Source organism: Nipponia nippon, unplaced genomic scaffold (assembly GCF_047370975.1).
Source record: "Nipponia nippon isolate SJK-2023a ecotype South Korea unplaced genomic scaffold, ASM4737097v1 scaffold_17, whole genome shotgun sequence".
Lineage (NCBI taxonomy): Eukaryota > Metazoa > Chordata > Aves > Pelecaniformes > Threskiornithidae > Nipponia > Nipponia nippon.
This window is the reverse complement of record NW_028262333.1, coordinates 11,177,312-11,321,490: the sequence shown is the minus strand read 5'-3', so window position 1 is coordinate 11,321,490 and position 144,179 is coordinate 11,177,312. Positions and strand designations below refer to the sequence as shown.

The 144,179-nt window shown below is 40.7% G+C and overlaps 1 protein-coding gene across 1 annotated transcript; it reads left to right on the top strand.

The window, feature by feature from the left end:
• Positions 1–27,727: 27,727 nt before the first annotated feature.
• Positions 27,728–110,243, top strand: TRPC7 (transient receptor potential cation channel subfamily C member 7). Its single transcript, XM_087753878.1, has 13 exons — positions 27,728–27,826; positions 36,425–37,202; positions 59,827–60,009; positions 76,080–76,244; positions 83,068–83,284; positions 88,680–88,913; positions 90,565–90,829; positions 97,046–97,241; positions 100,107–100,328; positions 103,196–103,276; positions 106,429–106,482; positions 107,799–107,874; positions 108,718–110,243. The coding sequence occupies exons 2-13, from the start codon at positions 36,450–36,452 to the stop codon at positions 108,858–108,860; spliced, it is 2,589 nt and encodes an 862-aa protein (XP_087610004.1). The 5' UTR covers positions 27,728–27,826; positions 36,425–36,449; the 3' UTR covers positions 108,861–110,243.
• The last annotated feature ends 33,936 nt before the right edge of the window (positions 110,244–144,179 follow it).

The window sequence follows — 144,179 nt, the reverse complement described above, 5'->3', positions numbered from 1 at the left end:
TGAGTCAAGAGTTCTGTCTGCACTGAATACATCATCTGCGGTGATTACAAAAATCCTTAAGCTTTGGCGCTAAAAATTCTACTGTGTGCAATCAAAATCATACATGAATATGGAGGCGTAATGTGACCTTTTTTGTTACACTTACTAGCTTGTTTTGGAAATGTATGTGTGGCAGACATGATGTAGGAGTGGGAGACAGATAGAAGACCACTGATAGGAGTAATCAAGCATGATGCTACAAAGAGATTCAATTGATAAGCACACAGAAAATCTTCACTCTTCAGTGAAACTATCTAGTGGTAAGATGGTTGGAGAAGTCATATGAAAAGTGTACTCTGCATGGGGTTAAAAACTGGCTGGACGGCCGAGCCCAGAGAGTGGTGGTGAATGGAGTCAAATCCAGTTGGCGGCCAGTCACGAGTGGTGTTCCCCAGGGCTCAGTGCTGGGGCCGGTCCTGTTCAATATCTTCATTGATGATCTGGATGAGGGGATTGAGTGCACCCTCAGTAAGTTTGCAGATGACACCATGTTGGATGGAAGTGTTGATCTGCTGGAGGGTAGGAAGGCCCTGCAGAGGGACCTGGACAGGCTGGATCATTGGGCCAGGACAACTGTATGAGATTCAACAAGGCTCAGTGCCAGGTCCTGCACTTGGGTCACAATAACCCCATGCAACACTACAGGCTTGGGAAGGAGTGGCTGGAGAGCTGCCTGGCAGAAAAGGACCTGGGGGTGTTGATTGACAGCCACCTGAACATGAGCCAGCAGGGTGCTCAGGTGGCCAAGAGGGCCAATGGCATCCTGGCTTGTATCAGGAATAGTGTGGCTAGCAGGACCAGGGAGGTGATAGTGCCCCTGTACTTGGCACTGGTGAGGCCGCACCTCGAGTACTGTGTTCAGTTTTGGGCCCCTCACTACAAGAAGGACATGGAGGTGGTGGAGCGTGTCCAAAGAAGGGCAACAAAGCTGATGAAGGGTCTGGAGCCCAAGCCTTACGAGGAGTGGCTGAGGGACCTGAGGTTTTTTAGTCTGGAGAAGAGGAGGCTGAGGGGAGACCTTATTGCTCTCTACAACTACCTGAAAGGAGGTTGTAGTGAGGTGGAGATCAGTCTCTTCTCCCAAGTAACAAGTGACAGGATGAGAGGAAACAGCCTCAAGCTGCGCCAGAAGAAGTTTAGATTGGCTATTAAGAAAAACTTCTTCACCGAAAGGGTAGTCAGGCATTGGAACAGGCTGCCCAGGGAAGTGGTCGAGTCCCCATCCCTGGAGGTATTTAAAAGACTGGTAGATGTGGTGCTTGAGGACGTTTTAGTGGTGGACTTGGCAGTGCTAGGTTAACGGTTGGACTCGATCATCTTAAGGGTCTTTCTTTTCCAACCTTAACAATTCTATGATTCTATGAAAAGTCTGTTTTTACCAAACACATTAAAAGATCTCTTAAAATTCCAGGTGAGTTTTAAGCAAGTCAGGACTTGTGGACAGCATTTGCTGCTAGCCACTATCCTCTTTCCCCCCACTTCTCCTCATTACCACAATCTTTTTGATGACATATTTGAAAAATCAGGCCTCAAGCTGTATTTTTCCCAAAAGTGGCTGTCTTTCTCTTCTTTCCATCTCTTCAAAATCCAAACAAGCATATGCAAAACCTGAACATTACATTTCTGTAATCAATTCAATATTTTCTCGAAAGCAAAGTATGAAAAATAGCTCTCTCTACATAGAGAAGTTGAGAGGACTTCAGCATATGAAGAACATCTATATTGTTGACAGTAATTATAAAGTTCCTTTTTTCCCCCTAATGGTTCTATTACTTGTATTATTACCACTTTTCTTATGAAATGAATTATGTCCCTGGAGCTTGTGAAGGGATTCATACCTACTAACTAGACCTGGGGAGGTGAAGCAAAAATCTTATTCATCACTTGAAACATCTCATAGTGAAGTATGGAAATAAGAAGTAGTTGGAAAATTGAAGTAATTTCTGTGGTTAGTATTTTGTGTGTACTTTTGTCTGTAACTACTAAGGGCTTATCTTGGACGCTAATGAGAAATTTATAGTTGTATGCCTGAATCCAAAAGATTAAATATAGGCATTTAGAGGTTGCCTGTTTGATTGTGCTTAATTCTCATCTACTGAAAAAGCTGTATTTTCAGCACTCAGTTTCAGTAATTTAGTATTGAAGGAGTCTTTCTCTGCTGGACCTTCATGTGAAGAGCATTCTAAACTTTTTAAGGTGCTGGGCTTCTCAGTCTCACAGCTGGATGTACTGAGGTATTGGATTTGGAAAGAATTGGCATCTTTGTGTGTTTGTGTACTACCTACAACTACAATGCACTGGCTTAGCTCTGCAGCCTGTAGCTGACAGTGACAAAAAACATCCTATGAGTCTGCAGAGACGGGAAATCCTAGGAAGTTTTAGGAAGGAACTCCTAACATATTGTTTCTACGGGAAGTTCAGCTTTTAATTCTTCTTCTTCTTCTTCTTTTGGGAATACATATTTGCCTGTCTCTTTTCAATCAGGGTTCTTTGACTGTTTTTCTTCACTATGAATCTTAAACACAGCATAGTACAGCTTATGCAGATTTCAGTTCTTTGCCTTTAAAGATACACTCTCAGATTTCCAACTGGTAAACTCTAGGGATTGATGTGTGACATTTTATTGATACAGCAATCAGAATTAAAAAAAAAACAAGTCATGAATAAAACCATAATTTGAACAAAACCTAGAATTAAAATACATATTTTATCTATTTTATCTAGCCTTCTTATCAAAATGATAATGCTTTGTCTAATTTGAAATGTTAATTGCGTACTTTAGGAAAAGGATCAAGGGAACCTGTATGTGCATGAAACTGTAGCTTTGCAGATAATGCATGACCTGCATTTCCCAATTGTGTGTAGCACTGGGTGGACAAAGCAGCGCACAGGTTTGAGATGAGAGCTCCTTGTACAAGAGCAATTCTTGCCCCTCAGCTCTAAACTAGACCCTGTTCTCCCACCCTCCATCTCTTCTGTTTTCAACCTAAGCAAATGCATTTTGCTTTCCGATGATAAAATCCATCCATATTCAATATAAATTATTTTGCAATTTCTCTTGCATTTTTCTTATCCTGTTTCTGTAGTCCTCAATTAAGAAAATCCTGTATTAAAGCTTTTTGGTCCCTTTTCTAATAAGAGCAACTAAAGTCAATTTACTTGGCCTACTATAAGCTTGCCTGACCCTTTTGGGAAGGGGAAGAACTCCTAAAATTCACAGCTGTACTTGTCTCTTGAACAGAAAAAGGCAGCACCTGCTGAAAAATTTTATAGTCTATGCACATGAGTGCTGGATATGATGGATGCTGACAGACAGATGAGAGTAAACAAGGTAATAGGAAGATATTTGTCAGCATGATAGGGGTTGATCTTCACACACCAATAGGCCAACTTCTATCAAGATTTCCTAAAAGCCTTATGGGGGAGGGGGGGAAAGGTGTTTTGAGAATAAACAATGAGGTGGTCTAGCAAATTATTAGGGAGTTAGGTAAGGAAGAAGCAAAATGGTGATGTATGTTTTAAAATTTGACACACAGATGATGATGGAGGGAGGGCTCATGAACTGTTTAGAGCTATGTTAACTGCTCAATGTTGGATGAATGAGCTGGCCCATGAAGAACCATGAAAGGGTGGACAATCCACTCATGCTAGCAGAGCTTGAAGTGAGGAAGGTGGTATAATGTGAAAATATAGATGTCACAGCCACCAGGCCATGCAAGGAAAACAATCTATGCGGCAGAATTCAGAATGGATGAAGAAAAAAATTTTTGTAATAGAGATGAAAACTTGAAAAAGAACTTTCAGCCTCAGGAAAGCTAGGAAAATTTTCTTTTTGGAGATGAGATGCATAAAAATCTCTGGGACCTAGAAGGAGAATTGAAGGTATTACCTGGGAAGTAGGACTGGATGACTTTTGTCCACAGTGATAGAAAAATGAAGATTTGGGAAGATTATGGAAGCTTCTGGCTTTAGCTATACTGGGCTTGAAACAGTGGATAAAGAACATCAGGGCAAGAATCCATAAAGGTCATGATGAGGTTTTAGGTGCATGTGAAAAATGCCATTCTGGAAGTGGAGAGATAGACATGTGAGATGGTGTCTGGATTTGTTGGTGTCAGAGAATAGAAAAGGGATCAGGGTGGAGCTATGTTTGCTTTCCTGGAAGATACCACGGAAGGTTTCCCAGAAGGCAGAGTCATACACAAGTAAAACCCTCTGCAAGGCACTGATTTGCAGATTGCTACTAACTATAGCCTGATTGGGGTACTCCTGCAGACTTTTCCTATGCTATGTCAGGAAAGAAAAATAGCAATTAACTAGGCCATTTTTCCCATTCTTGGGTATTGGATCAACTTTCTGCCTACCAGCATGCTGGCTCAAATGCACAGTGTGCTGCTTTGCTTGATGATCGGGAAAATACGTTTCTAGTCACTGTTTTAGGAACAAAACCTAAAAGTTTCAATTTATAGAATCTGACTTTAGTTTGCATGCATAAAAAGCAAACATATGGTTAACTTCTGTTTTCTTTCATTCTCCTATTCTCCTGTTCTCTCTTCTTTTATTCCATGGTCCTCTCTCTCCCTACTTATGCAGGAGATTTTGCAAAACTGTTCAAATTATCTAGAACATATAACACTATCGCCTACAAGCCATCCCAATGATATCTCTCTTTTAATGTAAAATGATGTGTGTGTGTCCCCGTCCCAAAAAATCCCCACCAAGCTTTGCAGCAAGGATCTCGTGGTGTGAGAGAAGTGATGAGAAATGGATAGTAACATTTTCACAGCTTTTTTTTTCTTTTTTTTTTTTTTTCTCACAATGACCTCTTTGCCTTCAGCTTAGGAAGAGTTTCTGTGTCTACCTTAGCATGCAACGAGGTCTACAAGGGCAGATCTGTATAGTGAAGCAGTTCTTGCTGAGAACTTATGCCATGCATTTCAAAATGTTCAGTAGCTGAAAGCTTTGGTGTCCTTGAGAAGGACCAGCTCAGTTAGCTATGGAAAACTCTGCTAATGTGAAGTTTATGTTTAAAGTTTGACTTTTATTTCTACCTTTGCCAGTCAGGTTGTGACTTGGAGAGCGTCTCTTTGTCCTGTTAGTCAAGCATCAAAAATACTGCAAGTAATATGTTGCAATAATACAATAATCATTCCTTAAAGAGAGAGGTATGTGACATCTTCAACATTCAGAAATACATTTAAGGGTGGGGGCTACATAATGCTGTGGTGTTCTCACATTTGTTGTACAGGTCTGTTCTTCTAACACGTACATTTATGAAATAGTTTGAATGCATCAGCCTTACATTTATCTCACAGAGATTTTGACTTTTTTTTTTGATCTGGACACTGTCATTCAGCAATCTATTTTTTATCATTACAGTGAGGGTTTCAATATCTATTTTAAGCCAGTTTTAATTTCCTTCTTGGCTATATTTAAAGGGAATCTATTACTACAGTCCATTTCCCCAGAGTAACTTGATGGATATAGCTTTTGTAACATTGCATAAATTAGAAATATTTTCTCTTTCTTACTTCGTGTAGCGGTTTCATTTATTAACTTGTGTTGGGGAGAAAAAAAAAAACTTTGGATCTGATTCTTTCACTTGCAAATAATTTACTGTGAGATGTTTTGCTTTATTGGATTCAGAGTTAGCGTCCAATATGGCAAGGGAGAGAATTAACAATTTAAGGAGAAACGTGTATTTTAGCATTGCGTAAATATATTTATGTTTTTACTTGGCTCTTAATTTCAGCTTCAGCTCTTGCTATTGCTATTGTATGCCAACTAGAACAGTCTTGTCAGAATTTCTTCAGTATTAGAGGTCTTGGAATGGGTAAGCGAAGGCTGGTGTATTTCTAAAACTTAAAGGTTCCCTGAGAAGGGTAATCAGACTAGCCTTATCAAAATACAAGCAGTACCCTTGCAGCAGATCTGAGGTAATTTGCTACACCTAGAGAGAATTTGAGAGATCCCTTGTGCCTTTGGTGCCTCTGATTCCCAGCACTACAGCAGGAGAACAGAAAACAAGACATAGCCCTGTACTTTACATTAGGTCAACTAACTTTGCACAGGGGCCAAGTCCTGCGAAAGATAAAAGCAATAATACTGATATTGTTTATCTTATTCTAAGATCTTAAAATATCTGGATGTCTAAGTGATTTTATTTCTCCCTGCCTGGAGTCCCAGCAGCGGGCTGGCAGAGGTAGCCAGCAGCAGGGTTTCCATCAGGCCTTGGCTCTTCCACTGACCACTGCTCCTCCTGAGCACTTTGCAGGACATTTTACTGAGCCAAATATTGAGGACAGATACTTGGAACAGGATACCCTGGATTACTGTGGTCTGGAGTCACAAGTCCGTAATTTTCCACAGACTTAACCAAGTACATTGCTTTGCCCAAAGTCCTCAGGCTCCTGTTCCCAAACAGGTGCCCCTCTTCCAATGTTACAAGGACTTGGGCAGGTGTGCGGTGGCAGCTCTGCCGGGTGCCATCACTGCCTTTATCCCAAAGAGGAACAGGGATCCAGACTCCTCTGCTCTCTGGGCAAGAGCTGTAGGAGTTGCTGGCTGTCTGTGTGCTGCTGCTCTACTGGGCAGCAGACAGTGCTTATGGGAGACACAAATCCTTGCTGCCGCCTGCTTCTTCAACTTTCTTGCAGTGATGGACCTTGATCTGAAGCCCAAAGTGAAGCCTGACTTAATAAAATAAAGAGGAGTCTGTTGCTGACTTGACTAGAACTTGGACTTAATTTCTTTTTAAGGAGTCAATGAATAGCTGACTGGGCCACGCATGCTAACAAGTTTAAGTCTTTTTCTCTTTGGAAAAACTGGTGCAAGAATGATTAACTTCCAATTTGAGAGCATGGGTTGCAAAGTCAAGCAATATGTTCAGTAAATTCCTTAAGGCAGTGCTATATTCTGTTCAAGCCCTATAATCCAGTCTGGTTTTGGACAAACATATCCTTTCGTATACAGGTTGAATAGTAATTAATGCAGAAAGTTTAAAAAATGAAACAAAACAAAAAGTCTTCTCTCAGGGTACAGTGATTGGGAGTGGAGCCCCCAAAGAGTGTTTCTGTCGCTGGCTGTGTCAGTGCGTCTCTGTGATGCTGGGAGGAGTGAGGAAATGTCTGTGCCTGGGGAGGCTGTAGTGAGATTGCAGAAACAGCTTCATTAAATTCTTTTGTATGTCTGTCTTTAAATACAGTTTTTCTGTATGCAGTTTCCTATATTGGATTATAATAAGGAACAGTTTTCTTGTCTGCTGCACTACAAACTCCTCCATCTATCAGTGAGTCGTCTGGCAGTGCAGCACAAAGAAAGAGCCTGGATTAAAAATGCTTTCGTATAGGGAGCTGACAGAGATTTGTCAATGTTTGAAACTTTCCATCATGAGAGGTTTTTTTTTTTCCTCTTTTCTTTGGCTGTCACTGGCTTCCATTATCATTCCTAATCTTTTAAGACTCAGAAAAAACTAAAGAAGAGAATTAGACTTTTTTTAGTGTAAAAGGAATGAAGCAAAGTTTACTGTTTTTTCAATTACTGTCGCATAGTCGGTTCCCACGTGGCTGCTGGTTTTTCCTGCTCTCTGTAAACAATGTGAACTGCACTCATAGTTAGATTGATTCATTTCCATAGCCTTGTTTGTGGCTGTTATCTGTCTCATAAGGAAAAGCCATCAATTCTGACACTGTTTAATTTACGTCTATTGGACTACAATAGTAGAAATGGATGTTTATGTGTGGATTTGATTATACAGAAAATTGATCTTTTTTACGCTTTCAGTAAATATGAATGGTTGCCCAATACTTCTCATTTTATTGCTGCCTCTTTCAGGCTCAGTCAGACTCCCTTTAAAATAAGTTGAATTTTGTGATTTATCTCAAGGTGACAGGTAAACATGAAAGCCTTTTGATTTTTTTTGTTCGTTTGCTTATGGACGACTACATGAGTATCAGGCATGTATCTAGCACAGAAACCACAATCCTACAGATAATTTCTTACACAAGTAAAATCCTGTTGTGTACATCCAATTAACATGAAAATCAAACGCCTGCTGCTAGAACCTTTTACAGTTCATTTTTCAACTTAAAATAATACTTTTGGGGTGCATAAACACTTGCTCCTTAAGAATTATTAAATTGTCTCTTTAAAATGTCTTTCCACTGATGATCAGGTTAAGAAACACATAAATAATAGCAAATGATCAGTAAATAATATTATTAAAGTAGAAAGTAACTGGTCACTCTGCAAACAAACCTTTTAAACTTCCTACTAAGTGACAGTAATTATAGACCGTGTCTTATAGAATCTCACCCACTACACACAGGGTATTAAAAAGTGTCTTGTATCAGATGTGGACATTTCTATTTGCAAGGGGATGGCTGCCGCTCATCTCTATTCTAATGAAAGCATGACCAGAAAAATCTAAATTGCAAAGTAGTTAATGCATTTAAAAGGAAAAAATAATATGAGTAGAGGCCATAATAAACATTTGGGGGTTTTTTTTGGTTGGTTGGTTGGGTTTTTTTGCTGTAGTTGCTCTATAAGTCACTCTGTAAAGGATAGCCAAGGTTACACAATGACTTTATAGAAACTTTGTTTTAGCACAGGGAATACCATTGTTTTTTGCATTGTAACTTATGTCGATTATGTGACAGCCTGAGGATCCTGTAGTTCCACTGCATGGCAATGTACCTCTGGCAAGCATTAAATGCCACTATCACAGACTCTAAATCTACGGGCTGCTTTTCTTGGTATATTTTTCTCCATGACTAGACTGACATACACCAGACACTGTGTTTGGGTCATTAAAGTGAACAGTAGAATGAATATTCCTCATGTTTTGCAGAAAACGGGTGGGAGGCAAGAACAGCATAAATGACACATCAGGTCTATTAAATCAGAGGCTGACGTCGGTAGCAAACTGTAGTTAAATCTTGTCAGGGAGAAGCTTTGTAAATTACTATGTCAGATAGTAATGGTCTCTCTTGCCATGCTGAGAAGTCCTATGGATCATGAATTTTGGGCTAGGATTCAGAAGGAATCGGACTGCTTAATTTTTAATGTCTTCAGAGAGCCCCCCAGTAATCAGGAAAGCACCATAATGATCATGTAGCCTTGTGACATGAAGGTGTCATCTTCTGTCTGCTATCCAGCCAGAGCCTGGAGGATCTCAGCCCCCAGAGGAGGGGTCAATGGGGAAGCAGTGAGAAAACCTCTTACTAAACCCCAAACTTCCTATTGGAGATGCATCAGTTTTGACATGACTTTTATTGGAAAGTTTCTCAAAGCAAGGAGGTGTGTCTAAAAAATGGCCTGCAATAGTCTGCTTAAGGTGTGAGAGATTCAGATACTTGAGGTTGGACTTGAAGGACTGCTGGTCCTTATCCCTTTTCTCCGCAGCCCACCCAAATACCAATGCAGCCTGGCACGGGCCTAACAGGAGATTCATCTCCACTTTCATGCTCCTCAGAAGCTCACTGGGACCGTGATTGGGGCTGTTGTATGTATGCATCAAGGAGCCGGGGATGATGGGAAATCATCCCCAGTCATTTATGCCAAAGCCAGGGAGATTCCTGGTCTCCTTTCGATCATGTTATTCACTAAAAACTTCCTTTCTGCCAGAGGAGTTTTAATAAGGTAACTTTTTAAGTCCATGAGAGAAATTAAATAACAGTAGAAAAGGTATAGAAGTCAACCTTTCCTAAAGCTTTAGATATGCTACCTGGTATTAACTTGATAAAACATCACTGCATCAAAAAAACCCCAAACCAAACCCAAACCAAAACCAAAACCAACAAAAAACCCCCAACCAACCAAAAAAAAAACAACCCACCACCAAAACCTTTAGTTCAGAAAGTGGTACGATCTTTTTTAAAACAGCATAAAACCGCAGTGGAGTGTTCTTTTGAACGTTCCCATTGCCCTCGTGGTGCTCAACATGATGGGGAAATTGTTTGAAAGGAAATGAAATGCTAATTATACCTAAAAAAGGCAGTGTCTGTTCCATCTGCATAACCAAACTTGTATGGCTGTCAATAAAATGTCAAACCTCTAAACAGGCAAGTCTGTTATGAAAATAGACTTGCCTTAAAATTGTAAATAGAGCAAAACTCTTTTAGTTCTGAACAGTAATTGTATCTTGGAGCAGCTGATCCATTTGCTGGGAACCAGGAGAGCAGTGGGGCAGGCACTGCTTAAATGAGATTGAGAAACAAAAAACTTTGTTAGACACTAAGAAGCAGGTATTGCACTTGAAACTGTTACAGACTTGTCTAACTTCATCTTACATAATGCGTGTTGTCAATTATAGGTAATCCTTGGTAATTAAGTATTGATCTCATTTGCTTCTTATGTATGGCAGCAGGAAAAAACCTGTCCCCCTGCAGCTGCTCCTGCTCAGTTTATAATTTTAAAAGTCACAGTCAGTTTTACTGGTACTCCTTCTGTGTTGGTAGGTTAGCTGCAACACCCTGTGGGTCAGCTGTACCTCTTCAGCTGTAAACGTAGGTCAACTGGCTACCATGGAGTATGTTCCTTGACCATAAAAGCACAAGTCCTCACACGCAACTTCACAGTGTGCTGCATTTATCTGTCTCATAAGAAAGCTCATTTTGCTGGAGCAGAGAGTGGTCCAGCTGCTCTAGTAGTCCTTTTTATACCTGTCCTGGGCTGCCTGTGTCACCAGCCCCCCTGTGACACAGCCACTGCCAATGTTCTGCTTGCTGTGACACAGCCATGACATCACCAAGGCTGGTGCCCATTGTTAGTGCTGCATCACTGTGACATGGCTGTTATCTTCCACCATTCAAAAGAGAAGAAACAATTAAATAACAATAAAAAAACCAAACAATAACTCCTTAAAAAAAAAAAAAGTCAAAACATAAAAACAAAATAAAATCCCACTAACTGGTAATCCTGGGGAGGGAAATTAAGTAGCTGTGGCAGCAGTTTAAAGAACAGCAGCTCAGCAAAGGTTAAAAGATACTTAAAAGCACAGGTCCTACCCACTGCCCAATTTTAAAGTTTTGTGTGGTACTTGCTCCTGAGATGTGCAGGTTTGAAGACTAAATTCTGGAAGAAAAACGCTTGTCAAGCTGACTGAAGGTAATATTTCACACCTTTGGAATTAAAGACATGTCCAGTGCCAAACCTTCATCCACAAGTGGCTGATAATGCATGAGGAAATGCTTTTTAACTCTGAGGGTGACTGAACACTGGCACAGGTTGCCCAGAGAGGTTGTGGATTCTCCATCCTTGGAGATATTGAAAAGCCATCTGGACATGGTCCTGGACAACTGGCTCTAGGTGGCCCTGCTTGAGTAGGAGGTTGGACCATATGACCTCCTGAGGCCCCTTCCAACTTCAATTAGTCTTTGATTCTGTGAATTCAAAAAGTGTGACCTAAAATGAACATAGCAATCCTTGTAAAAGTTTCTTTCACTAATTGCATAGTTATTATGACTAGTCTCTCTTATCTTTATGTGTCTTGCCTCATTTTTTGGTTCAGCCAAGAAATCCCTCTGCTTTTCATCCAGGCTGGTGCTGAACTATTTATATGAGTTTTTTCCCTGAGCTGCCTCAGGGTTTTCGTACCTGGAGCCAGCTTGTGTCTGTCCTCACAGTAACACTGCCTGACTCGTACACTTCTGACTGCTTCCAGAGCAGACTGTGGGATAGCATGTCCTAGAAAAAATCCTCTTGCTGCTGTAATCACAGTTTAAGAGCAATCTGAATTTCGTATTCCTTCCAGTCTCTGCATGATTGCAAAGGGATATTTTAAAAAGGACATTTTCTTCTGCTGTTATTTTTTTCTTTTAGTTTCAAGCACAATTAAGAAGCCCCCTGCAGTTTTGCCTCATCTCCCTGTGTAGATAGTGCTGTTGGTTTATAGGAACCATTGTGTCCTTCTATGATCGACATATTTATCTTTTGAAACATGATTGGGAAACTGGAGGCTGTATTTTTTCCTTTAAAGCACTTAATTTTTTCCCTCAAAGAACAGAAATCCATTGACTTGCATGTAACACTTTAAATCCCTCTTTTAATAGGCATGCTGCTTTCTCTTTTATTAGATAACTACTTCACCTTCTTCAAAATACCCATGTTTCAATATGAAAAAGCCAAATTCATTTGGAGCATTTGCTTGATCCTGTATGCAGATGACTTGTGCAGCTTCTTTGGACTGCTTTCCTCTGTTCCGATCATTTTGCATAGACAGAAATTCACCAGCAGCACTTAAGTTCAAAACAAAATAAGTTCTAGGAGGGAACAGTTTTCTTAGGCAACACATAATTATCCACTCATTTCATATGAAATTTGTTTTCCCATTAGGCTTACAAGGGGCTGCAGCTGTATCTTTCCCTTCAGTCTCCCAAAAATAATCCAGTGTTGGATTTGCTTTCTGGTCATTTTAGCAATCCAATTTAAAGCAAAAAATCAGCAAGTTGCCATATCTGGAAACTGTATCTCTCTGTTTAGCTACCTATATAAGGACAGCCCCAGGGAAGAACAAGCCTGAACTTTGGATGTACCTATAAGCCTACTCCTTGTCTTCCTAAGCATCTTCACAGGGATGGTTAGTTTACTGGCATGGACTCTCCGTTTTACTTACTGTAGTTGAAGAGCTGGTTCTATACCCAACACAGCAGGTACTGAAGTACATTGATTTGGGCCTCAGAAAGCGGTGAGGGTGTAGTAGTGATGTTCTGGATTCCCCTTGCTGTGTAACAAGATGAAGTACACAGACGAGTTTCTAGGAAGGTTGCATGTTTACTCAGAATTTCTGCTTAGAGACAGGAATTGGCTTTGCAGCTACCTTTACCCTAAGAGACTCAAATTTGATACAACAAAGATTTTACCAATGCTGCAAAAACATTTCCCTTTGAATCCTGTTTTTTTTTTTTTTGGTTTTGACATACTGAAACTACCTTGTAATCTCTGCATTTTTATAAGGAAAAATTACTCTTTTGTTGTTTCTTTCTGCAGCCTAAACAGAATGATTTGAAGGATTTACTTTGAACAAAACCATGAAATCTTCCTTGTTTAATTCAGTATTCAAAGTGAGTGGGGGCAAAAGATTCTCACCCTTCTCACAGTTACAGCAGCAGACTGGAGAAGCAGATAGCACGCTCACTTTCTGAGTACTAAAATGTGAAAGTATAAAGCTCCCACAGTGCATTCTGTCTGTACAAACTATTCAGGTTTGGTTTAGGTAAAAACACTCCCTCTTCCTGAAAGAAAACCATTTTGAAAAGGTGGCGTATTTCCTTGATGCGAGCTTGAGCAGGACCCTCAATGCTACCTTCTAAAGCTTTCCATGGAAGCCTGTTAGCAGAGGAAGCACTAGACTCTTTGACTATGGTTAGCCTCTTTCAAAATAAGCATGAAAAAAAATTTTTAAAAAATTGCACTAGTCAGAAATGTGAATCAAAATGCATAAATCTGTCTCCAGTTATCGACACAGCATCTTTATTTATGAGAAAAAGATGGACAGGAAAGCTTCAAGAGGAGCATCATTCACACTGTCTCAAGGTGCGATGGATAATCAGCCTCAAGGGAAGCCCTGTAAACTCAGTGGTCTTTCTACCTACCGGGTTTAGGTTCATTTTAGACCTTTGGTCATATCCTGGAGCCACTGAACCAGAGATACTGCTAAATAGTCCCCTGGGCTTCCTATGTACTGTATGTACTGCAATAGATGGACAAACACGTATATTATCCCTTGAGTATTCACTTAAAATTCTGAACTGGTAGAGGAAATAGTGTTAGATATCCAATAAAACTTTGAAAAAGAAAGATTTCTCTCCTCTCCCATTATCACCTTGATAAATCTTTTCAAGATGCACCTTCTTGCCCTTCCAAGTTTCTCAGAAGAACAGTAAAAGACAAATGGTTTTCATGAATCATCTCTTATTGGCAGGACTGTCTATCTGTGTTTTGGGGAGATAAGGTCTTTTTATCTGGCTTTCAAAATTGATTGTGAACTGACTGCATATAGCAAAAATTTACAGAATATTCTTTTTCTACTGCTTTAAGATTCACATATACAAACAAATAAAACTAATCATAGAAAGATGATTTACTTAATGTTATAGTCTACAAGTCTTGGCCACAGACTTTGTCTTAATACCATGGAGCCTCTTCTAAAGACTGGGATGAGTCCCAGTTGCCTCGTCCAAGTTACACCACTGATGAAATCAGCTTTTTTACATTGATGTTGCTGACATGGTTGACATTGTTTTCCAAATGATAGTTTGGTGCAGGTCTATGAGGATGACTCCAAGAGCAAGACAGACAGGTCTGTTTTGTTTCCTCCAGAAACCATTGGCTCTGTTTGCACACTGACTGTGTTAGGGTGTGCTAAACTGAAAGCTGTGTTATACTGTCAGGTTATTGTGTGCCACCCCCACAATGGTCTGTTGTTTTGTGTTTGTGAGAAGATACAAAATAATTAATCTAGCTTCATTTGAAATTGTACTGATTCTTGGGGACTTTGTCACAAAACTGTTACTGATTCCAGCCAAAGCACAAACAATCCTTGTAAAGATCGGGAAAATCTGACCTGCCTGTTGTTTAAATGATCATTGGAAAGAGGATTTATTCCGGTCACCACCATGAAACCATAATAACAGGTAAAACAGTAGCAATCATGTTATTTATTGAGCAATGCAAACCCACAGTCTATTGCTAACCACAAGTGCAGAATCCACAGTAATTAGATTTGGGTCATTTTTTCAGGAAATACTTTTGCAAGGCAGAGATGTAGCCAGGCAGTTGCTTTGCAAAATACTGACTTGCCACTGGTTGGGATAAAAGGAGAGTTAGAATAACAAGGTTTTCTGCTCATACAGTTAGCTGTGTCTCACTTTTCTAGAACAGAGACAGCAGTTTTTCTGGCTCTGCTTGAAATAGAAACTTAGAAGTGATGGGTCATTCACTGTTGGTTTTAGCAAGAAGGACTGAAAGCAGTTTAAGGTTTAAAGTTCAGTATCAGGACAGAGAAAGATTTAGGGTGAGATTATGATTACTGTATTTCAAGGAAAGGCTTCTAAACTGATCTGTAGTTCTGGAACAAAAGCCAAGGCAAAAAGGAGCTGTCAGGCTTGATTTGGGTCAAGAAGACAATAGGATGGGTACTGTGAATTATCTTGTGCTTTTTTTGAAACAAATTTGGAAATTATCCAAACCCCCTAAATGTTGGGTTCTGGAGTTATGGAAGATGAGGGGCATGTCTACATCTGGTGAATAAATTTGTTTCTGATTAATATTAAGCAATTTTTAACTCTCCAAATTCAGGAACATTTTGCTGGAAGGATGCATGTAGGACAATCATCTTGTAGCAACTGTTCAGGATGAGCATCATCTATTAGGGGTTTAGATAACTTATAAGTAGTAAGTAGCTTGAGTCTCTAGAAATGGGATTTGTCCTTTCAGACTCAGATGTCTGTAACTATACCTGAAATCATTGTCTACATTAATTTCTTGTCAGGAGGAGAATAGGTATGCTGAGAACAGATTTGAGTCATCTAAGCAAAGCATATCCCACCCCAGGAGTGCTTATTTCTTTCCTTTGACTGCAAAGAGAGACTGTATGTCCAGCTAAGATTGTCTTTACATCCTCTGCTCCGTAAAACCCTAAAGTTAAGCAAGATGAATCCCACCCCTAAAAGATACAGAAAGAAGGTAGATACTTGTTCTAGAAGTGAGCTTCTCATACAAAGCTCAAATTGAGTTGTGAGGAATCAATGGAAGCTCCTTTCACTAGGTGGAAAAGACAGAAGGAAGGATGACCTGCTACAGGTGAATGATGGCTGGGTAATTCCTGGAGGATCTTGATTAATGGAGTTGCAGCTTAATTAAATCTCATCATTCATAGCTTGTCTTGCTTGCTTGTCTTGAACAGTAAATAGAGGAGAGAGGCAAACAGTACAAACTCTAACAGGTAAGTGGCCTATTCACATTAATGAGCCTGAACTGTGCAGTAACACACTCAGCAGTGGGGTCAGGCTGGGGAGGAAAGGGGGATTCTTACTATGGCTATTCTCCCCAAGAAATAGGAATGGGCTGGTCAGGAGAGCATTTGTTTGTAAGTACAAAGAAAAGAGCCAAAACTGCTTAAAATGTGATCTGAAGGTTTTTTAAAAGAATACATAGCATAAGGATGCTCCCAGGCTGGCATACTGAGGCAGGTTTGGGAAGAGCAATGCAAGTATGGAGTACATGTGACACCATAATTTTCACTCTTTGGGCTCATTGCTTTAATTTGGGGAGAAATTAAAACCTGGGGTCTAATGAAAAGTCAAAGCAACACAGGTTAGAGGAGCATAAACCAAACTGGCTAAAAGCAATTACTGAAACTTAAAAAAATTTAAAAATTTAAAAAAATACTGGAACTTAAAAATTTTTCATATTTTTCAAAAGTTTGCAGTGGAAAACGAATGCATACATTGTCAGACTATCGTCTGCCTGACCTACGTTTGAGTAAAAGGAATCTTTCATTTCTTCCTGCTCTTACCGTATATGCATCAGTCCACTAATCTACTTGTATAGTTCTGGTACTGTTTGAAGAATAAATAGTGTATCTGATCTCTGAGTCCAAGCTGAATGGTATAAGAAAGGAAAATAACGAGGGACACAGAGAACCTGCTTTTCACTACTGTTTCAATGATCACATATTTTCCCCCAAATAAATGTCTGGTTAAAAAAGAAGACAATGTTGTCCTATTTATGTCCTTTAGCTGGTACCATTCCTTTCTGAGGGGCAGGGAAGGCTATAGGTAGCAGAGATATTAAATAACCACAGATGCATTCTGGAAAGAATTACCATTCTGGGCTCTGTGTGTAATGTTTTATATTGCCTTATACTTGGCATGCAATACACTTTAATAATGATGTTCAAAAATTTTTTTTAGTGTGATAGTCAATCCTTTTTTGCTCAAAATACTTGCATATTTTTTACCTGTCAACAATAGAGACAAAATTACTCAAAGCTCAGTCATCTCATGCAGGATTCTTAAATGTCACAGTTGATTATTACATAGATTAAAAACTGGAGTATAAGCATGAAGTATTTATCATATCAGTTAAGATCACATGATATGACATGAAATTCAGAATGTGAAAGGCCAGAGAAATTTCCAAATCTTTCAGCATTGTTTGAAAGGTCTGTAATATTTTTACCATTTTCTTGTGATAACGTGACATGAATGGTCTGTCTCTATTGTTCATAAATCTGATTTTCTGCATCCTTCCTTGCAAAATAGGAGCACGCCAGGTATAACTTTAAGTGAATTACAGCTGTGCTTGACATGGTGGAATGAAAGACCTATTTTCCCTAACTCTTAAAGGTGACAGTATTGACATTTTGTTTTTATCATGAAACAAGGCATGCAGTTTCAAGGATGCTCAAATGCTGCTGTCTTTAAAACAAAGTGCATTTCAAATGGTCTGAGGGGGTCATTCACAAAGCTCATTTTCAAGAATAGTAAACTGCAAGAAATATGTGCTTTAGGCACATGAAGAAAACAAAGGGTAGTAAATGCAGTGGAATAGAAACTTATTTGAAGTCAATTGGCATACACACTGATTTACTGCAATGTATGCCCTGGCCTAGCAATATTAGTTGGATTACATTGGTCCCCTGTTGAACTGATGTTGAAGGAATTTGCACAGTATTTAACCCCTTCATCCCCAGGTTGCTAAATAGATGCTAAGAGGCTGTTTTGTCTTTGATTTTCTTGGGTACTGATACCAATGTTAATGATCATGACTTTTTAGAAGTGTAAAATTTCATACCTAATATTCCTGAGTAGAGGTGTGCAACATAGTTTCTGAATGGTCATGTTATGGTAGAGTTAAATATCTCCCTGTGCTGAACCTGATGCTTCCCATCTCTGGCAGTATCCTGTGGTGTACTGGGGTATGGGCTTCAAGTTCATTCTGCACATTGCCTGTACTGGAACTGTGATGAAACCATGAATGATGAGAGAGAAATAGAGATGGTAATATCAGTACTGCAGGGCATGGCATTGCTGAGTGCAGTCCTGGTTTGCAACAGATAGGGGAAAGATGCTCTGACTAATGTTGCAACTTCTTAATCCAAATATCGAAACTCATTGTAAGCTTAAAACTCCTATCTCTGAGCTCACTTAATTTAGCAGGGACTGCATTGAGAGTGATAAGAGAGATCTTATATAACTTAAGTATTGGTGTACAGTACAAAAGATGAGGTAAAGGAAGAAGACCTCTATTCCTTTCTTGAGTTTCTCCTATCCAAGAAAGAGGAAGCAAAGGCAGTAGCCAAACTAGAAATAGGTGCTTAAGAAAGGAAAGTAATTGGCTGTTAGCCTTCAAAAGGAGATCTGATGTGAATTTATTATCTGTAGTATTTCACTTACAGCATATAATAGCATTTAATGTTGGAAGCCAGGTATCACGTCTCTAATACTGATGACTATTTAAATTAGTCTCCAGATTAAAGTTTATGTAATACCTTCATTGTGTGGATGTTTTTGAGGCAGATATGAGGTTATCTTATGGGACAAATAAACTTGTCCTTGGAAGAAAAATAGACTTTGCTGAATTAGGAAATATACCCAGGAAGGCATCTATCCATGTAAAGGGTGTCTCAGGCTGATTTTTTTTATCACTGAAAATAAGGACTTTGTTAGGCACATCTGAAGCTTACAGTCTAGCTGTCATGACGTGGATATTCTTTATTAAAGTATTTCAGAAGGCCTAGCAATTGTCTATCTTCTGCAAACAATTTCTGACCGTTGACAAAAGAAGATGCCTGAACACTTACCCTTTAGAGGATAACCATTGCATGAAATAAATCCTCAGCCTTTGAGTCATCCCAAACACATATCAACATATCTGATTCTTTGCTCGCACTGCCACATTTTACTTAAGCATTTCAGATGTTTTGAAATTGTTTTTCAACAAAAGAGCGAGGTCCTCAGCCCCCCTCTCGCCACCACCTTGATACAGTCATGAATGAAGGTTTTCAGAAGGAAACACACTTTGTTCACTCCATAATAACACAGATTAATCTGAATTTTCTCTAATTTTGGAAAATATTTTATTCAGTCAGTTTGTCCTGGGATTTGTTTCAGGTTCTGCCCTCAATACCACATATAGACTATTAATTCCTTTTTAGCACTAATGTGTGGGCAAGCTGGTAGTGTGGGGGACAAAGTGAACTGCCCTCTTTGTAGTGAGGATACTTGGAGGGCTTGGAGCCCTCCCCCAGATTTCCCTTTTGTATGTAAATGAGCAGGAAATTTCTCAGCTTTGCTGGGTTTCAACCACAGGCAGGTTCCACTTTTGTATATATGTTTACTACTATTATGTTCATTTTATGCAAGTATCAAATTGGGGGACACTCTAAAATACTGTTGAGAGCTGGATTTTTTTGAGATTCTAGTACACCAGTCACATTTCATAGCACAATAATGATGACATTAACACAGATTTTGCTAAAAGGAGCTAAGTCAGACACACAAAAAAGATTTTTATTTGTTTGCTTGGTTTTGAGCTACAAAAGCTGAGAAGAATGCCAGTGAGAAACTCTTATAACTTCTAAGGGAAGTTGATGAAGCTACTGCAGGCTGGTGATGCTTTTCTTGTCTGTTGTTCTCACAGCATTCACCTGTGAACTTGACAGAGCCAATGTGGATGGACATTGGCAGAGTCTCACCAGAAGGTCTGTATTGTTTCGTATTTTCTTTCTTCATCTTTTCCTCTGTGCAGGAAATGCAGAGTAAGACAAGGGATCCACAAATCTAAGCTGCATGCTGAACACGATACAATCATAGAATCATAGAATTGTTTAGGTTGGAAAAGACTTTTAAGATCATCAAGTCCAACCGTAAATGTTATAATGTTATTCCAATGTTATACGGAATAGCCCTTCTTTTGTGGATCTTATTTTAAGGAAAGAAAATCTATTAGAGATGAAAGCTTTTGGGACGGAAGATCAAAGACAGAAGGAATGAATTAAATAAATACAGTGCCTGGAGCCTGTTGACTTCATTCAACATACTGCAGACAAGGAATTTACTAGTTGTTTTGTGAACTGAGCTGGCATCTTTGCTAGTTTTCTCTTTTGTTCAGTCGTTGAGTAGATAGATACATTATGTCAAACGCTTTGGAAAATGCATGGGATTTCTCCAGGCTAAATTTGGACCACTTAAATCTTTCTGTCATAACCTTTACTGGTGGATCTGCTTACCCAAGATCTGAACCTTTTTGCCTGTTGACTCTAGAGGTTGCTGAGGGGGACTTTAGTCTCCTGTATGAAATTGTTAGTTATTTTGAGACTTGTTTCCTTCATGTAGGGAGATTGATGTTTGTATGAGCTGATCCTTCATCGTTGTCCCTGTCTTAAAGCCAAAAAAGGCCATTGTATGGCCTTGCTCTCAAATACTGCTGATCACACTGTGCTATTTCCAAGAGTAACTGCTTTTGACTGGCAGTGGTGACAGTCCTGGAAAAGTTTCAAACAACTTTCTTGTTTCTGAAGTATCTTAAATGGTTTCTTTTTTTTTTTTTTTAAGTACTGCTGGAAAGTTCACCTTCAGCTAGCTTGCTTTAGCTGATAACTCTGAGAGCACTGGCATCACATCAACATCCATAAGCTGATGTGCTTTAGACAAGCTTGGTCTGGTGATAACACTGTTTACAATAATGCTCCAGAGAGGAAGAAAGGCCAAAACCAAGTCAGATTCAGAACAGTATTTTCAGATGTTGTCTTTCAGGCCCAGGACACATAGTAGGATGTTGTAGGACACACAGGCTGTTAACTAGAAAAGTTCACAGCATTGGTGCTAAAGTGTACTAACTTAGCTGTCACCAATGCAGTCTGAGCCCTCTGTGTTTGCAGTGCTTTGAAAGGACTAGGAACAGTGCATATTTCTTGGGGGCTGAAAAGTCAATCAACACTTTTGTGCTTAAAATTTGAACCAGAACTGAAAACTTAGTGTTGATGTAATATTTTCCATGGAGTGGCCGTTTCTTTAAAACTTTTAAAAAATGTATTATAACATTGATATTTTGCATTTTTTTGCTTTAAAATGGTGTCATACTGTCCTGGTTTTGGCTGGGATAGAGTTAATTTTCCTCCTAGCAGCTGGTATAGTGCTGTGTTTTGGATTTAGCATGAGTGATAACACACTGATGTTTTAGTTGTTGCTAAGCTGTGCTTGCACTAAGTCAAGGACTTTTCAGCTTCCCATGCTCTGCCAGCGAGGAGGTGCACAAGAAGCTGGGAGGCAGCGTAGCCAGGACAGTTGACCCAAACTGGCCAAAGGACTGTTCCATACCATATGACATCATGCTCAGTATATAAACTGGGGGGAGTTGGCCAGTGGGCAATGATCGCTGCTCGGGGACTGGCTGGGCATCGGTCAGCGGGTGGTGAGCACCTGCATCACTTATTTTTCCTGGGTTTTGTTTCTCTCTCTCTCTTTTTGTTGTTTTCCTTTTCATTACAATTTATTATTATTTTATTTGAATCATTAAACTGTTCTTCTCAACCCACGAGCTTTCTTACTTTTGCCCTTCCAATTCTCTCTGCCATCCCACTGGGGGTGGAGGCTGAGCAAGTGGCTATGTGGTGCTTGGTTGCCGGCTAGGGTTAAATGACAACACATATTTACAGATTACACTCTAGAATCAGATAGTGAAAGTAGGTACAAAGTATCTTACTATCATAGAAGCAAGAATGTCTCTTTTGACCTATAATTAATGGCATGTAAAAAATCAGTTGTGATTTTGTAATTCTCCATTTTTGTTTTGCAAGAAAACCGTTTCTGAAAAGAGAATTTCCCATTATGTTCTGATTCTTACAGAGAATATCTAGTTTTATTTTATGTCTCTTTTTCCCCTCTCAAGTATTCATTTTATAGATTTTTTTTTTTTACTCCAAACAACAAAAAACATATTCTTCTTTTTCAGGGCTCTTATTTCAGCTGTTCATTGTATGTATTAATTCTCATTAAAATGAAGTAGCAATAAGTCTTATGTTGATTTTTCTGTATGTACAATGTTTTAGGGATGAGTTATCAATAATCTTGTCCATGGGAATACTTGTAAGGAAATTAAAAATATGGGAAAAAAAATCACAATTACTGTGAGTTCTCTCTGTAGTAATCACACAATTATATGCAATGTTGTCTTGTGAAGTTCTTTTCCCATAGGTAGTTATTTCATTTCACAGAGTAAAGGAAGATTTGACATTAACAGGTGTAAAAGTTTTTGACTATGCAATTAGAATAAAATCCTTTTTTCTTGAAATTATGCCAATTTACAGTGCTGCGAAGAAAGGAACAAAAGGATAAACAGAATGCTATAAAAAAATAGGAAGGTCTGAGAGGGAAATAATCTAATGAAAGAGATAATTAACTGTACCTGGACACAAAATAAATATTCTTTTTTTTTATTTATTGGAGACAGATATTCTCCTATTGCTCCTCAGTTTCTATACCTTACTTCCTCAAGAAAACCTTTGCTTGACTAATTCCTTCCAGATTTGTCCTGTTATACAATACTTCTGGAGGGAGTAATATTTAATTGAGATATAAGCAATTCAGGACACATCAATAAAAATGTTAAGATGGGACATCGTTGTGAGAGTAAGACATATGTTCTGACTTTTACATGCAATTAGAGTGGGATCCAGAAAGAGAAGGTATCATGGGGAAAAATGGCCATGGGGTTTGTAACCAAACATACTTGGGAAGCATGCAGGAAGTGTTGCATAAAATCTGATTAAAAAAGACAGCAGAGGAAAAGGATTCAGAAGGGAAATGGGAAGAGTTCAAGGCTAAATTAATATGTGCCCATGTGTAAGAGTGGCCATCTGGCAACCCATCCCTAACCTGTACCCTCAGGAGAAAGGAAGCAATGGTTTAGATGCAGAAGAGATGAGCAAAAATAATGAAATGCTTAACAAATAGAAGTAGGAGAAAGAAAATTAGAAAGGTTCTAGAAAGCTTTGGTAAAGTTTGGGAAGAAGCAATGAAACTGGAGGAGAACAGAAAGGCTGTTGTACAGGTTAAGGATTGATAAGGTGTTTGTAAGCATGTAGCCTTTCACAGACTTCTATCCAGAAATCTTTAACAAAGCTGCAGGGCAATCTCTCCAGCTGCTCTTGTATGAAAAGAAAATGAAGGAAAGGGTGTTGTACAGTGTTGTTTCCAGACCCCGATGTGATCCTGACCTGCAGAAGTACCAGGAATTCAGAGTGTAAAGAATTGGTGTCGGTACAGAGGAAAGCTCTGTGGTAGTCATACGTGTGCACCTGTGTGGCTTTGAACATGAGCTCGAAGTGGTATAGTGGATGAGTATGGGTTTGAGCAGGCCGTTAAAGTTGAGCATCCATTCAGTTGTTGTGTTGCATGAGAGTCTAAGCAAACATGGAGAAATTGAAATTTTTTTTTTTTTTTTAGATGTCTGAGGTTTACAGAGGTTCAACATCGTACTGTTTGGTGGCAAACAGCAGCAAAACCTCAAGTATGTGCATGTGCACTTCTATAAGCAGCAAAGGATATACAGCAGGTAATGTTTCACACAGAATAAAGAACAGTCACTGCTGTTAAAATAAGCATCAAAAAATACAGGTACAATGCTCTCTGCAACCATATCTACTAAGATATGTATAGAAATATCACTGTCTATGATATGACCTTGAGAAAACCTAGTCATAACTTTTAGAAAGAAATGAGTCTGTAATATAAGGAAGGGCATAGGTTATGTTTATTAAAAGAAAGGAATAGAATTTCTATCTTTCCAGCTTACATTTCCCTAGCTTTTGAACTTGTAAATAAATATTTTTTCCATATTTATAATTTTAGTCTATAATGGGAATGAGGTTCTATAAGAAATTAAACACATTTATTTGTATTCCAGAGTTTCTTCTGATTCAAATGTTAACTGTCCGATTTATTAACAGAAGACTTTTTTTGACATGTAAGGATCATTTACTTTTAATGGGAAAAAATTGCACCAGATCTGATTATCATATAAATTGTTCTTAAAACAAAATGGGTTAAAAGAAATAGGCACTTGTCAGACCAATCCTATTGCTGGTAGTTTCTTAAACCAACCCTTCACTTTTGTTCCCCTGCTGCTCCTCTTACTTGAGGGATATCACTTACTTATGATCAAATTTATCTTTGTTGGGGGTGGATTGCTGCTAGTAAAGTTATTCTGAAGTAGTTAGGTCAGTAAGAGAAGTAGTTAAAAGAGCAAAAAATGTCACTGAAGTGAATAAAACCATCTTAAATATAATGGTTCACAGCTAGACAGAGAGTGAGTAATCAAAATGTATTCCACTTATTATGTTTTCTAATATGAGGACACTTTGGCATTTATTTCACTTTTTTCTTACGGAAGGATATTAGATGAGATTGTACAGCCAACGGGGTTACTTTCATAGATACCGTTGTAAGCTGCCAGTCATCACCACCAATAGCTCTGGAGAATGGAAAATTCATGCGATGGTAAAAGTAATATAAAGATGTAAAGCAATATTTTGCCTTCTGTACCTGGGTCAAAGCTGGTTCAGGTGGGTACCATTCCAGAAATAATTAGAAATACATTCTATATGTGTTGTAATTATCTTCTTGAATTTTTAAAGATTATGCAAGATAGGCCTATGTGCTAATATCTAGTTATGAGTAGTAGGACATTGGTACAGCTAGTTCTACATGGGCTTGGCAGGAAATGGTATATGCTTTTGGTTGCCCACGTCTATCACAAGTTATAAGTGCTGGCCAGTTTCAGCCCTTCCTCCTTCCCCACCTTTCCTGCATGGGCTTCTCCAAAAGCATAGCAGAACTCTGCTTCTTTTCTCCTGATCCTTTGGTTGTCATTTCAGGTCTGGGAGCAGGGAAAAAAGATGGAACCATATCAAGCTTGCTTGTACTGTTAGTGCTTTTGCTTTATTGTTTGTATTTTAGCTGAGATGATTAGTTTGAAAAGTTGGTGCTTAACACATGTATGTGTTTGAAGGAAGGATCAAGTCAAGGTTATCGGTGACTAAATGAAACAGTAGTCTCTGGACAAAAGAGTTTTGTAATGAAAAAATATTTGTCAATAGAACCAAAAATTCTTCTTATAAATTATTGCTGAACTTCCACTTGTGTTCTGGTTTGTTCTGGTTGTGACAGCAGTAAAGGGCTTGAACAGTGGAAATAATTAAGAGACAGCAGAGAGGACTCTGCTGAGTAACTGGAGAATTAACTACTCTGAAAATGAATCAGAAGTTTAATACCATGATTTCTGAGTCTTTTCTGTTCCATTTCATTTAATCTTTTCCCAAAAAAAATCTTTCTTCAGTCTTTTTTGGTGGCATACGGAGAACTGTCTGAAACATCAGACCTGAGCAAACAGAAGTAGAACTTTTACATTCATTTTAAGGCCTTCTCATGCAATTTCTTCCTGAAGTATGTCTGGGAATACAATAATATTTGAGGATAAAGAATACTGAGCTCAATGAGAACTCAAAAGCTTTCAAAACTACAAACCTTAAGAGGAATTTGAAGTCTCCATATTTCATTCGTTTAATGTCATGACATAACTATATAATTCCATGACGTCTAAAATTGCTTAATTGTTTCCACATTTTTGTTCCTGCAGAGAAATATGTGCTTGCTTGGTTTTGGTAGGATGCAACATTTACTATGTGTTTTGTTTTGTTTTAAAGATACAGGTGAGATGAAGCAGCTAACAACTTGATTCTTTCATACAAGAGTTGTTCTTGCCCCCAATGAGGTAAGGATGTTTTTGGTACAATGTACAACAATGCAAATAGTTGATGATGTGCAGGAAAAAAAAACACGTATTCTCTAATTCTTCAGTCAATAAGACTTTAGTCAGAAGGGTTTTGTATAATATTAGAAATAGATTTCTCAGCACACTCTTTTCATGTGAAACTGTTGCAATAGCAAAATGCAAAGCTAATCAAGATGAAAGGCAACTTGAAGTTCCGAACCTTGTGATAAATGCCTTTTAACAGAGCCAGGTGTAAGATTTCGTGGTTCTGTAGCTGTGGGTTTCCACTAATTCTGAGATATGCCTTACTAGAAACCTGCGACAGTAGTTGGAATATTTTTAATGTGCATTGATAATAACGGGCTATAGACTTCCTCAGTCCCCTTTTTCTTTCCCACTTTTTTGCTTGACATGTGCTAATACGACATAATTAATTGCAATTGGGAGTACTGTCAGTATTTTATCAGCTGCAGATTTATGGAGTGGGTAAGCTGTTGATTATTAAGATTATTAAGAAGGCCCTCCTGATAACTCTGAGTGCTAGACATTACTGGGGCTTGAGTATTTTTTTTAGAAAAAAATATGTGCATGAAAATGTAAGTGGCGAATAGTGGAGTTAGAATTAAGAAGGATAAGGCATGGAGCGGTAACTCAATACACTGATTCCATACCCGAATTTTTTTCAGGATATATATGGGAGAAAGATCACCTATGTTTAGTCAAATCAATCACATGTTTAACCCTGAAATGAATATTTTTCAGATAACCTGGCAATACTGTCTATGAATAAAGGAAATGAAAAAATGCTGGTTTTGTCTAATCTCCACTTCCCATCTACCCAATTAAAAAAAAAAAAAAAGTTAATAAATTGACCTTTTGCAAGTATTCCCAAGCCTTAGAAAGGAAATGCAAATAAATACTTTTAATGCAAGAGCCTATAAACATATTTGATTCATAATTAGTTTGTTATGGTAACAGACAAGTATTGAATGGCAGAAAATAAAACCCTGAAGGGGGAAGGGCCAGACAAATACCAAAATATTTGGAGGTCTATTTTTTTGCTTAGAGAAAAAGTTGTCCAAAAGCAAAAAAGAGGGGTTGCTTTTACCCCCAAGTTGTTAGCTGCCTAAAGTAGAGATTTGTGTCTGTGCAACAATATATTATTTCAAATGTATTTCAACAACATAAGTGAGTATATAGCTGTGGTCTCCCTTTTTTTTTTTTTAAATATTTTTTCTTTTTTTCTTTTCACAGGATGTCTTTCCCCAGAGAATGCTGTTCTCCCCTGAACCTGGTAACATCCACATCCTTCTCATATGTTTACCTATCTGAGCCCTCCTGACTTTCTCAGTGAATTCCAAGAGGCCATAAATGGCGGCAAGAACAAAGCAGTCAGTGCGCTTTAGAGGGCAGAAAGTATCAGCACAGGAAGACAGTGTCAAAAGAGAGTGCGGTGAATCCTGCAGGTGTGGGTGTCTCCCACAACAGTTAACGGTTAATATACTCTCCTCCTTATTCAAGCCATAAAAACATAGTAGGAAAAGTCTCACCCTCCTCACAGTTGTGAGCACAGCTCAGGCTGGTGAAGGTAACTTAGCTGCCTGGGGATGTGGAATGAAAGCTCTGCACCAGCTGTCTTTAAGGGTTTCTGAAAAGCATGGTCTGGGATGCTCTTATAGTGCCACTACAGAAGCCACACCACGCTCCCAGTGGTCCCTGCTAAAATGGTCAGTGCCTGCAGCCATCATTTCCCTCAGGTGTTTCCATCAAAAAACATCTTCAGCCGAGTTGATGACAGATTTGAGACTGCAAGTTGGTGAAAAATCTCCTCTTAATCAATGTCCTAACTTCACCCAGTGCTGTGAGGGGGTGGGAAAGGGAGAACTTGGGGGCAAATCAACATCCTGCCGTCCTCTCGCGTGTGCTGCTCAGAGAGCCCTGCACTGCCTCCCACCGACACCTCTCCAAGCAGAGGGTTTCCTCCAGGCTTAAACTCCAGGAGACACGTCAGGTGAGGTGGGCTGGCGTTATTTGGTAATTGCAATGGGGTGCGTGATGAGGTGGGGATCCCCGCGCCTAGATAAGGAGGAGCGGGTGGGCAGAGGAGTTGCACGGATGGGGAAGGACAGGGCTTAGAGAGCCCTGTGTGGCTGGAGCTGTGTGGGAGGCGGTGGGAGCATCCCGGGGCGGGGGGGGGGGGGCGGTCCTGGGAAGAACACCTGCTCTTACCGCTCGGGATAGAGTGCGGAAGGGTGCATCGGCGCTCCCAGGTACTGTTTGAAGTTGTTCTGGCGTCTCTCCTCTGCCAAGCAAGAGAGGGGACTGATTCCATTGACTGATTATTTTGCGTGTTGGTTTCATTTACACCCCTCCACCCCCCCCACACACATATACACACCCCTCCTCGGCCACCCCCTAAGAGACAAGATCTCCTAGGGAAGGCTGAAAACGATTTCGACCTGGGAATGGCAGACGGGGAGAAGCGGCACTAACCACTCCCAGCGGAGGGGCGGCACAGCCGAATGAGGCAGACGTGCGGCGTGTGAGGGGGGAGCCCCCGACGGAGCCCCCCGCCCCGCTGGGCAGCCGGCAGGCAGCCCTGCCCTCTCCAGGAAGGCTCTCTCGCCACGGCTGCTCTGGGGCAGCCCTTGGGAGGGCGCAGGGCCACTCGCCCAGCTCCGGCCGAGAAGGGGGCGCGCCAAAGAAAATCATCAAATCCAGACCTACAGGAGGAGAACGGCGTGGGAAGAGGGGGAGGGAAGACGGGGAGGACAACGCAACTCACATGCCAACCTCGCAGCAAGCTCTTCCTCCAGGAAGCGAATCCCCGGCCCTCCCGGGGACCTCTGCCCCAGCGGCACCGAGGGGATAAGGATGAGGCACCGCCTCGACCGCGCCGGCGACGGCCGCAGCACCGCGGACAGCGCCCGCCCCGTCCAGCCGCGCTGAGCGGCCCTTCAGCACCGCGGACAGCAGCGATTCAGCACCGCGGACAGCGCCGGCGGCAGCGCCATGGGGGGCCGCGCCCGCGCCCCGCCGCGCCCCGCGCCTCTGAAGTGAAGCCGACCCGGCCCCGACGCGCACATGTAAGCTGCTGCCCCTGCGGGGAGCGGCCGGCGGCCGCGGGGCTCTGCCTCTTCCAGAGCCGGCTCTCCTTTCAGCTCCTCTGAGAAGTGCCCTGGCTTTAATGCCGGTCCCCAGCTACGCACTGGGAAGTTTTGTTGGGGATAGAGGTGTCTCGGTGCGACTCGGTCTCCTACAAGCCTGGGTATGGGCTGGCATGAGTGAGGTGGGTGGCTGCGTGTGAAATTGGTTTGGCTTTCTACCCTTTGAATTTGTGCAGACATACTTGGTCTCAGTGTACCTCAAAGGGCTTGCTGTTCGTTACCAGCCACATGGTTTGGTGCCACGTTGCTGTCTTCTTTTTTTAGCTGCGTGAATTTTTTAAAGGTTTGTTTTTCCTGGAAACAGTGTGGCCAAGGTGGAATGAGGAAAAACGAGAGGTGTAAATATGGGAAACTCTATCATGCCTGTTGCAGCTTGCTGGGTCTAACGGTTGTCAGGAGTCCTCTCCACGTTTTTTCTTGTCTTGAAATAACTATGAAGTGAGCAATAAAAAGGGTGCAGCAATAGGGAAAAATGAAATACAGCCAGAACTGAGATTACCAGTTCTTTTCAGAGCTTTTTCTTTCTCTTTTTAATAGAACTGTTTGTTGAAAATCAGCGTTACACTGCCCCCTGCTTGCACAATTAGAAACATTTTTCGTTGCTCTCATCAGTAGTAAAAATTTATGAATGAACAGGTATTCCTCTGTTGTGTTCTCGGTATCGTTTGATCCTGAGTTTTGAAGTGCTTCAACAGTGAGGGTGAATTTTTCCTAGTTCTCAAAAACAGATTAAAAAAAAAGTAGGACTCATTCTTGTCATGGCAGTTCATTTGGTGCCCAAACATGTTAATGAAGGGACAATGGGAGAAAATCTAAAAATAACCTTGACTTTAGTATATCTATCTCGCAGGTGTTCTATGATACCATTGTAATAATTAGTCATCTTCACAACCATATATTAAGGGGAAGAAAGCAAGGAAGGAAGGGGAAAAAAAAATCCTACTACATATATTCTAAAACAAGAAGAAATTAAATACAAGAACCAAGGTGATTATTTTATAGTCTCTCCTGCTGCAAAAGTCTTGTATTGGTGTATGACATTGCTTTGAATGGGAAAAGAAATGCTGATGCTTAGTTTATAGGAAGGGAGAGGGCGAGACAATTGAGAAGCAGTGGATGGTTTTTTGTGAAAGATAGCTGGTAGAAAGCCAAATTCCGTTTCCTGTTTTCAAACCACATGGCAGAGCTGCCTCCTTTCTAACAGAGATCAGGGAGGACATGAAAATTTAGATGCTGGTAAAGATTTGGTGGTCTGTCCTCAATGTTTCGAGGTTATTGGCTTCAGACCTTATGCTTCATGACAAGAAGAGGATGGGAGTGTTAGTGTGTATCATTCATCAGCATCCTTTAATGACGTAAGAGGCCTGGTTTGTCTTCCTGAATGTATCTTACACTGCTGTTTCTTAAAGGGATTTGAAAAGGTGTGGTTTTGCTGACTGCACCTGTAATTCCACAAGGAGAGAGATGTCTTTTCAAACTTTGACCTTGAAATATCATTTTCTTTTACCTATATGAGCAGTGGGAATGGTGGGGAGGGGATATTACTTCCTGCAACTGCTTTGTAGAACTACTTTGCAAGTGGATGAATATCTGCCTGAATAGAGCTAAAAAATTCTATTAATTGTCCCTAGATATGTATATAACTTTTCATGTAGGAGAAGGACCGTGTTGCTAACAGTACTGAATTAGTGTTTTGGACATCCTAAGATTAAATAAAATGGTACTTAAGCATTTCAAACCATAGAAATCTTTGGAATAAGCTGCTGTTAATCAAAAGCAACCACCTCAAATGATATTGAGACTGTATACATATGTGAAAATGGATATTCAGCAATATGTGAAAAAGAACACTTAAAACTTTTGTTTTAAAGGATGACATCTTAACTTAAGGTAAGATTTAGAAGGCTATTTAAGATATTGGAGAAAAGGAGTATATCGGAGAGCTCTGGTAATATATGCCTACACAGCATTTGGAATGCCAGAGTAGCCTATTGCATACAGGACAATAAATGTGTGCAGTTTGTGTTCAATCTGTGCTCCTGACCTGAAGTCTGGAGTCTGCTACAAAATATGTTGCAAATTTTTTAACTAAAAGATGCAACATCCTACTGCTTTTGCTCTGAACGATTTGACTTACTCCTTTAAATGGATTCATTTCTATATCAGTTTGTGTCTGCTTGTAGAACTTAATTTCCTTAATTTTTTTCATGTTTATAGCATGTTTTGGATGATCAGGTTTTCTGTGTGGAAGCAAGGTGTAATAGAGGAAAATGGTCCGTTTGATGTATAAGAGCTGTGGCAATTCCAAAGAGGCCTCAGGGATTCTGCAGGCTTTATGTGCCCTGATTCTTTTTAGAAATATTGGTGTAAGTAGAAAGAAAAATAATAAGTAAAGTGTTAATCTGAGTTTCTGAGGCTCTGCAGGAACTGAAAGTAATGCTCTCAAAAAGGCTTTCAGAAACTTAAATTTCCTTTTCAACTAGACAGAGTCAATGTCTCATCAAAGCCTACTCTGATGGTTGCTTTACTCAATGTGGAGCATAGTAATGGTTACTCACCCAGAGTTTCTTCTGTAGTTTCTGGACAAAGAGGGCCATTGAAAGGGTACAGGGAGACTCCTGCCAACCTCTCTCCACTCAGTGAAAGCAAACCCAAAGTGTAGTCAGAGACCATAAGTTCCTAAAGCTGCTGTTGCAAATGCCCTGCACAATTTTTAGGCTTTAAGACAAGTAAAGGTTGACATCACCTGAGAATTCTAGAATTGCTGCAGTACCTAGTACCTATTGATTTCAATACCTATTCAGACTTTAGATACCCAGGCAGATGCTATTCAGCTTGTCCTACATGCTTTTAAAGTTCTGGTTCAAAGCCATGGGTAAAAACTCCAATTTAGCCTCTTAAAGCATTTAGGCCTTTGAACACTTTCTCCAAGCCTTAGCTCTAGGTGGTAGCCCTGACCCTCCCTAGGTTCTTGTGTGGGACTAGAGAGGCAGCAGAAGGTCCTGCATGGCATAGTCTGGAGCACTATGGAAAGGAGGATCAAGGGGAAAGGACATTTGCTGGGGTAGGCTCAATATGTAGCTGCCCAGTTTCTTTCCTATGTCTCCCTGTCCTACATGTCTGGCACTTAGACCAGTTAAGAGAGTGTGGTTGCAAAAAAGGAGTTTCAGCTTCAACAGTGCTTTCAGTGACACCACACTAAGAACAAATCTCATGTTACGCCATGTTCCCTTTTCAGATGTTGAGTGTCTCAGTGCCTAGTACTGTCAGTGCAAGTTGCAAGGACCTACTCTAAGCTGCTTTAATTAGAAGCCAAGATGCTCCCAGAGGATGATTTGTTAAGAGCTAAATCACCTTTCAGAAATTGCTATTCTTCTCTGCTCACCACAGGAGCCCAGACATCTTATGGCTCCCACAGCTGTGTAAACCTGGATGCACTTTGCTGCAAGCAGTGCTTAGGCACTGAAATTTTTGGTTTTCTTTTCCCAGAACATTTTCTCTCCAACAACACTGCATACATTGTCATTCTTTCCTAGAAAAAACACAATATTTAATTGCAGTGCCTGATGATGAGTTTGATCACTAGCTGTCTCAATAAAATATGCAAATACAGAGTCATTTCAATGCAAAGCACTTTTAAACAAAAATGGTAAAATAAATGCAATCAAGTTACAATTACTTTTTTTAAGAGGGCACATTACACACACTCGGTAAATATGATTAGTTCGAGACCTGCCTGCACATTACTGAAAAGGAGAATAGAAAAAGGTGCTGAGTACAGTCATGACATTACAGTAGGGTTCAGTTTCCAAGATCTTCAGCTACTGCATATATTACTCTTTGCACTACCACTTCTCTATCACGATTCAGTGCTCAGGTCAAATATAATTATAACTTTCTTTTCAGAACAGGAGTTGATAGCTGAGCATTTCTCATGAAATTATTCAAAGTTAAAAGTATAATTTTTTATTCATCTCCTCTTCTCTATAAAGATGATAAAGTGCAATAGCTGAGATATTGATCTTCCCTGCTCATGAGCAAGACTGGGGGTCATAATTCATCTGAGGTGAAGCCCTCTGAATTATGGTGCTCTTGCCCTTACCTGCAGGCAGTGGAGATCAATTCTGTGCTGCAGGGACATCCCTGCAGAACATTTATTGTGAGATAAATGCTGTATAGTAATTATCTTTTTGGAGGGCAGGTATGCTTTTTTGTTTCCTCTTTTTCTGGCACAATTGCTGCTGCTAGAAACAGTGTATGAAACCAGTGCTCTCCCTGAACTGGAGAAAGTGAAATGAAGGTCATTTTTTTGGCATGCTATTACATATACAACAAACTGGTGTGAATTAGCTCTAGGCCAAGCTCTAACCTCCTTTCTCAGGCAAAAATCTTAAAACTGGGCCAATGGTAACAGTTTATGTAGTTTTATGTTTACTTTGTGTGTAATTGTAAAGTTATCATCTGTCCCACCTATCTGGGTTCTTATTTAGAGGTAATACATCAGTAGAGAAAAGCTTTCTAAGAAAAAAGAACGAAGTATCATGTATTATACTTGGACATCAGGCAAAATATCTAATAGATTCCTTACTGCTGGAAAAGCTCCATGTTTCTGAGCTGCTTCTAGTACTGACCATTAAATATAACAACAAATATAAGGTTGCAAAATATCTTACCACACAACATTTTTAGAACATAAAAACGTACGGGTTTTGAACATCAGAAAAGCCCAGCAGAACTCCTCCAACTTGAAGCAGCTATTGCAATTAACTGCCCTAAAATATTTAGGCATGGGCAATCCTGCCATACTCATGGGTCATCACTGAGTGGCTGCTGGAGGTGGGTCATTTTCCACTTGATCTCAGCAACAGTTGCTTAAACCATCACCAGCTCATCCTTTCTTGTTGCTTAACATTTTAAGAGGATTAATTTAACATCCAGAAAATCCGAAGTAAAGTGCTTTCTGATACTATAAGTCCCCATTTAACAAAGTCACAGTTCAGAAGTGTATATTTGAATGTATAGTCCTTACTTGAACTCCGTAAGACTTCAGTGCAGTTTTAAAACTTAAATGCTGTCCGGAACAGCTAAGGACATGGGCTCCAGCTTAGATAAGCACTTTTGCATGTGGTTAAATATTTCATTTTAAGCACATGTTAGTCCTCTTGGCCTCACTGGGACTGCTTCTGAGATGAAAGATAATTGCTGGGGACATTGCGTGTGTGTGTGCATGCGCATGCATATGTGTTTGCAAAATTCGGACTACACTGAAATCAATGGAACTTGTACTGTTGACTTCCAAGGGCCGTCAATTTTACCGCAGGTGTTTTGCTGCTTTAGAGGCCTCTGTCTCCCTGTTAGTGTTAGATATGTTAACGGTATATTTTTTTAGCTGGCATTGTTTTCTCTTGTAGAAAACTTGATGCGATCCTGGGAATTAATTTACTTAACTATACCTTCTTTGTTATTCTTATGTCCCTTGTCTCTGTGTTCTTCTTCAACTTTCAACCACACTGGAAGGTATTAGTTTTAATATTCATACAGCACTTTATCTCTCAGTGGAGCATGGGATGATATGTTCAGTTTCTTCCAGCTTTTATTAAGTTGTTGTACTGATGCATTAAAGCTTAGGGGAAGAGGTTCTTAATCATGAAACTTGCTTTCAACTTTGTATAGTCACAAAATTACTTTCTTAGGATTTGTTTAAATTTTAATGTAGCTGCTAAAAATTTGCTGTAAAATTTGTTTGGAACTCTTCAGTACTAGGTTTCTGTTCTAGATCAGTAAAAAAGTGATGAATTAAAATGATAGATGCATATGTATATGCTATTTCCTTGAGAACAGCTACCTTGAGAATTTCTGTGTGCTGGCACTTTAGGTATTTTGAGTGTTTCTGATACCTTCTGTTTTCCTGAGTTTTTGCTTGATTGCCTTACTCTTTTTCTTCTCCTGAAGAACATATTCTTGAAGGCAATGTATCTACTCCACTTTGTCTCCTGGCACCTTTCCCTCTCGTCATTCACAACAGCATTTTCAAACCCCAGTAGTATTTTTTCAGAGCAACATATGAACTTTTCATTGACTGAAGGTCAAAACTGACTTGGAGAACAGATGGAGCATGGAAAGAGGAACCTTTGCTACCCAATGACCATTAACACCTGCTTATTTGTTACATCTGCCCACTGCAGCTTAGAGGCTCCTGAAAATTTTATCCAAGTGATGTAGCACTTGCTATTGGACTGAGTGCAAATGTTTTTTGTGAAAGAGGTGTTGTTTTTACCTTTTTACTCAGGCTGCACATTCTGTGGGTTTGGGATGGCAATTAAATCCACATGATTAGACTCTAAAAGAGGGACTATGATTTTGTTGAGATGTTACTGCAACAAAATGAAAAAAGAGCAGCAACATCGAGGTGGCACTGAAAGCAAAGTGTGAATGCTTCAAAAAGACAGATTTAGGATTTCAGTTAATTTCATGCAACAGGATGCTTATTCCCCCTCGAGCACGGTTGCACATAGCATAGTCCCAGAGAAGGTAGAATAAGGATAGTTTTTCTCTGTCCCACCAACTCCAAGTGAAAGCATTTCAGCCACGTAATCAGTGGGGAAACTAATGACCCTTTCCAATCTGCCTTCTGTTTCTGGTCAGATACCTGTGTTCTTGTTGTTCTGCAGTAGCTGTCTGAAGGATGCTTACTGGGGAGCGATGTGACACTAAATCAGGAGTTATCCCTGTGTTTTATCAGACTGGCCCCTGGATTTAGGTACTTGTTTTTAGAGTAGCTGCCAACTGTATTTCAGTGAGAAAATTAGTCATTCATTAAACTGATATAGATCAGGAAACAGAAAAATGGTATTATGTAGCATGAAAAAAACAGTGAATAAATAGGTGGTTTGCTTGTACCAGCTGAATCTTAGCAGAATATGCAATATATTTATCCTTGTTACTGTGTGTTTAAAATTAGAAGCATGCTTTTTAACTTCATGGAACATACTTTATTGGCCTGATCCAAGGTCTGTTGGCATGGGGAGGCCTGTTAACTTTCTTTAGCTTGCCTTGGGCCCTCAAGGATAAAACTCAAGAAGAGTAAACAGGAGAACCATTATGTCATGGATATCATTCCTAAATAGTGTGTAATGAAGTTCTAAACAATAAAAATGGAAAACAATGTGTTCATACTTTTTTTGGCTATTTCTCAAGTTAAGAATGTGTTGTGTATCCTTGTTGAAATCCAGAAGGGTGTACAAGTCAGAAGAGAACTTGTCTGTTGTTCAGAAAACTAATCTTCTTTATTCCACGTGTATCCTAAATGATTTTAAACTGGTCCACATCATAAAAAGTTAGCAAGATCTGATCATAATGAGACATTTCTAACCTTATTTCAGGTTATGTGAGTTTATAACTCTCTGAGAATATAACCAACCTTCCTTTCCGGTTTTCTGCAGGTTGAGAAACAGCAATTATAAAAACATGCATCGAAGGCACACAACCCTTCGGGAGAAGGGCCGGAGGCAGGCCATCCGGGGCCCAGCCTACATGTTCAATGAGAAAGGCACCAGCCTGACTGCAGAAGAGGAACGCTTTCTCGATTCTGCAGAATATGGCAACATTCCTGTTGTACGAAAAATGCTGGAGGAATCCAAAACCTTGAACTTTAATTGTGTTGATTATATGGGACAAAATGCCCTACAGTTAGCTGTAGGGAATGAACATCTGGAAGTGACGGAGCTCCTCCTGAAAAAGGAGAATCTTGCTCGAGTTGGAGATGCACTTTTGTTAGCCATCAGTAAAGGATATGTGCGCATTGTAGAAGCAATATTGAACCATCCAGCCTTTGCACAAGGACAGCGTCTCACACTCAGCCCCCTTGAGCAGGAACTGAGAGATGATGATTTTTATGCCTACGATGAAGATGGAACTCGGTTCTCCCATGACATTACCCCTATCATACTTGCTGCCCACTGCCAGGAGTATGAAATTGTTCACATCTTACTTCTAAAAGGCGCGCGGATTGAAAGGCCACATGACTATTTTTGCAAGTGCAATGAATGTATTGAGAAGCAGAGGAAAGACTCCTTTAGTCACTCTCGATCGAGAATGAATGCCTACAAAGGATTAGCCAGTGCTGCTTATTTGTCTCTTTCCAGTGAAGACCCTGTCCTTACTGCTTTAGAACTAAGCAATGAATTGGCCAGACTAGCCAACATTGAAACTGAATTTAAGGTAATTTACCACCGTGCCTCTTTCCTTGGGCTGAATGTGTTTGGGGTACTGTATATTTTACATGTTTGATCAAGTCTTGGTTTGCCATTTGAGGGGGTGGGGGAGGAAACGGAAGCTACAGAAACTGCCAGATGTGTTAACTACAGATAGAATCAGATCACTGTGCATTCTCCAGTTAATAAATATTTGGAACTGAATATTGCATATTATAGCAGAGCCATCCTTACTCGGAGTTTTTATGTTGCACACTGTGATTACTTAAAATCTCTAGTTTGCAGCAGAATAAAAATTAGATTATTACAAAAATGGAGACTCATTTTTTGTAAGAAAGGTAAGTCTTTTTAACTGAGCAATCTATTTTAGAGGCAGAGCTCTAGAGGTTGGTTTAATGGCTTAAGAATCCAGTACATCTAGTTCTGTTACAATGATAAAAGATATAAATTAAGCAATTTTGGTTCTCTGTAAAATAATTTAAATTGCGTTGCATCTTAATGGTTTGGTACTGCATCTATATATGATGAATTTCATGAAAAAGGAGGAGAGAAATGATCAAGAGATTGTTATGAAGTTTATCATCATGCCAAACATAGCAGTGGAACTTGCAGAACTCTTATAAGTTATTCAAAATTGCGATTATCATAATGAGTTTGTAAATGTCCGATGTTATTTGCATTTTTTCTCTAAGTCATTTACATGACATAAATTGCATTGTCTCCCTTTCTAAAATAAATTAGTCATGAAAAAAACTCATTTTCAGTGGCTCAGTCATCAACATAAGACTGTTTTCTGACTTACTGGTATTGTGCAGCTACAATCACTATTAGTGACACAGGGGTAATAAAGTCTATGTTGTGAGTGAACTGGGGTAGGATGACTGCCAGGAATCCATTATTTTTAATTTAGAAAACTATTCAAGTGTTAAAGCATCCCTTTTGGTATTTGTAGCTATATTTAATTTAAAAGTGAGAAAAAAGCACGTTCTCAGGCTATTGTCTTTGAAACTGTAGTAAGTCTCTAACAGGAAAAAATACCCAAACCACTGAGCTCTTTTGGCAGTGAAATTAGGGCAAAATCTTGTGAACTCTTTTTACCCATGTGATTCAGGATTGCAAAGACATAATAATTTTAAAGGGAGTTTTTACTTGCATGGCATTCAGTCCTAGTGAAGCAATCTCTTTGGGTTCAGTGAATCTGGCTGCTTGAGTGAGGGTTACTCCAGTGTGAAAGCACTGTGGGCTCACGCCCACAGTTAACAACATTAATATCTCATTAATGTTCCAGCTTCTTTTCAGTAGAAAAATATATATTGTGTGAAGCATGAGCAGCCTCAATATTGCATGCCTGTCAGTTGTGATAAAATCTGTTTCTAGCAGAATCCTTCCTTTTCTTCACAGAGCTGCCAGCATGGTCTAGATTGGCACTGGCAGGTACATGAATCCTCCAGGAGCAAACAAGCAATCAAATGTTAAATAGTCTCATGGTGGTTATATCTCCACAGCATTAGCAAACGGATGTGAGTAAATCAATACTGGGAAAACCATTAGAAACTCTTTGCCAAATTATTTTATTTCCAGAAAGGCTTTCCAGTTTTATTGCCATATTGGAAGGTTCTGTCCCAGACGCACCTACGTATATTAGTGCAGTACCTCAGAAGTACACATACCACTAGTTTACTTCAAAGTTGTCATGTTCCTTTAGTATATTAATACTTCCAGAAATAAGAAACCACTGAAGATTATAATGTATTCTCACTGTAGGAAAAAAATCAGATGTATGTATTTATGCAAAAATATTTATTCTTATTAACATAATCAGTGTGATGTGGAATAAGGTATTAATAAAACAGTAGGGTTTTTTTCACGGAACATGACATTTTGAGAATTCATTTCTAGAAAAGAATGCAATTGCTGAAAATGTATTTAAGGAGTCCACAAATAATGAAAATTTATGAAATCAGACAAGCACCAGAGGACTTATTTTTGTGCCTTAAAATCATGCTTTCCCAAACTTTTTACTTTTTATTGCTAAAGTTCTGTAATTAACATTGATGCTTAACAGATTTATAAAATTATCACTTGGGATTATTTCAGAATAGTTATTTATGTGCGATCTTAGCAATACAGTTTTCAGGAGGTACAAAAAGTCCTTGAAATGGAAGGACATGAGGAAGATTTTAATAATGTAGGTGGACAAATAGTAATTAAGGGTTAGATAACCTACCTCTGAAGAAACTCCTAGCAAGAGCTAATTAAAATATAAATGCAGTGCCTCTCACCTGCTGCTTGCTGCCCTAAATCTCTTATGCAATAGCACTGTTTAGCACATCAGACTGAGGAGCCAGTACATGCACTATGGTTTTAGAGAACATGAAACTTTTTAGGTGAGTTGCCTCTTTATACAGATATGAAAGGTGAAACAAAACAGCAACGTGAACCACTTTAAAGGAGAGAAGTTGCATGAGCTGTGGTTGGCTACAGTTTGAGAGAGACTCCAATGAAGACTACTAGGTGAAAATCATTTTATCCATTCTTTTTTGCAGCAGCATAAGCTGAATAGATTGTTCTCACCCTAAATTGCTAAGATTCAGTCATACACTGCAGTTCTTACGAGATGTCTTTGCATAAGCATCGCACAACACAAAGTAGTGTAGGAGTGTTATTAAGGTGAAAATGGGAGTCTGAACATATGCTAGACCACAGTGCTGGCCTTTGGCAGCCTTTCTGTTGACCGATCAATAGGTCTTTAATAGCAACAGTAGATGTTTTGGCTATCAGTCTGGAGTGGATATACTGCCCTATTGAACTCCTTTCTTGATGTGTTGATTTTGGCTCAAAAGCAAGGTCAAGACAGTCAGCTGCTATGTGGCTTCCCACATGCTGAAGAGAATAATAAGAGTGGAGGCTTGGAGCTGGAAGAAAGAGGGAAGCTGTCAGAGCTGATCAATGCTGATGGTTTTACTGGAGCAGATGATAGTCTATTGGGGTAAAACAGTGCTTTTTCACTGAAGCTTAGGTGAGGCCACAGAAGATGAGGCTCTGTCCCAGTATTTAGAACAAATGTATAGTTTGGGTCAATGTTCCTGTGCCATTATTTCAAGCAAATGTCAGCTTTTGCAGTGGTTATTGATGAGGGGGAAAAAAAAGTAGAATAATGTTACTTTCACATAGAAATAATTCAATTTTTTCCCTTGAATTCTCTAGTGTCAAAGTCTTGCAAAGAAGTTTTCTTATTAATGGGAGAAAACAAATTGCTTTGAAAGATGTAGTCCAGGAGTCTAAAAATAAATAATCCAACCCAAAAAATCCCCTTTCCCCAAAATAGGATGAAAAATATTAAACTGATTGTTTCTACTGAAAATATTAGCAGTGTGATTGCAGGAAATGTCCTGGCAATTAGCCTAGAAATGGGATGGTTAGGAAACCCCCCAGAGGCGGATTCTTGACATTTCAGAAGAGAAATACATGTCAGAATCACTGTGCATGTTTGCAGGTCTTTATGCAATGACAACCTTCCATAGTGGAGGAAGCCCAAGTTGAAAAAACAACCTTAACTCAGTGCTTTGCCATTTTTGTATACCCCATTTGAAAGCTCAAAATTAAGAACCAGTTCATGACTTTCTCATTCTTTCCAGTTTTCATTTTATGTTTAAAAAAAAAAAAAAAGTAAATCAACATCCACTGGAGCAAGGGCAATACATATCAGGGGCCTGGTTTAGTCCACTGGATTAGGCCCTTGGTCTCTATTGCCCTTGGAAAGAGAGAAAGAGAGGGGAGCGTTCCTCCCTTTGGGGAACAGAGGGATCCTAGCTCTGCTATGCTGAAGTTATTTGTTTTCTCCCTCAAAACAGCTTCATATTTTAATCACTGGCCTAATGGCTGTTTTCCACCCTTCGTGGAAAACTACAAAGCACATTAATTTTGTCCTATATTTCTGTTTTCATTTTACTTTTGATTTCTAAGTGAAATAAATGCCTCAGTTTCCCACCCAGTTGTGCCTACAGTCTGCAGAAGCATGGTCACTAATGAAATGACATCTTGGAATTTAGGCAAATTACAGCTTAATACCTCCTAATCAGTTTGTATATATCTCACATTGTGTTAAGACATTTTACAGTCTCTAAGTAGAGCTGAGTGTTAAACACAGATGACTGTAAAAGATACTAAGCATCTGAAGCTACTGGGCCATGCTGTGCTTTTACTCAAATTGAAAAAAATCTGTGTCTCCTCCCATTTCTTTCAAAGTTGGCAGACCCTGGGCCTGAGTCGTAAAGCAAATAATCCTTCTCTTATCTACCAGTATATTCTGTTTGTTTTGCTCATGCAAGTAAGCTCGATGTCACTTCCAGTGTGAATAACACAGCCAGGATTTGTCCATATGAACAAGTCATCACCCATGAGCCAGGCTGATGAGTTGCTGTCCTGTTTGGTCCAGAGAAATCAATCTTCGTCATGTCACCTTGGTGTGAAAACGTATGCAGGTGTCCTCACAGTTACCAGCTGTCCTCAGCCAGGTGACTCATTTCTAAGACTGGAATATTAAAAGCAGAATCAACAGAATCATTTTTATATGTCCATCGAACCCCTTAGGAGATTACATTTCTAGCAAACAGTCTGCAGGAAATACCCTTGCAAGTGTTTTTAACAGCAGCATTAGGCTTAATATTATAATACACATCCTGGAAACAGTGAGTAAAATGCAGAATAGCTCTGTATACTCTTTTTTTAAAGCTGCAACTGTGCATTCCTGTTTCTGGTGAGATCCCACTGCACCCACATCTGTTTTACAGCCTTGCAAGCTTTCAGGTCAGACTACATGCTTGTGTATATCAGGAAACATCCTTGTGATAAAGACAATCGGCCAATTCATTCCATTTAGCAATCCAGACAAATTAAATTACAGAATTGCAAAGAAGGCTATGAAAAGGTGTCACCAACCATGAGTGGTAAATAAGATCTCAGCTCCTGTTGATTAAAATGTTACTGAAGGCATGATCAAAATCACCACCTGGAAGACATGTGGTGCATGGTCTTTGTTTATCAATCCTACCAACATTGTCAGTTCATTTACTACAGCATAACATGTTTTGTTTCTAAATTATATGCCTCTTGATGTCACTTTTAACTGTTGTCCTTTCTCTAAAAAAACATTGAGATCTAAAAGCAGACCCTAGCTGTGAGCCTGCTCTTCTGTGTAGGTGAGCATCATGTCCAGGCTCAGCTGGCTGATGGACTGCAACTGGCTGCCATGCTATTTGTGGGGAGTGATGGCTTGTGTGGCAGGAAGTCAAGCGTGTAGATGCCTACAGAGATATGCCTGCTAGGAACTGCTTGTTGTTTCATTGGGGCTGCAATAATGTAAAACAGCTGAGGCTCTAATCCCTAAATTCTCATGATGCTGAAAGAGAGTTGCAAACCAGCCCTGGAGACTCAACATCTTTTATCTGTTAGGGCTGATCTGGTATTCCTTCCTGCAGCACAGCTCTTGCTCCAGTAAGTTAGCCCTACCTTTTTTTCTACCTAAATATAAATCGTTAACTTCACAGTATGTGCTTGGCCTAAACTTCTTAAGACAAATGACCTTGTAAATGTTCTCAATATTTCTGGCTTTATCTCTGCAAATGAGAAATGGGGACCAGAACCTACACTTTGAGGAAGACACTGTACTGCTGTTGCAAAGTAATAAGCACTGGTGTCTCTGGTTATATCTTGCTGAGAAGCTGCAGCTTTTTAGGGTGTGTGGCTCTGTAGCATTGAAGAAGACCTCCTAACCTCTTAATTTCTCAGGCCATCTGCAAATCATGAGCATTACTGAGGATAAATACATCAGAGATTGTAAACTGCTTCCTTTCCCCATATTGATTGCTAAACTTGGTGAAACTTGATTTAATGAAAGAAGTCTAACCCTTCAAATACAAAATAAATATGGGGGTTTATTTTAAAATCTGTAACAAAATAAGAGGGGATGGTAATATATATAGAGAAAATAAGATATAAAAATTATGTGAAGGCCTAAGAAAACTTGGCAAGAAGAGCTGACTGCAAAAGTGGAACTCTGTGGTCCTGACTGGGAAACATTTTAGCATGAAAAATATGTGCTGCATGGAGTTAAAAAAATCATTATTAGACTATTGCTTTTTGAAATGAGTGATAAAAAAATAGGAAAGGACAGAAAACATTAGGAAGCAAAATAGTAGGAAGGGGAAATACTTTGTGAGAATGGAGGATAGCAGTGAGCTTGGAAAAAGAAAAATTCTTGAAAACCATCAGGCTGTAAACCAGTAAGACTGCACTTAGAAACTGTGCTTCCTACCCAAACTGAACAAGGTCTTAGACTTGTTTGCTCTCAGGACTGACTGATCAGAGATAGCCTCTGAATCTCCTCTCCCATTAAAAAAAGAGATTGTCGTGGGAACCTCCCTAATTAGCCTCATGAACACTCTTGTAAATCAATCACTTAATTTTTCTGCTCTGTCTCATTCTTCCTTGAGTGATCCTTTTATCCTTCATAATCTCTTACCTCAACATACTCTCTGACAGACGTCTTGCTACTGATATGTTTGGGAACACCTTTTATGAGTCATATTTATTGTTTCAGCAAGATGCTTTTTGAGGCTTTAGTGTTTTTATCTGGCCTTACTTCAGGTTTTGATTTAATTTTCCAGAATTTTTGTTGCTTTCTATTGTTTTCTTCAAGACAGGACTTGTACTTTTAAAAAAGATGTCTTTTCACTTGTGCAACTTCCTTTTTTTCTGCTGTTTCACTTTGCTGGGTTTTAGGAAGAGAGGACAGAAGGGAATTGCAGAAATCTGGCCAGGTAGGCAGAATATATTCTCTCCCTTTTACTACTCTTTTTATTTTCTCCTGCGCAAGTATCATCAATCTTACCTAGTTCCTGTTTTGAAAATTAATTATCATCATTATAAATATTTTTGAGTATAGGAATGGTCACTATTCCCAAGTGATCACCTCTCGCAGCAGGTCCTGTACACAGCTGTGAAGCAACTGCTATTTCTCCTCCTGTGAATTTTCTGACAACTCCAAAACGCAGGTGCTTGGGAGTGAAAACCACCTCTTCACATTGCATTCCTTTCCTTTCCTACCTCTTGTGACTCTCATTGGTAAATTTCTAATTGAGAGAGCAGGCCACTGGGTTATTCAGCTTTATCCCAGATCAATGCCTGATGGCACTGAGCTTTGATGCGTCTGGGCCAGAATATTCCTTTCAGACCCTTTTTCTGTTGCAATTTATGTTCTAATTAGCTTCGCAGCTTCTCCTGTTGTCTCTATGCTACTTCAGTACCTTTGGCTTCTCTAAGGGAAATCCCTGCTGCCTTTGAAGACATCTTGGTACTCAAAGTCAAAAGGATGACTCACTTTGTGATTCTTTTATCTAAATATGCATGATCCCTGAGAAAGGACAAAAATGTATGCATTGCTAAATGCATTTACACTGCTAGTGCAAAGTCAAAAGAGTTTTACACTTCTGTAGAAATGATGAAAGCTGCTATCTCTAAAGATAGGCTGGTAATCTATATATTTTTTTTTAAGTTTTTTGGATATGAACTTTTCCAGGTCAGTCTTTAATGAGAACATTATTTTTTCTTAGAGACAGGGTCAGGGATGCGGTTTGGTGGTTTTTTAGTCTTAAAAAAAGAACTGTTTGTTCTTTCTTTTTTCCCTCTCACCTAAAAGACAATTTTCTCTACTGCCTTGAAAACATGTACGTTTAGAAGCTACGATTCTTTTTTTCAATTTTCACTTGTGCAAGGCAAATGCATAAGCAGGTACAACCAATTTCCCAACTTTTAATACAGGAAAGAATCAAGTCTCAGTAAAGCAGGAAAACAAATTTCCTATTATTAAAATTTTAACTTATTGTTGGAACAAATTAGGTATTAAAATAAGAGAGGAAATTAAAAATGATCATGGAAATAGCTTGGAAGAAGGAGAATATATTTAGGCCTTGTAGTGAAATTTGCGCTTGGCTCACTGACTGGGACTCACTCTGCACATGAGGAACCCATTCTCTATGATGTTCTTTTTCAGAGACAAATCCACTAATAATAGATGCTACATTGGATTTGTTTGAGAGCTAAATTAATTAATTGCAGATATGTTATGCATGGATGTGTAGCAGAGACTGTGGAAAATGGATGCAGAGAACCCTTCTGACCTTAAAAAACCCTCCAAATTTGTGACTCTTGTATTGTTCTCTTTAAATATTTATTAATTAAGAAATATCCTCTATATTTTGAGAGCTGTTATTGCAAGTGCTCTTCCTATGTCTGTTCTGTGATTAAATCGTTTTCTGCCTGGCATATTGCCCAAGCAAGATGGTTTTAAAATGTTGCATGAGAAGAAAATCTCCAAAGCTTTTGAGACTGGTTTAGAACTGATGCCAAAGCTGTGATGCCTGGAGCTGTCTTGAAAAAAATATATTTGTATCTGCGAATGTGAAGGTGTGTTAACATCTGTCTATGTCTATTCACAGTAAAGCAGAGTAGTGGATGGTGTGATTCATAGTGAAAGGCATAACTCAGCCATCTACAACCCACATCTGCACCTGGAAAAAAATAAGAACGTTATTCATGAAAGTTGTAATTCTAGTGACAGCACTAGCCACTGAGCAGTCACATAAAATTGGATCCTGGCCACTGCCTACAAGGTCAGTTAACCTACTTTATGGATGATTGGGTGACATTGTTGTTAAAGTCTCCCAGCTAACTTTGGTCAAAAAAGAAAAAGAAAACCGCTTTAAAAGGTGACAAAATACTTTCTGCAGGAAATTTTCTTTTTACTTTCCCAGAGGAACAAGCCCATGTCTCTCTTTTGAAAGAATGGAGGGGAAAAAAGACTCTTTGAACACAAATCAGAGGCACTGCATCAGTGTAAGAAAATGTAATATTTTAATTAATGCCTTAAGAGCTTTGCTCCCCTCAAAAAATTGTTTGGAGGAACCTTTTGGCATTTGGAGATGGCAAGGCAGAAGCAGCCCTGGAAATATTTGAATCTCTCGGAGAGTACAGCTGGGATACTTTTGTTTCCCGTGATCCTACTGCAAGTGAGGCTTTTGGCAATGCCAGTTTGCACACCATCAGTGCGATGTTTATTATGCTTTCAGGCTCCTTGGGAAGCAGTTTCTAGTCCTACTCAGTTAAGGATGAACAGCATTGCAACTGCGGCACTTACAGCTTGCTGTTACCAGTTTGATTGCATGTAACAGACTTGATATTAGAGCAGGATTCCAGTTTTGGTGAGCAACAGCCATGGTCATAAAAATATAAAATAACAAGGAATCCCCTTGTAATCATTAATGGGAGACAACAAGTGGATTCATGAACTGGGTGGAAAGAGGAGAGCAATGGAAATAGTTCACATGATGAAGCAGCACAGCAGCTGCATCGCCCTTGTCAGGCATTTCAGAAGAGTTTTCATGTACATAAGTTCCAAGGCAAACAATGTGACATTTTAGCCAGGTAGAGAGATAAGTGAAAAATCTGGAACCACTTGGAACTGAGCATATTTGAGTCACTTTAAGGTAACTTTGCTTCTGGGATGTCAGTGTTTCCTCAAAAATAAACAGCCAATCCTTAATCAAGAGTGCATTTCTGTCAAGTTGCAAAATCCCTATTAATGGACACATTGATAAGGGACCTGAAGGGCAGGGGTTGGTAAGGGTGGTAAGCACAGTTAACTCCCTTACACATAAATAATCCTGGGAGGAATCTGTAGCAAAAGACAGGAAAACCCAGCAATATTAATGTGTTTGTTCCTCCCCTGACAGAAACGTCTGATATTAAATCGCTGAACCTGAAGCTTCAGCACTCCAGTAAATGGGTTGCACCGAGGCTGTCAGTGTGCTTTCTCTCTGCATAAATGGCTGGTGGCTTTTATTTTCCTTCCTCTTGTAGCCTGCTGTAGTGATTATATTAAGTCTAGATTTTCCATATAGTTCTTAAATCCTGGGTATGATGAGGAATTTAGAAATTAATTTTTGTTATGTAAGGTGACTTTTATAAATCATTTTGAACTGGCAAGGCCTAGTGGCAACTAATTTTACTGAGCCATGATTTTCAGGAAATACGTTTGTGTGTGTGACATCTTACATAGAATAACTTTGACTGTATTGAATATATTAAGAAGAAAGGGATTACAGAGTTGAGAGATCTCCTTTTCATCCTTCTTGAACCTGAATTTTTGATAGTGAATACAAGGGGAGAGTCATTTACCTTTGATACAGACAATCTCTGAATCCTTTGTAGTCAGGGTGAAGCATAATGAAGCTTGTAGTATGTGAATCGGGAATGTAAAGTCTTTTGACTAAGTAGAAGGAAAAAAAAACAACTGACATTTTGAGATAATTTGTTGTGTGTGGAAGGGATTTGTAAGAAGACAAGGTTAAATACAGGATTATATTAAGTTAAAGTTACTGTGATATAAAAGCAAGTGAAATAAGGTTAAATTGGATATAGTGCCCACGTGTGTTGTGGAGTCATATGCACCACATTTAGCTGAGTAAAGGTCAGTAGTTAGCTGATGTGAAGATTTAAGTGGCATTTAACTGGCTTTAGTGAAAGTGATGCTGTGATACCTGTTACTCACTCTGTTTCTTCTTCTCAGAGACAAGGAGTTAAGAAAATTGTTTGGTTTTAGAAATGACTGATTTTAGGAATGAAGATGGTTTGCCTGCACTGTGTTAGTCTTTTGTGTGCAAGCACTACTCCGTACAACAGCTTTTTGAGTACAGATGCTTAGCAGGATGAATCTAACAGTTATAATGACTGTCACAAATCCAGCAGACAGGCAACAAATAATTCAGAAATACTTTCAAAATTTATTTAAAGATAAAAACTTCAGCTTACCACAATGTTACTACTTCCACATTTTGTATTTTATAACAGCTTTAACATGGGAGAAAAGCCCCAGTAGTTGGCAAAATCATGGCTCATTTGACCATCATATCCTCTTTGGATTTGTTGAAACCATGATTTCATCCTCAACCTTTGAAAGGAATTTGTAAAGTGAAGCTGGTGGACTAACCGGTGGGTCTGATCCGAGGCTGACCACTGCTCATGGATTCCTCTCTTCTCACAGATGAGAAATAATGGATAGCATCCTGGATTAAGAGATCCATCACAGCAGTTGTATGAGTAGGTAGGATTTATGCACTACCGCAACCTTTCCCAACGATCTGGGCTATCCCACAGAAGTTTACCTTTGCCTCTCAAGTCTCTAAGCAATTAAGGGGAGACAAACTCCTCTGTGCCATCTCTTGCTGTTCTGCTGGCCTCCCAGCCCAGGTGCCAGGGGACTTTCTGCTCGTGCAGGCAGATGGAGGCTGCTGCTGTGGAGCCGAATCGCCCGGGACTGTGCTCAGCCACAGCCCTCGCTGCAGCTCCAGAGAGGAGCAGCTCGCGTTTCTCTGCCAGGTTTGCTGCCAGCTGCTAGTAGCACTGTGATAAATTGGGGGAATGATTTGGCCTGTTGCCTGTGTTTAGTTAACAGTGGCAGAGTGTTTTCCTTTCTTACCCACTGAGCGTGCAAGACAAAATGAGTCCTGGTATTCAGACTGGTGCACCTACTCCATGGTAATGTAGAGAGGGCTCCTGCCACCTGCAGCTGGCTGTTTTGAAAGGAAAGACATGTTGGCCCTTTCCATCCTAGTCACTGGATCCTCTGCAATGAGTACAGAGCTTGTATGACTTTGAGCTTGCCCTTACTAGCACATTCACCGTTCATCTTAGAGAACTGTCTCAGAGCACTTTTACTGATATAAAATTACATAGTAATACAATTACTCTGCCTCCTCCCCTCAGCAATAATTGGTACCAGGAGTGGGTATACTCTAGAGCACCAAAGATGAAGACATTTTTCTGGAAAGACAAAATCAAATTATTGGTGAGGAAAACAGGAGGGAAATGATGCTATCACTATTGCAATATCAGTCCAATACAATATTGGTAAGCTTTGTGTTTAATTAGTAACACCAAATGCCCAAGCATTCAGCTATAACCAGCATTGGTTTTTAGGGAATAGTTAGGAGCCTGGCAGTTTATTATAAGCAAGATGACTGGTTTCCAAAAACTGCTGTTCATTATTCACATTGGGCAAGGATATCTACTGGAACTACAAATGAGCATAATTAGGACTATTGCTCTGAATAAAATAATAATACTAGATCAGCAGATGGGAGAATGGAGTCAGGTACGTTTATCCAAGGCACTGTAGGGGATTAATATCATATTAATGAATGTGAGTGAAGTGACACATTCTGAGGATCTCAAGTCCAACATTAAAGAGGATGCAGATGGGAAGTGATTGAGTTTATCCCTCATTGTGTTGTTAATTGTTGTTATTGTAGATAATTATAATGAACTCATCCTCACTGCATCTAGGCAGACTATCCACTGGATTGTGGATAAACAGGAATGATATACAAACATTTTACATTGCCACAAAATGGTGCTAGGTACTTTAGTGTCTATGGCTTTTTGGCATTTACATGATCAAAAAAGGCGATTTCCTGGAATATAATTTGTTGCAGAGAACTTTACACCAGTGTAGCATGGAAATTGCTCATTGCCGAGTGTGTCATTTCATTGTCACTATCCAAGCCCAAGGATCTGGTCTCATTTCAGAACAGAGAAATGTAATTATACACTTTTTATATTCATATTTCTGCTTAAGAAAGTGCTGCAGCATCACTTCTAAGTCTGCTCTTCTTAGAAAGAGGATGATAAGAGTGCTCTGTGCCAGGACTCTGCAGCTGGGATCACATTTTTCCAAAGTGCTTGGTTGCTGCTTAGGTGCTGTGAGGACCAGAATTTCATCCACTCTGATGCTTGTGACTAGGTTTCCAAGAAGCTGTTGTTGCTGGACGTTGGGAACTGTGGTAGTTGGCTGTTTGAGATCTGGAAGACATATGGTTATTTTAGTTATCGATATAAGTTGTATTATGGCTCTCAGTTAAGCCAGCATTCACTTGCAGGCTGGATTTAGAAGGAGTCTTTCTCCTGATATGCAGGTGCAGTTTGCAGCCAAAATTCCTGTGAAAGATGGGACTCATAGCGCCTTTGGACATATAAATGTGTTCCTTAAGCAAGCTGAAAGTGCCAAATTTAGCTGAGCTTAGGGGATAAACATAGATGTGTTAAGCAAACAATTGCTTTACATTTAAATCCATTATTTTCTCCCTGTTTTTCCCATCTGGTTTTCAGGAAATGTAGGGGTTTCAAGCAGCTGAGCTGAAAAGAGCCACACAGTTGAAGGAGAGCAGCTAATGCATTTAGTGCAAGGAAACTATTCAGTCTCAAATTGTATAGGAAATGTAGATCTTCCCCAGTGGAGCTTGTAACAGACATATCAGGAATGTAATAAACATGGCAAAATGCCAGAGAGAAAAAGCATGGATGGCATGTGAAATGAGGAGCTTGGCCTAGAGATAACTTTTGTGCTTTGATACAACTGTCACATCAGAGCTGCAGGCCTGCTGTCCGTCCTCTTGTGTTTCTGCTCTGTTGAAAGCAGAATAGGTGACAAATAAAAGAAGTTAACCCCAACACTGCATTGGACTCCTGCCTTTGTGAAATTCATCTGGGGGTAAAGGAGGAATTCTTTCTGCATGACAATGAAAGTAAGGTTGAGATAAAGGTTCCTCTAATGCAAGGGACATTTGTGTTTTTAAAAATATAAAAAGCCATTTCTCAGTGTCATGTTCCCACAGAAGGAGCAAGCAAATATTTGAAAATAATAGGGAGGGATTGGGAGTCTTGCACTGCGTCATCATGAGCTTGATTTTTGCCACTGACATTAACAGATCCTAAACTCTTCTTCACCAAGAGAATTAGCAGAGTATTATTTTGAAATGTGTAGTTTGTATTTAATAAAGAGAAGCTGTTGACATGACACAAGGAGACAGACCCTCTCCTTCACTGAATGCGTGTAATCCCTGCATTTTGCATGCCAGAGCATTTAGTTAATACCTCTGTATTGCCTGTCGTGTTTATGAGACATCCAGGGACTTGATAGTTTATCTTCTGAAAACAGGTGTTTCAGCATAAACATTCAAATGAGCTTGGGAAAATCTGCAAGAAGGTAAAAAAACACCTTTTAATTAGTTGAGGAATCAAAAGCATGTGGCTTACTTGTGATGTGGTTTGAAAACCGCCTGAGATGATATGAAAGAGAAGTACCTCAAACATCAAATGCCATCTTATACTGAAAAGCTGCTATGCCAACCTCGAGATATTAAATACTCTAATTTCAAAAACTAGTCAACCAACATAATTTCCGTTCTAAGTGTATTTAAGTATCTTCAGAGACTTGGCATAGGATGTTAGTTCTATGCTGAACAACACTGATGTTTCTGCACACATGAATACTACAGAGATGCTCAGTAATGGTACTCATGAGGAAGAAGGTGACATTGTATGAAAGGATGGAGGAGATGGAGGTATTCTTATGGCAACTTCTTAGGTGCATATTAAAAAAAAGGTACTCTGTTCAGGGTAAGAACTTTAAATAAGTCAAGTAATCCACTAATTTCAGTGTAGAGAGAGTTCACATGTACAGAAAACTTATTTTAAATTTCAAATAGAAAAACAATCACTATAAGGAATTAAAAAAGTTGAGAGTGGACTGATTTTGAAATTTCTTATGCTAGGGAATCTAAAACTTTGGCTAAGGAGTCAGGAATTGTGTTCAGTCTCAGTCCTTAGCTTTCTCCTGGAATTATGTGAATGGATTCCTGGCTTTCCTTCCCCAAAGAATCCATCCATTAATTTTAGATTTAAAAAGAAAGAAAAAAAATTTAAAGAATTTTGGGTTTGTTTTGGTTGTTTTTTTTTTTAAATGTTTCAAGGGGATATAAAAAAGTGAAGTATTTTGCATTTTCCAATGTTTTTATTGATGGAAAGAGCTTGCAAAATTTATTCATTGGTTTTGGTCCCACAGAAGCTGTGTTTATCACAACACCGAACAATTTCCCAGAAGCAATTATGGGTAGATACGTAACAGCTAGAGTGCAAAAGAGTAGAAAGAAAACATGGAGGTGCAAACCTATCCTTTCTGCTGCTTTTGACGGTTCCCACTTTACAGCTCTTGGAATGTTATTGTTGAAGGTCACGCATATGCCTGGACTGGTGAAGGACGCTGTAAAAGCACAGCAAAAAATTCTAAGGGATTTTCTAACTCCACCACAGAAATCATTAACACTGACTTGGCTAGCTTCTTTAAGGATTTGATATATCTACCAGTCAATAGATATAAGGTGAAATCCAAAGTCAGTGGTTTGATGGATTTCTTACTGCTCTATCCCTTTGTTGAAGGGATACACTGTCTCAGAGCTCAGCTTCTGTGGTGCATATGAAGACATGAATTGCAGCTAGAAAGTCTAACCTATTGAGGAGAAAAAAGAGGGACCAAAAAATGTTTCTTAAGGTAAATCAGTCAATGTAACTGCCACTGAAATCCTTGTGATGATGCAAGGGATATTTTCATGGCTTATTGGAAGCCACACAATTTTTGGTCCTCAGTCAAAGCATACTGTTATTTTCTGGACTTCTTTGGCCAAAAATAATGTTAACACAGATAGCACTGTCTGCTTTGTCCTTGGGCTCTTTCGTTGGACACATCTCTTGGTATCTCCTGACACTCCCTCACGGGATTTAAAAATACCTTTTGCCTGGAGGCACTGCCCCTCTGCTTCACCATGCCTGGCAGTCTTCAGAGACCAAACAGTTGCCATGTTTATCTTGGCTCCATTTAGAAAGGTCCAAATTGCTTGGAAAGCAGCAGAGACACACTTTTGAAATGTCAAACTCTTGTATTTGAACAGATTGCTTATTATATTATACTTGCTGGGGGTGAAGAAGTCAAGGTCTGGATCACTGAAAAAACAAACCAGCGGCTTCTGTTGCTGCCTCCAGACATACTTAGCAACATGCACCTGAGTAGTGAAATGTTTTAAATGAACACTTGGCTTCATTTTCAGAGACATGCCCACTGAATATGACACAGTACACCCAAAGCTCAAAAAAATCACTGATGTGCTGCCACTTAAGAAGCAAGAGAACATAAACCAACTGGATGTTGTGCTTTCTGGAAAATTAACTGTACAGCCTTGGCATAGCCTATGCATGTAGGCATTTAATCTGGAAACAATAGAAATGCACTCAGCTGTACTCAAACGTGTCAGCAGTTATGTGCACAGTCAACAGAGCTCTTTGGAAGGGGTGTTCAGTGCACTTCAGATGATAACATGGTTCAGGATCCGGGCAGAGCCCTGTCTTAGTGTCTCTTCTCATTGCCTTCCCTCCCACAGGCCTTGTGCTTTTTTTCATTCCTAAACATATGGCCAGTCAAAGACAGTGTAAATACCTAGAAGGAAATCTGTCCAACAGTTTCTAAACTGGCTTGTGCGTATTTCATAAGAAATGTAATTGGTAAATATTTATGAGCACTTTGAATATTTGACGTGATGGTTTATTGTAAAAGTTCATTTCAAATCTAGCATGTAATATTACTGGCTTTCTTCCCTGCCCCCCCCCCCGTGCCCGTCCCCCGTGCCCGTCCCCGTCCCCATCCCCGTCTTCTTTCTACAAACATTTTTACTTTGGGGAGTCTTCTGTTCATTTTTACAGAATTACTTATCCATTTTATTTCTTTTCTGCTGCTTTTCCTCAAAATGATAATCTAAGCAATGCAGTATTTCTCTCCATGATATATGTGTATATGTGATGTAGATTAAATACAAAGAGCCAAGTGCTTCAAGGAAACATAAAAAGAGGCTCTGTGCAGCATGCCTGCAGCTTTCATTTGCACAGCAAATTTAATGCTGCCCAGAAATGCCAAATTTACGCTGAATACACAGCTTCTGCATTGCTCACAGACAGGAGGTGGGATTCAGCAGATTTGTGCCACGCAGTTAATCTGTGAACACACTGAGCGTATGCAGAGGCTTTCTGGTGCTATGGTAGTCACAGTCACAGATGCTGGATGTTCATGTCCATTAATTCCAGAAGTCTTGGATTTGTGTGGAAAACCTCAAATTCCAGCGGAGCAGATTTATAAGACAGAGAATATACCATGGACAGAGGCCTTGAGAAATGGTGGCTTTAATATATAACCATCATCCTGTGTCTGCTCCCCTTTTCCTCCTTTTATTTGGCAAGAAATATGTGTATTGACAAGCAACATTACGTTGCTTTTTCTCTTCTAGAAAAAGATCTGTAGATTAAATCATTCTGAGCCAGATATGTGGTTGTAAGTTCAAAGGGAAACTCATCTGTGATATTAGCTTTTCTGATCAGAAGTCTGACCCTGAAGCTTTAGTATAGGGTAACAGAACAATCAGTTGTATACAAGGTAGCAGTAAAAACTGTGAAACTTGGAATTATCTCGGCTTAGAAAATGTATTGATGGGTTGTTGTTCCTGTCCTGCTCTTTACCTATGTTATTTGGAAGCAATTATTAGAGTAAATTTAATTAAATGTCCTAAATGGTGACATATGGAGTGATTTTCATGAATACTGCACTTGTGCAGGTTGTCCTGTATTTGTGTGTCATGCACCATCCTGTGGGTCTGTGGCCTCATTTCCAGTAACAACTGTGCAGTTAGTAATCTACAACAATTACAACCAAAAAACCTACAAGCTGATTGACAAACTCATCCCATTCAAAATTCCTGAAGCCCAAAAGATTGCTTCAGTGCACTGAAACACATGCTTGCAAGTATTTTATTGGCATCAGTGGGACTTAAACATAAATCCAAGTGTGTTCCTGAATCTGGGACTGGGAAGGCAGAAGGCTCAGAAGCAATTTTGATGAAGATGGAGGATGTTTGTAATTGTGTATAAAGTGGTTTTATTGTCCTAGTTTCTGAACCATTGGCCTCACTTCAGTTTCTGGTGAAAGCTCATCTGCACTGAGGGGCTCAGCAAATCTCAGACCTGCTTACTATATGTTATGTTGCAGCACCGAGGCCAGACTTCTCTATGTGCCATCTAAAATGCACCTGCAATGCTGGCATTTCAGAGGTGGGCTCCCAGGGATGAAGAGGTTCCTTTTCAATCCTTGACTGCAATTGCTTTTGAAATGGTTATTTTTTTCATTAACTAGCCAAGATAGGTTGCTGGTCTTACTTTTTACCATTTCATTTAACTTTTTACTCAGACTGTATCCCTCTGACCTGAAACAGCTCTTTTCTGAAGAAATCTGGGTGGTTTTGAACAGATGTGGAGACATGACAGAATTCATTTAGAACATAATCAACAGATAATAATAGGGTACTCAGAGAAATTGCAGTGAATGACAAGTACCATCAGCCTTTTCAAAACAGCAAAATTAGACATTTTTAACTCCACATGCACAACAGTGTTAGAAGAAGCAGGAAATGACTAATTTGGAATGCTTTTATTATGTTCTAGTTTTTAAAAAATGATATTGTAACATTCTCAAGCATTATCCTGATACTTCTCTGCTTGCTGTCTCTATAGGAAATAAAATACTGTTCCATGTGTTATTTGAAGCAGACGGGCTCTTTTGTGTACTTAGTTGTATCCTTCATCTTCCTTCCCTCCAACCTTGTTAGGATGAGGCCCCAGCATCCCTTATGCATGATTTGTGGATTTCATTACTGTAAAGGTCCATCTGTTTTATGAAACTCATATTCCTCAGACTTCTACAATGTGGTAGCTAATCAGAGTACTCAGGAAGGTTTGGGTGGTTGTCATTGCCTGTGTCTGTTTTTGCAGCACTGCCAAGAGGACTGAGCTGGATTTCATGTCTCCAGCTGTGAGTTCTTGCTGCAGTGGGAGGGAGGACCCCCACTCACAGCCTACCGCCTGGCCAGGCTTGAAACCACGACGGTTCCCCCCCGAAACATATTTAGACCAGTAGAGCCGTGAAGTGCCTGGTTTGGGGGTTGAACCCAGCTGGCATAGGCAGTGGTGAAGTGGGGACTGCCCCTTTGCACCCCAGCATGCAGTGGCCATCTGCCCCTCTGTCTCCTGGCAGAGTTACCAGGATTCCTCAGGGCTCTGATCTTCAAAAACCTTGGTGTAACAAAAAATAATTGGAAATGCATTCTGATTCTCCTTCACCTCTTCCTCCTGACTCTTCCACACCTCACTAACCCTTGCCCTGGGGCTGCAACCTTCTGTCCTACGCAAAAGCGAGCCACTGTCACAGCACTCCTTTGTGCAGGGTATGCAGTATCTCAGATGCTTCCAAATGTGTGAAATACAGGCAATTTATACAGCACAGGCACATACACCAGTATAGTTTGCATGCCGCTTGTGAATCTTCTTGGCTTCCTTATTTTTTTTATTGTGCGCCATAACGTGCAATTCAGTATTTTATATGCAGGTAGGTCATTTCTGCATGCATCATCAAAGCTACACTATGCAAGCCAGAGTCAGGAGAAGCTTGGCTGCCAGTCTCCTGCTAATCTCAGTTTTCAGTAAAGATACCTTCAAAAACCTGTTCTTGCAAAGGGAGAGACACTGACATTAGGAGAGTCACTGAGTGTCTGTTCTCACTGTCAGACTGAACAGGGGTTTTTATGCTGATGGTGAGCATTAAGGAAGCTAGAACAAAGATGACAAATGCTTTTGTAAAAGGGATCGTCAGAAGACATAGCAGGTTCAGTGATCATTGAGGCTTGTATTAACACATGAGCAATGTCTTCTGAGAGCAGTAAGCTGCTCTCCTGCCTGGCTGCAGAATGGCTGGAAAGCCCTTTTCCTTTCTTTCCTTTCTTTCCTTTCTTTCCTTTCTTTCCTTTCTTTCCTTTCTTTCCTTTCTTTCCTTTCTTTCCTTTCTTTCCTTTCTTTCCTTTCTTTCCTTTCTTTCCTTTCTTTCCTTTCTTTCCTTTCTTTCCTTTCTTTCCTTTTTTTCCTTTTTTTTCCTTTTTTTCCTTTTTTTTCTTTTTTTTCCTTTTTTCCTTTTTTTCCTTTTTTCCCTTTTCTTCTTTATACAGCCTGTATCTTGGGTAGATTGTGTTGCTGCTTGGGTCTACATAAAAACTGGAGTAAATAATTTTGAACAGAAAAATCATTCATAGTCTCTGCAAATGTACAGAACCAGTAAAACCATTAGGCTTGGAGATGTGAATCAAGTTGGGTCTTGATGGATTTTGCCAGCTGGGAGCCTGCCATTTGCAGTTGCTTTAGAAGCACTTTCCTAGTTGCTAACTGAATCGTTTTCCTTAAAGAAAGCAGAAGAGGAAAAATAATCATCTGAGCTAATACGTACTGGTTGTTCAGATGATGTGGAAATAGTGATGAGAATTACCTAAAATGCGCTGGCTAAGAGATAAGCTTGTGAACTTTGCAAACAGTACATAGGGAATGGTATTAAAGCTTAGCAGAGGTCTCACCCCTGTTTTTTTTTTTTTTAAACCTGCTGGGCTAATTATGTGTCTCCATTACCTGTGGCAGCTACATATTTCATTCCCAGCCTACATCTATTTTCAGATCTATCTATATTTGCACTTTTTCACAATTCCTGTGGTTATTTGCAGGCTGATATTTTTGTTTGGACATCTATTCTCTCAGTAAACAGACAAGCTTTCTATTTATTGAAATTCATCTTCGTATGGTGAAGATTAAAGCACAGAATTGATTAGAGAGGGGCGCTTTGAATCTGTAAAGTACAATCTGTCTTTCATTTACATTTCAGACCTTACTTCACCCCACATTTGATAGCATTCATTCTACAAACCCTATCTCCACAAAATACTTCGGTACTAGATTTAGATGCAAATGTACAATCATTTTCTGCCTGAACCTTGAGGACATCTTAAATCTTAGTGCACTAAATTGGTACATTTATAGAAGTCTCTGTGCCCCAGTTTCTGCAATGGGGCATGCACCTGCTCCACCAGAGATAAACACCTGCTTGTTGTGATGTTATGTCTCCTTTTAATGAAGATTTGATATTCTTGCTGATCTCCATTTATGAACACCCCAATTAGAACATGCAGTGTGATTACAGCACTCAAGGAGGAAAAGGGAAACCCAGATTTCAACCTTTTTGATAGATAAGAGGATGTAAACATGCAAGGTTCACCTTGCAGAAGGTCTCACCACGAAAATACAGGTTATTCCCCAGCTTTCCTTCTCAGCCCCTTCTCCTAAACACCCATCAGGAATGGCATCTGCCTGTTTCTGCGAGAATGCTCTAATCCTAGCCCTGAAGGGCCTTCTGGTTCCCTGTGACTATCAAATTTTTTTGTGCTGAGTGAAACAGCTCTTCACAGTCCTCAGCATACAGGACAGCATAGCAAGCAAAGTTGGGACACACACACACACACACACATTAGAACCAACTTCAAACCTATGACAAAGTCATTAAACCAACTTATTTAAAAAATATTCATTATCAAGAGCATCTCAGTTCTGAAGGGGGAAAACTGTCCAAAGAAAGGTAGTCACCTCTAATAAAGCCATATTTTAGACAGTGTTGTTCTACCTCATTAATGAATGTTTGCACAGTGCTTTGAGATCTTTGCCTAACAAGAAAGGCTAATATGTTGCTATGTGTAAATGTTAGAACTAATAATTTAGAAAATATGAGAGTACAAAGCCAGGTTACTCTTATCATTTCATCAAAGCAAGGTTTAGCTAGCTATCTTCTTTTTTTGGCTGCTTGCTTAATTAGATAAGCTGCTGAATTTAATTAACTCATCAAACCTAATTTTAAAAGATCTCTCAAGTCAGTAAGAGCTTGTCTTATGCTTATTATTTCTATTTGTTGCATCGAGTCTTTAATGTCACCATTTTGTTAGGATATTAATGGTAGCTTTAATTGTGTTCTAATTTACTGCATTTACTCGGATGGTGGCATTTTCCCCATTTTTAAAGTGTCAGCATGTGAAAACCAATCACAATTTAATTTAAGGCAGTGATATTGCTCTTCTATCCTTCTATCAAGTCAGCTACATACTATCTCTTTTCCCATAAGTGTAATTTGGGTTTGCAAGGTGAAATTATTTCATAGGAAATCATGTTAAGTTTCTGAGGTCCCATCTCTGGCAGAAGTGTTGTGACAAAAATTATCCTCTGGATGCTCTTTTGGGACTGTTTAACCAAATTGTTAGGTACTAAATTTAAAACTGAAATTGGTATTACAACTATATAATTCATTTGAACACATCTGTGTGTGATGCTACAGCTTGTCACACCAGACTGAAACTCCTTGAAAGTTACTAAAGAAAGAATTGTTATTGAAGAATCTAAATTGTAAAATTTGCTGTAAATTCTAAACTGTTAGCAGGACCTTTGTTTGGCCATCTTTTCACATTCGTAGAAGATATGCCACACAGAGATTTCTTAAAATCAGAATTTCCCTATAAATTACTTACTTGTTGTTCTGTAAAGCATGTTCTATTGTAATGTAACTATGTTGCTGATTAAACATTGCTAATTAATTCTAGAGTAGTTAATATATATTTGTGAAAAGCTAGCTACATCCTGGGTGAAATCAAGTGCTTTCTCACTACTCCAGCCAGTAGTTTTGCAGAAGTAACCTTGCTCACTATTGCGCTCTCTTGCTTTTTCTGTTTGTTTGAGGTGTACTTTCAAATGCATAATTAAATAACTTGTGTTCCTCTGTTTTCCCTTAGAACGACTATAGGAAGTTATCTATGCAATGCAAGGACTTTGTCGTGGGGGTGCTGGACCTGTGCAGAGACACGGAAGAAGTAGAGGCAATTCTCAACGGAGATGTGAATATACATCTGTGCCCTGAGCACCACCGGCCAAGTCTGAGCAGGATTAAACTTGCTATTAAATACGAGGTCAAAAAGGTAAGCTATTTCTTTGGGTCCCTGGTGGATACATATTCACATCTAAATTATGCTTCCTTGATGTCACCTGGAAAATAATAAATGAAAGATAGATTTTAGTGGCACCAGGAACTGTAGCATTTCATGGCATGATTTGTATTTTCTTACATACTTTAGTGTGGAGAAGGATATATGCAAGGGACACATTACAGCATGTATGGCATTTAGTTTCAAGTGATAGACATGATGTATAGATGGCACAAGGGACTGCCTATAGTGCACAGTGCTTCTTATGCAGGTCATGACTATGAATCTGTGAAAACTTCAGCAGGGACCAAAAGTTGCTACCATACCAAACTGACGGTCTTCCTTCCTTCACTGTGATTTACATGAAGGTAAGGGATAAACCTAGCAGATACTGTGGCATCTTTGGCCACAAATTATAAAAGCAGAGAATTTAATCCAGCTCCTCACCATTCCCCAACCATCTGTCTTTCCTTCAAAGTAGATCTTCTGCTTAGACTGAGGAACTAGCTGGACTCTGCAGCCTGACTGAAGTCAGCAGACCAAGCCTCCAGTCTCACTTGTCTGCTCTCCCTGACCACTCAATTCTGATTCACATCTCGTTTTAGTCTCCAAAGTCACTTGTAACCATCAAAAATGTTACCTTTTCTGTAATGTTACAGAAAGAACAAATACAAAAAGTAGCAATTTTGCCATAGTCTAGACCCTTCACTGCAGTGTGATGGAAAGTGGAATTTAAATTTAAAAAAAAAAAAAGTTTTATAATTTTTATTCAGAATTAGATCAAAACCTCAAAAATCAATTCTTGATTAACTTGGAATTTTGATTTTTTTGAAAGCATGTGAAAGTAGGTAAACATTGATAAAAAGTGATAGATTCTCAGTTTCCACTCTCCTAAAGTTCCCGATCTATATTCTAACAGTTCAGATCTCCACCAAATCTACAATACAGAAGGCAAATCTATATTTTAAGGAAGAACATGAAGACTAAATGTCTTTTAGAAGTATTTTAAACAAAGATTCAGCTTTACAGAAGTATGTTCTGTGAATGCAAAATTTGATTCTGGCAAATCCTAGGCCTGGGTGGTCCCAATTAATTGCTCCTACAATATGCATTGATGGAAACTGGGCTCCTGCTGCGGGGCTTGGAGAGTGTTACACATTTTCAAGCTAACATCTGCTCTCTCTTTCCCCTCCCAAACCCACCACCTGCTTCAGTTTGCCTCTTGACTGTGTTGCTGTGCTGGCCAGAGAAGGTCTTTTCCTGTTATGAAAGCCATTAATTAAAGAGAATCTTAAAACTCTTATTTGAAATGAATTGCTTTCATGCAGGAGCACATGGTATGGAGCCAAATATTTCCTCCTAGGATGTTGTGTCTCTGCATTGTTCCATCACCAAAACTGAGCATAACATCTCAGTTCTCTCTTAGTTAGATGACTGTCAACAAGCTGGGTTATTGAAGGTATTGCTTTGATAACAGGAGGCCAAACTTGCTCTGGTGCTCTTTCAGAAAATGAACTCATCTAAAAGATGCTGATAGCACCTCATCAAGGAATAGTCCCCAGTGACCTATGGTCTGAGAATTGTCGTGAAGTTGGTCAGAACCTCAAGCCTTTTCAGTGTGTGAAGTCTTCTGCACTATTTTACTTGTTTATTCTTCTAAATATTTGTGTCATCCTTTAGATATCAAGACCATTAGCTGGAGCTAAATTGTTGTTAGTTATTGTGCTGCTTTGAGCACATTTGTCCTAGCTTAGTCAGATTCAGAGGAACATTTCCTCCATTTCTTACATTGTATATATGTGCACCTTTTCATAATGCATGAACACTGACCTAAAGCATCTGTGGTAGTTCATATACAGTTGATCTTTTTATGTATAAATATCTTCCTACACCCAGGAAAGCTGAGCAGCCTTTCTGGATCACAGCAACTTGTTGCTCGTGGATAATAACTGTTAAACTAATTACAGAACATAAACATAACCATTCTTCAATCTCATGTTGACTCTCAGGTTAGCATTTTTCAGAATATTCTTTTCAGCAGGCAGTATATGTCTATGTGGAAGATGAGCATTTAACTGCTAACTCGAAAGTAAGATAGTTCCATTTGTGGGAGGCAGAGACACATTCAGATAAATGGCTTTGGTTATTGGCAGTGACTTATGGTAATAGACAGATATTTATCACACTTGCTGAACAAAGAGATTGTGTTATGGTAACATACTAATGATTTCCTTAAGAGGCAATACATTTCAGGTACAAGTTTTTTATCCAGCTGGGAGATATTTAGGCTTATGTATACAAACCCTGTGCTTTGAAATCTATTTTCATTTGAAGAAAATCCTACAATGGAGAGGGATGAGATGGAGGGTGAATTATTATACATATTTAATAAATCAGTTCTTGGCCAGATTCTGTAAATTTCAAGTCACTTTTTCAAAGCTAATGCAATGACTCATAAGTGTAAACAAGACCGTATGTGGCCCTCCAAGTGTGAAAGGCAAACCGAGGCAGGCACACCAAGTGACTTCCCACGCACAGCACCCAAAACCCAAGCCCCATCACTTGGTCTGACAGTGCTGCCTGCCCAGGCCAAGTCCGGGTGCTGAGACGTGGGTGGCTGTAACTCACCCAGAAACAGTCCCAGGGATGTGGAGACCTTTCCAGGTTTTTAACTCCACTCTGGGACTGGAATGACAAAGAAATAGTTGTGTTTGCCTTTTTTTTTTTTTTGTCCTGGAGGTTTAGTTGGTAGGGTAGGACTAATGAAAGGACTACAGCTCAGCCTGCCAGCCCTGCTCCCTGCCTCTACAATTAGCATCAACATTCAGATGGTCAGTTTTGCATTTTCCAGCTCAGCAAGCTCTAGATGAGCCAGAGAAATAAAGATGTTCTTACTTAAATGAGTATAGAGCTCCTGAAGTATTTTATATTCGTTCTTTCCCATCAACAGCAAGAAAAATCTTAGACAAGACAACTTTAGGGACTTCAGAATGGTCTAAGAAAATAAAATAAAAGAGTTGTTAGCTGTTATGTTTTGTTTTTTTTTTTTAAGTTAGTATCCAGACTAAATATTTGCATTCACATCTGAAATTTTTAAAAGTATTTGATGTTTAAAAAAAATCTATTTCTACCATTAGCTTCTTAATTCACATTTCTGTATTAGTACTTTAAGTGCCCATAGTAGACTTTCTTTGATGAAAATTCGCAGAGAACAATCTATATTACTTAATATCCATGATTTTACTTTTACAGCTGCTGATGCAGTCTGCATTTTATCACACTTTTATTTCCAGAGTCTGGGAAAGCTGTCGAGGGCTCCCGTCCTCAGGAAAGAGAGCAATTGCATCTGTAGAGCTTCATCGGGCCTTTGCCCAAGCTTTTAAAATCTTCCTTGCTCTTTTAAATTTCTCTGTTACTTCATCATCCTCATACTGTGCAGTCACGACAGACACAGTGTCTAAGAATGGTATTTTTCTTTAATAATAGCAGGTAGTTTACCAGCTTCTCCCACCCCCTGCCCAGCTCACGGTGCTCACGGAGCTGTTCTGCCCCTCAAAGGCCAATGGCCACGGAGGCCAGGAAAGGCAGAGATAACAGGATTTTGAAACTGAAACCCATCACATTGCTTTTTATGGATTTAAATCGACTCCTATGTTTTGTCTTTTTCTTCCTATGTGCCCATCTGAAAATTTTAGGGATGCAATTGATGCTACATATACACCTCAAATTTTAAGTCCCAATTTTGGTTCCAGCACAGTATCTTCTTGATATTGAATTCAGCAATTGTGTTTCCCAATAAATCATGCTTGGATGGAGGCAGAGGCTGCCCCTCCCTTGCGTGTACAGTGCACATCATGGCTGCACCACAGGGAGCTCAGCCATCAACCTTGTGGTAGCTTTTAGCCCAAAACACTGTGCCTCTTGTGCCTCTATTTTTGAAGAGCAAATCCCTGCTTGAAAATCCCCAAGTCTGGGGGCAGCCTGCCCTTGAGCTGAATGTTCACAGACCTGTTCATTGATTACACTGTATTGGTGCAGGAAAACTTTGTATGCACATCAAGTCTAAAAAGAGAACTGAAGCCTTCTTACCTCCTCTGCTCAGTGAATCTGCAACTGGTACCTACAACAGGTTTTTGTCCAGCCCCTAAATGATCTTTCTCTGCACTTCTTCCTTTGTGCTTCCCATTAGAGTTCCCTGTTACCGTGCCCCTTAGCTGCTCCAAAAAAGCAGTTCTCTATTCAACTGAAAGGGCACAGTTTTATTGATCATTATCTTTTTTTCCTAATTTACAAAATTTGAGATGAATCTTTGAAAGTCATTCAAGAAAGCATCAAAAGTTCCAGACTTCACTTGTCTGTCTCTTTTTTCCCCTTTTTTTTTCTGCAAAGCATGCTACTAGCACATATGAGATACTGGCAAGAAAGCAAGTTTAAGGCTCTACTGTAATTGAAGGACTTTATATAGAAGGTCATTGAAGAGTTAAGAAACTCTGCTTGTACATATTTCGCAGCAAGAAAAAAGCTAAAATTACAGTAGTTTACAAAATGGTCTTTAAATGCTGTATTAGTCTAACTCTCTATCCTTCCTGAAAGAACTAAATAATCACTCTGTACCCCAGGATTCTTGGGAAACTGCACTCAAATGTCCTTCACTCAAGTTTTGCAGAGTCATTTCTCCCTTCAAATTAGCTGTCTTAATGATTCATGATTCCTCGAAAATTATTACAATGGGAACAGTTTGTCAAGAGCAAAACAAACAATTTGCAAACATTTGAGCATTTACTGAGTCCTGGATTCTTTCCAAGAAATGGACTTTTAGCCCATGTTATGGGATTGTTGCAAATTTACTATTGTCTCCCCTGATATTATTTAGCTATGCTTCACACTTGCATACTCCAGTCAAGGACTGATTTCTTTCTCCTCCAGCTGTTCAGGGCCTTGGGCAAAAGGAGGAGAAAGGTTTGGTGCAAGAAGAGCAACAGAGCACCCTGCTGATGCTGTAGCAACCGCTGTTCAGGTGGTTTCTTTGGATATTGTAGGAGCGGGCTGGGGAACCATTGCAATGTGAGAGCAAACACCGTGGCAGAGTCCAGCAGCTACTCATGGAAATGGCAAAATTAAAAGCAGCATTAAGGTGAAACAGGAATTATTTAGGTTGGGTATTTCTGGGGGATTGTAGCCAAAAGTGGCTCGAGTTGCTAAATTGGAGTTCTGGTCCCCAGGAAAGAAAGTAAAACTGATCTTGATCTTCTTGAGCCAAGGATACTCTTAGCTGTTCTTCAGGCAGGCTTACAACATCTAAGAGAGAGTTTACTTCATGTTCTTGACTGAAAGTTGCAGAATGTTTTTTCTTTTCTTGAAACAATTAAACAAGTTTGTTTTCATTCAGATACTGGAAATACAAGGGTAGCACAGATCTTCCCTGTGTGTGAACTCATTTCTAATTAAGCCAGGGTGTGATTTCTACCTGTGAGAGGCATAGGTACAGAGGCTGGGACAACTCTGTCTTGGACTCTTCCCTTGGACAGCCAATAGTGAGAAAATGCAGTTCTTAACATACCACAACAAAACCACTTTACTGGTGTATAGCAGCTTTACAGAGCCCTTCATATTTTCTATTCTCATTTTTGTCCATACTGCTATGCTCCTTTCTTGTGATCCTTTAATGTTGGCAGGGGGCTTATATGTTGACATTTACCTTTAGGTCTAAAGCTGTTGCTTCTCTGTAGGAGATGACATTCATTCTCCTTCTTTCCCAATGTCAGAATTATTGTTGCTGTATTCTTTTAATTGCAAATGTTGAGTGCCTACCTCTGTTTTCTCAGCAGCTCAGTTCGCAGCCATCACAAAGCCAGAGTACTTTTCTCTTCCACGAGTTTTAATTTAATTAACAGTAAGACACACAAACTGGGTTTGAAAAAAAAATTAATAAGAATTAAACAGAACAGCAGATGGCTGTGTAAATCCTATTTAATAGAGAGCTGGAACAGGAACTTTTCTCATAACTGTATTATTAATAATTAACATATGGAGAATGCTCCAAACAGAATACTCATGGCTGCATTAGATTATAATTTTTCACTGCATTGGTCATGCGACTCAGATACTTAAGGGCATGAGAAGTCCCAGTTCTCATCAACTGCTGCAACAACCTGTGCTCCCCGTTCATTTGCTCAGAGGATGCAGTTTTACCCTGCACAATGTCTTGTGCATGAAATCCATTCCAGGGTCCTTTTCATCATTGAATGGGGCCCCACCTGCAGCATTTTCACCCCACACGGGAGCTAGAGGTGGTTTGTCCCTGAATGGGCAAAAGAACCAGCCCTGCTCCTGCTGAGGACACAGCTCTGCCTCTCAAAATGTGCAGTAACAGACACTGCCCCAAACACAGGCTGCAGCAGAGCTCAGCTAGCACATCCTTAGGAAGGTTAACTGGAAACCTTGGTGTTTGCAAGAGAAACACAGGAAAATAAGTTGGAGAACAGAGGGCGGGAGAAGCCCAGGCATGACAGGAAGTTCTGAAACTCCTCCCTTTGGAGAGTCAGGAGCATATCTGTGCCACGTGCCATGGTGGGTAGCTATGGCTCTGCGAGTTCTGTGTGCTCTCAATTTGCAGTTATCCTGCAAATCCCTGCAATGCCATGCCCTGGGGTGGGACTGCTTCAGGGGAAAGGCGGAGAGGGCACATCGGGGCACACCGCCCACCGCCTTGCACGCAGCCTGTGCACTAGCCTTAACACAAATGGAAGACTACATTTCGGTAACCCAAATGAGATGTTTCAGCTCTACAGCTTTCAGAGCTGTGTAGGTCACAGAAAATCTCTCTTGCGGCTGTTTGTCCTTCTTTGGAGCAAAATTAAGTTTAGGAATTTCCCATGGGATGAACATTGATCTTTCTGTGCCCCAATGGTTGTAACATGAACAGATATGGCTTGAAGCAGGACAGGGTTATGTTTTACCATCTAGATGTGAAGCATCAAGGAGGAAAACTCCTCATGAAAAAAGACTTTCAGGAAGTTGGCTTTTTGTTTTTGTTTCTGTAATCCCTGGTTAACTTTTTTCCACTCTTTAGTTTCAGGAATATTTAACTGAGGTCTTGTGGAGTCGTTGATGGCTTAGACTGTGGTGTCTTTTGTTTCTGTCACTGGAAAACCAGTCGATACTGTACAAATGTAATTTAATATCTGTGTGAACAGTAGAAACACTGTGGTCATTCTGGACTCTTAAGCTTATCCATGCAATTTTTGTTTTTACATTTTTAACCGCATATTATAGATGTTTTGTCAGATTGGAAAGGGAAGGAGTTACTTCCCTTCCTCACAGAAAGCATTTCTATGTCTCTGAGTATTTCATTAGCAAGGTTCCTTCCTCCCACTAAAATCTGTGGTTCTGATGATTTCCTTTTGCCCAGATGTTTTAATTTCTTTTCTTTTCCAAGATGAATCTCATTTTATTATTTCCTGCCCATACATCCATCCTCTCAAGGTTTGAATGAATCATTTCTCCACCCCGAGTGGTGTTTGCAATATTCCCAATTTACTGTAATATGCAGGCTTAATTATTTTCATTTGCAAAGTGCTACAGGGTCTTAGATGTCCATCAAGACGTTGACAAGAGAGCACAGGAACACATCAGCCCCATTGCATGGATGTTCATCACAGATGAAAGGACTTAAAATTACCTTCATTAATAATAAAATTCTCTTAGAAAAGAGCAATTAATATGGTCTGCTATAAACCTGACCTTAGTTGCCCCCAGTTTTGGCTTAATCTATCTCCCCATAGACAGTAGACCTGCTAATGTGCGTTTTGGATGGAAAGTCAGATGGGGATGAGTACAACCCCTCAAAAAATAATAAGATTCAGTATTTCAAGTTACTGAGGGAATTTTCCTAAGTGGTGTTCAAATTTGGATGTCTGCATGGGTACTGGCCCAGGGTATGGCTCTCCTACGTGAGGTTCTTGTCCCATACCTGTAGATGTCTACATTTGAGTACATTTTTGAAGCTCTATACCTCATGCTCAGAGGAGTCTCATCCTATGAGTGAGTCTTTCGCTCCATCGGCTCTGCTGGGGGTGAAGCCATCTATGCTGGAGGCATCTGAGTCTGAGCACCAGCCCAGCCTTTCCTCATCATGTAGCCAAGGGAAAATAGTTTACTGACTCTCCTGGGGGAGGAAGAGGCTATAGCATTTTAAATTTCTCCTTCTGTGCCCACTGTGGCTGTTTGTTTTAGATACCAAAGGGAGCTTGTTGTTTGGTAGCTTTTATTGTGTCATGTTTTCTGATCAATAATTAAATAATAAGGATTGCCAAGTGGTTTTGATTCTGCACAGATATGAAAACCCTGGAATGTTAGAGGCTTGGACTTCCAACTCATTTGCTTGTTTTCAGATAAATAATTCTGTGATAAGATTTATTCATACATGTAAAAAGAGGAGAAAAGAGACATTAGCCATAAATCTCTTCAGGAAACATACAGCCCACTAGAATATGAAACTGAAGTTTTCTTAAGAGCCAACCACCTTATTCACTACCCTACAGAAGAATGCTTAGCACAAAAAAGAGCCTATATCCTTGCCCCAGGGAAGTGAAATTATAAAGAAACTTTAGGCAGAACAAGGTTTAAACTGAACCAATTAAAGAATTCGTGTAAACTCTACATTTTCTAGTTATACACCTCAAATATATCAGACTTAATTTTATATCACAGTAACTGAAATGTAACAGAACAACAAAAAAATCCCCCTCCATTCCTTCCACTACTAAGAGGATTATTAATTCTGTGTTTTCACTCGGCACTGGAGAGCATTTCTGTCAATGGGTGAATTGCATTTGAAATGGTCCTGGCAGTTTTATTTACCCCATTATTTTGGTTTGCTATTAGACTAATTTGTTTTTATTGGGTTTTATTTTGTGCCTGTTCACCATTCTGGTGCCTGATCAAATCCTGTTTCCATCCATGTTGCTCATTCTAATGGGACCACACCATCTCCTTTATAGACCTGTGCGACACAGGTGGTTTTGGGCAATTACACGAGCATTGGGATGCTGGGATGACCTTCATTGCCTTGGTTCTGTCTTCTTGTCACCTTTGCAAAGTGACATCTCGATCCTGTTAATGTACTCAATGATTTAGCAGAGAGCAGAAGAACTATCCCAAACAACATGCTTGCTTGATAGTTTAGTTCAGAAAAGTGCATGTGAAAGGTTTTATAAAAGGTGTAATTTATTACTAAAACCATAATAAATACTTCTGGGTTTATGCCTTAAAAGTAACTCAGAGACTAAGGTTCATAACTTGTTGGGGTTTTTTTTCCTGATAATTCCAGCTCGTCTGGGCTCTGCCTACAAACATAAAACTTTTCCCTTTGCTACCAGGTTTATAAACGCTGATATTAGACTCCAGATATTGGGTCTGAATATTCACCAAGACTGTCATAAAGCTCATCTACAGGATGAGCAAGAACCTCATGAATATTTGTGTGATAGTATTAGACAGTCAAATGAACCTCAGGGACAGAGGGAAAGCTGCAGAAATCCTCAGGGCAGGGACGTTTCCTTGCTTCATGTTCTCTGTGTGTGTCTGCAGCAACTGCAATATCTCAGAGGACCTTTTCTCCCGTAGTATTTATTTTTATGCAATGGTCAGATCCCATTGAAACAAATCTTGATCATCAGTTGAATTTTCTTTCATCCAAGTTGATCAGGGTTCCATGAAATTCTTTTTTGTGTCTGGATGAAGGAATTTGGACCTGCTGATTTACTTTCCCTTGTAATGTTACTCTGGTGCAGTGTGTTCTAAAAACTGGGCCTGTGGCCATGGATAAAATTTAACTATAATTAGAGCAGGTCTCTTTTGTGAAAAGGTCACGGTCTCACAGCATGGGTATTTGGATTGGAACTTTACTTATTATTTTTAATTCATAAATAATAGGGCAAGTAGTTTTCTATTTCTTAAACTTTCTACAGTTTTACTTGCAGCTCTTATCAGGCACAACAGCAAACAGTGAGCCAAGTTCCATCCATATTTACCCTCTGACAACCCCATTTGTCATAGTTTAATAGCACAAGCACTTGTTAAAAGCAGAGTTTTTTTCCGCACTCTGGATCATGAAATAAATATATCCCATCTGCTTCTGTTAAGGTTTCTCAGAATAGTTTCTTCAAAACAAAGGGCTCTTTGTTCACTTGGAGGTTCACAGAACAGAGTACAAGGTGAAGATAAGAAAAGGTATATGCATACGTTGGCCTTTTCCTGTACTGTGTATTTCCTAGCAAGCATCAGTAGTTTCCACTGAGCTCTGTTGTCTCCTGCTCTGCATCAGGTGAAACGACTCTGCAAGTAGATGGGTCTTTTACCAGATCAAAAAACTGTTCCAACATGTTTCCATTTTTTTTTTCAAGTTTGTGTTTTTGTTTGGATGGGTTTTTTTCCAAAGAGTATGTTTCAGTTCAAGAAATGTATTTTATTCAGTATAAAACCAGACTCTTTATTTAGGCTTCAAGACTTAAAAATGCTTAAAATATCAAAGGAATCTTCAAAAGTGAAAAGCGGTTTAAAAGCAAAGAAATTATATTTTGCTTTAATATTTTCATTGCCTTTTTTTTTTTTTCCTGTCATGTGCATGTGGGCATATGTTTACCCTTTAATTCATCTGATCCTCTTTGGTGAAATGGCAGTATATTTCTTACCCTTCAGGAGAAGAGCAGTAATATCCTGCTTTGACCTTTCCCTGAGTTTCTTCCACCCCTGCCAATGTTTGCTGATACTCCCACAGCATCTTCAGCAACCCACTGAAAAAGGATGATTTCATATCTCCTTTGATGAAGGTTTTGCTGGGAGAAACAGGACATTGCCTACACAGAAGTGGAGATGGGCAAGCCCAACTTTCCATCCCTCCCTGCCTCTGGTTTTGCTCAAGCACAGCACCTCTGCCAAGCAAATGCCAGCTCACCTTCCAGACCAGGACTGGCTTCGGTCCTGCTGCAAACACCAGCACGGCAAGCTCAGCTCAGGCTGTGTTTGTCTGTGAGGTGTGTCATGAAGTCTTCTTAATAATATTTACGTACTTTCATCTTTTCAGAGCACACAATGTGTGTGGTTCAGATCCCACCTGTTTTTTCCAACATGTGGATCCCTGCAGGAGTGCTGCAAAATGGGAAAAGCCATGTATACAATCCATTTGATGCTCCCCTCATTTTCCCTTGTAATTCAGAGGCATGGGGTGACAATTGACTCAAATGAGTCATCAAAACAGTTTCGGCATGTTCGCTAGGATCTCTGACATTTGAAGCATTACACACCCAACCAGGGGTTCCCGTGAGCAGGTGCTGCAGCTTAAAACAGTGTTAATCAATGTAGGCTTGCAGAAGCGATGAGCTACATCAAAAGACAAATGTTTAATAATGAACCCAGAAAGGTTGTTCGAAGGACATGAACGCAGCTACATGATGAAATGAAAAATGGCTCGTCCCTGCCCCTGCCAGTGTCTCTTGACATTACCAAAGTTCTCCTGAAAATCTATTTATGCAGTTCCCTTTCTAGCTCTCACTCGCTGATTAAACACACTGCTGCTCACCTGAATTGGAGTTTTTGTTTGCTGAGGTTTGCCAGCATTTCTTATAAGGCTTACAGTGAAGGAGTGAGCTGGAAAGGACCTGACAGGAGTATCTCTGTGAAAGCAGGACGTTAAAGTTACAAGTTTGCATTGTTAGCTCTGACATGCAGGATTTTAAAGTGTTTTCACTGGTTCACTGATGAGTTTTTCCTTCCTGCTTCAGCCCCTGGCTATTTAGTGTAGGGTGCATTAGCAAAGCAAGATGATCCTGTCTGAGTGGTTAATTCTCTTGCCTCCGTGGTAGATTTCTGCACTTGTAAGGGAATTAGAATAATAATAATTTCAGTAATAAAGGAAATATTGGGTTTTTTTCTGCATGATTAATTCCAACCATCTGAGGCTGACCTCTGCCTTTTACCTGTCTTGGCATAAGTTTCCTTATTTCTGCTGACAGCATTTTTCTGTCCAAGATATATATCTTTTTAGGTTTTGGTTTGTTTTTTTTTTTTTCTGTTTGATGTGTGAACATTGTCTGACACTCTCAAGGATTTCCTGGATTTTTGCAACCTGGCTATAGCTTATCTGTTATGTGCCACAGGATAAGAGAGATGCCCTTCAGGTAGGGACCATAGGGTGTTTTGGATAGCGGGTTTAAACAGTGCCTAACCACAGACAGCTTAGGCAACCACTGTGCTAATACTGAACAATACTGGGGTCCTCATCAGAGACTCTTTGTCTGTCCATTATAATAGAAAATAAAAAATGAAAGTCTCTCTATTACAGTGTTTTCTATCAGAAGTAACTTCCTATACAGTTACAGAGATATAAAGTTACTTTATTGTCTGTGTAGTGAAACTCATGCATTTTTGAACAAGGATGCTGAGGAAAAAAATCTCACTCTGTCATGAGAGCTGTAAAGTGCTTTCCCACAATGCATACACATGATAAACTATGAGAAAGAGCTGTCATAAATCAAACTAGATAGCAATGTGGAAAAGTTATCATTCAATGGAGTGGTCTCTAAAACATTCTCTTTATTTCTGTATGTAAAACTGTTCCTTTGGGCCCTTTCAATTCCCACTGAAGGCTTTGAGAGATTTTTTTCATATTCTAGACAAAGATTCATCTCACTCATTTAATCCTCTGTAGCACAGAACAGTGTCTTTTGGATGTGTCAATACTTTCCTGTGTCTTTCAGTGACTCTCAAAAACGCCACTTTAGCAACTTCATTGCTTGAGCTGGCTCTTCAGATTGATGTGAGTTTTGGTTGGGTTTTTTTAGCCTTTTTTTTTAACTTAAAAAAGTGTGTAACTGATAGCTGGAGGGAAGTACAATTTTTGTCCTAAATTAGAGGTATGCACAGTATAAGGAAAAACCACTGCCATCTACTGGGGTCCCTGTGCCATGGGACCAGAAAAGCTGCCACTGCTGTTTCTGAATGCAGAAGCACTGGAAAACATTTTTCTTGAGCTCGCAGATCCTGATGCATTACCTTTATCAGCTTGGAGGGAACTCACTCTGCCCATGAGATAAAGCACTTAATGCTTCTAAATGGCTCTTTTTGGACCTACACAATCCCCTCCACTGCCAGTGCTTCCATTTCAATCAGCGATATCTTGCCCTTCTGCACAGCTCCAGCCACACCGGTCTTGTTGCAACTCTTTCTGCCTTTCTCTTCTTCAGGGATGCAGCACACGAGCAGCCACAGTTTGCCCCTAAAAGCCTCCTAACCCCATTTTCCAGGACTGGAGAAAGGGAAATAACATTTAATGGGAACTTTGAAAAAGCATTGCAGCATTTAGGCCTCTGAAATTCAATATACCACATCACCATTTTTCATTACACTTTGAAGCATTCTGTCTTGAAGCTTTTGTTTCAAACTCTGTTCTTTTCTGTGCCCATGACACTAAGCAAAGCATCAGTGTAATCTTTAACTTGGTGTCAGTGCCCATTCCCAGAGAAGAAAGAAAGGTAAATAGCTCTGTAATGTCTTTGATGAGATCTAAGATCAGTTTCTGAAATTTTGTTAGAGAGAGGGTTGGCATTGTCCAAGGGTCACTGCATATTTCATTAATATCTGATGGAGCAAACATCATGAAAAACTACGGCTTGCTGTAAGCAAATAACAGATCAAAACTCATTCATGTTCTTATCTTTCTTATCCTGATCTTATTTTTCCCTCATTTTTGTAATAATCAGAGTAAGATGAACACCATCAAGGCTCTATGGCATGCTGCCAATCTTTGTTGTCTTGTACAAAATAAATTGTTCCAATAACTGAGTTTTATGGCAATTCCCTCTCAATTTTCCTATATTTGTATTTTTATTGTAGCTCTTCCCAGACGGAATGAAACAATGAACAGATTAAAATGTCTGATGAATTCGCTGAAATGCCAACCAGCAAAAGTCTTTGACTGTCTCATTGCCAAGGACAACTGAATTTCCTTGTCTGAATCAATTCTCATAATGCAGTGAACAATTACAAGAGCAGGAGGAAGCCTGGCTGTTGTTTTGGCCTTTCATCTCAAAAGTCTGCACATCTACCAGTGTAATTTTCCTTTCCATGAGTTGCTACAATTGCTATTGAATTAATCATATCTCAAAATAAAATTTAAAAAGGGAGTCAGTTCTCTCTCTAGCTTCCTTCCACTTCATCTTTCTATCCATTTGCCAGAACGATAGCAGCCCTAGCAGCATTAGCACAAATATAAACATATAAGCATTAGGAAATGCCTCCTTGCAATACTGCTGTCATCACCTTAACCTTAAAGTTTAAATGCTCAGAATGACTAGGACTGATGATTTATAGATTATCTTTTTTGAAAGCTTTCTTTTTTTTTGAAAGCAGCTTAAAAGAAAGCATATTAAAATGTTAATATTTCCAGGAAAAAATTCTAAAGACAAAAGAAGTTAAGAGTACCTATCAAATTTCTTCACTCTGATTGATTTATTCAGTGGAAGGGATAAAGACTTATTTTCTATTTTTTTCTTCTTGAGAAATGCAGGCCCCAAAGCCTAATTCATCTGAAGAAGCACATTTTAAATAGCTGGTAATGTGCTGTTAAAGAAGGAAAAGCATTATTCCACAGCAATCCTAATTACTGTGCAACTGTATTTCATTCTGCACTAGCAATAAACTGATCATTTAAACTCACAGTAACGGTTTTGTTATTATGCAAACATCTAGAAAAGAGTCCATTAAATTCCTGGTTTGATTATAATTTCATAGAAAGTGAAGATGAAAGCACAGTTAGAATTTTCTCTACTTTTCAGTCCCAATAAAACTACAGACAGCAGCTGAAATCCCCACAGCTGGTTGCAGATGACAGGGCTGAAGGAGGGCAATGGGGCAGCTGCCAGATATGGTCCATGACCACACTGCCAGGCAGGGGCAACAGCAGCCACGAAGGCCCCAGTAGCCTTAGCTTTTCTCCTCTCTTTCTCTACCCCCTTCATCCTCCCCCTCACCTCCAGAAAGTTCTTCCTTTTGAAGTAGTTTTACATTTCCCTCCTAAGAACATTTATTCACCCAGAAAACTCACAAATGAAACACTCGGTTCTGCTAATGCAATCAACTACATTAGCAACATATTTATTTTTCATCTTTTCTTTCAGTTATTTTGCCTTTTAATTATCTTTCTTTGTGATTAAAGATAGTCACATTCTAAATTCAATCACTCTGAAGAACAATATGAAATAAAGAAGTTTAATCTTTTATTATAAAATTCTTCCGTGTGATCCAGTGGTGCTGTAATTTTACCATTAAGAAATTGCCCTTTTCAGTTGTCTGCTGCTCGCCTTTTCTTTTTCCTCTGAACAATAAACTGAAGAAGAGTCTCAGTTACAGGATACAAAGCATGTACTTTCTGTACCAGAGCAGCACAGCTTTTCCTTCTGCTTTTAAATTTGTCTTTTTGTCCGATCAGTAAGGAATGAGCTGTCATTTTTTGAAAGGTAATCTGAGATAAAGCATTTAAAGTAGCAAAATACCAGCCAGACCTCTTATAGTTTACAGGAGAAGGAGAACCATGCAGAATGGTTCATTTTGGGTCCGTATGCAGTGAATAGAAAAATGTAATATTGGTGCTCTGTTGAGCCATTTCAATGGCCTATGTCTTCAGGAAGTTATCAGAGTTTTTTTCCTGGTTGATATCAAAGCGCCTCTCTGTGTCTTTTCTGAATCTCGATGCAGACTGTCTCAGATGTAAACGCTGACCCCACAAGGCACTTTTTGTCAGTGCTGGCCACTGAAGGATGTTGGGTTTTGGCCTAGACAGTCTGCTGTCTAAGAAAACTTATCTAGAGAAGACAAGAAACAGAAATGAACCACGTTCTGCTTCTGGGGGATTTTGGGTGCCTGGTCTGCAGTTTTCTATTTGTGACACCATAAGCTATGTTGACATGCCGTGTCTTGTTCCACTGGCAAGTTCAGCAGGTTGTTCACTGACATCTCATCCTCTTTGGACAATGCTACTGATACTTCTATTTCTATTTCTTTTACAGTTTGTTGCTCACCCCAACTGCCAGCAACAATTGCTCACCATGTGGTATGAAAACCTCTCAGGCTTACGGCAGCAATCTATAGCTGTGAAGTTCTTGGCTGTCTTTGGGGTCTCCATCGGCCTGCCCTTCCTCGCCATAGCCTACTGGATTGCTCCTTGCAGCAAGGTACAAACTCATTAAGGTCCATGTTTTTTTATAGTAGTTTCTATCCAGGACCTGGAATGAAGTCACATATTTTTCTGTAACGCCATTGGGAAGCAATTCATGCTATTGTCTAAGATTGCCCCAGAGGAGAGCAAGCGTGAGGTGTTGTTTGATATACACAAATGGAGTTACTAGGCATGGTGTGAGGTTCATCTTTGCAGATAATAAAGGTGGGGTGATGGGGGAAGGAAACATTGAGACAGTGAGTGACAAGAAAAGACTAGGAACAAGAAGTGGATAGGCGACAACATGGGAGTGGGATGAAGAAAGAATAGAAGAACCATCAGAGTGGGGAATAACTAAAGAAGATCTTTGTTGCCCTTTCAGTTAACTCTGATGTTTAAACTCTCATGCCTGTTATGTAGTTTTTGTTGCAGGTTCCTCCCTTCTTCAGGGCTCCTCTCTTCCCTTTCCTTCTTCTTTCTGATCTTGTATTTTTAGTTAGTGGAGCGTTCTTATGGCACATGTTCCTGAAACTCTGGCAAGCCCCAGGGGACTGCTTAGTGCTGCAGAGAAGACTAGACTTAATCATACAATCTTTATGGTTTTGAGGGAAAATATGATGAAACTTGGAAAACTGCCACGTACCTAAATGTCTGAGACATACCTGTGCTATGTCTCACAGCATCAGATGGAGCAGGAGTTTTGCCAAGACCTAGAGGTCAAAGGACCAGAGCCAACCATTAGCTTAGGCAAAAGCTTGAGTGGTCTGTGGTGTGAAATATGTAGTGAGGTTTCCATCCTGAAAGAGTCTGCTCAAGCAAGTGGAGATAAATAGGTGTGTGGCTGAGTGATAAATAGCTTTTTTCACTACTCTTACCGCAGCAGAAAGGGGTGGCAGGGAAGATCATTTCACATTCAGCAATAGCCAGCAACATCATTCATTACAAGGTAGAGGTCTTCAGCATGAGGCTTATCAGAGGTACTTAAATTTGATAGAATGACCCCTGGTGCCGGTAATTTATTCAGTCTTGAAAGCATCTTCTCCCATTTCCTTTAAAAGCCAGTGAGGAATCCTTTCTAAATTTGCCAAGCCCAAGAAATTATAGATCCACAGATGGGTATTGAGGAAAGACTATAATTTGAAAAGGTTTATGTTGGCACAATCAGACAAACCTTTTGAAAACAGTCTTCCAGAACATTTGAGATAACAAAACATGTTTAGGGCTTGGCGTCTTCCAAAATATTTCCAAGAAAAGTACTTTTTCTTAGAGTAATTGAGAATGTAACTCCATTTTCTCAAGGTTTGCATCAACACAAAACCCCACAGCTTTTATGAATAGTGGACAGGACTCCAGAGTTTCACAAAAAGTACATGCAAAAGCCAGGCTGTATTGTGGGTGGTTTTGGTTAGGTGGTAGAGGGAATTCATGTGTGGAATTACAATGTTGATTCCGTTACATCAGACCTCAGTCTAGCAGGGATTTATGAAGCTGTTTAATTTCCTTCACCTCTGTTGAATGTTCTGAGTGTTGGCACACCAGCCAACAGCAACATTTGTGGTGTATCCTCAGAAGTACAGAGGTTGCATTTGAATATAGCAATAGGTGGGGAGAACAATTAGACTAGAAATAAGTGAAGAATTTAAATGAAAAGCATAAAAACTAAGGGGGGAAAAAACTGAGGCAAAAAATTCAAAATAAATCAGTTTTACAGCAGAAATAAGACATAATTGAGAAAGTTATTTCATTTTAATTTCTTGAGGTAGGTGTATTAAAATTAAGAAAGAATGGAGGGAGGGGGACTTAACTTTTCATCAACTGTGATTTCGTTACACTAAACCTGTTGTGCATTCTTATTTTTCAATGTCTCTTTCTTTTCACCCCGCTTTAGACTGTGAAAAAACATACGGAACATTCTGTCATAAAGTCAAATTGAAAGTTCTTTCAGGAAGGAATTGTCTTTTAATGCATGGCTTTGCATTGATCAGAACAATGTAGTCTTGATTTTTTGATTGGGGACTGTGACAGAAATAACTGAATAATGAATGCATTTTTCCCCCATGAATTGGTACCTCACCCAAAATAGTAATTATTAGGTTCAAGGGTTGAGGGTTGATGCATGAGCCTTGTATCCTCTCATAGTGTTATTGCAGACAATTTTACATAGGCAGCATATCCGCTAAAAGGATGGTCATGTTAACAGAAGATTTGCATGTGATGCTCTGAGCAGCCCAATTTTGTCCTGATCAGTTTTACAAGTGTTTTGTTTGGTTTTAAGTCATGGGAACAATCTTGATGTTACACAACTGGGTAATGAAATAATTTTTCCATAGTAACAATCAGCTAAGATATTTAACTTAAATCGAATCAGGCCTGACTTAAAAGACACATGGATGCCCAGCCATGAGTCAGGGACTTGTTTCTGGGCTAAGACAGTGACAAAAATGAAGGCAATTTCTGTAATGATGTGGAATACTGCTTATAGGAGCTGTCCTGACCAATACTATTGTGTATCACATTCTTAAGATGTATTGGTCAAATTCTGCAGTTTCACATAGGGTAATAGAGTAATTCTTATCTCAAAATAATTCCTTCACTAATGTATCTTAGGAAGGAATATGTTTTCAAGTCTTTACTCCCTAACAGAAAATTTTCTTTAATAAAGCCCCCTGGAATTAGAATACCACCCTTCAAAATTTTGTAAATAGTATTAACGGGAATTTGCAACTAAACTCTTAAGTCTTCTTTTGCATTCAGTTGCACAGAGCTGTCTTTATTAAAACCAATTTTAGCGTCATCTCTGGATGCACAAACTGTTGACAAGACCCACAGAGTGTAAGCCTATCCTATCCTGAAATATGTGTTGACTTATCCATCTCATGGAAGCTGTGACTCTGAAATGAACTGTTGCTTTATATGTTGGTATCCAAAACTTGTTTTACTGCTGATCAGAAGAGAAAAGATAGAAAGGAAAAATTGCACAGTCTGCTGCCCAAAAACGTAATGACAAGAGCAAGCAGGACTGTTTGGACTGTCGGTAGAACTTCAAGTATTTTCTTCCTTCTCTGGTCAGTTGAAGTGCACTTTCAAATATTACAACACTAACAGAGATCATTTATACACAGCTCTCATTGCCTGGGTTGTTCTCTGGCTTTCATGTAGCCATGCTGGGGTTTTATGGACTGTAGATCCCACTGGGACAGACTCAGTATCATTTAAGCACTGGAACTTTAATGGATCACTCCACCTAAAGCTGCACCTGTACCTTTTTAGTATGGGTATTTTCCTCCCCAGTTAAGCTACATAAAATTTCTACAACAATATTCTTCATGCTTCTGCTGTGAGCATAGTACTAAAACTAGTAATGGCTTTTTTCTTCATGATATTTTTGTCTTTATTTGTTCCTGTCTCTTGGAGTAGAGATTAATTTGCATTTGGAAATCTGTTTCACTATCACATTTTATATATTTTCTTTTTGACATGTCTGCATGCTTCATTATTTTCTCATGATATGGATAGGATACTAAGTCATGAAATGATCTATTCTCTTAAGAATGAACATTTGTATTCACACACTGTCAGTGTCTCTGTCTTAACAGTGACAGCCAGGCACTTCCATGCAATCCCAATTTGATGAAAGACAATATTTTGTTTTAAAAAAGTAATTGAGAAATTGATACATCCAAGTAGTTACACATCTTGAGTTTAACTGTATCATGTTGCTTGAAAAATATATTTTATTGTCATAAAGCATTAGGCTGCCTGGAGGAATTGATGCTTCATTAATTTTTTACAGAATATTCTAGTCAACACTTTCACCTCCTGTAGCTCTTAGCTAAAAATCAGATTTCTGAGAAAATATGAAAAGCATCAGCTCAAGAAAAAAACTGTAAGCTTTCCACAGTAATAAAGGGGATAAAATGCTGATTTAACACTGACTAAATGCAGACTTTTGTTAAATCAGTAGAGAACCAAGTGAAACTACCCACAGAATTCATTTGGTTCTGTAATACATGGGATTATTTCTCTGATAACCAAGGCTGTGCTACTTTAATCTCAGGTCTCTCTTTTTAAGTTTCTGTAGACAGCAGAAAAAGTCTAATTATCTGTAGAGAATTCATGATTCATAGAATCACAGAAGGGTTTCGGTTGGAAGGGACCTTTAAAGGTCATCTAGTTCAAGCCCCCTGCAATAAGCAGGGACATCTTCAACTAGATCAGGTTGCTCAGAGTCCCATCCAACCTGACCTTGAATGTTTCCAAGGATAGGTCATCTACTGGGCAACCTGTTCCAGTGTTTCACCACCCCCATTGTAAAAAATTCCTTCCTTATATCCAGTCTAAATCTACCCTCTTTTAGTTTAAAACCATTACCCCTTGTCCTATCACAACAGGCCCTGCTAAAAAGTTTGTCCCCATCTTTTTTATAAGCCCCCTTTAAGTACTGAAAGGCCACAGTAGGGTCTCCCCAGAGCCTTCTCTTCTCCAAGCTGAATAACCCCAACTCTTTCAGCCTTTCTCCATAGCAGAGATGTTCCATCCCTCTGATTGTTTTTGTGGCCTTCCTCTGGACTCACTCCAACAGGTCCACGTCCTTCCTGTGCTGAGGACTCCAGAGCTGGACACAGTACTCCAGGTGGGGTCTCACCAGAGCAGAGTAGAGGGGAAGAATCACCTCCCTTGACCTGCTGACCATGCTTCTTTTGGTGCAGCCCAGGATATGGTTGGCTTTCTGGGCTGCAAGCGTACATTGCCGTCTCATGTCCAGCTTTTCATCCACCAGTACCCCCAAGTCCTTCTCTGCAGGGCTGCTCTGTATTGATACTGGGGGTTGCCCTGACCCAGGTGCAGCACCCTGCACTTGGCCTTATTGAACCTCATGAGGTTCACATGGGCCCATTTCTTGAGCTTGTCCAGGCCCCTCTGGATGGCATCCCGTCCCTCAGGCATGTCAACTGCACCACTCAGCTCGGTGTCGTCTGCAAACTTGCTGAGGGTGCACTTGATCCCACTGTCTGTGTCATTGATGAAGATATTAAACAGTACTGGTCCCAGTACGCTGCTTCTCTTTTAGTGAATTCAGGATAGAAATGAGCCTTGTACAGACTGTAAATGCACTTTCTTAAAACTTTCTTGGTAAGGCCCCATATGCCCACAGTTGTTATTATACTTTGCTCTTGCTCTTTGAGCTCTCTCAGACAGGTCATATGAGGAAAACATCTGAGATTATTACTGTACGGGGCATTGTTCAAACATATCCCATCAACCCATCAGCTCTGTACTGGAAATATAAATTCTGCTATAAAATGGAAATCTACCCAACACCAGTCATAAAAAGCTACTGAGAGCTAACACTACACCAAGGTTTACAGCAGAGGAGTGAACCAGCATCACAAGTGTTGGGACTGGTTTTAACACACTTCATTTACTTCATTTACTCCTATTCCTAGACATGATTAAGGAAACTTGGATTTTGATTCAGTGCAATATCTACCTGCCTAAACACATCTTTATTGACCTCAGAAAGAAGCAAGCATGTTAATAAGGGCTCTGGGATAGAGCAGATTTTTTTCATTTTCTTTATTGTAAAGTCTGGTATTTAGAAACATGCAAATTTTCCAACAGGTTTTACTATTCTGTCAACTTTATAAAAGTTTTGTTTGACATTTTAAAAATTCAGAGAAGAAAAAGAAATAAGAACCAGAATCAGAAGGCTTCCTTTAAATTTCCACTAGACTTAGAGCCCTGCTTTTAAAGTATTTCCTGCCCTGCAATAACCAGAGACCTGGGCTCCTTTGAACAAAGCTGCTATTGGAGATAAGTAAGAAAACAGAGAATTTCCTTTTTCAGTCCCTTTTCATAATTCTTAAGAAGTTTTATGATCAAGTCAGTAGATATTAAGAAAATTTTGGGGATACCTTGTCATCAAGGGAAGTTAATCAGTGAGTAATATACTGCAGAAAAAATCCCATTTGCTTTGAGGTGGTTTTGGAAAGGGCACGTACAGGATGGCACTTGCGTTTCTGTCTATTGTGTCCAACGCCATGGGCATCGCTCCTTGCACTCCTAAAAATGCTTCTATTCTTAATATTTTTCTGTACTAATGTTTTCTTAGATCACAGAAAATGTAAAATGAAAAGAGTGCTATTTAAATTAATTAACAAACAAAGCTTTTCAAGAAGAATGGAACAAATATTAGCTATAGTGAAGAGATCTGCTGCTCTGATTCTTAGCTTAATGTACTGAAATAAATCCTTGTGTTCTGGGGAGTGAATCTCCAACTTTTATAGTAATTATGAGAGAGGACTATCATCCCAAAGCATATTAAAATGATTACTAAAGAATCTTTAAACAGAAGGCTATTTCCTACACATCATTAATGAACTGAGAATTCAGCATTAATAAAAGGTGCTAATATGTAACAATGATGTAAGGATGAGAAGTGCGCCCATCATTAGGATTTATATTGACACACATGAGTACATTCATATAACATATACACACAAACATGTCTCATATAAATGTCCTGTCTCTTCATTTTCCACTTACCATATGGCCAGGACAATGAGATATATTATATGCAGGTATAAATGAGCAATATGAGATACTACCATGCATAGAAAATTATCCAAAGGGCATAATTTGAACTACAACGCATAATGTCTAGTAACAACAAAGAGCAACTTGAACAAATCTAAACCCCATTTAGTTCATGATCTAGAATTCATTTCTGAATCCTTTTCTCCTTGAGACAATGGTTCAAACTTTTACAGGAAAAAAAACTTCCAGGAGGTGAATGAGGGAAAAAAAAAATCTTATGTCTTGTCTATGTTTCATTGCAGTTGGGACGGACCCTCCGAAGTCCTTTCATGAAGTTTGTGGCACATGCAGTTTCTTTCACAATCTTCCTTGGACTGTTGGTAGTGAATGCTTCAGATCGGTTTGAAGGAGTAAAAAATCTCCCCAATGAGACCATCACGGATCATCCAAAACAAATATTTAGAGTCAAAACAACTCAGTTCTCATGGACAGAATTGCTGATCATGAAGTGGGTATTGGGTAAGCAAAACCAAAATGTGTACAAGTCCTCCAGGGAAATTCAATATGACTAGGAATAGCATGATAGACAGTGACAAGACAAAGGGAAAAAAAAAAACCCAAACCACACAAAAAACCCAACCACCTCAAAACCAAAGAAAACACCATGAAGCTAAATTAGAGGCTGATGGCAGTATTTTGATTAAAACAGGATCAGAGAAAACTTTGATCTTGGTCACTGTTTTTGTAAATATTGAATGCTGCTTGGCAAATTTTCACTTTCCTGATTTTCCACTTTCCATGGTGAAAGCTATAGATGTTGTGTGTTTGCCTCTGTTGGTTTAATCATTACATCTTAAAGATGGTGATATAGTCATAGAAACTTATAGCTTCACTATAGGACATTGCTTCATTTAAAGTGAGCAGAAAGAAGTGTGTCCACTGGGACGTGGGTGACCACCAGCCTGAGATCCTATTATAATTCACTGAACCTCAGTTTCTTCACCTGCAAAATGGGTATATTGTTATTTACTTTTTTGTAATGCATTCTGAGATCTAGTGATGAAATCTGCTAGGTAAATAAGAGTTGGATTTTGTGATATTCATAGTATGAAATTGTTACTAGTGAGAGGACAGCACAGCGCTCAATCTTTTAAAATAAATGAAGTTTCCAACAATTATAAAGTAGGAATTAATGTGGATGAACTCTTCAAGTGCAAAAGTATGTCATATGCGCAAATTAATCTTCCAGGGAGTTTTAGGCAAATTTGGATGTATTACTTTTCCTGTAGGCACAATTTATTCCTGGCATGTCAGCTGCCTTGAACCACTAATCTAAACAAGCTCATAAGGATTTATTGGGAAATTGAGCTTATCAGCTCTGCAGAATCTTTGTCTACCTCCTCTGTATCTATTTTTACTCACCACCATGATTTCCATTCTTTTCTTGCAGCAAATAATTCCACTGTTCCATAAGTACTGATGGCATTAAACCCTCCTGAAAAATAGGATAGGGCTGCTCTATCTGATGACTCCCTGGTCACCATTTCTTTGTTCCCTGTCCTCGCAATAATCAGAATCCCATACAGGATATTAGGCTAGAAAATACTGAATAGATCCCAGACTGGATAGAATAAGTCTGTAAGATATATTTTTTAAATGGTATTAAAGCAGTTGGACAAGATTATTAGATTTCAGACTAGGTATTCTTTTCTTATAGGCAGTAGATATCTGTCTGCCTGGTGAGTTCCTGAGAGATGAAGAAGAAAACATTTCATTTAAAGCGAAGGTTTTCACTTTTCTGGGAGAAGAAAGGTGATTCATTGTATAGACTTCTGAATATAATGAGATTTTCTAATGACTGCCTACTCTGGCCATTTTACCTGTCTGCCTACATAAAGCTTCAAATAATGTTTCAGCAATACTAAGGTGAAAGTTTGGTGCAGGTGGTCTGCAGACAGCTGGCACAGGGGCTTGGGTACTTGCTGAGCCCCATATGCGACCATGAACTTTAAGGACTGTAAAAGCACTAAGGGTGGCAGACTGCCCAGCCTTTTAGAGCAAAAATCTTATAGGTATTATAAATATATATATGTGAGTAGAAATAAAATTAAACAAAAGTAAATGCTATAGATAAGTATCACAGATAAAGTTGCCAAGACATGCTTTTCCAAAGAGTCAAGTGTAAGTAGGCAGTAAGTATATATTGAAGTATAATAAATCTAACTCTTGTGTACTAAATATACACAGCTATATTTAATCCTACTTGGCAACACCTGCAGTGGCTGTCTTTAGACTCAACAGTGTAGGTGTGCTACCTACATTTTGATGCATAGTACAATCAAGAAGTGTAATTTTATTTATTCTCAGCTTGTAAATCCCTTCCTTCTGGTTCTGTTCTTTCTCTTTTCTCCTTCATACTGTGGCAGCAATGATGAATGCTGATGACACATTACTTGTTCCAACCATAGCAGACCATTTTTGAGAAATTAGTTTACAGGTCCTTGATCTTGATTCTTTTTGGGGGAGAAAATTGGCTGTCTGAGTTGTCTGGCTGTCAACCATAAAATTATGACGCATGTTCAGAACAGCATTATTCAAGGATAATGTGCTACATTAGCATAGCATATTGTGGCCATGAGTGAGCACAACCTGTAATAGCACTCCCTGCAATTAATCTTGCTAGAGATATGAAAATTGACCCACGTGTATATATTTTAAGAGAAAACTACCAGCAGGAGAATTTCAGACTGGAGTTATGCAAAAAGATACCATTGCCTTCTCCTGCTCCCGACTATTTATAATGCAGGTGAGTAATGGAGTAAACTCAGCAGAGGCAATGACTTTCAGCCAGGCGAGCACTTTATGCTGCTCCAGAAATCCATATCAGAGGCTGTACTTTCCATTAGCCTGCATCTCTGAAATGGCTGTAGGCCATCACTGGATCAGCCAGGTAGTGTTGGTAGCCCATTTAACATCCCCATGAACAGCCAGATAAACAATAGCATTTTAGGTGGGAGAACACCTTTTTGGTCTCACTCTTCTTTGTTATGAGCAAGCATCCAAGGGCTGCAGATGATAAACCTGTCAGCACAGAGAAATACCACAGTGCTCTGAAAGGAGAACTTGCCCCTTCGTACATGGGGCACAGCAATTTCAGCTCATGCATCTGTGGCTCATTGTATACCTTGGCTAACTCTTCTGCCGTGGCTGGGTCTTCCCATCTCTTGCCTTCAAGTGAAGAAGGCTGGGATTTTTCTCACGAGTAATGTGGACAAAAGTGTGCACTGAAAGCAGGGAGGTTTCAATTAGGGAGACAAAATCCCTGCTACAAAAGCAGACAAGGTAGCAGTTAAGCTCTGGGTAGACGCAATCTGAGCACAACTCTCTCTCTTAATCCAATGGCCTTTGGCGGATTCAGGAAGGCTCAAAGGTGGCTCTCCAACGTCAGCTGCTTGTGATTTATGTACCAGGCCAGCGGATATAAAAATCTGACAAACTGTTCCTTTTTGTGCACAGGTGGTGAACAGCACTTCTTGCACACTTCCATTTTTCTTCCAGGTGGGCTATTCCTGTAGCTTGACTCTCTTTCCCCTGTGAAACCAGAAATGCCCATCAAGGTGACATTTATGATTATCCCTGCTGTGGGAGAACAGGCACAAGAGACTTGTAGAAGCTGCTCATATCCCACCTCTCTGTCCATCAAACTCAGGGAAATGACCTCTCCCAGAGCCATTGGGGGCCTCAGAAACACCATATTGAAATGCAATTATATCCTGGCAAATCCGCTTTGCCTAGTTGCCTTCCCTTATTTCTGTTCTTACACCCCATCTCATGTCCCATCCCCTGAATTTTAGCTGCTTTTTCTCTTCTCAGTATTTTTAGTTAAGGAGAAGCTTTGAATTACTCCCTCACAATGTATATACAATTACCCAGCAGTACTGATCGAATAATTACGGTAACTTTTCTGCTTGTCCTGAATAGACATTTTTCCATATGTATGGATTAAAAAATGATTGCCACACAGCTGGCAAAAAGAGTGATGTAAATTATAGGCCAATAGTGTGATACTTTCACAGAGTGATTCTAATTTTAGTCAGTCTACTCAGTTTTAGACATTCCTTACTTCATTAACCTGCAACTTAGGTATATTATGTGACCAAGATTAGAAATAAATTTGGATGGGAGAGTTAATATTTAAACCAGAAAAGACATTTCTGGGTGTCAGTGAACAAGTACTCTGGTCAGCAATGTTACCATGCGTATCATATTTCCTGAAGTACTTTAGTACCTTTATACGACATGCATGCATAATGCATAGGGCTAATGTCTTGAATCTATCATTTCTGGAGTACCTTTTTTTTTTAGCTAGAAATGTTTCTTTAATATTTCATCCTTGCTTCAGGACAGTTCCTGAGAAACAAATTCTTCCACCTCCTCCCTTCGACTATTTATTATTAAATCTTACTCATGGTGAATGACAGCTTGGGATGAAGTTCCTGCTTTTACTCAGCCAAGCATCTGTGGACTTACAGAAGAAGGGAGACTCCTCTCCTGCCCTCCTCTGGCTCTGCTCAGCACTCAGCAGACATCAGGGTCTCTCCCAACACAGATCTATACAGGGCATAACCTATATCAGGGTACAGCTCGAAGGACCTGCCTGGAGATTCCAGGGCTATGGAGGTCACAGGCTAGCTGTGCCTTGGCCGCCAGTGGTATTGATAGCTTAACTTTCTTTTTTTTTCTCAAATCCTTCCCTGTGCACAAGAACTGACAGCAGCATTTCTTCATTCCTCCAGCCTCCGGCTAGATTCGCACTGACTTGTTTCCTTCCCTATAACCCAGCTTTCGACTGTGCCTCTTGGGACACCATGTGCTTCCAGGAGTCTCTGAAGTAGATGAGCAAATGCATTGACATGCCACGCCACGAGAGCTTCCAGCAAAGAGGATGAAGAAAAGTTCACAAAAAGGACAAGGTTGCAGGAGGCCACATGGAAATCAGCAGGCACTGCTCCTGCTTGATTAAACGTGAATTTTGCTGCTGCTATGGAAACAGGATTGGGTAGAGTGCAGGAAATATTTATCAGTGGGTTAAGTATGCCAATATTTTAGCTATTCAGAAGCAAGATTTTGGCCCTGGGGCCCTGCTTTGATTGAAAGTTGGGCAAGTTGGTGAATTTGACCTGAGCTCTTGGCTCCAGTTTGCCCACTGAATTCACCTGTCCTCCCGAGCACTCCTCAGTACAACATGGATGTCAAAACGTTTGAATTTTCTGCGTTTGGCATTTAGGTTTATCTGTATGTCTAGTGTCAGAAAGATCCTAAATTCAGGCTAAACTCGGGGTTTTCAAAGTAGTAGATCAGACTTTAATGTACGGAAATTCATTATTATTTAATATATAAAACTTCATGAAAAGTTCTCCAAGGGCAGAACTTCTGCCTTGCCTTTTCTCTGACCATACTGTATTTACAATGGACCCACCCACTGTTTTAAGGAAGGAGGAAAACATCAGCAGAGCAAGTGATACCATCTTCAGTGGCACAGTTTAGCAAGGAGATTTTGGGGACAAGAAAGGAAATCTACATTTTTTCCAAATAGATCAGCAATAGGATTTTTTAATGTCTTTAGTATTTCTGAACCATGCTTTCTCTGACATCACCAGAAATCTACTTTATCATTGACTCATATAGTGAAATTTTGAAATTTCTACCTCATATGCACAAAAGGACATATAAGCTTAAAGTTTTTAATAATTTTTAAGAAAAGATGACATGAACCATTCTCAAGAAATTCAGTTTAATTGAAGGGTTATTTGTTTCGATCTTAGAAGCTACTGTTAGCTAGGAAACGAGTCTGTCTCAATACAAAAAGCACCTCCTGTATTTGCTGGTTAAATATACTCTGGTGTTTCCACAGGCATGATATGGTCAGAGTGCAAGGAGATCTGGGACGAGGGTCCACGTGAATACGTGTTGCATCTCTGGAACCTGCTGGACTTTGGGATGCTGTCCATCTTTGTGGCATCATTCACCGCCAGGTTCATGGCTTTTCTCAAAGCAACTGAAGCACAACAGTACGTAGATCAGTACGTTCAAGATGACGACCTCAATAATGTCACCCTTCCCCCTGAAGTTGCTTACTTTACTTATGGTAAGATGCTTTTTTGCTATCTAATGCTACCTGTTCTTTTAGGCTAATGTGTGGCAGTGCTGAAAGTAGCTTTGTTTTTGTGATATTTATGTGTTTTTTTTTTTTTCTAATTAAACCAAATTATTCTTCTCAGATTCATTACAGCCATCTTCCTAAACAGTCAGAAAAGAATTGAGATCTGAGCCTCATTCAGTCTCTGATCTTGTGCTAAGGCTACATTCAGGTCAATCATATCCTAACAAAATAGCTTGAGTAACAAATAATCAGGAACTGGGAATGAGCAGAATATAACTTAAATTACAGATGAATGAGCCTGCTTGGTTTTCCAAATGTGAGAGGGGGGAGATGTGTGAACACACATAGGATCTGGAACTGCATTTCTAACTGGTGGTGTGCTCTGCACCTCTGTTACATCCATGGGGATTTTTGCTAATGGAGGGGCTGCAGGAATTAGAGAGCTGGGTACAAAGGAGTGTCATTTGCTCCCTAGGGTTGTAAGGTAGTTATTCTAGCAATGTGCTTGGGCTGGAGAGGAAGATCTGGGGCAGCAGACTTCATCCACTGTAGGTGTGCACCATGTGGCACCAGAGACATGTTCCCTGACCCCACACCAGGGTGCACAGCCACAGGCTCTCTGGTAGGTCAGTAAGCTGGCCACACCGCCTCAGCCTCTTGCTTGGTGTGTCCCCTCTGAAGGTAAGCTTCTTTCCCTGCCCAGACAAGCAAGAGGACACTGAGATGATGTCATGGTTTTCCTCTCTCTGGTTTGCTGCTGACCCATTTAAAGTGAGTTCGTGATACAAAGGAGCAAAGGGTCCAGAACAGAATGTCACAATGAGACCCTGTGAATTCCTCCATCTGCTGCTTTTCCTTTGGTTCCAATTACTGAAAATAATGCCTAAGTTTACTGCTGTGTCCTTAAAAATGTCACATTTTAGCTCTGAGTCACAATCTTTTCATCAAGAAGCTCAGTTGATGCAAGGACACTTACAAGCTATATTAATAAAAATGTTCAAATTTTCAGTAGATTAAATAAATGATGCATATCTCATATCAACAAGAAGCTTTTTAAAGTAAAAATATTAGAGTGACTAGACTGCAAGAATTGGTTTTAATTTAAAGATAATATGAAGATTATACACTTGATGGTTATATCTGCTTTATCCTAACAAATCCTAACTTTCTTAACTAATGGTAGAGATAGAGATCTCAGTCTCCCTCATGCTTCCCTTCAAAATATTGACACAGTGTCATGTAGCCAAACCTATAGCCAAACTCCACTGGGTTGTGGTTTTGGTTCTCCGTCTTGAGGGCTTCAGACGGAAAAGGCACAGCACAGTTGATGTTCAACTAGGATACAGAAAATATCAAATTTTTTTTAAGGTCATGCTATTTATTTGCTGTGTGACTTTGGTAAATCCCAGTGACTTTCTCATTTCTCATCTTTACTGTGTGAAAAATACAACTAATTCTTCTCACCCATATTTGTACAGCATGCTGAGGACTTTGGTGACCCGTTGTTCCAAACCTTTTTTTTTTCTTTACCTCCTGGCTAAAACCAAGATTCAGTCTTGAAAAGGGGTCATTTATCATCATAACTTCCATCTAACACTTTCTGTTACTAATACCTAGTGTACATGTATTGTTTTAGCCAGGAACAAGTGGCTTCCCTCGGATCCTCAGATCATTTCAGAAGGACTGTATGCAATAGCTGTGGTACTCAGCTTCTCCCGCATTGCTTACATTCTTCCAGCCAACGAAAGCTTCGGCCCCCTGCAGATCTCTCTGGGGAGGACTGTGAAGGATATCTTCAAGTTCATGGTCATCTTCATCATGGTGTTCCTGGCCTTCATGATTGGAATGTTCAACCTTTACTCTTACTACCTTGGTGCAAAATACAACCCCGCGTTTACAACGTGAGTACCTACGGAAAAGCAGCTGCTTTTGCAGGGCTCAATCCATTCTGGTCCATTGCTGCTGCAAGGACTGCTCACATAGTTTCTACACCAGCCATGTGGGGAAGTCACATCTAGACTTTGCCTGGGAAACTTGTATCACAGCCTCCAGCCCTGGTAGCCAGCTCAAGGCCTGAACTCAGGGAGACATGTAGTCCAGAGAAGCAGTGGAGAAGAGGTTAGACCTAAGATTATTGTTCTTAAAACTGCAAGCTAAAATGTATGTAAAATAAGGGAGGATTTTGCTTATGTGAGGTCTGTTTTAGGACACCACCTGAGCACAGCTGTGATTATTAGGTGCACATCTGCATAGCCAGCTGCTAGTCATGATGCTGTGTTTCTTAAATCTTGGCTGGGTACTTTTCAGCAGAGGCCATGTGAAAGCTGCACAGAGTATCATGCCAGGTTACTGGCCATGCAGGGCAGTGGGTCTGCCTGGGTCACGCTCACCTGACAGCACTTGCTGGGTGGCCGCACAGACCTGCGGAGGTGGCTGTGCCAGAGGCCTTGTCTCCACCTTGTCAGGGATGTCACGAAGAGAAAGGAGTTGGCAAATGCTTCTGGAATAAGGTTCAGACTGAGGCTGCTTTTGAAAAGGGAAAGCCTACAACCCTTTGGAGGTAGCATAAAATGCAACCTTGATTCTCTGGGACCCTGGGAACCCAAGCCCCAACTCTGGGGACGACAGCTGAGGTCTTGAAGGAGCTTTCAGAGGAGGGGACATCCTTGTGCCCTGCTGTGTCTGAGGGACATGTCCCATGCATCCACAGGAAAGCCTCCTCCCTTGCACTGTGATGTGGCACCAGCATAGCACCATGGCAGTCAGCTTTGTGCCTCACAAAACCACCATGACTTGCCTTAGGGACACGATGGGGACTTTCCTTCCCACACACCTGTCTGTGAGGGAAGAGGAAAGCTTGGCATAATGTTTTCACCTTGCTGTGGTCTGACTTCCACACTTGTAATGCCTGAGCCCACAGCATTTACCAGATGCAGAGCAGACAGCAGCTGGCATTTGATGTGTTATTTCTATAATGTGTCACACAGCCAGCTGAGTGCTTAGCTTGTAGCTCCTCTAGGAGAAATGCCCTTTTCAGCATCATTTCTGTCCTGCGAGTGGCTGTTTCCTTCCAAAGGCACAGGAGCCAGTTTTACCACACCACCCTCTTGTGCGACATGTATCTCATAACATAATGTTTAATTGAGCCAAATATGCCTTCTAGACCTCTCCTCTAACCTCAGGATACATTTTAATGGAAGGATTTATGAGGCCAGATGCAATTACATATATTTGTGCTTGGTAGTAAGGTAGAAGAAAACTGAGTGTGGGATGTGATTTGCTGCTTATTTCAAGAGAAGGAGATGCCCTTGAAGCACAAGACTTAATGAGAAGTTGAGTTGATACCATCCTTGATTGCCTGGTGGCACAGTAACCCTCAGTTATGGTATCCCCCAGGCACGTCACTGACAAATTCCAGTCTCTGATGCAATGCCATGCAGTAACTCTCTCTTTAGCACTCATTACCTAAGTGGATCTTTCAATAGTTACTATCTTTTGATGGAAATAATGAGCAAACATCGACTAAAATGATGACCATTCACTGGAGTAAAGATTGCTTAAATGCCTGAGGGATGTTTGGATTGGGGAGAGTCTTGTCAAAAGGCAGTGCTCTTCCTCCTTAACTTCAGCTTGGTGACTACTTATCCTGGAGGGACTTCATGCTGTTATGAAGCAAATTTTCCATGAGCATAAATTTTCCTTTTAAGAATTTGGAAGAGATTTAAAATAGACTGACTTTCTTCTGATTATTTAAACACACAGGAGTGTCAAATGATGATCAGTGAAAATGAGCCCTTTCATCACAAGAAACAAAGAGAATAGATTAACATTCATCCCAAAAATCCTTCTCAGGCATCTCATTCAACAAGCTAGAAACCCTGAGGTATACAGTCACAAACAATTTTAATAAGCTAATGACAAGGTTATATTGGCAGATGGGCAGCTACCAGCTCTAGCAAAGTTTCCTTCTCTATTTTTCGTGAGCTGCCTTGCTGAAGGTGGCAGGCTCCTGCTGCCATTAACTTATTCATGAAAAGAAGCTGAATAAGGAACTTGACTGTTCATTCACTGAAAATTCACTGGGGCAAAAAAAGACTAATGCTTACTTTGGTGTCTTTGTAACCGTTCTGTGACTTCAGAGATGTCACTGAATGCATTTCCTGGTGGGCATGTTGGTGAATTCTAATGAGGATGGGTGAAATTTTACAGAAAACAAGTTTCATACTCAGAAATGTGACTATTTGACTATGGGACCTGATTCTCAGAGATCACTTGGCTGGTCATGACAGAAAAAGACCCATTGGATTTGTGCGCTAATTGATTGTGGCCAGTTTCAAAGGGGATTGAATTGACAGCTCACTGGATAGCCTCAGTGAGAAACCTTAGACAAACAGATACTCACTGAAATAACTTTGAATTACATGTTTAAGAAAATCACAGCTTCCCAGGACAGTATGTAGTCAGAAAAAAGAGTGTATGTTTGTCCAGATAACACTCAGAGGGAATTGCTTGCTTAGTTCTAATGATAACAATCAGTGAATGTTTGGTGTAACTTAGCTTTCACTTTCCCTTGCTATTGCACTTTTGAAATCATGTGCTCTGTTTTGCTTGTGTTGCTATCTACAGAGAAAGCACGCAGCACCCCAGTGGCCTCTGAACCGCATTATCATGCAAAGTTTCTGTCATTTCTTCCATTTTAATGTTCTGGATGCACAGGAAATAAGGATGTGGTGGACTTTACTTCACACAGTTAAATACAGAGATTATTTAACTACCCACGGTATACTTTCAAAATTTTTTTTAAGTTCTTCAGTGGTGAAAACTAGACCATTTCCACAACAGTTGCAACGGACCCCAGCTATGTTTATCTGTTTATTGTATGCTGTGTACAGAACACAGCTCTTGAAACAGCCTGTAATTAAGAACATGCTATGCAAACAAAATCGAAATGGAGGCAAGACTGATTGCGTTCATCTTGCTTTCCGCATCACAAATCAGGCTGAAGGCTACAACGCAAGGTTTTCTGTCTCCCCTTCTGCCCAAAGGGAATTGTGACTCACTGTTCAGTGCCAATGTTACTTCGAGGCTTGAAGGCTTTTTTCTTATCATTTTGCTTTGTCAAAATGTGATATTTTTGTAGATTATATTGACTGCATTGCTTTTTTGGCAGTGTTAAATCTCAACCAATCAATTTAAGGAAATAAGTCTGAAATGATGCCTTAAGCTTTCTTAAAGAAGAGGATACAAGACTGACATGAAATCATAGCTTTGCTGTGATCTTTTTTGATGAACAGCACACTGGTGTTTACAAAAGCGAGGAAAATCTGCAACTAGATGATTGCCTACGGTCTGTTTTCTTCCTTGATGCAAAATCTTTGTTTAACTTCTACAGGACTATGTGTATTGAAACAAAAAAATCTGTCTGCTCTCTCCCCACTGCAACAGTTGGCTCTACCACCATAGAGAGACAGATTGCAGTGTACCCATCTCCACAAGGAGCATCAGTCAATCTGCCAGTGCCAGATCCTCCTGCTGCCAGGAGCTGTCAGTCTGGGCAGGACTCCTGACTTCCTCCATTCCTTCATTTGCCTACCTTTGAGAAGGATAAAACACCTGCTGACCTTGCAGGAAGGGTGTAAATTGCTTAGCTGGCAATGATGAGACACATCAGCATCTTGGAACCTTTAAGAACTTGGCTCCAAACATCCTCATCTCATGTTTTAGCGAGATGTTCTCAAAAAATCCCCCAACTGATATCCCTGTGACCTGTGCCAAAACTCGTGCAATTTGGCAGTAATCTAAAAGGGAGAAGGAAAGAGCCATCGAGCCTTTTTGGAGGGTAGGGATGGACTAGTACAAGGTCTCCTTAGAAATGTTTCCTCTGCAAAAGGGAGAGCTGCATCTGCCTGGCGGCATTGCTAAGCACCATTTTAGGGTGCTGCAGGTCAGGTCCACCTCTCTCACCACCTTCACAGTCCCACCACCATTGGCGCTGGTCCCTTACCTGATGCTGGGAATAAAAATTATGGACATTTGCCCTGGAGCCTGGCACTCTGGCCCTTTCCTGCCTCCTCTACAGTGCTCAGGGCAGTCAAGGCCGCTTGCAGTCCTTAATTAACTTTTCAAGGAGAATCTGGCACCGCTCCAGAACAAAGGTTAGTGTTTAAGCTGTGGAAATGGAGCAGAGTTGACACATTGTATTAAAATCTGCCGGCAGGGTGGACGACTAAGGGAGTCTTTCTAAATTAAAAAAGGAAGGTTAATAGCAGGGTGCAGCTGGGATCAAGGCTGGGGGTTATGGTATTTATTAGTTTGATAAGTGACTTTTAGGTGGTAGGTTTCAAAGCCAGAGATTTTTGATGTTATATGTGTTCTTCAACTGGAAAGTACAACATTTACAGAATAAGCATCGGCCAGATTGCTACCACAGAAGTGAAGGCTATCTGACACATTAATGCCAGCTACCCTTTGCTGCAGGTGAGGGCAGGACACAAGAGCAGAGTTACAGGGGAGGAAATGTCCAGCAAGTGGAAAAGTTGTGGCACTTGTTTGCAGCAGTCACAGCTCATCCCACAAGTGTATCTTTGCATGGCATCCCAGCCTCATGTAAAGCAGCAAGGGGGAGTGAACATGGTATCAGTGACTCTTGAGTATCATGGAGACTGAAGACAAAGCCACATTTTAAATGAAGTTGGGCAACATCTATTTGAAACACCACTCAAGGTTACTTCTCACAAGTCAACACAGTTGTGAGCCAATATTGGCTGAGAATAAAACCTAAATATTTACTGCAGTTTTACTACTATTTGTAAATGGACTATGGAATACAGTAAATTATGATGGGACAGAAATACCAGTTTGCTGTGGCAGAAAGGAGTTGCCCAGTGCTCTGCACTAACCTTTGAAAGGGGTGAAATTAATTTATTTTGGTTTTATGCATGATGTAATTGATACTGGAGTTGATGTAAAGCTTATTGTTCCCTTACGATATGTCGTAGTTTGTGTCTATAACCTGTTTTTATGAACAGATTTAGCAGGATTAGGCTGCCGCCCTAGTAAAAAACATTTCATCAAAATAATTTGTCAATGGCATTGTTTTCTAAGAAGGCATTTACCTCCTGGCAGGCAGGGGGAGAGGGAAGGTAATTAAGGAAGGTTAAGGATTGTTCAGTGAAGGCAAAATAGTTTCTAAATTAAAAATTAAGAAACTGCTTCCAAAATTTACCAGCATCCCTCCTCCTTCCTTCCTTCCTTCCTTCTTTTTCAGCTGCAGCTTCTTCCGTTCTGGCTGTTATGGCTTTGACTCCTCTGAATCAGACTCTCCTTTTGACCTGTCAGTCCAGCTGCATCCTTTCCAGCCCCACTTCTCCTTGTCATTGGCTTATTCCCCTCTTTTTTCCTATCTTTCAACCTTCTTATTTTCCTCTGGTTCCTTTCTACTTTCAAGCAAGGGTAATAATCAAATGAAAATGCCTCTCTGCAACATCTTCTACCACTCCTTAATTTCAATTTTTTCCTACAAATTCTTGGACGTCTGACTTGTTTGCAGTCCCAGAGCAGGATGGGAAGAAAATCAGACTATGAGCTGACTATATTTGCACTGTGTGCTCGTTATATTAATGCCACTAATCAGAACTTTTCAGTCATTCCTCCTGCGTAAAAAGTAATGCTTCTCTTCTGCCCTGGAAACTGCATATAAGGAGGTCAAACTAGGTTCCTTCTTCCCTTTCCCAGATAATCTCTGCCTGTCTTCTCTGGCTGAAAAAAAGGGTGAGTGAGTAGAAGTAAAAAGCCCTACACAAAAAGTTTCAAACTGCAAGTTTCCCACAAAGAAGACCTTAATAGAGAAACAAAATCCAAGTGATAAATAATACACCTGAGAAGAACAGATGGAGCAAATAAAGGGACACTGTAACTTTGTAGTATCAATCAGAAATCGTATTTCTTTATCAAATCAGGAAATGTGATTTGGCACATCCCTGGGTGATTGTTAATGGCTTACAATGACTGTGCCACGGCATCATATTTATATTGGTGGATTGCCACTTTTATTATTAGCATTTGGCCTGGCTAACCTGGTGTCAACTCTATAAAGTGATTGTTTGCTTTATTTTCAGGGTAGAAGAAAGTTTTAAAACCTTATTCTGGTCAATATTTGGCTTATCTGAAGTGATATCTGTGGTGTTGAAGTACGATCATAAATTCATTGAGAATATTGGATACGTACTCTATGGAGTATATAACGTGACTATGGTGGTGGTGCTGCTTAATATGCTAATAGCCATGATCAACAACTCCTATCAGGAAATTGAGGTAAGATAAGAAATTAGATTACAAACTCAATGTACTTAATTATGACTGATAATAAAAATGTTAAAAAACAGGGAAGCTGTAGGTTATTCCATATACAAGATTAGAGTGCTGCTGAAACAGAGATCTTACGCTGTGTAAGGGCTAAGGCTGTGTCTGTCCTCCCCAAATTAGGATTGAGTTACTAATTAACAATGAATCATTTCTAGAACAACTTCAACTTCCTTGTTTTTAATGACTGTCTGTGAGTAAACCCAATTTCCTTTACACGTATTTAATGAAAGCAGTTTGTGATATTTTTTACTATGTTGGTTATGATAATTTATCCACATGTGTTACCTTAGCTGCATTGTTTGCTTATGATAGATTGAGTAATATTTCACCTAGCTTTTTGCCCTGTTCTCTACTGCTTAAAAGCCCAAGCCCATCTAGGTCTGAAACTCATGTATGCATATTTAAAAATTCCATATTTTCCAAATACCAGGTATACAAGCTTGATATAGATATTTTTTGAGGACTGCCTAGGTCTGCAAAACATAACTGCATGAACATTCACAAAAAGCAGCTTTTAAAGGATATACAGCCTTCGAGAAATATGAATAGGTTTCTGCAGAAAGGTGTTTGCAGGTTTTACCTAACTTTGTTCAGTAGTATTGCTATTAGCAGACTGGATTTGCTAAATGCTTTGGACACAAACAACTCCCTGCTAATGTAAATAAAGGCAGAAAAAAAATTATTTGGATAATGTTAATGGTGAGTCATCTCTTTCTTCTGATTTGTTAAATGCCAAGTTTCTGTAGTTGGGTTTGTATTAATTATTTGTTCTATTCTCCCCTCAGAACCTGACACTGCAAAAGGCCAGAGCTGAAAACATTTTCTCACTGTAATGTCTGATTCATCCATGTACTGTAGAGCAAATATAACTATCTCGTGCATGCTGTAACTAAGTCTAAATGTCAGAGAGGCCTTACATATGTTCTCTGCCCCAGAAGCTTTTCTGCATGCAGAAGGCAGAGTCATTCCCCCAAAGGTTTCTAATCACTTAAGATCAAGCATCTTCCTGAATCCTCTTCTACTGAAACAAGATTTACTTCTGAAGGGGTCTCAGCCTCTTACTGCATTTTCTAGTTTATTGTAGTAGGTAGAGATGCTCTTGAAAGTTTCCAGCAAAAAGTCTCTAAAAATACCTGAATAGGTGGTCTATATTAACTTTTTTAGTCTAAACTTTGTGATGGCCATTTTCCCAGAAAAATGCTTTCTCATCCTTCTTGATTGCGTGGAAATTTTAAAAACTTTGTTAAAGACTACTTGTAACTATCAGCAAGCAAAACAAGCGTGAGCTATTTGGCCCAGATCCTCCTACTTGAGGACTGGGAAAAACTAGGAAATTTCATACTAGTTCCTTTCAAACCTCAGTAGCAGGGAGATTAAAGACAGAGTCATCCTACTGACTGCAGAGAAAGTCCCTTTAGCCAAAGTGTTTATCTGATGAGAGCAATATCGGTAACGACAGAAGATGGTCATTACTTAGGAATTAAATTCCATTATGATCTGTGGGGGCATGTTTTATTGTTAGCTGGAGTGACAACACCATATTCTCATGCTTTCCATTGAACATCTCTCTTCAGCTATTTCTGGTTTTATTCTGTTTATGCCTCAAATATTAGCGCTTCCTGCCAACTTTGCCTTTATGGAAAAAAAAAAACCTTTTTGCCAGCCAGAAACCAGAACTACTTCCATCAGTAGCTCCTTAGCTGCTTAACAGAAAATCATTAAAACAGTTCACAAGTGATTTCCACTGTAATTCAGCTTAAGGTTTCTGTGAGGTGCAACCCCAAGCAATGAGAAGGCCAAACAGCAGAAGTGAATGCTGCTCCATTGGTGAAGACATATTGCCGTAACTGTGACAGAATTAATGTCAGTTGTGTTATGTCAGTTTTTGACTGAATTTCAGAGGTATGGGGTAATCAGCGATTATTAATTTCAGCAGAACACAGATGTACATGAGTACTGGCTGTTGGCAGACCCACGCTTCTCCTGATGCTGCTGGCCTACATATAAACCACAATGAAAACATCTGTGGAGCAGCTGTGTCTCATCCTTTCTTTTGCCTGATAAATGGTCCTGATACATGGCCCTGCCCATCCTCCTATACAAATGCCAAGCAGATCCATAAAGTATGTGCTAACGTTGCCCTTGTACTTGGAAGTGTATGGCCCACCTTGATAGTTCATAAAGGCTATTAACAGGCGCTGAGTGATGGACTTTTTCTCCACCTTCATCAGTGGCAGGAGGTGAATAGTAAGAGAATTAAGGTGTATTGATCTAGGGATATGTGATGGCAAATGCAAACAGGATCAATGAGGAAATCAGCTAATAATAGAAGAAATCAGCAACCTAGCCTCTTCTATGGGGGAATTCCTGGCCAATGCAGTGATAACAGTTAGCTGGCAGTTAGATAGCATTGCAGTTAATCAGAGACAGTCTTTGTTGTTGTTGTGCACATAAAAGTTTCTTCTGCTTTCCATGACTCTGTATATGTTCTGACACGTTCATTTATCAACATAGCACAAGAACCAGATTGCTACTGAAAGACAACACATTTGATATCCAAGGAAATAGGAAATAGTCTAGTATTTGGAGGATTTATACTCTCTGTTTATCCATTACTTTGTTCAAATTTTCCTTATTTTGAGATCACCACAGAGAAGCCTACAAAGACACGTGTGCAGGGGTCTTGGTTTGGCAAACAGAAATCTGATTCTACTTAAATCTTACCTGTATGTTTGTCCTTGTCATAGCTAAATTCCTTCATATTTACTAATTATGCATTTGGGTGTTGGGGTTGTTTTCTCTTCCCTTCCCAAGGAGGATGCAGATGTGGAGTGGAAGTTTGCACGTGCCAAGCTCTGGCTATCCTACTTTGACGAAGGAAGGACTTTACCTGCTCCTTTTAATCTAGTGCCAAGCCCTAAATCATTTTATTATCTCATACTGAGAATAAAAATGTGCCTCATAAAACTCTGCAAATCTAAGGCCAAAAACTGTGAAAATGATCTTGAGATGGGGATGCTGAATTCCAAACAACGGGTATGTTGTATCTTCACTTTTCACCTTCTTTGTAGAAAAGATTAATGATGGACTGCATGGTACATGGGTAGATCAGGGACAGCACAGGCTCTTACTCAGCCTCGTCACTGAGTATTGCTTGTATTACATTGCACCTAGAGGGCCCTCCCAGACTTGTGGCCTCATTGTACTAGACACTGTTAGGACACAGGGAAATGAGTAACTTTTATAAAAGCAGGCACTTTTATAAGGGAGTTTCCCAAGGCCAAATAAGCAAGGTCAAAGACCAAGGGCAGAAGCAGAGACACAAATAGGATCCCAGCTTGTCTGGCTCCTCATCTACCCAGCAGGTCTTTATGCCTCTTCAAAACATCCACCTTCTTTTAAGTGATTTTCAAATTAATTTTACTGGCATTACAACATTTCCTGCCATTCCAGGTTTGGGAACAAGTTTCCAAGCAGGGCTTAATAACATCTCCTAAATACCTAAAGCTATAATTAACAACCTCTCTACTTACATCTGCCTAGTGATGTGTAGCCACTAATGTGTAGATCCTGCCTCAGCCACCACCCCTTTGGTCATTTGAAATAGAAATTTGCTTTGGAAATACTGGCTACACAGCTGCATGCTTTCTTCAGCACTAGTGAGTGTCCGTGACAAAGCAAGAGAGATGCAAGAATATGGTTAGCATCCAGACCCTTCCCAACAGAATTAACTTTGCTACCCCATGGGAAAATGCCAGAGAAATTAGAGAAAATGATGTTGCCCATGGAAATTATTACCTGCAACACTGTGCAGAGAGTCACTGGGGTGAAGTTCCCACCACATAAATTTACAACAAACAAAATCCCATTCGCAGGGCAAGTCCGCCTGCTTTACACTGGAGAAGAAAACACGCAAAACATTCACAGGAACTCAGCCACAGCTGCTCGGCTGCTGTCATTAAATTCAGTGGATTCAAAGATGCGAAGAGGCAGCTTTGCTTAAAAGTGTCCTGGCCTTTATTTAATTTTCTCATCTCAAGCTGGGTTTGGAACAAGAGAACACCACTGGGAACCCATTTCTGGGGGAAAAGAAAAACCCTCTGAAATCTGTTGTCTGTTATTTCTTACAATCACTGCATGTGAGAGGCCGATGTGGCTCCTTGGCAGGCTTGGCCAGGCTTGGGCAGCTGAGATGTGGGCAGCCTACCCCCAGTTTTAAGCTGGCAGAAGGGAAGAGGTGTACTAAGAGACACCGAAGAGAAGGAAAGGAAAGTCGGAGGAGGCTTTGCAGAGTTTGTCTTCATAACATGCAGCCTCCTTTTGAGCTTTGTCTGGATCTCTTGGCTCTCCTTGAAGGAGCAAACAGCTGAGCAATACAACAACTGGTGAGCCACCCGGCTCCAGGCAAAGCCCACGGCCTTGGAGGAGATCATGTTCCCATGAATTTAAGAGAGCTGCTCAGATCTGATATTCATTCAGTCTCTGTGAGAGCCTAAATTGGAGGGAGAAGTATATCCATGGGGTGTCCTCCATGTTATCAATTAATCTACCCAACACAGTGAGCATTGCCAAGACAGACAAGCATTTGGAGGCATTTTACTCTATAAATTCATTTCACACTACTATTGATTACTCAAAGACCCACTGGAACAGTGGAGTCTTGAAATGAAAGAAATGCTTGTCCTTTAACTATCTCAAATAGTGATTAAAAAAGATAATCTTTTTAAAATGTTATTTGAATCTAACCACACAAAGCTAATTTTGTTTGAAATTTAACTTCTGATCAAAGCATAAACCAAAGTAATAAAATTTTCTCTAAGCCTCTCCTTCCCCAAGCCACATGAGTGAAAGTGTCTGCCTTGCCCTTTTTCATGGAACTTACACAAAATTCATAGTTTCCATGGCTTTGACATGAACAATTAAGAGTATCAGTCATTTCCTGCTTGCCTGTTGATTTTGTTCACAGATCATCTTCAAAACACTCCCTGTAAGACCATGGCACACCTGATGAGTAAGAAAGTAAAAAAAAAAAGATTACATGATTACTTTGGACTTTTACTCCAATCATCATCAGCACCCTGATTAAAAAAAAAAATAAATCACCTATTTCTCAGGATCTCTGGTCCAGTCAGGGAAGAAAAACTCTTACCCAGGGCCTTCCCTGTACATGCACTTACATATAGGTACAGTGGTCTATGATATGTATTGGCTCCTCTGGGTCTATGATATGAATTAATTCTTTTGAATAAGCGATTTCTTTTTCATTAACACTTGGACCAAAAGGTTCAGAGGTGGAAAACAGAGACAAAGAAATATTTTACAAATATTGTGTGTAGTCTTTGGAAAAGTCTCCTTCCTTCAAAGCTTCCAGAGTACAAAATTAGTAGCTGTGATGTTCGCTGATAAAAAATACTGCTCTAGCTAAAAAAAAATGCATACTTTTGTTGAGCTAAAAAAGTAGCAAATGGTACTACTCTTTTAAAAGGACTGATGAAAATCAATTCTGTTTTAGAATTTGTTTTCATACCACATCAATTTGTTCTCTTTAAACACAAGTATTTATTTGTCTTCCTTTCATAAATTGTGTTCTCAACTGATAATCACCAATCTATTTAAGATTAACATAATTTGTGCCTCTTAACACCTTCTTGTCTAAAACTTGTGTGAGAATACCATTTTTGTCTAGACAATTTAGAATCCAACTTTTTTCAGTAATTTGTGGGTTTTGATCCTTTTCTGTCTTTCAAAATTTTACTTTTTTAGACCTGAATGTGCTGGCTTTTATTCTACTCATACATTGAACCATTTCCTACTGTTTTTATAAAGCTCTGTTTAGTTTGGGGCCGCCTGGGTATGAGAAGCTATCATTGATTTAATTATATCATGATGTTTTATAATTTCAGAAAGTTCGTTTTCACTCTAGCACTCGCAATACAGAAAATTATTCTGTGAAGAACGCTTATAACAAGCCCACGAGATATCAGGTAATCACAGCATCAAAGCAAGAGCCAGGGAAGAGATCTGTCAGTGAACAGCTCTTACCCGCAAGGGTCGTGTTTGCTTTCTTCCAGTCGATTCCATCCTGTGATGTGCCAGGCTGTGGCTTAGCACTGGCACAGGACTGGGCTGAGGCACTTCAGAGACAAACGCAGCCTATCACCCATGGAAATGCACATGGTGTTAGCGTTTGTCATGCTAATTAATTCCACTCAAGGGTATTTAATTCAATACAAGAAATATCATTCAAGCTTTAATTCTCTAGTCTTGCATTGACAGCATTTCATTTGTCTTGACACAGCATCATCTCTCCAGCCTTTGCATTAACATTTGCATGTGCTTTCTCTGGCAGTGACTTGCCCTACCAAGCTAAACCTGCAATGTGGTATGGTTCAAAAATACCTGTGGCTGCAGTGGTGGCACAGGGTACCCCAGCCATTGCAGGATCTAATGTCTTAGCTGGAGTGTTCGTGCCAGTAGATGTATTATTTCTTCTGCAAACCTGTGTAGTAGGGTAACACAATATGCAAAACGTTGCCCACAGGACTTTTTCCTTATTTTTTAACACAAAGTGAAAAGGAATCTGATGGCAAGTGATACGTCTGAAGGAACCGTCATTAAAGAAGGTTGAGGAAAGTAATAGCTAAATTGGATAAAATGCACAATGACAATTCTAGAATTGCTTTGCCTTGTGTTGGTACAGCACCCAGCACAATGGGCTCCTAGGCTGTACAGCAGACCAGTAATAAATTTTTACTGGTTTTAAAAATTTTCCAGGCTTTTGTGCCAGGATAGAAGGCACGTCTAAAAAAACCTGAGTTAGAAATGGGATACATTCACTCTGGCATCTGGAATGAGTTGGCTTGATACCATCAGAGGCAAAGGGAAGAGACAATTGTGTCCCACTCAAAATAGCATTTCAACATTTCTGACATTATCCCCTGCATTCAAACTCACAGGTAATAGAAAAATGTGTCAGCCTCTGCTGGACTCGTTCTCTTCCTGTAGCTATTATTTCTAAATGAGACTGCCTAATGTTTGTGGCAAAGTAGACCCTTCTTTCCAAGGTTGAAAAAGCCAAAGGCAGCTGTGAAAAATAGATAGAAAAAGATAACTACCTTTTATTTTGTTTTAATAATGGTCCTACTAGGCTTGTCTTCAAATAATCTTTGAAAGTTTCAGTTGCTGCAGGAAGAAATTGCCTGAATAATATAAGCACAGTGTAATAGTCTTGATTATCTAAATATAAAGAAGAACAAACAGTTTGATAATCTGGCCAGCCAGTTTTCTTCTACAACTGGGGAAGCCTTTGAAGCAGTAGTTTCTTGCTGAACTGTTTTCTTTAGTGGTATTTATCAAGTGATGTAGCTGCACTCTGTGTACTTGGACTACATACAGACAGTGCTCTTGAGGGATAACAAAAATATACAGAATTTAAACATGCCATAATTTGAAAAGTACGAAGAACAAGTCAACACACAGCTGCCATGATCTGGGAATAAACTAGTCCAGGCAAAATGATACCTTTATCAAACCCTCTTGGGCTGAGACTTTAAGATGGAACATTGCTAAAATATTGTGCTAAGCTCACAAGTTTTTCCCACTTTCAGCACTGCAGTCTGTCATGCTATCAACATCTTCATCTACAAAACTCAGGAAAGGATTTGTCAGGAAAAAATTAGAAGGAATAATTTATACTTTTAAAGGCTCAGAAGTATATTTCTTTGCTGTTTGGAGAGACAAAACAGCAAAGAGGTGAGAAATGAGCCAATTCCTTCGCTTGCCTCGCTCGCGAACTCTTCTACTGCCTAACTGATAACTTGTGCACGTCAGATTACCAGGTTTGAGATCTGATGCCCTGGTGAGTAGCTGTCCCCTCTGATCACTGCTGACTTGGGTTCGATTTCATCCAGGGATGTGGAGGTGCAAAGCATTTTGTCCCATTAGTGCTGCCCTGGCACCTCCCACACTCATGTCAAATGACATCTGCAGTGTCCGCAAACACAGCATCCAGAAGAAGCCTGTGAATTAAATAGCAGTGTTAAGGTCTGTAACAACATGATCTTCAATGGCACATATAAGTGAAATCCAGAATAAAACACTATAAAGAGTAAAATGGGAAGACATCACAGCCTCCACATTAAAGACAAGGAACTGAGGTCCAACAGGACTTACCAGACCCAAAAAGCCTATGGTTAAACCAGAAACTGAGCCCCAAATCTCATGAGTCGTGTTGCAGTGCCTTGGCCACAAATCTGTCCTTTTCTTCTTGTTTTCCGCTGTACTAGAAGGTATAGAAGGTGTTCAGATAGCTGATGGCAAATGCAGAGCTTGAAGGTTGTGCCAATAAATTCATAAAAAAGATTGAATTCAGTGCAGAGTTATAATTTACAAATGCCTGACCTGTTCCTAGAACCTGTTCTCTTAAGATCATCTTAAGACCAACAGCCAGTAATTGAGTGTTGCATAGTATAAAAGATCCCTAAAACCTGAAGAATTTCAATTAACTTTTAGAGAATGGGGGAACAGTACTTTATAGAAATCAGACGTATTTGAATGGTTTCAAGTTTAGCATTTATTGCGAAGAGGCTGTCTGGAAGTTTTGTTCAGCGTTTCCCTGCAGTAACCAGCATTATTTTGCCAAGAGGCTGTTTCACTCATGACTAAAAGGAGCAGTACTGGGTAGAAGGGGAGACACAAAGTTTAGAAGCCACAGTGCAATATTAATGCAAAAATTAATTACTTTCCTAAAGCTACTGGCAGAAATACCTACTAAGTACTAAGTAGACTCTTGTTAAAAAGTGGTCACATTTTTAATATTTAGTTTCTGTAGACAAATCTGACTACAACATATATTTGATAGACCAGGCAGCCTTAAGCCTATGTGACTTCTATGACACATAGTAGATAATGTAGGATAGCATTTGAGTAGTGTCCGTCAAGAATACAAGCTGTATGGAAATTGGAGTAGATAGATGTTTTGTTATCATATTTTTCCAGGTAATAAGAGGATTCACTGTGTGCTGATTCCTTGTTTTAGTCTAAATTTCCTCTGTCATCTGTTCTGAAAAAATAACTTCTTTTTGGATCCAGGATTTCCCTACTTTCCCCAAACATTACTTCATTTATGTTTTCTCAGGTGACAACCCTACCTCCCTCTGGATTCTACTACCTTGGCCATCTTCAACACACCGTACGTGCGCTGTGCCTCATCTCTATTGCCTTAATGACTCACCCGGTTAGCCAGATGCCTCTTTGATACAAGGACAGTCTTAGACATCCCATATTCCATGACTGCATGACATATACAAATGACTGGATCCTTTGATGTTCACATGCCTTTTGCACTGCTATAATCCATATTTGTCTACTAAGAAAAAAGAGCAGGTGTACAGGTTTCTTAATTCATATTTCGCACTCTTTGCAGCATTTTTCAGTGATGTTCAAAGCAGAGGCATGTGATTGCTCTGTGAATAAGTGACTCCATGCTGGGAGAGGCTTTTCCCTTAACAGTGACCAGCTGGTCAATGAAAGACATCTGTGTATCTGTTCTTGGATGCTCACTGAGCTCTCCTCTGTTTGCAGAGGATGCACCTAAATCGTTGTCTCAGAACAATCCTTTTTATGCTTATCATAGTTGAGATTTTTTTTCCCCATTGATGAGTGTCTTTTCTGTAGTGAAGACCTGGCAATAACACAGGCCTTCAGCTGTAACCCAGTGTGTAGCCCAAGACTGCCAAAGTTACTTTCCTTCTAGATAAATGTAACATGCATTTTTGGAACAATATCACATTGCAAGCTCATATCCACAGCCATCTTCTACTATTTCCATATACACTGTTCCTTACTAACAATCATCTCCCATTTTATAAGTCTACATGGCTCTATTTTTTTCCCTGTGCATGTCCCTTAAAATCTGCCATTTCCCTAAGAAACTTCTCTCACTTAAGCCAAGTTCTCCACTTCTGTTCAAACTTTCTTTTCCCTGTCCTTCACTAAATTTATTTTCTCTCCTAAAACCCCAATTGCAAGGCAAACAGAGTCTTTCTGTTAACCTCAAGTCAGATGTTTAGTTCATCATCATAAGTGAGTTTGCTAACATCATTAATTAATCACTTATTTCTTCCTGTAAAGCATTTTTTATTGATACATGAAACAGCAACATGCTAAAGGAAGGCTCTGGATCTCATTTCTTAGCTTGCTATTGGATCATCTGTGTTTTCTTTCTGTCTGTGGGACATACTCTACATTCATGTGCATCCCACAAAATACCCCAAAGTGCTTCATATGTGGGCTCATTATGGAATGGCTGTCAATCAACTATTGTAGTATAAAGTTCATAATATAAAGTATAAAATAAATGGGAAATCAATAAAAAATTCTCTTTTGTATCCTCTGAAGCCAGGTTTTATCCATAGTGAAATCAGGTGTTTGAATTGCTCATAATGAGTCTAGAATTAAGGCAATGATGTGGATAAGCTCATGTTAAGTGTTTCTTTCTCTTTTCAGAAAATAATGAAACGTCTGATTAAGCGGTATGTACTGAAGGCTCAGGTTGACCGAGAAAACGATGAGGTCAATGAAGGCAAGTGGATTTTTGTAAATGACACAGATTAGAGCATGTAATGTTATCGCTGTTGATATGGCCAGTAAGAGACTTAAGTAACATCCTCTGTAGAGAGAGAGCATGCTCATGCTCACACTAAGGTGAGCACATTCTTGTGCACCTGGCAGAGCAAGGGAAGCTGAAAAGTCCTTGATTTAGCATAAGCAGCACATAGCAACAACTAAAACATCAGTGTGTTATCAACATTATTCTCATACTAAATCCAAACCACAGCACTATACCAGCCACTAGGAAGAAAATTAACTGTATCCCGGCCAAAACCAGGACAATATCATAGCATCTGTCTTTACATAATCCTGCTCTGCCCTAATGTTCTACCTCTCTTTGCTTTACAACACCCATGATATTGCCAACACCTAACCTTGTCTTGGGGTCTAAGTAAAGCAGTTTCTGACTGTACTGTTCATGTCTGTCCCAAGGACTTTTTTTGAACTGGATAAGGATTTTTATGGCCATGGTGTCATGTTAGATTTATATGCAGATCTCCTTCTAACACCTCTTAACTGCTACCCTCCTGCAAATGCTCTGTGTAGGTGGAGATCAATATGTGGAAAGCCAACAGACTTGAGAAAAAAGATGAACTTTCCATACATACTTGTCATTGCTGTCAGTACCACTACTGGAAGTACAGGTTATTTCTTATAAGATAAATATTAAGTGCATCAATGCAGGGACATCATATGGAGTTCCACAAACATTCATGACCAAGGACACCAAAATTAATGCTTTCTCAGGTCTTAAAATCATAGATATTAATTATTTGGTTCAATATTGCTAACAAGAACATTTTCCTCCTTTTAGGAGAACTTAAAGAGATTAAGCAAGATATTTCTAGTCTCCGCTATGAACTCTTAGAGGAAAAGTCACAAGCTACTGGCGAGCTGGCAAGACTAATACAGCAGCTAAGCGACAAATTTGGGAAAAGCTTAAATAAGGACATTTGATGGTGAACACAGAGAAAGGCAAGTGGTTTTCTAAACACCATTCAGTCTCAACCAGCATCTTAGGAGGGCAAAAACCATGCAAAAAATGGGTACCGCACACTCAACTTTTGCTAACTAGCAAGTGTTGGTAGGAGCACTTTGCATTACTCCTGTGCTTGGTGAGTTACCAGTTAAATCTTTTATGATACAAAAGTGACTTACTGGTAAAAATATATGCCCTTTGACGTCAGAAATAGATGCACCATGGGGAAGACACCTCTAGTTAAAGGCAAAAAAGCCAGATCTTCACCCACCTGACTCTAGTGAAGACAATGCAACTGTGCTCATTTATACCGAGACTGTATTGATCAGAATTGGGTGGTCTGAAGAAAAAATGTGCCAAGCATATTCCTTGAAAAATTTTAAAAATTCCTATCCTTGGGTGTGTACGCTCCTTTTATGTTTACATGGGCAACCATGAAGATAACTTTGAACAGCACTGTGGTTAAAGAAAAGCAAATGAGAAATCATCTGCTGAAATCACCAAGGTAAAGTACGGCAGGTAGAGGTCATCTGCTTTTTAGACTGGATGAGAGCATTGGAAAAAATGGACCAAGCTTGTTGGGTAAAGCATCCTTTCAACCCTCTGCTACAACCTGATAAAGGGATTCCCAGCCAAAAACTCCTCTCTGCCTTTTCCAGCTATATTAGCTAGTCCACTAATGGATATGGTCTCTTTGTACACACCTAGCCTCTCTTTTGTCCTTAGATGATCTCAGCTTCAACAACAGTGTACTGAAATATTCATAATGGTGTGAAACTCACTTCCCAGAAATACCCAGAAATAACATATATTGTGCTAATGTGTTCAGTTCAAGGAACAACATTAATCCAGTGACAGCGATGCAGCTGAGCTCAGCTTTCGGATTCCAGAGATCAAACAGCAAGCCATAGGATGAGATAAATCACAAAGAAAAAGGACCAGTAGCTTCAAACCTTTAAACCAATATGAAAAGGCTTCAATTCCACTGAGAACATTCTGATAAAAAAGGAAAAATCATTGTAGGAATTATTGGTTTATGTGTTTGGCTCTTACAGAGGATGAGGAAGAGATTAAAACTGTTTCAAAGGCTGTAATAATACAAGTACTTGGATTGCACTTTTACAACTGGAAAGCAATGAGTCTGCGCAACACAACGGCAAACCTGGATTGCTTGGGGTTTTACGTTTAGCTACATGACTTCAACTACTTAAAGCACACCTTACTACTTGGGAACCACTGAACTGTACTGTTTGTTTACAAGAGACACCTATAAAATGAACATTACATTTAGGTATCGGCTAAGAAATACAAGCAGAACCAGAAGGTGACCTGTGATCAGTTCTTAAGTGCCAGATGAGAACACAGATAGCCTAATAGAATAATAGTTATATTTGTACAAAAAAAAAAAAGAAAACAAAATAAAAAAGTGTACTGTACGTAGATCTGTTTAGAGAAAAAGGAAAATACTGTATTTTTACCTTTAATAAGATTATCTTGTATACTGTAATATTTTTACCTGAAAATGGGAAAAAAATAAAATTACCTCATAAAATTTTGTTGTACATTGAGTGAAATATTTGCTTGGTCTTTTGACTATCCAATACATGGACATTTTTTTGATTTTCTGCGATGTGTGAACAATGAAATCATTATATGAAGCAGTTTTGCCATAGGAATTTTGAAGCCCAAAAGAGTCAAAAAGCAAAACTTAAATTAAAGTACATTTAAAAGGAATAAAACTAAGAAATTAAAGGTTCTGTGACCAACTATAGTCTGCAGAAATGACTCCTTATTTGTGGTGATTCATTTGCAATTACTGTATCCTTATTAACATGTTTGTAAAATTACATTCTAAGAACACAAATTCATCTCAGCTGGCTTCAGACAAGCATAGTGCTGGTATTGAGTGTGCAATTAAAAGTTAAATGAGTAACATTGAAGTTTACAGGCTTTAGCTGGTAAGACAACTGAAATGACATTTGCCCCTGGATTACCCCATCTGGATAAGTGGTACTTTACAGTGCTCCAGCACAGGATAGTGTTTCCCATAGCCATTGTTTACAGATGTGGGAAATCTGTTGCTTTTACATGATAGCTCTTGCAATGTAGTGTCATGATAAAACACTTAAATGTCAGCGTTCAGCAGAGAGTATCAAATGGCAGTGTAAGACAGACACTGCAAGTAATAATACTTGCAAGAATAACTCATCGTTTTGGGCTGTCTTCTGCTACTTAAACCAAAAAATGTTGCTGATTTCAAATATTTAGTTTTCCCCATAAGAAGAAAGAATATCTTTCATTATAATACTGGTTTTTTTCCACCCCCCTTTTCAGCCACTGTGTAAATTTTTTTCAGGTTTGGAAAACCAGCTCTGTTGCCACAGCACTGTCTTAAAAATTTATTTCATGACAGCTCTACACCTGGCTCCTGATCAAAGCATTGCTTTGCCTTTCCCATTCAGTGTTTTAGCATCCCCTAGGAATTTAAGCAGAATTATTCTAGGTAGAACATATAACAACCACTACAATTTCCATTTCTTATGGTATTGCACGTCAAGCCGCACAAGAAAGTGGAAACTCTATGATACACTTTCATTTTGTATATTTAGATGCAACTCAACAAAAGGCCTGTCCTAAAGTCCAGCAACGCCAACAGGAATGTTCTCCTGCTGCTGAATATTGCAGTCAATGCATGTTCTGGTCAGCACAAATAACACCATACTGTGAATAGCTTGTTGAATTATGTGGGCCCAAGCAGAGGTATAGCCATGTCCCATCAGCTACTGCCTGCTGCCTCACAGCATCTGGATAAGCAAAGCAGTGCAGTCCTGCCACAGCTAGTTAGCATGATGCTCTGCTTCCAGGTATTTGCTATGAAAGAGCATAATATTTTCTAGGACTTCGAAAGGAGACTGAAAGATGTATAAAAAAACCTGTTAAAAAAAAAAATCTGCTTCCTCCCCTTTTGCATTTACATTCCAGGAAGTATCAAGGCACTGAGACTTCTTATACAAATATTCACGACAAGCAAAATCCCACTTCATCAGAGCACTTTTCTCATCTGGTCCCAGGAACACACACAAGGAAGCTGCACACCATGTATTAAAGTGCTATCAGCAGAAACGATGTTAAATTCATGGCTTATTCTCCAAGCGCTGTTTGTAAGAAATTAAAATTAAGCAGCCTTACTAAAAGATCGCTGAGAGAACTTAGAGAGTTTGAAGAGGAAAAATCAAAGTAGGTGGGTCCCAAATTGGGTTAGACCTGAGACGTGCAGGTCCCCTGTCCCATCTCCCATCACCAGTGACACCCCATGGGCGGACAGTGTCACATCGACCCACCTGCTAGGTTAGATTTGATCCAGTCTGTAACAGCTCTTACTTTCGTCTTTGAAATACAGGATTTAATATTCCTTGGACAAATTCATACTGCGAAGGAATGGAACTTTGCCCAAATTCTTTGTAGATAGAGAATTACAACTTTTTATGGGAAATATGTTAGAGGAAGATGAAACTAACCTGAAGTCACCCCCACAAGGGTGAACAGTCTCCAAGAGATCGTTGTAATTTTGCAATTACCGCAGGCCAATCAAACTAGAACTTAAATAGACACCCCGAGGAAGATCAGAGCAAAGTCATTAACTAGCCAATATTGATTTGTTGACTGCCCAAGTCTTCAGACAATTGTTTCACGCCTTGCAAACACCAAACTAGTCAGCTGCTGCTAACAGAAAGGGAGCAAACAGCAGAAACCATTAACATGCCCTTAAATAGCTGAACTGCAAGGTTTTAAGCCAAGAACCCCTGCTGACCAGAGGTGCAAACCCTGAAACAAAGGAGCTGCCCGAGGGCATCTGGCATCATGCCACTGCATTCAGCAGCATGGGATGAGCTGTGAAGCCCACAGGGTGGAGGTGATGTTTCATACACAGCTTCGCCCTCACAGCTGGGCTAATTCTGCCCGTAACTTTGCCGAGAACAACTGCTGTCCCCAGTTCCCACAAAACATGGTAATTAAGAAGCAAGAAGAGTGTCATGAATAATGGCTTAGAAAGCTGCCTGCATCCTGACCAGAGCTCACAGCACATTAAATAGTCAGAGCTAGGCTTTATTTTTAATTAATCTACATGAGGAAAGCATTTCCAGCAGGCCAAAAGAAATTGCACTAATTAAAAGATGTAAGAGATTAAGGATCACTCAGCAAGGACAAGCCAGGACACAGTCCATCACCACAAATGCAGGAGACTTGAACAGCATGAGCAGGGTTTAAATGCACCACCAGCTGACAGCAGACCTCTGCCTGCACCACGGCAGCCCTGGGCTGCAGGCGGGGAGGGAGGAGGCAGCATCAGTCCTGCGTTGTGGGCAGCACCCTGCTGCAGAGCACCTCTGCTGCCTCTCCTGCCCCAGGCAGGAACCTGGCAAACAGGTCTTTCTTTCCTAATTTGGTCTGCATTTGCCTCCCTCATTAACCAACAGGCAGGGAAATGAAAGCTGTGACTTCACAGCCAAGGCTACCAGGACTGTCCTGCAAGATGGCTTTCAGATGGGGAAGATAGATGTTTCCTCTATCCAGACATTATACTTTCCTTGTGACCCAGCCTGACCCCTAAAAGCAGCTCTGCCCTTGCTTTGGCCACAAATCTCTCACCACTTCAGAGTTAGATGCTACAGTCAGCAGGTCCCATTGGTCCCTTCTTCACCCACTTGGTTCATGCCTATCATTTTACCTTGCCAGGGACTGGGCTGTAAACCCTGCAGGTGGGAGGCCTAACGCTGGACACCAGCCTGCACAAACTATGGCCATAAAGAACTTACTTCTATTTTCAGTAAAAAAGGATAGAGAGGGTGCAGGAGAAATAGCCCTAGCTTCCAGTGAGGGAAGGGAGGTGCAGAGAAATTCAGGGATTTCCCTTAATGAGCTGGAAGGCAGGGGCCGAAAATGGGACTGTGACTCTGAATCTTATTTGGGGCTATATATACCCATTAGCTTCGCCTTCACTTGGTCCCTGTCCTGCATCTTTGTAGGGCATGTCCTCCGGTGCAAGAGATAAGATCTGCCAATGCACGGTGCAAGCAGCACAAGAGTAACAATACGAAAAAAGAATCATTGCCTCAGTTATTATAAATCATTTTGGGAAGTGATTCCCTCAGTCTCTGGGTGGTTTTAATGGCTCCATATCAATAATGAGATAAGTCTTCACTATAGTTGAATTTAAATAAAGCCAAATAGAAAGGGAGATAATAACCAAAGGGGCAAAATAACTAATCAGGTTCTGGAATTTTTAATGCCTTTAATAGCAAGCAAAAGGGCACTCACTTAAGGTCATTTGAGACAGATATTTAATACAAACCTGCAGCATGATAAAGGAGATTTGGAAAGGCTTAAAAGGTTAATGAATAGCTAACAAGCTTGTTAATATATAACTAATGTTTACTATAATACAGACTAATATTTAATTCCCCTATTAATCATTAATTATTCTGCTGCAAGGGTTTAATTAGGGCTTACACAGCAGGAGTGCAGGGGGAATCTGGTGCTGAGATGATGTTCCATGCAGCAGTCTCTGGCCCCGACTCCGGGTTCTCCTCCGGCATCTACCCCTGTGGTGGGCACAGCTTTAGGTGCCACAGCATGCCCGTGTGTCGAGGAAGCAGGAGACTAACGGCTGAGATCTTCCTTAGGATGAAGGTTGTTCTCTTATACATCCAAATGGGTGGCACACAGACTCCATAGTAAGTTACTTTTGAAAACAAGGAAACAAATTGCAAAAGGAAACCTCTCCCTGTACCCCAGTGGCTGACAGCATCGGGCATGCAGCCATGCTCTCCCCTTGGAGCAGATTTCCCAGTCTCGTTGTACTGGTACCCAGCATCGCTTCTGATTGCAAGGATGGTGGAACAGGGATTGTGATAACTCGCTCCAAGGTTTTCATTTGAAAATGAGAGCTTCCATCAACTGAAAAAGCTGATTTAATGCAAAAATGTTTTCTGTACAAAAATGTACTTTGGGCCAAATTTGCAAGATGATTCCCAAACACAAATAACAAAAGTGCATTCATCCTATAAAGAAGGTTGTTGTGCACATACATTTAGAAACAACACTGACTGATTTTATCAGTCATACTTGCAATCAGCCAGGACAGACACAGTCCTTCAGCAAGCTACTCAGAAGACCACACTCATCTTCCCAGCTCCACTTTTGCAGCCAGCCAACTGAGCTCACAGCTTAGTGACTTTTATTTTGGTCTTCTTTCCCCCGAAGGCCACAGTGACACCATAGCTATGTCACAGCTCTTAGGGCCATCAAACCTGAAGCCCGTAGAAGTAACACTTAGACAAGCCTTTAGCTAAAGAGAGGCCATCAATTTTGTTTGAGGAGCAGTCACTAAGCACATCTAAAAGCAGTTACTCCAGCTCATGACTTTCTGGCAGTATCTGATTTCTGCAAAGCAATGTTGTTGAGACTGAAGTACGATACTGAGCAAATAACAGATTTGCTCATCAGAAGCAATATTCACTGCAGAGTAAGAAGACACAACTTGAGGGAGACTTTTGTACTTATTAAACACTCTTCACCATGTGTTGTGTACCTAATAACACCTGACTCAGTCCCTGCTGCCATCTGGCCATTACACCAGAACACATTTTTCATGATGCTCCACAGTCACCATTTCTGTCGCGATAAGCATCATCGTGGGAAATCTGGTGCAGGTGTGTGACAGCAGAGACAGCCCATCACAGGCACACAAGCTGCAGAGAGGAATGGGGTCCTGGAGAAAACCAGCTACCACTTCCCTAAAGGGGAGGATGGACGTGATGATGTTACAGACCTGAACCACAAACCTCCAGCAGATTTTGCTTTCAGAGAAGAACAGGGCGGGAGCAGGCGTCTGCAGGCAGGAAAGCCAGGGGAATGAGGGCAGGAGAGTTGCACCCACAGCATGGAGACTGAGGTGTTCAGGACCCAGCTGTGCCTGATCACCCTTTTGCATAAATTATAGCCTGTGCACTCTGGGTTTTACTTTTTTTTTTAAACCTTTAGGAAAAGGTTTGTGGGGTTCATGTTCTGCAGCTTTCCTGAGGTGATAATGATGAAGAGGGAAAGGTGCAACTAAAACTATAATGAAATGAGAGTGAAAAGTGTTACAGATGGGTGTCAGCAGACGTAAGTTAAAATAATAGCCCTTCCTCGGCTGGAGTTACAACCACGCAGCATGACCTGCAGTCTCTGAACACCTTCCCCCAAGCTGTGCAGACACACTAGCTAGCTCAGAGCTAACGCAGGGGTTTAAACATGGCATGGACATACCTACAGAGTCTGCTAAAAGCCAGCCCTGAACCTAAATGCTGGGTACAGCTCAGAGAAAACATCATAAGGCAAAAGGAATAACTGTGCCTGGTAATGTCAATTGATGCCACAGCCTGCAATAGCCCCACAACCCCTAGTACTCCCAAGTAGCCTGGTGGTCTGAAAGGAGAAGACCTATTTTCCATTGTTTCAGAAGGGTTTTTTTCTGGCTTTTATCTGTAAAAGTTCAAACCTCTTGTCCCTGTGGAGCGCTGCAAGGTGTTTCCCTATATATTCTTCATGCTATGGAGTGAAGGCCATGGATATCTCATAGGGATTTCAGTGGACATGTCCATTCCCAAGAGGAAAACACAAACCAAAGCATTCCCAAACTCAAACGCAAACTCGTGTGGGTGACGGAGGAGGGAGGACTCGTGCCTGTCACTACCGGTTGCTGTCGGAGCCGGCAGGCTGTGCTCATGAACAAGTAATCCGCAGCTCTGCCTCTGTGGTGCTCTGAAGTAAAACCAAAGCTACAGGAGAAAAAAAAAAATCCTCTTTCTGCAGGGTTTTACTTCAGCTCATTATAGCAACCTGCCTACATGCTTTAACAACACATAAAGCCACAAGAATCTGGCTCTTATTAAACCATATTATTAAACAAAAGAAACGTTGAACTGCTGCTTTCTTGTTAGAAGGAAAAACAATATTTCTTCAGCTGACTGATGCACTCAGATGATAGGTTTTCTTCTTTGTACTGCCTTACTTTTTTTTCAGTAAATATCTACCTTGCTCCCAGGGGGGCACTTTCAGTATCTCGCACTCATTCACACCTGCACAAAATAAAGATAAAAAGCTCCATAAGCAAAATTTTCCCTTCAGCTGAATTTTGTGTTTAGGACCTACTGTGGCCAAATCACCACCTGCTGCTTCCCCAAAGTGGAGATTCAGCCATTTATACTTATTTAAAAAATATGAAGATTAGGTTCTCCTCCAATCCGTACCTACCTAAGCCAAACGCAAATTGCTCTAAACTTGAAAACAAAATCATGTTTCTGCTATCATCGTGCCTAATAAGCACAGTTTTCTTCATCCATCCTTCAAATTTTAGTAGTATTACTAACAAAATGTGGAAGATTCCTAGATCTGAGGTACCAAGATACTTGTGATAGCAAAGTGAGTGACAGCTCTTTTCAAATTCTAATAGGGAATCCCTCCAGCATGCAGCTTTCTTGGAGCTGGAATTTGGGCTTTAGCCTTTACTCTTTCTAGGCACAAAGTCTGTCCTTGATGAAAGATAGCACTTCAGTCATAACCTAAACTTCCAGAAGTACAGTAGTTTATTTCTTGCTATTCTTCTTGCAGTGGTGAGTCAGAAATCTTTGCATTATGACAGCTTAAACCAACGAACTTGATGCTCCCAGATGCAATTAAGAGACAGGCAAAAGCTCAAGTGCACCTATCCTGTGCCAAAGCCAGCGTAACCTCATTCCTGACACTTAGGTCTCCAACGATACCAAGATGCACTGTCAATAATAAGAGACTCCTCTGAGGGCTGGGTGAAAGACAGGAGTGATACAGAATTATTGGGCTGACACATCCACCACATACTTCAATTTTAATTGGGGTTTCACAGTAAAAAAGCTGAGTTGTCCCAGATAAGGAAGTTCACCTCTTTCTGGGAAAAAAGAATAAAGCAAAGACACATAAAAAACACGCTCTAACTGAATTAGTGAATATCAGAAAAATCAAAACGAGTCTATCAACAGCTCTGTGTGTCAGTCCCACTGCTTCACGTGCTCCCCACAGCCCTTCTGCTCTCCAGCACTAGAATTGCAGGGACCTGGAGCCACCCCCACGCCATGGGCACAACCCTGTATCAGTAACGTACACAGCGTAAACCACAGCCTGCATTTTGTTCAGGCAGAGGACTGCGGTTCAGAAACATATTGTTATCATCTAAGTCAACGCTCTAAGCCAACCAATTCCAGCAACTCACTTTGAAAATACCACCCACGTTCTATAAAAATTCAGATTTGAGATGCAGCCCACAGAGATTAATGAGAGTTTGAATTTATTCCTCAAGAGCTTCCAATAGTTTTATTTTTCTGCTATACCACTATAATCTTCCTATAAATGAAGGTTGCTCACATACTTCCAGCTGGGGAAAGGGATTGATTTCACAGCTAATAAAAATTGCATTCAGGAAAAAAAAATAAGGCAATTGTTATTACTCAGGCTGTACTTTAGCACAAAGTTTAGTTATGTAAATTGGCATGTAGTGGACAAACTGAATTTCAGGTGATCTTTTTCTCAGTTGAAGCTTCTGTGATGTGCAGGTGGGCCCCGTGCAAGGCACGCAGCAGGGCAGCGGGGATGCACAGCCCTCCCGTCTGGGTGCCGCGAGGCACTTTGCAGCAGCCTCCATAACGCTGTGCAGTGGGGGGGGGGTGTTCCTGGCAGAGAGCTTTTTGCTGGAGATTTGAGGAGTGAGATCAGGAAACACAAAGCACTGGCAGCATCCAACAAGACCTTTCCAGCATTCCTCAGCTGGACGGACCTTGTGACGATGCCTTGCCACTCAGGCAGTAAATGCTGCTGAAAACTATCCCACTGAGAGTGCCGATTAAAAGCAATCAAGCACACCTCTCTGCACTTACCAGGCACTTCAGTATGAGTACTAAACAAGCGTGTTAGTTTGGGCAGAGCAGGCTGGAAAACATCCCTGTGAATTTATATTTTACTCTATTACACTATGGACATAGGCAGCCATAGCAGAGCACCTGGGTTTTGCCTTCCTCTGATAGTGTTGCTTTCCAGATTTCATTTTTTCCAAGTTTGAATTGGACATCCTGGGGGAAAGGAGGGGAAAGAACCCCAGTATTGCCTGAAAAACCAAATAACCTTGTTCTCATAGATTATAAGAAAATCTTTCTGTCCTCTCCATCTCGTCTCAAAAAAAAAAGAGAGAACATTTCACTTAGCACTAACTCCTGTTATATATTTTAAGTGATTCCAGTACTGATAAAGCTGTAGGAGATAAAAGAGATTCTTCATCTTTACACATTACATGTTAGACATCCTTAAATAGCTCTCAGGATTGTCCCATAGACCAGCACCAGAAAGGCAGTGAGAACCACCACTTGCAATATTCCTGCTTCTGCGCGTGCATCTGTTTGAGTTGCACTGTGCGTAATTCAGCACAATTGTACACATTCCTTAGTTAATGTACTCAAAATAAGCATTACTCAGCTTGATGACTACGTCTTTGCTTACAGCCATCTGGATGGTTTATTTTAGAAAGTGATTTGGAAGAACAGTGCTTTATTCATAATTATTGTGAGGGCTCCATGAGAACATGAGGGCTGCAAGGATCCGGCTTCTGGCCATGTCTTGCCTTTCTCTCACTAGCCTCCAACTTCAGGTTTCCCTTAGGAGTTCCCACATTTTTTGAAGGAGGAATGTAACGTTTATCATTAACCACAACATGCTTTCATCATCAGACTTTGAACAGCAACACCATAAAGGCCACCTGCCTCCAGAGGTGACTTGCCATAAACCCACCGAGAGTCGCCGCTTACACACCACCAGCATGTGTCAACCTGCACTGGGCTTCAGCCAGATAACAGAACTACACTTAACATTAGTGCCAATTAATGTTCTAATGTCTCACTCAGACCTTTTCTGGAAGTGTCGCCTTTTGGTGCACCACTTGCTATGGCTGGAGCCATGGCTGGCAATGGCAGGAGGAGAAAGGGGACGGTGTTCATTGGCATTTGAGGGCAGTCTCTGAGACCCTGCACTAGCAGATCAGGACCTGAGGTGGCTGGAAGATATCACTTGACATTGAAAATGTTGCCACTGATGGATGCAACTCAGATATTTCAGTGAAAGCTGGCCCTGATTCAGCTGAGCTCAAAGCCTGTTAGGTGGAGCACTCGGAAGGTTTGTGCTGGTCTTGTGTGGCTGCCTTACCCCAGTCATGAAAGGTGACAGGGGACAGGCTCAGGATGCCACCCACATAGGTCTGAGAGGCTGCAGACCTCCCGCAATGCAGAAAGAGAGAGGCACTGCAAAATTAGGAGGGGTTCTTAAGTATCTCAGCCAAGCCTCACGGTACCTAAATGATTTACTGTGCATTTGCTGCATTATTTATCGTGTCCCTATTTACACGATGCAGATTACCATGCTATTTTCAAGGTAAATATGTTGTCCCTTGTGTGAAGAGGTCCTCTTGGGTGAAAAGGTCCCAATCAAACCCTGGGGAGACAGGAACATGCCCAGCAGCCATGGCGGAATGAGCTGAAATGATCACAAAAGGTCACTGAAAGAGTCTTAATTATAAACATGGTTCTGGTCACTTTGAATAAGCATCCCTCTTGCTAACCACAGGGTATTTACATGCCCGGAGGGATTGCTGGACCCTCCTGCAATGGCTTTCTCCTTGGAAGAGGCCGTCATGACAGTGGAGCATTTCCCATCTCCGAATCACTGAGGGCTTCAGGGACTGGCTTTGCATTCCCATGCCAGCTCCTCCCATGCAGGGCAAAGCCTCCGTGCTGCTCGTTTCCCCCAAGCCAACACTGCCTGTTTAGAAAACGTTTCCATCTGTGATTACTGCACAATGGGACGAAGCGAGGGTGCTTTGATCACGTATTCATTATATCTCCCCTGCTTTGAAGATAACTCTGCAGAGTGACAGCATCTGTTTTAATCCCCAGGTGGTGCCAATAAATACAGGAACTGGTAGTTTAATACAATGCTATCTGTGGTCTCATATTCCTTTAATGGCTAATAATAGAACAAAACTACAAAATATAGCAATGATCCCACAGCTGCAAACTACCCATTAAACCAACACAAGACGTGTAAAGGATGGCTGTTAGCACCCTCAAAGTCAGTGAATCATCTAATGCCCTCCCATCTGCACAAAAAATTGCAGATTTCATTTATTTCTCCAACACCTGTCAGAGCAGGAAAAAAAAGTGCATTTTAAAAGGGTATCAAAAATCATCACTGTCAAGACCAGGATGAAACCTCTTAAATTGTCAGATTTCACAGCAGAGACTGCATGACACTTCTGCAGGTCTTTCATAATCCTGCCATGTCAGAAAGTTACAGGGCTGCTTGCAATTTGATCTGTAAAGCAATTGCTAGTTGGGAAAAATAAACAAGGGCACCCATTATATTTCACAAAGGACGAAGCAAAACAAAAAAATAGCAAGAGAGAGGATAGATTTGGCTTGCTGGAACAGACGGATATTCCCTCAACTAGAGCGCAAACATCAGGAAGACACACCAGTTTCTTTCCAACTGTGGATTTTTAATAAAAGAAACAGAAGCAAATAAGCAGGGCTGGTACCATAAATCTGCAAAGGCGTCTGTAATCTCAAGCGAGGCAATTTTGCCTATAGTGCTCACTGTATAGTCTCCAGGGATGTATTCTTAGCTGGCATTAATTGGCATGGAAAATCAATCCAGCCATGTGTATAAGCCTAGGTCTTTCTTTTCCTTCCCCTTTGCTTGCATAGAGGCGTTGTATACTGACAAATTACTTCTTGGGATGATATGTGCTAACTCCACAGTCCGTCCAGTAAACTCTTTTTTCTTTAATCCCCCCTGGTGCAGAGGCTTATGAAGGCAGTTGTGATTCCTGGATCTCTGCCTTTGGCTACACCTGTGATTAATACCATTCCCTGAGTCTTGCAGACTTAGGATCTTAAGAATATGGTGGGAGAAAACTTGAATTTGTCAGGCCCCAAGAGTCTAAAGTATTTCAGTGCCACATCTTTCCTGTACGGCATTAGATTATCCTCATTGATATATTATTTTATCCAGACTTTGCATTTCAAATATCAGTCCTTTCAGGATCCCTCATATCCATTTTTTGTTAAACACAAAGAAACACACATGCTTTTTTGCTGCTCTTTCCCTTGGCACTCCATCTCTTTTTGTCTGTACCCTCCTACTTGTTCTTCTATTATTTAAACCTGAGAAGTTTACTGTTCTTTTCTATTTCTACTCACTTTTTCACTTATTTCTTTTTGGTGTTTGCATTTCTCTGGTGCTGGTGTGAGCATCCCAGAGAGGGCAGGATGGAAGTCATGCAGTCCCAGCACAGTCATCCCCTCTTGCAGGACCTGTGGGATCGAGTACCGTTGGACATCTACTAAAGGCTGAAATAAAAAATGTGACCCTCAAACCTGCTGATGTGTAACACACACATTCAGAGAACAGCTGGACAAGTGAGGCTGGTAGGAGACGTGGGCAGAGGAATGCCAAGTCAGCAGGTCCCAGTGCAGCTCTGCCAAGGACCAGACACCCATCAGCTCCCCCTGTCTTAGCCATGTGTTCTACAGCAGCAAATATCACACCTTTCTCTGGAAACCAGAGGAGTGCAATGAGCACAGACTTAGAATATTCCTTGCAGAAATCATTTTGCTGCCTGTACTCTGCAGGACTTTATGTGCTGAGAAGTGACTATTACCACTGCAAGATAAAAGGGAGGAAAGACAACTTCCAAGAACAAATAGACGTTCAACATCAGACATCAGATAAATCTCCTAGAAGGCACATTACATGGATCCCAGCAAATCTGCAGCATAAATCAGAATTGTGACCATCCTGTATGTGGTTAAGAGGGAGCTAAGCTGACGTCTGTCTTCCCTCCTAGCACCATCTTCTCCAGTCCAGCATCAGAGGGATTTGCTTGACAGCAGCAGAAGCAGATAGGAACCTACAGTTCAGATAAACAATATAAACAGGGAAACAATAAAATCATTACATGGATTGCACTTACACGGGAATGACAGCAGTAACAGTGGTGTAGCCAGGATGGTGCAACTCCACAAGCAAGAGTTTGTAAGTGTCTTGAGGACAGGACTTTCTACTCAAAACCTTGTGTTTTCCCAGAATTATCATCTGGTCTAGCGCAAGGTTCTGCCTTTCCCTATGGATTTAGTATCAGTCATAGATGACATGTGATGTCGGCTTAAGTGAGTGTTAGTCCTCAACTCCAACTGCGCGAAGAGGTGTCCTCGTTGGACGCTGCTGCAGGCATGGGACAGAGGAGAAACATGTCCAGCCTTGGCTCTCTGACACTGCAAAAGAAAGGACAAAATGAATCTGACTTAATGACACTATCCAAAAAAAAAAAAGTGCTCATATATCTGAGGACTTAAATTATTCTATCAGCCATTGCTCCTGGCATGAACTGTTGGCATGGAGACACGTGAAATGTAATACAACATAAATAAAATATTAATGACATAGGAGAAACCAGTAGTGATTTAAAGAGATACTGAGCTGCCAGCCAAGCTACAGTTTGGAGTTCATCATACAAAAAACAGGGAAAAACAGAGAAAAGTCCGGTATGACAGAGGGATGAAGTGAAGAACTTCCTAAAAATGTTTCTCCTTTTTCCTAAACAGAAATGCAAAGGCGGCTCCGGTGTCACAAGCAGCAGGGCCAGGTGAGCAGGCTGTGGGACATGGCTTAGAAGCACACCAGATATACATCACAGCACACACTGAGATCAGAAAAATGCTGTCACAACTCCTGCCTCACAGTCTTTGGAAGAAAACCAATACCCAGAGGGCAGGAGACAGGACATTGCTGAGGTTGAGTACCCAGGGCTAGCAGCTGGGAAGCATAGCTGATTTTAAGAGCACAGACGTAGACTGAGAGGTTGATCAAGTCCCTACTCCAGTAAGAATATTGTTCTAACAGGTTCAGCTGAGTGAGAAATTAAACCCAGATTAGCAAAAGCAGTGTTATGGTGTCCACTGGAGGGAGGAAAAGACAGTGTGAAAAATGTATCCTAGTCTCCCACACGCTGAGCAATCACCTTTCCCAATATAAGTGTTGCTTCTAGTGGTGCACTCCCAGCTTGAGAAAATGGCATTTTTCTTCTGCAAAGTTATTCTGTTGAAAAATTCCCAACAATCCCTGTTTCAGAATTCTCACACTAGATTATATTTGAAATCACTCACTTCCAAAGCATGCAAAGATAATGGGCATTTAGTATAACCTAAAGCATGACGGAAAATACTAGGTGAAATCTGGTTCTTATATATTGAAATATGAGCTTTTCACAGGCTCAGATAATTGCAAAGCTGTCCATAAACTGTCGGAGGGAGTCAGCAGAGGGGCAGAAATTATCAGAACAGTTCCTAAGCTGATGCCAGACCAACTTTATTGAAATAGCCGGCCTCAGCCGATTTACATCATTGGACATGGAGGCAGAATTTCATCCTAAAACAGCACATTTCTTTTTTATCAACATCTAAAAGAATGGGACTTAAAGTCTTCTCTACTCACATCCCTTTTCTCTTTGCAGGGCTTTGTGATCCACATCCCTTGCCCCAGGTCCTGTTACTCGTTCCTCAGTGTGTGTAAACAACATTAAAAAATAAATAAGTTTTCCAAAGCCTGATAATTTGCATTTACATAAACATAAATATTTCTCTTGTGTGAATTGTAAGAGAAAGATCGAGTGGCTTGGGAATAATATAAGTCTATCTGGACTAAATATCTAAGAGAGAGCTGGAGATTAAAGACTCACAGATACAATGCAAAGTATTAGTCATAATTTAAAAGCCCTGTCTCCAGGAGATAAAATTGTCCCAAGTAACTACTATAAATGCTGAATTTCTGATACAGAACTTACAGCACTTCTTATTGAATGCTCCATGCATCACAGAGCAACATCACAAAGTGCTGCTGGAGGAGGACGTTATGTTGGGTGACAATGGAAACCAAAGCATAATCACTGGCGATTTGCGCACTGTCATTAACTTGCCATTCAAAATGAACTGGAGACAACTGAGAGATACACATCCTCCAGAGCCACAGGGCAACAAATTCAAGGGCCTTTTTCTGTTTGCAGGTGCAGATAAATTAACTGTGTATTTGTGCCTGTGCAAAATTTGTCACAATGCCTTTTCATGAACTTGTATAACTGTATCTAAAATACTTTAAGCATAATCTCATTGTAGAAAGCTTATATAGGCAAAGAAATTACTAGGAATATTGTATTGAGACAATATACACGGAACAAAATAAGTTCACATTTCTGTCAGTTATTCAGTGAATGAAAGGTAATGTTTGGGCTAGTCCACAGCTGTATCAGTTTATTACGCACTATCTAGAAAGCTGCATGAGGTGCTTATTGACTCACAGGGATGTGGGGAAATACAGGAGAATGGTGTGGAAGTGCTCATTAAAGTGTTTAGCACATGCACCTATTGTGCTTGTTTTCCTTCTATTGTCTCTTGGGCAAGCCAGGAGGCTGGGCCGTTCTCAGAGAGAGGATGTCTGAAGTCAACATCAAAAATATTTTCCTGGGAAGTGGATGCTGCATTTATAAACAAAAGTACTCTCAGCTAGAGGCCAAGTGTTCTCATTGCCTGGTTAACGTCACCTTCCATTGTCCCTCCGAATTCATCCTGCAGAGAATAAGCCTCCTGCCTTACCTGCTGTGGATAGGCATCTGCAAAGGGCTTTGCCTTGCAATAGTGATGCTGAATACCTATTCCTCTATACCTTCTCCATATAACTCCCCTCTATGAACTCTATATTCTAGACCGAAACTGTCTTTATTCAGAAATAACTACTCTGCAATTTTCACATCATCATAGAAGAAAAAGACAAAGAAACTCAGGATGTCTTATTCAGAGCACCTGTCACTGTAAAAAAAAAAAAAAAAAAAGGAATACAGAAAACCTGTCCAATGAAAACAAAAACCCGCTCATGGTTTCTTTCTGACAGTGCTCATGACTCCTAGCCTGACCATGGTTCTAAAAAAGGGTCCTTATCTCCTGGTGCCCTGCATTCTCCTCTTTTCTACAATGTCCCTATGATCTTCCTTCTCCCTGTGTCCCTTGCCTGTTCACACGCTTTAGAGCAGTTCCCTGCACTGTAAGCTCCAATCTATCCTAACTACCCACCTACAGCTGGGATCTTGAGGCACTAATCCCACTCAGATCGGTCTTATTGGTGTTGTTATCATGCTATCATGTTGCATTATATTTTCTTTACCAGAGCTCCAGATGTTACTTCAGTCCCATTAAGCACTAGCAAAATCATTTGTGAAGGCACTTGCAATTAGGTAAATAATTATAAACACATTTATAATAATTGACCTAGGATGCAGAGCATTAGGGTGCTCAGGAAAAGCTCATTTCCAGGCAGGTAGGTTTCAACAACAGTGCCTTCTCACTGCAGAAGGTGAGGGTGATTAGAGATGGATACCTGGGAGGAATGATTGTAGCTGTACTCCCATTTTCTTCCAACCTCATTAAATGTTGAAGACAGCCAGCACAGAGAGCAGCCCCTCCATTACTGACCCTGGGCATTCGTACAGCCCCTTGATGTATTTTTATGGAGCAGGGCCCCACAGGAGTGTATTTTCCTAGCTACCACCTGCTGTACTGGGTAAAGCATCAACAGCATCCATTGGAGGGGCTGTTGATAAAAATCATGTACATGGCAGCACTAAGGCATAATATTAGCACTGGAAGAGAAAACCAGCAAATATTCAGTTTTGAATAGCAACAGCAAGGCAAGAGTGTGAGAAGTGCAATGAGCAGTCTCAGCAGCATTTCCTATTTTTCTCAACTGCTTTGTAATATCCTGCAAAAGTAAGATCTTTCAGCAGCCCTACCAGAAACTGTTCCCTAAGCCACCTGCTGAGCAAACATCAGACACTCACCAGCACCAGGAAACCCACAGGAGTCAGATGCTGTCTACTTCCCAAACACCATCATGTACCGCTCTCTTCAGGCATTGCAGTAGTGTACCATTTTTAAACAACAGCTCAAACACCTTAAAAGCACCCATGTTTCATCAGACTTCTCCACAGCAGACTTGCCTGGAGGAATTTAAGAAGTTATTTGCATCCCCTCCTTCCACCCCAGCCCTAGGGCTGTTTGCCATCACCTGGAGATGCAGACACGGCCAGCACACCTCCCATGCCCTCTGTGCTAGCTTAGCTCACTGGGTATCAGTCACTAATTGTACCAATGAAGGTTGTTAAAATAAGCCAGCTGATTCTGTGCAGAAATACTAGCCCTTATGTAGTTTTGACAGCCTCGGCTGTGACAGCAGCTATCATCAGCTGAGGAGTTGTAGCAAGCATCAAGTGGAGATGGTTTATGCAGCTGTTTCAGCAAGCTCACAGGCTATGCCCTTTAATTGTTTCTCTCATTGAACATTCAAAAGCTGAAGGGCTCAGACACATTCTTTGCCCCTCATTTCATCACAGCTGACCCAATAACATACAAAGGGAGCTGGTTTGCCTTTGGAATGCCAGATTTTGCAACCATGGCAATAGGCAAATGTGTTTCCTTTCCCCCTTCTCAGGGAAACAAACCGAAATGCAAAACACAAGAAGAAAAGAAAAGTTTGCATGTTCACTGAATCTGGTGGCGAGCAAGCAATATTAGCCGGGAAGGACTCACCAGAAGCGTCCAAAAGTGCCTAATACAAATTCTCTGCAAGGGATTGGCAGCTTTGACGATTCATACATGTTAATCTACTTAGCTGAATTGCTATAAGCTTGGCTCAGCTTTTAAGACTTGCTATAAGCTACCAAACAACCCTGCCTGATCAGTTTTAGTCATTCCAGCACAATTTTTTGAGTCAGAAGAATTTAGTTTTTCTATTGCAGAAGATGATAGTTCTGCTTTGTAGGAGTAATGCTTGTATGCAAGGAAAAGTCAGAACCAGAGATGAACCTTGAAATATTTTCACCTTATGCACTCTCTGAGCTACATAGGTTTGTTTTCTTTAATGAGAAAACACTGATAATTTATAGATCAAGCTTTTTCACAGCAGAACAAAATGTTCAAATCTTTAATTAAACGTGCTCTTATAGACTGTGGCTCACTTCAGATGTTCATCTCACTGGTGATTCCCAGTAAAAGTCTCCTTGAGACAGGCAACAAAATTCCTCCAGGCAAATAGGAGAAATCTTTCACAACTGCTTTGTGGCTGCTCTCCAGTTGCAGCTGTGTCTTTCCTTTTTGCTGGTCTGTTTGCGTTGCGGACAAAAGCCCAGAGCAGCTCTTTACTGAAACTGCTCTTGCTTTGCAGCGTTTCACCCTCCCACACCCAGCCTCTCTTTAGTGTGTACTTCCCTGCTACGGATGCGAGGCGGCAGACCTGCGGATACCCGGGAAGGCAGAGCAGACGCTGCGCTTCATCCCCCAGCCCACCAGAGCGAATGAGTGGCTTGGCTTCAATCCCACTCCAAGCCGTCTGCAGACTTTTCACTTTTGACAGTGAAAGGTAAAGACAACGGCTCTTCATGCACTGCCTTAGTCATCACGGTAGAAATAATTTCCGTCTCCGTGTACCTACCGGGAATAGCTACAGGAACATACTGGCAGCATCCTGTTGTTGCTGAAAGAGAACTGTCCCACAAAAGCTTTCCCATGTTACCTCACTCCTTTGCTATCCAAAGCATCCGTCTGTCCTTGCTGGCTGGGAGAAGCTTTCTGGACATATAGAAGGGCCCTGGGCTTTCCTGGTGGCAGCAGGGCACAGTGCTTAGCCACACTTACTTCTCCTCACAGATCTCCAGGCACATCTCTCCCTTTCAAACCACTGTGTTTCATAGGAGGTGCACGTGCAGGTTCGGAGAGGATTCCCAGCTCTTACATGGGTGGACATAGGAATCGTGCTCTCCCCTCTCCTGCCTCCCCCACTGTCGGTCCCACTGATAGTAACCTGCTCTCCTGTGGCAACTCCTTTCTCACCATGCAGCCCTCAAACTTGCAAAAGCCCACAAACACAATTCCATTATGAGGAGCTTAAATGCACTAACACATACTTAAATGCAGAAGCTGCAGTTGCTAATACAAACAGATGCTCCATTTCTACAGAGGCAGTTTCCTCGGTAACGGGTGCCAACACCGGGCCTCATCCTGCATGGTGCTGACTGCTCAATGGGATCAGAGAACCATGTAGGAGGTGCTGAGCATCTTTCCATAAACACCCCATTAAAAATAGGCAGTGTCTGTGGCTGTTTCGAAAGCGGATTTTGATTTCCTTATAGTGTGAAATAACTATAGGAGGGAGGAAAACATTCCCCCATCAACAGGACATTTGAGGAAATGCTCTAATATGAGAATAGTCATATTTGCAGCACACAAGCAACGTCATGCCTTTAATCTCACATTTGAATATATCGTGGTGACTCTTTCCTACTGTTGGCCATTAGCTTCAACATCAAAGAGCAGAAACCCCATGGGACGTAAATAATATTAAGGAATTTATCTAAGCCTTTATTAAATGGCACATGGGCCACACAGCTCAGGCTCTCCATGTGTCTGTACTCACCTGGGAATCTCAAGGCAACCCTGAGGGCTTTTCTGCAGCAGTGGAAAATTATGGAAACTCATTCTCTTGTGACATGGATGCATTCACAACACTGGATTCCCTGGGCACAAAGGTCCCAAGGGTTACAGGAACAAGAATGAGCATGTGGAAGTTGGAAGGCATGAAATATCCTGCCATTTCGGCGCTGTGGCTCCCAAACCAAATCTGCACCTGGTTATAGGATCTCCAGCCATCCAACCACTGCAGCCACCTAAGCGTGCCGAGCGTCATGGTCTCCCAGTACATCTTCTGCCCATCTCCAGGGAGGAGGCAGCTGCCCACACTGCCTCAGGCTGGCAGCCACAGCCTGCACCCAGGTCATGCAATGCATGGTCCCGTGCCCATCGGATTAACCAGAATACCCTGCTCTGGGTTATCCTAGCTGTCCAAAGGCAGTCGAGGTTGAGGAAATCAAGGCTCATGCCCTGCTCCTTGACTGGCCCTCCCACCAGGCACAAAGGTTGCAGGAGTCTGAGACGCACCCAGAAAAACACATGAGATGAGGAGCCTTCAACAAAGAGAGGTTGTCTCTTTTAGCTGCTCACAAGTACTATACCTGCTGCTTTTCCTCCCATCATGGTCTAAGCCACATGCATCCAGTTAAGCTCTTAACAACTATTCTCAACTCCTATTTATTTTTGAAGGCTGCTGTTCCTGTTCACAAGTACTTGGATGCTGAAAAGCTCTCCTAATTTTCCAGTAATATCAGATCATCCGTTTATCTCTGCCTACAGACCTTGCACTGCCCGACTATGGTCTAGTCTTGATGACACTTGACAGATTATTGGACAATATAAAATCCAAAATTATTATATCAGCACTTAATATGGTTTGAATGGTAGATTCTCCTTTGATTTCTATAGGTGTAGCATCTAGCAATAAGAAAAACTGTGATTTTACTGAGCTGCTTTTTTTTTCTCTCTCTCTAGAGATAGTGTGAAGAGCTATTACATTTTCCTCCCCCTACCCTCAGATCTGCCTGACACTTCCCACAGAAGAGCAGCCACTCTTTGTCCTGCTGGGAACTAAACAGAGAGCAGAAACTATGGCTAAATGCAGGCTTGCCTCTCCTGAAGCCATGGGAGAAGACACAAGGTCCCTGCAGGACAAACAGCCACCACAAAAGCTCATCTGCTTGGCAAGGGAAGCTCCCGAGGGCTGTGGGTTTGGGGTCAGAGCGCTCCCCTGATGTCCCCCACACACAGATATTTTGTAGACAGCTGTTTACTATTAACAGTATTCACCGTGGAGGTACCGAGGAGTTCCTCCCAGTTCCCAGAGGAAAGATGTGTTTACCCAGTATCTGCTGCCAGACAACCACAGTGGGACAAGAGCAACTTGTGCTGCTGCTGGCCCTGGGCTCTGCATGTGTGCTCAGTGTGTACATACTGTTGGCCAGTTTGCTGGCCAGGCAGAGGTCTCCAAGCCTGTACCTTAGCTGGCTACCTCCTGTGTTGACTGACAAGAGATCTGGAAGGAGATCTGACCTGTAACGTCTCTACCTGTGGTCTTTCTGGGGTGAATGCTGCTGTGGGATGCAGGCCACACGGTGGGGGCCATGGGACACCTTACCACAACCAGAGCTGGAGAAGACTTCCAGGGGCCATCTCCACCCCAAAGAGCAACAACCACATCAATGTCACTCCTGGCAAATGCTTCTCCAGCCTACCTTTAGAGATCCCAGTGACAATGTCTCCAGACCCACTTTCCCAGTTCATATCTATGCCATTACCCCCACCAGTCACTCAGCTGTCTTTTGCCACCCTCCCTCCCAATCAATCATGTTTTGTCTGTCTTCGGTTTTGTTCAGCTCCTTTTTCTGTTCTCTCCCTGCTTGTTCTTTCTCTAATTCCTGACATTGATTTATTTCTCTTCCAGCTTTGAGAATCATCTGAGCTTTTCAACACCTTTTGTTTCTCCTCATCCTTCTCTTCCTTTCCCCCTCCCAGATCCTCCTCTTGTCAGTCTCAAGCACAGACCAGGCAGTGGAAGGCAATTGGCTCTGAAAGCCTTTCTGAACTGTATTTTCCTTCTTGGAAAGAATCCCAAAACCAAATAATAAATGTTTATTTTAATTAGCGAGAGACCACTGGCCTAGTATTAAAATCACCTTCTGCTGACAGGATGCACTTAACTGACTGCTGATTTGCTCAGTCAATGGGGCTGCTGGATTCTTTCATTAATTCCAGCCGAGAAAAAAAGTCACACAACAGACTTGGCTCTGCACATAAACAGCACCCATAATTAAGGCAGCACATCTGTGGTTAAGGTTAAGCCAGTCTGCTTCTGCAACCCGTGATCTTCCAGGCTTCTAACCTGGCAATAATGGGACCCGTTGAACCAAAACTTCTGCACTTTTCTCCTCAGCGAGTCTCTCTCATCTGCAGCAGCACTCCAGAGAGGCAGGAACGCATTTCTAAGCCAAATGAACTGGAAATTAAGGTAACTTCCCACCCATCATGTTAGCCTTCCCATAAGACAACTGCAGTGAAGTAGGGAACTTGACCCCCCAGCCCTGGGTGCAGGCACATCGCTGGGACTTACGGAAGTCCTTCCCCAATCTCTATGGCAGGGTCCATCTCAGACTTCCTCAATGGACAAAAATCAAATATGACCCAACTTGAAGTTTCTCTGACTCCCTGGGGCAGTACAACTCACTTGTTTCATCTTTGCAACAATCTTCTTTTAGTACCAGTAATTTCTTGGTTTCCCTATGAAGGTTTTTAGATTGTTTGGGAGGGGATTTTTACCATCGCCATGCAACATACCCATTGTTGACCTTTGTCATGTCACGTTACCTGTGACTTTGTGTCCTCCTAGCAGTGGGTAGGCTTCCAGGAGAGGCGCTTAGGAAGTTCCTGGTGCTCCTCAGGAGATATCCATCCAGGCCTTCAATGTCTCTGTCTCTGAGGGGATGGGGGAAACAGTATTCATTGACTGCATCTGATCCAAGAGGAGACACAGCCCTGAGCTTGGGAAAGCACCATGTGCTGCAGCTGCCAAAATCCCCCAGGGGAGATGACCCCTGGAGACTTACTTTCCAGCTTGGCATAGCCCAGACCTGGGGAGGTGCTGGGGTGGGCGCTGATAACAGGGCCAACCTGCCCCAGGCAGCGGGGGCTTGTCTGTTCCTTGCAGACACCGCTGGGATGAACCAAGCAAACAAGCTGGGTTGCTTTGTGATTTGTCGCTAAACCTTCACCATGTTATCCCGGGTAGTCATCCTGGCCAAAACACCTCCAAATTATACCCTTCAGAACAGTTTTTCCAGACAGTGTTTGCAATACGCCCACTCATAAAACAGGTGATGCTGCTTTTGGTAGGACTGCTGCAAGCTCACATCATGCGCCAGCAAATCTGCTCAAAGGTAGAAAAACTTTCTAACCTGTCTACTAATTTTTTGAAGGCAGACTTAAACAAATACCTCTTTTTTTTTCTTTCTAAGTTTCTTTTAAATGACAAACTCCTCGTCTCCTGATTCAAGATTAATATTTCTCCTTGTTTAAAAGAAGAAACCTTAGATCTGAGACATCAGTCAGCCTTTTGCTGGCTGACACATCCCTATGGACTGAGACAGGCTCACTTGCTAAAGTCCTACTGCCACGCAGTAGCACATATTGTTCTGTTTGTTGTTGATGAATTACATCTGAGTAAATAGGCTGCAGAAGGAGGGCAAGGCTCTTTAGTAGAATAATTTTAAAATGCATGCAGGTTTGTCACAATGGGCTGTTCTTAAAATCAATATGATGGCATCAAGTGCCAAATTTCTATTAAAAATTAAACCTTTAAAACAAACCCCAGTAATGTCCCATCCATTTGCCGGGGAAACCTAACAGTCAGCCAGTGCATCAATAATTTCACATTCAAAAGGAACAGCCACCATTTGTCACTCTCAAGCATCAGCAGAGAAAAGTTTGTAGGCACTCTGCTACACGCCCCCAGAATAAGGAGGAGGATTTCCAAGGGCTGCGTTTGCAGCTTGCCTTTCTCCCAGCCACTCACCAGGTAACATTTCGGAGCCAGCAACCATCAAGCTGAAACCTCTGCTTTTGACAAGCTGCTCGGTAAAGGTCAGCCACTTAATAATGAAGCCATATACATCAATGGCACAAAGACAGTACAAATGACAGGCAGTTCTGGGAAATAGCAGTCCCTGCACTGCACATGCCACAGTATCTGTCAGCAATGGCCCCTATTTTTTATTTGCTCTGTGCCCCCACTGAAGAGAATCAGAATAAATCAGGGAGTCAGGATGGGAAGTCACCTGTCCATGTTTCTTCTGTTTAATATCAGACCAAAACCATATTTGAGGCTTTCTAGGAAGAGGTTCAGACTGGAATTCACTCACTTCATGTGCCACATCAAACACTAAGCACACAGCCTCACGTGCTGCTAACACCACACTGACACGGCACAGGCTAAGCTGCCACCTTGCCCTGGAAACAGGGACACACATCCAGGGCTGTCCCCTTCCTTCTCCATGCTGGTGTCTCTGATGTCTGATTTCAGTCACTTTTTGTCCGTCGCTTATCAGGAAGAGAGCATCTCTTCATTTCTTGTGAGTCAGAGGAAATCCTCTTAGAAGCAAATGCTGTGGTGACACATGCCTGAAGACGCCACACACTGTCCCACAGGGCTGGTGCCTTGTGTCGCCTTGCAGCGGGTACAGCTGTGATAGCTGGCCTTGGCTCTGATGGACCTGTGAAGATCTTAGCTGGATCAGGCATCACTCCATGAGTTATCTTTCTCCTGATAAACATATATATATGCATACACACATTAACACATACACACATTATACATAAATACAGATATATTGTGTAAAATAAATTACAATATTGAACCTGAGGATGTGTTACTGATTACCGGGAATAATGAAAAAAGGCAGCAATTTATTTTTTCCTACAGAAAAAGGGTATTTAACAAAATTACAATTTAAACACAATTTATAGGGTAACCTTGTCTCCAAAACCTCTTACTTAGGGCTCATCCATCATGAGCAAATGCTGCTGTTCCAGTCTCCTCTGGCACAGTTTCATACCAGACGAGGCAATTCCCCAGGATTTCACCAAGCACCTGGAGCTGATCCGATCTCAGCTGCCTTTGGCCACGCTCAACTGCGTGGTTAATGCACCCTGCCTGCACAAGCAGTCCAGATGAAGTCAGCACAACATTAAGGTAATCTGGAGCTGCCTGATTCAGATAATCAAAGTCAGATCCCCAGGGCTTGTCTCCACTGCGATATCAGCGTAAAACATCCAGGATGTGAACTGTCAGTGACACAAGCATTCGCATTAAGTCCTCCTGCTCCCCACTAAAATTAACTTCTCCAATCAGCCTAACCCAGTTCCCAAACTGAACTGAGCTCAGTGACACAAAGGTAATTTCAGGGAGGAGTGAAGGTGTTGTGGTGGAAATTAGTGCAAAAAGCTGCAATTCAGCAGTATCATCTCTGCCTGCTCTTTCAGACATTCCAGATGGGTCTTTGGACTTATTTCCATTTGAAGGTAGGAGAGTCATCTTCCCTCACTTCCTACCCACTATCTTATTTTAAATAATGAATCACATGTTTTACTTTTTCCTGCCTTTCCCTTATGAAGCTGAAAATGCAGATCAAGCTTTTCTAGTCCTTCGAAGCTCCAGAATTCTGCAACACCAGCAGCAAATAACCTCTGCTGCTATTAAGCATTATTTTATCATTGTGAAGTGTCATTTTTCACAGAAGAATGACACTTTTCTGATTTCTTAAAATATTCCCCATGGTGATAAACCTTGTTTTTTCCCTAATTACCAAACTCACTTCTGATATTCAGAAATAAGGAAAATATTCCACTCTGAAACTTCAGGATTTACTGGAGGTCACATCCAGGATGTCTGTGAACATCCTGAACCATGGAGGAGGTGAGAAGACCATGTATAGCGTTGGGTCTTTTTTTTGTCAGAGAAAAATGATTTTGTATAATTTTATAACAGACCATGAGACCTTGGAAATAATTTCTGTGTGAAAAATGACAGTGAAAAGCAAAGCAGCAAACAAAACTGCCCCAGAGCTGATGGCATGTCACCAGTGCAGCATGCACGATGTCCTTCAGCTGACAGCAGTTTCATTAGCAGCTGGGCATGTTACATTTTCTCCGAGGTGCCTAAAACACGCCAGACTGACAGCTCTTCAGTTGCTTTATTGGGCCTGTTAGAGATAGCAGCAGGGAATCAATTAGCAGTCAGAATATTTAAGAGGTATGTAACTGTTTGGACAAACACCCCAAAGCGACTCTCAGCGCACTGCAGAGGCTCAACTGGTGTTTCATCACCCCGAGGCTGCAGGCGTTTTAAGGGAGAAGTCAGAGACAATGATAAACAAGGACAATTTGGGCAAATTGTGCAAGAAGAGTTGCTCCATCATGCAGATGGAGCCATTAAATCTGGTCTGTCTGGCAGAGGAGGGATTTGCTGAGGGGCAGCTCGATCCTCAGCCAGCTGCCAGGAGCCATGTTACCCTCCAAATCTCATATTTTTTAAAGTTCTTCCCTGGTGTGAAAAACCTTTCTGGACTTGGGGGGAGAGAGTTTTCTGGGTCAATCCTGTCAGTCTAGTGCCTTTTACAGGCAGCAAATTAATTTCCAGCATAAAAGCAGAAAAATATGAAAACTCAAGAGGAAGCAGAAGGTAGGAAATCTAGGAAAATAATTGCCCACTTGGCCAGAGTGAAAGCAGCAGATTGCTTTGTGAGCTTATTCAGACCGTATGCAAGTATCCAAGACTTTTCTCTTGTAACTGGTAAAATAATCAATACCTACCCACTTGTGAAGTTTAGTGAAAATAATGAACTGGCGAATATTTATAGCAAAAGCCATGGCACATTAGGTATTCCAAAGGACTTATGCAAGTGCCACTTTTTTTAACACAGCTTTAGATGAAATGCTTTAAGAAGCTTTATCAGCATAAAACATATTTTGACATTCATGAAAATTAATAATTGGGATAGCAAAGTCAAAGCCATCTAAGTGGAATGACTTAACCCTGCCGGACGGTGATTTTCACTAACTGTAATGGTTAATCTGCCAGTTGAGAGAGGAAAAGTCTATTGTCAAATGCAATGAAACAAAGGAAGAAACTTCTCCAGCTGATGGGGACTTCATGGAAATAAATGGAATATGGCAAGTTCTATAGAACAAGGCTCATTCTTCAAAATAAAACAAATTAACCCCAAGTAAGTTGAAGAAACTGAGTCAGAGCAATTTCCTTGTGACTGAACTAAGCGCTGTGTTTTGGTCTGGCCTCAACCTCTGTCTCCTGAGTGGGTATTTTCTTTGGACCAGGCTCTATGGGGCTGGCATGGATATTCCATCGAAGTCCTTTACTCTGAAATATTTGCCCTGTTTTCACACCCATTCAGTGCTTGACTCCAACATATATTTTAGCATACAAATGGTAGAGCCTAAGGCTTGGATTTTCCTCCAGGAGGCTGTAGCAGGGAGTCCCTGCAGGGGCCAGGGCAGCATAGTTCTGCGCTGCTACACATTCCTGAATTTGCTCAATTAAATGTATGAATTAAACATTTATGTATGGAGAAGTGTGACAAGGCTTTGTGCAGTTTAATTTATACGCTGAAATTTGTTGAGCTTCATATCTTACCCTGCCATTCTTGCAAAGAGTGGTCAAACCCCACTTACCACAGTAGATAAATTTAGAAGAAACTTCCTCTGTCTTGGGTCTCAGGATAATTTTGTGCTTTACAGAGTTGTTTGGGGTAGTTAAGGGCACCTCAGGCTTGGTATGCATGTTTCTGTGTCTATGAGGCAGCTCCTGGTAGAAATCATTCCTTCACAGAGAATTCACCACTTTCCTGCTATCATCAAATACATCCCTATTAACAACTAGCAAATGATGCTCCCTGACAGTCAAACCAAACATTTTTTGCTTAAAACCAACTATATGTCTTCAAGCTTCCTCCCACCAAGGGCTGCAGACGAAAGTCTCTTATTTATTGCAAATTCAGTGACTCTGTGGCTAGTTTCTTGTACATTTTCTATTCTTTACTGAGACCAGGGACACTGGCTGTTTACCCTGTTACATTAAATGTGTCCTTCTCTGTTCCCTGTTTAGAGGAATCCGCAAGTGCCACCAGTGGATACCCCTGGGCTGGGCTGAAGAGGCTGCCTCTTCCCTGCCATCACTTCTTGCTGACTTCTGCTCCTCCCTTAATCTCAGGCTGCCGTTGTGTTATATAGACTTCCTGGAGCTGTTTAAAAGGAGATCTTTTTGGATCACAAGCCTTTGCCTGAATCCTTCTCTTTTCTGGGGCTTATTACCTGCTGCATTTTTGGGTTCTTCATTGGAAGAAGCCACCATGTCAAAGCGAAAGTGGTTGCCAAGGCTTGTCAAGTTTTAAATGAAAGCCACAAATACCATCAAACCACATTGGATTTGGCTCTTTGAGTTAGAGCGGTTCAAGATTTGTAGCCTACTAAAATCTAAGATCAAATGAAACCTCCAGCCTTTCTAAAATGAATCTAATGAATTTCTAAAATGAATCATTCCCCCTCAACAAATTGAAACTACTATACCTCCCAAGGTTCTCTTTGTAGTCTATTCAGCCAACAGTCATTTCTACTTTATATATATAATTCTATTGTGTTACAAAACTGTGAACTCTGAGAAATATGCTGTCCACCTGTTACTATCTTCCACAGCCTCCAACACAGAACTGATGATGCAAATTTTCATAGAAATATTCCTTACTCTCCATCATGAATTTCTTGGGGCAAGGAATGATATTTTTTTTTCTTTTTGTGTGTCGTGCCTGACACAGCAGGAGCCAGATTCCCATTAAGAAGCATATAATAGGATCTACAGCATAATGCAGTATAATGAGTGATAACAAGCAGAGTGGTAAATGGTGTCATTTAGTGCGTACTATCCCTGTGGTTCCCTATCATCAGCTTTTTATTGAACAGGCTTGCCCTGACAGTTTCTTACTGATCTAAAAGTTTGTCTCTATCATTATGCCTGTCTGGGTGTCTATTTAATGCTTTTCTGCTGCAGCTCCTCTTTTCCTGTCCCGCTTTCTCAGCCTGCTCCAGGGAGTTGGGGACTACATTCCTTTTAATCCTTTTTTTTTTCTTTTTTCTTTTTTTTTATATATTTCCTTTGCTGCTTCACTTGCCAACTTTGTAAGCAACATGGACAGTCATGTGGTTCTGAAGGCCAGCGCATGATATGCAACCGCAGAGAGGCAGATTGGCCCCAAAACCAAAGATGACCTTTGCAACACCCCCTTGGCTTCCTCCACTGCTTAAGAAATTAAAACCAAACACTTCTCAGAGTACATCACTGCCAACTCTTCCTCAGCTCTCATTAGCATCTACTGAGGCTCCATTTGCAATACTCCTTCCAGACCGAAACACACAAAATGAGAAGGCAGCTTTGCTCTGACCTGCGCCCTCCAGCTAATGCCTTTGCCGCAGACCTGCCTCCCACCAGACCTGACAGCGAAAGGCCTGAGGACTTTCACATCCCAAGATTGTCATCTCAGGCTTTAGCTCTCATCGCTCTCAGTCCTCTTCCCATCTGCGCCACCTTCTGCTACTTCGGTCTTCAGACCACACATTTCAAAACACGCAGCAGGAGCTAATACAAGGCTGCTTGCTTATATTTCTATTAATCATCTTCCCTTCGGCCCATCTGCCACCTCTATTCTTCAGTCTGGCCCACCCAGCTCCCGAATTTATAGCACTCACAATGCAGAAGAGTTAATTGAATCCAATCTCTCAGCAAAATCTGTAGCATCTGCTGTTCCATATTTGGTTCCCAGCAAGGGCTGCTCAGTCCCAGCCTCATCTCTCTTGTTCGTACCATGGTTCCCATTAGACCAAATGAAGAGCATAATTAATTAATTGGCACCCGAACTTGAGAGTTCCACATGTGTCATTAGAAATAATCAAAATAGCTATGCTGTATGTGTAAATATCTTTTCACTATGTCTTCTCATTTTCTATTTGTACAGCAGCAGTAGCCAGAAGCCCCAGCTCGCCCTAGGATCTCATCACTAAGGTCAGAAGTAGGTGAGAGTTGCAGCCAAATAAATGGAGGGAAAGGAGAACAAAAGAGGGAAAGACAGGCAAAACTTCTCCATGGTCTATACCATGTGTTCATTTTAATAACACTCATACGAGTGTGGTTTTCTAACAGAAGCTATTAAAAATTTAAAAAAAAAAAATGAGAAGCAATATGTTCACCTCTACCAGACTTACCTATTTTTCTAAAGAGAACTTCTCAACAGTTAGTAGATTTCAAAGAAGAGATTCTAAAAGTCATAACCACAATGTTTAATTTATCACAGATACTGGGGCCAGGGTGTTTTCTGGCACAATAACACCCAAAGCTGTAGGCCAGGGCAAGTGAAGGCAGGGCTGGAGACAGGCAGCTCTAGGCACTGGTAGATGCAGAGGGTGAAGTCCCAACAGCCCAAAACTGCCCTTTTGTATCAGACCCAGTTGTGTTTCCCGAGTTTCTTCCACAAGTGCCCCCTTGGGGAATACCTTGTCCTGCATCACCTCTGTTTGCATTTACCATTCCTGGATTTCATCAGACAGCGGTGCATGACACATCTCTCAAGGAGATGTGTTAGTCCTTTTTGTGCCAACATCATTGGTCTGCCGACATCAGCTCAGTGAAATGGTGGGCCTGGGGACACTAATGGAAAACCTATTATCCACCAGCCCAATCCCACTTCGGCTTTCTTGTGGAGGACAGTACCTCAGGCATTTACTTATTTGACATTCATTATTTTTTCTGGAGCCCAGCTGCTTTAGCTCTACCCCTCATTTCTTTTCTTTGCAGCACAAATCATTTAGATGCATGGGTAGCTCTGAAACAAAGCAGCCATTTCTGCCTGCACAGCTAAGCCTGGTGCCTTCTACTGAAGATAATTCATGTGCCTACTGTTCTCAGCAGCAGGGATGTAAAGGGAGAGAGTTGGGGTATGTTTAATAAAAATATACCTTATACTGTTTACTGACCGAAGAGTTGTTCGACAGATGCTTCATCCTTAGCTATGTTTAAATTATTCCCTAAGCAAACAATACAAACCGCAGGCTTCATCTTACCCAATACAAAAATAAACAGAACATGCAAAATACACAGTACTGGTATAAGATTCCATACAAAGAACACGGATTTCTCCTTTGCTTAAATATTTTCTGCACAATGTTTGCTCAGTAATTTATTCTTCCACTGGCTACATCAAATTAAATGTCAAAATCTGTTTATCTTATGAATTTTCAAGACTAATAGTGAGTCTCCTATTTCAGCTTAAATAATGTTGTTGGTGAGTTACCTCTTGATGGATTGTATAAATAAAGCCAGATACAGAGATTAAAAAAAAAAAAACAAAACAAGAGCTGGGTTTTTTTCCCCATTTTTCTTAGTTTACCAATGAGGCATATGAATACTGTCATCAACTCTATTTTCCCTAAAACTTCTGAGGTGTTTGGGTCCTTTGTAGAGGAGAGAAAAATCACTACCTGAAATGGATTACAGAAGAGCTGCTTTGCTGCTTTCAGGTCCTTCATACCACATCCCCTCTGCGTCCTGCCTTGGATGCGGCTGAGCGACAGGAGGAGATCAGGTGAGGCTGGGGGGGGGTCTCAGGGCACCAGGCGCCCGCCCGCCGCCCCCGGGCAGCCCAGCATGTGCAAGTGGCCCCTTGAAACCAGACAGGCTGGATGGAGCCAACAAGGCCAGCCCAAACTGCAGACCCCCCCTCCTCTCCAGCCAAGGCCACCCCTCAGCCAACTCCGATCATCCTTGGACAAGCCAAAACATGCAATTTGGCCATCAGCCCAGCCTTGCAGGTCATTCCTGTAGAGCAGTGCAGATGCTGCCATAAAGACTGATAAAAATCACTTTTCACCTTGACCTTTGAAACACGGAGCTATGTCAGACATAACCAGACACCTGATTAGGGAGCAGGAGCCAGTGTATCCGAGGAAGGATCTGACCCATCACCCACCACGGCCCTTCATCCCATATCAGCCCAAGCTGGGCTCTCCAGGGCTGCTACAGAGCCTGGAATAAGATCCCAGCTAACAGTCTTCACATTCACTTACTATAAATGTTTCCCACTAATTAAATTATTTGCTCACAAGTTGTAAATGGACTAAGCCTGGCAAAGGCCTTTCATATATCTATAGCCGCCTTATGTTAATGCACAAACAAATTATACCAATTTATTTCTCACAAGACTTACTTGAAAGGTGGAGGGAGGAAGAATCAATTTAGAAACATCCTTGCACTGCTGCCAGGAGCTTCCTATCATTTTCACTGCAAAAGCAGAAGTTGGGCTATTCTCTTGCTTTCTTGAAGCTTAAAAAAAAAAACATTTAATGTAACTCTCCAAAGCACGAAAGCCACCATCCATCCCCCTGCTGCCAGCAGTTCCTGATGATTGCCATGTGCTTGGAGCCCACCCATGACAAAAACATGAATTTTTATATTGAGACTTTTGTAACAGGGTCAGGGACAAGTTCCTGCCTTGCTTTCACTCCTGGCAGACTTAAAATTGTCAGTAGCAAGGAGTGGAGGGGCAGACGGGAGCCTGTTTCCTAATGTGTTTGTAATTCATGTGCTGCACCAGGGCTTTAGCTGAGGAAGTTTCGATACTGACTTTTTGGATCTGTCTCACCATGTCACTTCCCACCAAATATATTTAAAGAGAAGTCAAACAAAAGAATAAAACATCAGGGAACTAATAGGTCTGATTCATTGTGGTGTTTCTCCAGATTTAGGTAATTCCTCTCAAAACTCCACTTCAGAAATGCAGAAAAAACTGAATGCAGAGACCAGCAGTAGGAGCAGAGCAATTTCTGTGACTGGTGATGCAGGAACAGTGACACAGCCCTTGAGGGAAAGGAAGGATGCAGGTGGAAAGGGGAGAAAAGAGATGGCCTCAATTTATCAATTACTAATTCAATGAACTGATTAGTAAAATGAGGAGGGCTGGGGGAAATAAATAATGCTTTGGTTGCTGCTTAGCTCTGCTGTTCTTGCTAGAGGAGCCAAGCTGCAGGCACCTGCAGGGCTTTCAGCAAGGGGCACAGGTGGGTACATGGGATGAGATGGCTGAAGAGATATCAAAAGTGCAGCTATTCAGATAACCGGGGTGTTTCTCTGGCTCTTGGTGTATACAAACCATTATGATGAGGGTGGAGCAGTGACAGAGACTGCAGTGTATGGATCTTTATGTTTAACAAGCTTTCTGCCTGAAGATAAAGATGCATCTTGGAACAGTAAAGGGGCAGGAGGGACGGCACTGATACCTTCCCAAGGAAGAAAAGCACAATATAAAGCAACTTTCTTATCACATCAAGAGAGGCAGAGAATTATTATACTCAAGGATCCTACCAGTACCTGTGTGTATTTCCAAAGGAGCTGAAGAAATATGGCCTAATTTCTCTCCATAGCCAGGGGATTATTTGTCCTGACTTTGCAGCAGGGATGAAACAGCTGGGCACAGAGTTATTTTCTTTCTGTTTGTCCAAGTGTCCTTGATAAATCACATCTCTGCTATACCTGGAGGGCTGCATACTGACACCTCCAGGTACAACCTGCCCAAGTGGCCACTCTTCAAATGAATTGTAGGTCAGGGGGGTGCTAAAGATGGTAACAAAGCTGACAGGATCCAGGCTAGCATCTCATGAGCCTTCTGATAAAAGTTTCTAAAAAGGGTTAGATGGAGGCTTTGCTCAACACCGCACATAATTTACCCAAAGCAGAAGGTGGGAGGGGACAGGAGTAATGGGAAATCCTGGAGGGTCCATGTTTGACACTGGTCAGGGAGAGCTCACATGGACTCTTGTGCGAGCAGACATGTGTTGCAAAAACACCAAGGCAAAAAATCAAGAGTGTGTTACCTGAACTGACTCCTCAAAGTTTATTTCTTACTCAGCTGTAATACTAAGAGGGAGGGAGCAGCTCTTGCAGCTTCTTTTCAGTAAGAAAATTCCAGACTCGAGAAAATACCTGTAACTGAGAGAAAGAGGATTTAACTTCAGTTTTCTTTGCATCCATGTACGTTGCTGAGTCTCATCCCAGTGAATTATGATAGCTCACTCAGTCTAGGACCTCTTTACTTCTGGAATTATCTCCATTAACAAGTCACAGAAATATTCCATTCAGGCTAAGGGTTAGGAAAAGATACACACTCTTGGTGTGAAAATTAGCAGCACAGCCGAACGAATTTATGAACTCCTCTCTCTCTGCCCTGACACCAAAGGCTGCAGCCAGCAGCAGGCTCAGCCTGGGTGCCCCAGCTGGAGTAAGGGCTGTTTCATGTTTTACGGGTGCTGAAGGACGCCCGCTCTGCCTGTCATCTGCTGGGAGTCAGACCAGCTGCAGGGGAGACCTGAAGGCACTTGTAGGAGCTGGCATACCGCCGGAGAGGCAGGTACAGCCCTCGGGAAGGAGCTGGGCAGACCTGGGGTCCAGCCTCCTCCATTGGAGCTGCCAGTTCTGCCATGACTGCCCTGACATCACGCACAGTTAATGGTCTGAGAAAATAACACGTGCTCACAGTAATGGCCTATTAAACCTCTCAGCTGCTGCAAGGGGAAAGTCGAATACAAATA

What these genes read in the sequence shown, in the direction of transcription:
- TRPC7 (XM_087753878.1), top strand. Translation starts at nt 36,450, where the DNA reads ATGCATCGAAGGCACACAACCCTTCGGGAGAAGGGCCGGAGGCAGGCC. An exon ending in GATCATGAAGTGGGTATTGG is followed by an intron (nt 83,285 to 88,679) that starts GTAAGCAAAACC and finishes GTGTTTCCACAG; the next exon opens with GCATGATATGGTCAGAGTGC. An exon ending in ACAAGCCCACGAGATATCAG is followed by an intron (nt 103,277 to 106,428) that starts GTAATCACAGCA and finishes ATGTTTTCTCAG; the next exon opens with GTGACAACCCTACCTCCCTC.